The sequence below is a fragment of the Phyllobates terribilis genome, unplaced genomic scaffold (genome assembly GCF_046119375.1).
Source record: "Phyllobates terribilis strain yellow unplaced genomic scaffold, ASM4611937v1 Scaffold_1__5_contigs__length_1240528914, whole genome shotgun sequence".
Classification (NCBI taxonomy): Eukaryota; Metazoa; Chordata; class Amphibia; order Anura; family Dendrobatidae; genus Phyllobates; species Phyllobates terribilis.
In genome coordinates this window covers 820,935,830-821,080,008 of record NW_027362761.1, presented here as the reverse complement: position 1 = coordinate 821,080,008, position 144,179 = coordinate 820,935,830, and the positions used below count along the sequence as shown (strand labels likewise).

At 44.0% G+C, this 144,179-nt stretch overlaps 1 protein-coding gene and 1 long non-coding RNA gene across 2 annotated transcripts; one reads left to right on the top strand and one right to left on the bottom strand.

Annotated features, from left to right (window-relative positions):
- Positions 1-40,829: 40,829 nt before the first annotated feature.
- PARM1 (prostate androgen-regulated mucin-like protein 1) lies at positions 40,830-126,231 on the bottom strand. The gene is made up of 4 exons (XM_073637734.1): positions 125,943-126,231; positions 69,753-70,598; positions 56,684-56,762; positions 40,830-44,871 (listed from the first exon to the last, which is right to left on the bottom strand). Exons 1-4 carry the CDS (start codon positions 126,013-126,015, stop codon positions 44,787-44,789), a joined length of 1,083 nt encoding a protein of 360 aa, XP_073493835.1. The 5' UTR covers positions 126,016-126,231; the 3' UTR covers positions 40,830-44,786.
- LOC141171655 (uncharacterized) lies at positions 51,757-56,620 on the top strand. The gene is made up of 3 exons (XR_012252367.1): positions 51,757-51,953; positions 54,337-54,415; positions 56,190-56,620. It is a non-coding gene; the product is annotated as an uncharacterized lncRNA (long non-coding RNA).
- Positions 126,232-144,179: the final 17,948 nt, after the last annotated feature.

Genomic DNA, 144,179 nt, shown 5'->3' with positions numbered 1-144,179 from the left:
CATTAAAGGGGCATTAAAACCGTCTTGTGAAGCTACTGTGACCTCCACGTCTCTTCCAAGGGCCATTAAAACCATCTTGTTAAACCACTCTGACCTCCACGTATCTTCCAAGGGGCATTAAAACCGTCTTGTTAAGCTACTGAGACCTCCACGTCTCTTCTAAGGGGCATTAAAACCATCTTGTTAAACCACTCTGACCTCCATCCCTCTTTCAAGGGGCATTAAAAGCGTCTTATTAAGCTACTGTAACCTCCAAGTCTCTTCAATGGGGCATTAAAACCATCTTGTTAAACCACTCTGACCTCCACGTCTCTTCCAAGGGGCATTAAAACCATCTTGTTAAACCACTCTGACCTCCACCACTCTTCCAAGGGGCATTAAAACTGTCTTGTTAAGCTACTGTGACCTCCACGTCTCTTCCAAGGGGCATTAAAACCATCTTGTTAAACCACTCTGACTTCCACGTTTATTCCAAGGGGCATTAAAACCATCTTGTTAAACCACTCTGACCTCCACGTCTCATTAAAGGGGCATTAAAACCATCTTGTGAAGCGACTGTGACCTCCATGTCTCTTCCAAGGGGCATTAAAACCATCTTGATAAACCACTCTGACCTCCACGTCTCTTCCAAGGGGCATTAAAACCATCTTGTTAAACCACTCTGACCTCCACGTCTCTTCCAAGGGGCATTAAAACCATCTTGTTAAACCACTTTGACCTCCACCACTCTTCCAAGGGGCATTAAAACCGTCTTGTTAAGCTACCGTGACCTCCACGTCTCTTCCAAGGGGGATTAAAACCATCTTGTTAAACCACTCTGACCTCCACGTCTCTTCCAAGGGGCATTAAAACCATCTTGTTAAATCACTCTGACCTCCACGTCTCTTCCAAGGGGCCTTAAAACCATCTTGTTAAGCTACAGTGACCTCCACGTCTCTTCCAAGGGGCATTAAAACTGTCTTGTTAAGCTACTGTGACCTCCACGTCTCTTCCAAGGAGCATTAAAATCATCTTGTTAAACCACTCTGACCTCCACGTCTCTTCCAAGGGGCATTAAAACCATCTTGTTAAACCACTCTGACCTCCACGTTTCTTCCAAGGGGCATTAAAACCATCTTGTTAAACCACTCTGACCTCCACGTCTCTTCCAAGGGGCATTAAAACCATCTTCATAAACCACTCTGACCTCCACGTCTCTTCCAAGGGGCATTAATACCATCTTGTTAAACCACTCTGACCTCCATCACTTTTCCAAGGGACATTAAAACTGTTTTGTTAAGCTACTGTGACCTCCACGTCTCTTCCAAGGGGCACTAAAACCATCTTGTTAAACCACTCTGACCTCCACGTCTCTTCCAAGGGGCATTAAAACCATCTTGATAAACCACTCTGACCTCCACCACTCTTCCAAGGGGCATTAAAACCATCTTGTTAAGCTACTGTGACCTCCACCACTCTTCCAAGGGGCATTAAAACTGTCTTCTTAAGCTACTGTGACCTCCACATCTCTTCCAAGGGGCATTAAAACCATCTTGTTAAACGACTCTGATTTCCACGTATCTTCCAAGGGGCATTAAAACCATCTTGTTAAACCACTCTGACCTCCACGTCTCATTAAAGGGGCATTAAAACCGTCTTGTTAAGCTACTGTGACCTCCACGTCTCTTCCAAGGGGCATTAAAACCATCTTGTTAAACCATTCTGACCTCCACGTCTCTTCCAAGGGGCATTGAAACCATCTTGTTAAACCACTCTGACCTCCACGTCTCATCCAAGGGGCATTAAAACCGTCTTGTTAAGCTACTGTGACCTCCACGTCTCTTCCAAGGGGCACTAAAACCATCTTGTTAAACCACTCTGACCTCCACGTCTCTTCCAAGGAGCATTAAAACCATCTTGATAAACCACTCTGACCTCCACCACTCTTCCAAGGGGCATTAATACCATCTTTTTAAACCACTCTGACCTCCACCACTTTTCCAAGGGACATTAAAACCGTTTTTTTAAGCTACTGAGACCTCCACGTCTCTTCCAAGGGGCATTAAAACCATCTTGTTAAACCACTCTGACCTCCACGTCTCTTCCAAGGGGCATTAAAACCATCTTGTTAAACCACTCTGACCTCCACCACTCTTCCAAGGGGCATTGATATTGTCTTTTTACTCCACTGCGACCTCCACCACTGATCCACGGGGCATTGATATTGTCTTTTTATTCCACTGCGACCTCCACCACTCTTCCAAGGGGCATTGATATTTCCTTTTTATTCCACTGCGACCTCCACCACTCATCCACGGGGCATTGATATTGTCTTTTTATTCAACTGCGACCTCCACCACTCTTCCAAGGGGCATTGATATTTTCTTTTTATTCCACTGCGACCTCCACCACTCTTCCAAGGGGCATTGATATTGTCTTTTTATTCCACTGCGACCTTTACCACTCTTCCACGGGGCATTGATATTGTCTTTTTATTCCACTGCGACTTCCACCACTCTTCCAAGGGGCATTGATATTTTCTCTTTATTCCACTGCGACCTCCACCACTCTTCCAAGGGGCATTGATATTGTCTTTTTATTCCACTGCGTCCTCCACCACTCTTCCAAGGGGCATTGATATTGTCTTTTTATTCCACTGCGACCTCCACCACTCTTCCAAGGGGCATTGATATTGTCTTTTTATTCCACTGCGACCTCCACCACTCTTCCAAGGGGCATTGATATTGTCTTTTTATTCCACTGCGACTTCCACCACTATTCCAAGGGGCATTGATATTGTCTTTCTATTCCACTGCGACCTTCACCACTCTACCAAGGGGCATTAAAAGCTTCTTGTTAAGCTACTGTAACCTCCACGTCTATTCCACGGGGCATTAAAACCGTCTTGTTAAACCACTCTGCACTCCACGTCTCTTACAATGGGCATTAAAAGCATTTTGTTAAACCACTCTGACTTCCACGTCTCTTCCAAGGGGCATTAAAACCATCTTGTTAAACCACTTTGACCTCCACGTCTATTCCAAGGGGCATTAATACCATCTTGTTAAACCACTCTGACCTCCACGTCTCTTCCTAGGGGCATTAAAACCATCTTGTTAAACCACTCTGACTTCCACGTCTCTTCCAAGGGGCATTAAAACCATCTTGTTAAGCTACTGTGTCCTCCACGTCTCTTCAAAGGGGCATTAAAACCATCTTGTTAAACCACTCTGACCTCCAAGTCTCTTCCAAGGGGCATTAAAACCATCTTGTTAAACCACTCTGACCTCCACCACTCTTCCAAGGGGCATTAAAACTGTCTTGTTAAGTTACTGTGACCTCCACGTCTCTTCCAAGGGACATTAAAACCATCTTGTTAAACCACTCTGACTTCCACGTCTCATTAAAGGGGCATTAAAACCATCTTGTGAAGCGACTGTGACCTCCATGTCTCTTCCAAGGGGCATTAAAACAATCTTGATAAACCACTCTGATCTCCACGTCTCTTCCAAGGGGCATTAAAACCATCTTGTTAAACCACTCTGACCTCCACGTATCTTCCAAGGGGCATTAAAACCGTCTTGTTAAGCTACTGAGACCTCCACGTCTCTTCTAAGGGGCATTAAAACCATCTTGTTAAACCACTCTGACCTTCATCACTCTTTCAAGGGGCATTAAAAGCGTCTTATTAAGCTACTGTAACCTCCAAGTCTCTTCAATGGGGCATTAAACCATCTTGTTAAACCACTCTGACCTCCACGTCTCTTCCAAGGGGCATTAAAACCATCTTGTTAAACCACTCTGACCTCCACCACTCTTCCAAGGGGCATTAAAACTGTCTTGTTAAGCTACTGTGACCTCCACGTCTCTTCCAAGGGGCATTAAAACCATCTTGTTAAACCACTCTGACCTCCACGTCTCTTCCAAGGGGCATTAAAACCATCTTGTTAAACCACTCTGACCTCCACCACTCTTCCAAGGGGCATTGATATTGTCTTTTTACTCCACTGCGACCTCCACCACTCTTCCAAGGGGCACTGATATTGTCTTTTTATTCCACTGCGTCCTCCACCACTCTTCCAAGGGGCATTGATATTGTCTTTTTATTCCACTGCGACCTCCACCACTCATCCACGGGGCATTGATATTGTCTTTTTATTCCACTGCGACCTCCACCACTCTTCCAAAGGGCATTGATATTTTCATTTTATTCCACTGCGACCTCCACCACTCTTCCAAGGGGCATTGATATTGTCTTTTTATTCCACTGCGACCTTTACCACTCTTCCACGGGGCATTGATATTGTCTTTTTATTCCACTGCGACCTCCACCACTCTTCCAAGGGGCATTGATATTTTCTTTTTATTCCACTGCGACCTCCACCACTCTTCTAAGGGGCATTGATATTGTCTTTTTATTCCACTGCGTCCTCCACCACTCTTCCAAGTGGCATTGATATTGTCTTTTTATTCCACTGCGTCCTCCACCACTCTTCCAAGGGTTATTGATATTGTCTTTTTATTCCACTGCGACCTCCACCACTCTTCCAAGGGGCATTGATATTGTCTTTTTATTCCACTGCGACCTCCACCACTATTCCAAGGGGCATCGATATTGTCTTTCTATTCCACTGCGACCTTCACCACTCTACCAAGGGGCATTAAAAGCTTCTTGTTAAGCTACTGTGACCTCCACGTCTATTCCACGGGGCATTAAAACCGTCTTGTTAAACCACTCTGTACTCCACGTCTCTTACAATGGGCATTAAAACCATTTTGTTAAACCACTCTGACCTCCACGTCTCTTCCAAGGGGCATTAAAACCATCTTGTTAAACCACTTTGACCTCCACGTCTATTCTAAGGGGCATTAATACCATCTTGTTAAACCACTCTGACCTCCACTTCTCTTCCTAGGGGCATTAAAACCATCTTGTTAAACCACTCTGACCTCCACGTCTCTTCCAATGGGCATTAAAACCATCTTGTTAAGCTACTGTGACCTCCACGTCTCTTCAAAGGGGCATTAAAACCATCTTGTTAAACCACTCTGGCCTCCACGTCTCTTCCAAGGGGCATTAAAATCATCTTGTTAAACCACTCTGACCTCCACGTCTCTTCCAAGGGGCATTAAAACTGTCTTGTTAAGCTACTGTGACCTCTACGTCTCTTCTAAGGGGCATTAAAACCATCTTGTTAAACCACTCTGACCTCCATTACTCTTTCAAGGGGCATTAAAAGCGTTTTATTAAGCTACTGTGACCTCCACGTCTCTTCAAAAGGGCATTAAAACCAACTTGTTAAACCACTCTGACCTCCAAGTCTCTTCCAAGGGGCATTAAAACCATCTTGTTAAACCACTCTGACCTCCACCACTCTTCCAAGGGGCATTAAAACTGTCTTGTTAAGTTACTGTGACCTCCACGTCTCTTCCAAGGGACATTAAAACTATCTTGTTAAACCACTCTGACTTCCACGTCTCATTAAAGGGGCATTAAAACCGTCTTGTGAAGCTACTGTGACCTCCACGTCTCTTCCAAGGGGCATTAAAACAATCTTGATAAACCACTCTGATCTCCACGTCTCTTCCAAGGGGCATTAAAACCATCTTGTTAAACCACACTGACCTCCACGTATCTTCCAAGGGGCATTAAAACCGTCTTGTTAAGCTACTGAGACCTCCACGTCTCTTCTAAGGGGCATTAAAACCATCTTGTTAAACCACTCTGACCTCCATCACTCTTTCAAGGGGCATTAAAAGCGTCTTATTAAGCTACTGTAACCTCCAAGTCTCTTCAATGGGGCATTAAAACCATCTTGTTAAACCACTCTGACCTCCACGTCTCTTCCAAGGGGCATTAAAACTGTCTTGTTAAGCTACTGTGACCTCCACGTCTCTTCCAAGGGGCATTAAAACCATCTTGTTAAACCACTCTGACCTCCACCACTCTTCCAAGGGGCATTAAAACTGTCTTGTTAAGCTACTGTGACCTCCACGTCTCTTCCAAGGGGCATTAAAACCATCTTGTTAAACCACTCTGACCTCCACCACTCTTCCAAGGGGCATTAAAACTGTCTTGTTAAGCTACTGTGACCTCCACGTCTCTTCCAAGGGGCATTAAAACCATCTTGTTAAACCACTCTGACTTCCACGTTTCTTCCAAGGGGCATTAAAACCATCTTGTTAAACCACTCTGACCTCCACATCTCATTAAAGGGGCATTAAAACCATCTTGTGAAGCGACTGTGACCTCCATGTCTCTTCCAAGGGGCATTAAAACCATCTTGATAAACCACTCTGACCTCCACGTCTCTTCCAAGGGGCATTAAAACCATCTTGTTAAACCACTCTGACCTCCACGTCTCTTCCAAGGGGCATTAAAACCATCTTGTTAAACCACTTTGACCTCCACCACTCTTCCAAGGGGCATTAAAACCGTCTTGTTAAGCTACCGTGACCTCCACGTCTCTTCCAAGGGGGATTAAAACCATCTTGTTAAATCACTCTGACCTCCACGTCTCTTCCAAGGGGCCTTAAAACCATCTTGTTAAGCTACAGTGACCTCCACGTCTCTTCCAAGGGGCATTAAAACTGTCTTGTTAAGCTACTGTGACCTCCACGTCTCTTCCAAGGAGCATTAAAATCATCTTGTTAAACCACTCTGACCTCCACGTCTCTTCCAAGGGGCATTAAAACCATCTTGTTAAACCACTCTGACCTCCACGTCTCTTCCAAGGGGCATTAAAACCATCTTGTTAAACCACTCTGACCTCCACGTTTCTTCCAAGGGGCATTAAAACCATCTTGTTAAACCACTCTGACCTCCACGTCTCTTCCAAGGGGCATTAAAACCATCTTCATAAACCACTCTGACCTCCACGTCTCTTCCAAGGGGCATTAATACCATCTTGTTAAACCACTCTGACCTCCATCACTTTTCCAAGGGACATTAAAACTGTTTTGTTAAGCTACTGTGACCTCCACGTCTCTTCCAAGGGGCACTAAAACCATCTTGTTAAACCACTCTGACCTCCACGTCTCTTCCAAGGGGCATTAAAACCATCTTGATAAACCACTCTGACCTCCACCACTCTTCCAAGGGGCATTAAAACCATCTTGTTAAGCTACTGTGACCTCCACCACTCTTCCAAGGGGCATTAAAACTGTTTTCTTAAGCTACTGTGACCTCCACGTCTCTTCCAAGGGGCATTAAAACCATCTTGTTAAACGACTCTGACTTCCACGTATCTTCCAAGGGGCATTAAAACCATCTTGTTAAACCACTCTGACCTCCACGTCTCATTAAAGGGGCATTAAAACCGTCTTGTTAAGCTACTGTGACCTCCACGTCTCTTCCAAGGGGCATTAAAACCATCTTGTTAAACCATTCTGACCTCCACGTCTCTTCCAAGGGGCATTGAAACCATCTTGTTAAACCACTCTGACCTCCACGTCTCATCCAAGGGGCATTAAAACCGTCTTGTTAAGCTACTGTGACCTCCACGTCTCTTCCAAGGGGCACTAAAACCATCTTGTTAAACCACTCTGACCTCCACGTCTCTTCCAAGGGGCATTAAAACCATCTTGATAAACCACTCTGACCTCCACCACTCTTCCAAGGGGCATTAATACCATCTTTTTAAACCACTCTGACCTCCACCACTTTTCCAAGGGACATTAAAACCGTTTTTTTAAGCTACTGAGACCTCCACGTCTCTTCCAAGGGGCATTAAAACCATCTTGTTAAACCACTCTGACCTCCACGTCTCTTCCAAGGGGCATTAAAACCATCTTGTTAAACCACTCTGACCTCCACCACTCTTCCAAGGGGCATTGATATTGTCTTTTTACTCCACTGCGACCTCCACCACTGATCCACGGGGCATTGATATTGTCTTTTTATTCCACTGCGACCTCCACCACTCTTCCAAGGGGCATTGATATTTCCTTTTTATTCCACTGCGACCTCCACCACTCATCCACGGGGCATTGATATTGTCTTTTTATTCAACTGCGACCTCCACCACTCTTCCAAGGGGCATTGATATTTTCTTTTTATTCCACTGCGACCTCCACCACTCTTCCAAGGGGCATTGATATTGTCTTTTTATTCCACTGCGACCTTTACCACTCTTCCACGGGGCATTGATATTGTCTTTTTATTCCACTGCGACCTCCACCACTCTTCCAAGGGGCATTGATATTTTCTCTTTATTCCACTGCGACCTCCACCACTCTTCCAAGGGGCATTGATATTGTCTTTTTATTCCACTGCGTCCTCCACCACTCTTCCAAGGGGCATTGATATTGTCTTTTTATTCCACTGCGACCTCCACCACTCTTCCAAGGGGCATTGATATTTTCTTTTTATTCCACTGCGACTTCCACCACTATTCCAAGGGGCATTGATATTGTCTTTCTATTCCACTGCGACCTTCACCACTCTACCAAGGGGCATTAAAAGCTTCTTGTTAAGCTACTGTAACCTCCACGTCTATTCCACGGGGCATTAAAACCGTCTTGTTAAACCACTCTGCACTCCACGTCTCTTACAATGGGCATTAAAAGCATTTTGTTAAACCACTCTGACTTCCACGTCTCTTCCAAGGGGCATTAAAACCATCTTGTTAAAACACTTTGACCTCCACGTCTATTCCAAGGGGCATTAATACCATCTTGTTAAACCACTCTGACCTCCACGTCTCTTCCTAGGGGCATTAAAACCATCTTGTTAAACCACTCTGACCTCCACGTCTCTTCCAAGGGACATTAAAACCATCTTGTTAAGCTACTGTGTCCTCCACGTCTCTTCAAAGGGGCATTAAAACCATCTTGTTAAACCACTCTGGCCTCCACATCTCTTCAAAGGGGCATTAAAACCATCTTGCTAAACCACTCTGACCTCCACGTCTCTTCCAAGGGGCATTAAAACTGTCTTGTTAAGCTACTGTGACCTCCACGTCTCTTCTAAGGGGCATTAAAACCATCTTGTTAAACCACTCTGACCTCCATCACTCTTTCAAGGGGCATTAAAAGCGTTTTATTAAGCTACTGTGACCTCCACGTCTCTTCAAACGGGCATTAAAACCATCTTGTTAAACCACTCTGACCTCCAAGTCTCTTCCAAGGGGCATTAAAACCATCTTGTTAAACCACTCTGACCTCCACCACTCTTGCAAGGGGCATTAAAACTGTCTTGTTAAGCTACTGTGACCTCCAAGTCTCTTCCAAGGGGCATTAAAACCATCTTGCTAGACCACTCTGACTTCCACATCTCTTCCAAGGGGCATTAAAACCATCTTGTTAAACCACTCTGACCTCCACGTCTCATTAAAGGGGCATTAAAACCGTCTTGTGAAGCTACTGTGACCTCCACGTCTCTTCCAAGGGGCATTAAAACCATCTTGATAAACCACTCTGACCTCCACGTCTCTTCCAAGGGGCATTAAAACCATCTTGTTAAACCACTCTGACCTCCACGTCTCTTCCAAGGGGCATTAAAACCATCTTGTTAAACCACTTTGACCTCCACCACTCTTCCAAGGGGCATTAAAACCGTCTTGTTAAGCTACCGTGACCTCCACGTCTCTTCCAAGGAGCATTAAAACCATGTTGTTAAACCACTCTGACCTCCACGTCTCTTCCAAGGGGCATTAAAACCATCTTGTTAAATCACTCTGACCTCCACGTCTCTTCCAAGGGGCCTTAAAACCATCTTGTTAAGCTACTGTGACCTCCACGTCTCTTCCAAGGGGCATTAAAACCATCTTGTTAAACCACTCTGACCTCCATGTCTCTTCCAAGGGGCAATAAAACCATCTTGTTAAACCATTCTGACCTCCACCACTCTTCCAAGGGGCATTACAACTGTCTTGTTAAGCTACTGTGACCTCCACGTCTCTTCCAAGGTGCATTAAAACCATCTTGTTAAACCACTCTGACCTCCACGTCTCATTAAAGGGGCATTAAAACCGTCTTGTTAAGCTACTGTGACCTCCACGTCTCTTCCAAGGGGCATTAAAACCATCTTGTTAAACCATTCTGACCTCCACGTCTCTTCCAAGGGGCAATAAAACCATCTTGTTAAACCACTCTGACCTCCACGTCTCTTCCAAGGGGCATCAAACCATCTTGTTAAACCAGTCTGACCTCCACCACTCTTCCAAGGGGCATTAAAACCGTCTTGTTAAGCTACTGTGACCTCCACGTCTCTTCCAAGGGGCATTAAAACCATCTTGTTAAACCACTCTGACCTCCACGTCTCTTCCAAGTGGCATTAAAACCATCTTGTTAAACCACTCTGACCTCCACGTCTCATTAAAGGGGCATTAAAACCGTCTTGTTAAGCTACTGTGATCTCAACGTCTCTTCCAAGGGGCATTAAAACCATCTTGTTAAACCACTCTGACCTCCACGTCTCTTCCAAGGGGCATTAAAACCATCTTGTTAAACCACTCTGACCTCCACGTCTCTTCCAAGGGGCATTAAAACCATCTTGTTAAACCATTCTGACCTCCACGTCTCTTCCAAGGGGCATTAAAACCATCTTCATAAACCACTCTGACCTCCACGTCTCTTCCAAGGGGCATTAATACCATCTTGTTAAACCACTCTGACCTCCACCACTTTTCCAAGGGACATTAAAACCGTTTTGTTAAGCTACTGTGACCTCCACGTCTCTTCCAAGGGGCATTAAAACCATCTTGTTAAACCACTCTGACCTCCATGTCTATTCCAAGGGGCATTAAAACCATATTGATAAACCACTCTGACCTCCACCACTCTTCCAAGGGGCATTAAAACCATCTTGTTAAGCTACTGTGACCTCCACCACTCTTCCAAGGGGCATTAAAACTGTCGTCTTAAGCTACTGTGACATCCACGTCTCTTCGAAGGGGCATTAAAACCATCTTGTTAAACCAATCTGACTTCCACGTCTCTTCCAAGGGGCATTAAAACCATCTTGTTAAACCACTCTGACCTCCACGTCTCATTAAAGGGGCATTAAAACCGTCTTGTTAAGCTACTGTGACCTCCACGTCTCTTCCAATGGGCATTAAAACCATCTTGTTAAACCATTCTGACCTCCACGTCTATTCCAAGGGGCATTAAAACCATCTTGTTAAACCACTCTGACCTCCACGTCTCATCCAAGGGGCATTAAAACCGTCTTGTTAAGCTACTGTGCCCTTCACGTCTCTTCCAAGGGGCATTAAAACCATCTTGTTAAACCACTCAGACCTCCACGTCTCTTCCAAGGGGCATTAAAACCATCTTGTTAAACCACTCTGACCTCCACGTCTCTTCCAAGGTGCATTAAAACCATCTTGTTAAACCACTCTGACCTCCACGTCTTTTCCAAGGGGCAATAAAACCATATTCTTAAACGACTCTGACCTCCACGTCTCTTCCAAGGGGCATTAATACCATCTTTTTAAACCACTCTGACCTCCACCACTTTTCCAAGGGACATTAAAACCGTTTTTTTAAGCTACTGTGACCTCCACATCTCTTCCAAGGGGCATTAAAACCATCTTGTTAAACTACTCTGACCTCCACGTCTCTTCCAAGGGGCATTAAAACCATCTTGTTAAACCACTCTGACCTCCACCACTCTTCCAAGGGGCATTGATATTGTCTTTTTATTCCACTGCGACCTCCACCACTCTTCCAAGGGGCACTGTTATTGTCTTTTTATTCCACTGCGTACTCCACCACTCTTCCAAGGGGCATTGATGTTGTCTTTTTATTCCACTGCGACCTCCACCACTCTTCCAAGGGGCATTGATATTGTCTTTTTATTCCACTGCGACCTCCACCACTCTTCCAAGGGGCATTGATATTGTATTTTTATTCCACTGCGACCTCCACCACTCTTCCAAGGGGCATTGATATTGTCTTTCTATTATACTGCGACCTTCACCACTCTTCCAAGGGGCATTAAAAGCTTCTTGTTAAGCTACTGTGACCTCCACGTCTCTTCCACGGGGCATTAAAACCGTCTTCTTAAACCACTCTGAACTCCACGTCTCTTACAAGGGGCATTAAAACCATTTTGTTAAACCACTCTGACCTCCACTTCTCTTCCAAGGGGCATTAAAACCATCTTGTTAAACCACTTTGACCTCCACGTCTATTCCAAGGGGCATTAATACCATCTTGTTAAACCACTCTGACCTCCACGTCTCTTCCTAGGGGCATTAAAACCATCTTGTTAAACCACTCTGACCTCCACGTCTCTTCCTAGGGGCATTAAAACCATCTTGTTAAACCACTCTGACCTCCACGTCTCTTCCAAGGGGCATTAAAACCATCTTGTTAAACCACTCTGACCTCCATCACTCTTCCAAGGGGCATTAAAAGCGTCTTATTAAGCTACTGTGACCTCCACGTCTCTTCAAAGGGGCATTAAAACCATCTTGTTAAACCATTCTGACATCCACGTCTCTTCCAAGGGGCATTAAAACCATCTTGTTAAACCACTCTGACCTCCACGTCTCTTCCAAGGGGCATTAAAACCATCTTGTTAAACCATTCTGACCTCCACCACTCTTCCAAGGGGCATTAAAACCGTCTTGATAAGCTACCGTGACCTCCACGTCTCTTCCAAGGGGCATTAAAACCATCTTGTTAAACCACTCTGACCTCCACGTTTCTTCCAAGAGGCATTAAAACCATCTTGTTAAACCACTCTGACCTCCATCACTCTTCCAAGGGGCATTAAAACCGTCTTGTTAAGCCACTGTGACCTCCACGTCTCATCCAAGGGGCATTAAAACCATCTTGTTAAACCACTCTGACCTCCACGTCTCTTCCAAGGGGCGTTAAAACCATCTTGTTAAATCACTCTGACCTCCACGTCTCTTCCAAGGGGCCTTAAAACTGTCTTGTTAAGCTACTGTGACCTCCACGTCTCTTCCAAGGGGCATTAAAACCATCTTGTTATATCACTCTAACCTCCACGTCTCTTCCAAGGGGCATTAAAACCATCTTGTTAAGCTACTGTGACCTCCACGTCTCTTCCTAGGGGCATTAAAACAATCTTGTTAAACCACTCTGACCTCCACCACTTTTCCAAGGGACATTAAAACCGTTTTGTTAAGCTACTATGACTTCCACGTCTCTTCCAAGGGGCATTAAAACCATCTTGCTAAACCACTCTGACCTCCACGTCTCTTCCAAGGGGCATTAAAACCATCTTTTTAAACCACTCTGACCTCCACCACTCTTCCAAGGGGCATTAAACCGTCTTGTTAAGCTACTGTGACCTCCATCACTCTTCAACGGGGCATTGATATTGCTTTTTATTCCACTGCGACTTCCACCACTCTTCCAAGGGGCATTGATATTGTCTTTTTATTCCACTGCGACCTCCACCACTCTTCCAAGGGGCATTGATATTGTCTTTTTATTCCACTGCGACCTCCATCACTCTTCTAAGGGGCATTGATATTGTCTTTTAATTCCACTGCGACCTTTGCCACTCTTCCACGGGGCATTGATATTGTCTTTTTATTTCACTGCGACCTCCACCACTCTTCCATGGGGCATTGATATTTTCTTTTTATTCCACTGCGACCTCCACCACTCTTACAAGGGGCATTGATATGTCTTTTTATTCCACTGCGTCCTCCACCACTCTTCCAAGGGGCATTGATATTGTCTTTTTATTCCACTGCGACCTCCACCACTCTTCCAAGGGGCATTGATATTGTCTTTTTATTCCACTGTGACCTCCACCACTCTTCCAAGGGGCATAGATATTGTCTTTTTATTCCACTGCGACCTCCACCACTATTCCAAGGGGCGTTGATATTGTCTTTTTATTCCACTGCGACCTCCACCACTCTTCCAAGGGGCATTGATATTGTCTTTTTATTCCACTGTGACCTCCACCACTCTTCCAAGGGGCATTGATATTGTCTTTTTATTCCACTGCGACCTCCACCACTCTTCCAAGAGGCATTGATATTGTCTTTCTATTCCACTGCGACCTTCACCACTCTTCCAAGGGGCATCAAAAGCTTCTTGTTAAGCTACTGTGACCTCCACGTCTCTTCCACGGGGCATTGAAACCGTCTTGTTAAACCACTCTGAACTCCACGTCTCTTACAAGGGGCATTAAAACCATCTTGTTAAACCACTCTGACCTCCACGTCTCTTCCAAGGGGCATTAAAACCAGCTTGTTAAACCACTTTGACCTCCACGTCTATTCCAAGGGGCATTATTACCATCTTGTTAAACCACTCTGACCTCCACGTCTCTTCCTAGGGGCATTAAAACCATCTTGTTAAACCACTCTGACCTCCACGTCTCTTCCAAGGGGCATTAAAACCGTCTTGTTAAGCTACTGTGATCTCCACGTCTCTTCAAAGGGGCATTAACACCATCTTGTTAAACCACTCTGTCCTCCACGTCTCTTCCAAGGGGCATTAAAACCATCTTGCTAAACCACTCTGACCTCCACGTCTCTTGCAAGGGGCATTAAAACTGTCTTGTTAAGCTACTGTGACCTCCACGTCTCTTCCAAGGGGCATTAAAACCATCTTGTTAAACTACTCTGACCTCCCTCACTCTTCCAAGGGGCATTAAAGCTGTCTTATTAAGCTACTGTGTCCTCCACGTCTCTTCCAAGGGGCATTAAAACCATCTTGTTAAACCACTCTGGCCTCCACGTCTCTTCCAAGGGGCATTAAAACCATCTTGTTAAACCACTCTGACCTCCACGTCTCATTCAAGGGGCATTAAAACCATCTTGTTAAGCTACTGTGACCTCCACGTCTCTTCCAAGGGGCAATAAAACCATCTTGTTAAACCACTTTGACCTCCACGTCTATTCCAAGGGGCATTAATACCATCTTGTTAAACCACTCTGACCTCCACGTCTCTTCCTAGGGGCATTAAAACCATCTTGTTAAACCACTCTGACCTCCACGTCTCTTCCAAGGGGCATTAAAACCGTCCTGTTAAGCTACTGTGATCTCCACGTCTCTTCAAAGGGGCATTAACACCATCTTGTTAAACCACTCTGTCCTCCACGTCTCTTCCAAGGGGCATTAAAACCATCTTGCTAAACCACTCTGACCTCCACGTCTCTTCCAAGGGACATTAAAACTGTCTTGTTAAGCTACTGTGACCTCCACGTCTCTTCCAAGGGGCATTAAAACCATCTTGTTAAACTACTCTGACCTCCATCACTCTTCCAAGGGGCATTAAAGCCGTCTTATTAAGCTACTGTGACCTCCACGTCTCTTCCAAGGGGCATTAAAACCATCTTGTTAAACCACTCTGGCCTCCACGTCTCTTCCAAGGGGCATTAAAACCATCTTGTTAAACCACTCTGACCTCCACATCTCATTCAAGGGGCATTAAAACCATCTTGTTAAGCTACTGTGACCTCCACGTCTCTTCCAAGGGGCATTAAAACCTTCTTGTTAAACCACTCTGGCCTCCACGTCTCTTCCAAGGGGCATTAAAACCATCTTGTTAAACCACTCTGACCTCCACGTCTCATTCAAGGGGCAATAAAACCATCTTGTTAAGCTACTGTGACCTCAACGTCTCTTCCAAGGGGCATTAAAACCGTCTTGTTAAGTTACTGTGACCTCCACGTCTCTTCAAAGGGGCATTAAAACCATCTTGTTAAACCACTCTGGCCTCCACGTCTCTTCCAATGGGCATTAAAACCATCTTGGCAAACCACTCTGACCTCCACATCTCTTCCAAAGGGCATTAAACCGTTTTTTTAAGCTACAGTGACCTCCACGTCACTTCCAAGGGGCAATAAACCATCTTGTAAAACCACTCTGACCTCCACCACTCTTCCAAGGGGCATTGATATTTTCTTTTTATTCCACTGCGACCTCCACCACTCTTACAAGGGGCATTGATATGTCTTTTTATTCCACTGCGTCCTCCACCACTCTTCCAAGGGGCATTGATATTGTCTTTTTATTTCACTGCGACCTCCACCACTCTTCCAAGGGGCATTGATATTGTCTTTTTATTCCACTGCGACCTCCACGTCTCTTCCAAGGGGCATTGATATTGTCTTTTTATTCCACTGCGACCTCCACCATTATTCCGAGGGGCATTGATATTGTCTTTTTATTATACTGCGACCTCCAGCACTCTTCCAAGGGGCATTGATATTGTCTTTTTATTCCACTGTGACCTCCACCACTCTTCCAAGGGGCATTGATATTGTCTTTTTATTCCACTGCGACCTCCACCACTCTTCCAAGGGGCATTGATATTGTCTTTCTATTCCACTGCGACCTTCACCACTCTTCCAAGGGGCATTAAAAGCTTCTTGTTAAGCTACTGTGACCTCCACGTCTCTTCCACGGGGCATTAAAACCGTCTTGTTAAACCACTCTGAACTCCACGTCTCTTACAAGGGGCATTAAAACCATCTTGTTAAACCACTCTGACCTCCATGTCTCTTCCAAGGGGCATTAAGACCATCTTGTTAAACCACTTCGACCTCCACGTCTATTCCAAGGGGCATTAATACCATCTTGTTAAACCACTCTGGCCTTCACGTCTCTTCCTAGGGGCATTAAAACCATCTTGTTAAACCACTCTGACCTCCACGTCTCTTCCAAGGGGCATTAAAACCGTCTTGTTAAGCTACAGTGACCTCCACGTCTCTTCAAAGGGGCATTAACACCATCTTGTTAAACCACTCTGTCCTCCACGTCTCTTACAAGGGGCATTAAAACCATCTTGCTAAACCACTCTGACCTCCACGTCTCTTCCAAGGGCCATTAAAACTGTCTTGTTAAGCTACTGTGACCTCCACGTCTCTTCCAAGGGGCATTAAAACCATCTTGTTAAACTACTCTGACCTCCATCACTCTTCCAAGGGGCATTAAAGCCGTCTTATTAAGCTACTGTGACCTCCACGTCTCTTCCAAGGAGCATTAAAACCATCTTGTTAAACCACTCTGGCCTCCACGTCTCTTCCAAGGGGCATTAAAACCATCTTGTTAAACTACTCTGACCTCCACGTCTCATTCAAGGGGCATTAAAACCATCTTGTTAAGCTACTGTGACCTCCAGGTCTCTTCCAAGGGGCATTAAAACCGTCTTGTTAAACTAGTGTGACCTCCACGTCTCTTCAAAGGGGCATTAAAACCATCTTGTTAAACCACTCTGGCCTCCACGTCTCTTCCAAGGGGCATTAAAACCATCTTGGCAAACCACTCTGACCTCCACATCTCTTCCAAGGGGCATTAAACCGTCTTGTTAAGCTACTGTGACCTCCATGTCTCTTCCAAGGGGCATTAAACCATCTTGTTAAACCACTCTGACCTCCACCACTCTTCCAAGGTGCATTAAAACTGTCTTATTAAGCTACTGTGACATCCACGTCTCTTCAAATGGGCATTAAAACCATCTTGTTAAACCACTCTGGCCTCCACGTCTCTTCCAAGGGGCATTAAAACCATCTTCTTAAACCACTCTGACCTCCACGTCTCATACAAGGGGCATTAAAACCATCTTGTTAAGCTACTGTGACCTCCACGTCTCTTCCAAGGGGCATTAAAACCATCTTGTTAAACCACTCTGACCTCCACGTCCCTTCCAACGGTCAATAAAACCATCTTGTTCATCCACACTGACCTCCACGTTTCTTCCAAGGGGCATTAAAACCATCTTGTTAAACCACTCTGACCTCCACCACTCTTCCAAGGGGCATTAAAACCGTCTTGTTAAGCTACTGTGACGTCCACATCTCTTCCAAGGGGTATTAAAACCGTCTTGTTAAACCACTCTGACCTCCACGTCTCTTCCAAGGGGCATTAAAACCATCTTGTTAAACCATTTTGACCTCCACGTCTCTTCCAAGGGGCATTAAAACCGTCTTGTTAAGCTACAGTGACCTCCACGTCTCTTCCAAGGGGCATTAAACCATCTTGTAAAACCACTCTGACCTCCACCACTCTTCCAAGGGGCATTGATATTTTCTTTTTATTCCACTGCGACCTCCACCACTCTTACAAGGGGCATTGATATGTCTTTTTATTCCACTGCGTCCTCCACCACTCTTCCAAGGGGCATTGATATTGTCTTTTTATTCCACTGCGACCTCCACCACTCTTCCAAGGGGCATTGATATTGTCTTTTTATTCCACTGCGACCTCCACGTCTCTTCTAAGGGGCATTGATATTGTCTTTTTATTCCACTGCGACCTCCACCACTATTCCGAGGGGCGTTGATATTGTCTTTTTATTATACTGCGACCTCCAGCACTCTTCCAAGGGGCATTGATATTGTCTTTTTATTCCACTGTGACCTCCACCACTCTTCCAAGGGGCATTGATATTGTCTTTTTATTCCACTGCGACCTCCACCACTCTTCCAAGGGGCATTGATATTGTCTTTCTATTCCACTGCGACCTTCACCACTCTTCCAAGGGGCATTAAAAGCTTCTTGTTAAGCTACTGTGACCTCCACGTCTCTTCCACGGGGCATTAAAACCGTCTTGTTAAACCACTCTGAACTCCACGTCTCTTACAAGGGGCATTAAAACCATCTTGTTAAACCACTCTGACCTCCATGTCTCTTCCAAGGGGCATTAAGACCATCTTGTTAAACCACTTCGACCTCCACGTCTATTCCAAGGGGCATTAATACCATCTTGTTAAACCACTCTGACCTTCACGTCTCTTCCTAGGGGCATTAAAACCATCTTGTTAAACCACTCTGACCTCCACGTCTCTTCCAAGGGGCATTAAAACCGTCTTGTTAAGCTACTGTGACCTCCACGTCTCTTCAAAGGGGCATTAACACCATCTTGTTAAACCACTCTGTCCTCCACGTCTCTTCCAAGCGGCATTAAAATCATCTTGCTAAACCACTCTGACCTCCACGTCTCTTCCAAGGGCCATTAAAACTGTCTTGTTAAGCTACTGTGACCTCCACGTCTCTTCCAAGGGGCATTAAAACCATCTTGTTAAACTACTCTGACCTCCATCACTCTTCCAAGGGGCATTAAAGCCGTCTTATTAAGCTACTGTGACCTCCACGTCTCTTCCAAGGAGCATTAAAACCATCTTGTTAAACCACTCTGGCCTCCACGTCTCTTCCAAGGGGCATTAAAACCATCTTGTTAAACTACTCTGACCTCCACGTCTCATTCAAGGGGCATTAAAACCATCTTGTTAAGCTACTGTGACCTCCAGGTCTCTTCCAAAAGGCATTAAAACCGTCTTGTTAAACTAGTGTGACCTCCACGTCTCTTCAAAGGGGCATTAAAACCATCTTGTTAAACCACTCTGGCCTCCACGTCTCTTCCAAGGGGCATTAAAACCATCTTGGCAAACCACTCTGACCTCCACATCTCTTCCAAGGGGCATTAAACCGTCTTGTTAAGCTACTGTGACCTCCATGTCTCTTCCAAGGGGCATTAAACCATCTTGTTAAACCACTCTGACCTCCACCACTCTTCCAAGGTGCATTAAAACTGTCTTATTAAGCTACTGTGACATCCACGTCTCTTCAAATGGGCATTAAAACCATCTTGTTAAACCACTCTGGCCTCCACGTCTCTTCCAAGGGGCATTAAAACCATCTTCTTAAACCACTCTGACCTCCACGTCTCATACAAGGGGCATTAAAACCATCTTGTTAAGCTACTGTGACCTCCACGTCTCTTCCAAGGGGCATTAAAACCATCTTGTTAAACCACTCTGACCTCCACGTCCCTTCCAACGGTCATTAAAACCATCTTGTTAATCCACACTGACCTCCACGTTTCTTCCAAGGGGCATTAAAACCATCTTGTTAAACCACTCTGACCTCCACCACTCTTCCAAGGGGCATTAAAACCGTCTTGTTAAGCTACTGTGACGTCCACATCTCTTCCAAGGGGTATTAAAACCGTCTTGTTAAACCACGCTGACCTCCACGTCTCTTCCAAGGGGCATTAAAACCATCTTGTTAAACCATTTTGACCTCCACGTCTCTTCCAAGGGGCATTAAAACCGTCTTGTTAAGCTACTGTGACCTCCACGTCTCTTCCAAGGGGCATTAAAACCATCTTGTTAAACCACTCTGACCTCCACGTCTCTTCCAAGGGGCATTAAAGCCATCTTGTTAAACCACTCTGACCTGTACGTCTCTTCCAAGGGGCATTAAAACCATCTTGTTAAACCACTCTGACCTCCATGTCTCTTCCAAGGGCCATTAAAACCATCTTGTTAAACCACTCTGACCTCCACCACTCTTCCAAGGGGCATTAAAACCGTCTTGTTAAACCACTCTGGCCTCCACGTCTCTTCCAAGGGGCATTAAAACCATCTTGTTAAACCACTCTGACCTCCACGTTTCATTCAAGGGGCATTAAAACAACCTTGTTAAGCTACTGTGACCTCCACGTCTCTTCCAAGGGGCATTAAACCGTCTTGTTAAGCTACTGTGACCTCCACGTCTCTTCAATGGGGCATTAAAACCATCTTGTTAAACCACTCTGGCCTCCACGTCTCTTCCAAGGGGCATTAAAACCATCTTCTTAAACCACTCTGACCTCCACGTCTCATACAAGGGGCATTAAAACCGTCTTGTTAAGCTACTGTGACCTCCACGTCTCTTCCAAGGGGCATTAAAACCATCTTGTTAAAACACTCTGACCTCGACGTCCCTTCCAACGGTCATTAAAACCATCTTGTTAATCCACACTGACCTCCACGTTTCTTCCAAGGGGCATTAAAACCATCTTGTTAAACCACTCTGACCTCCATGTCTCATCCAAGGGGCATTAAAAGCTTCTTGTTAAGCTACTGTGACCTCCACGTCTCTTCCAAGGGGCATTAAAACCATCTTGTTAAACCACTCTGACCTCCACCACTCTTCCAAGGGGCATTAAAACCGTCTTGTTAAGCTACTGTGGCCTCCACGCCTCTTCCAAGGTGTATTAAAACCATCTTGTTAAACCACTCTGACCTCCACGTCTCTTCCAAGGGGCATTAAAACCATCTTGTTAAACCATTTTGACCTCCACGTCTCTTCCAAGGGTCATTAAAACCGTCTTCTTAAGCTACTGTGACCTCCACGTCTCTTCCAAGGGGCATTAAAACCGTCTTGTTAAGCTACTGTGACCTCCACGTCTCTTCCAAGGGGCATTAAAACCATCTTGTTAAACCACTCTGACCTCCACGTCTCTTCCAAGGGGCATTAAAGCCATCTTGTTAAACCACTCTGACCTGTACGTCTCTTCCAAGGGGCATTAAAACCATCTTGTTAAACCACTCTGACCTCCATGTCTCTTCCAAGGGCCATTAAAACCATCTTGTTAAACCACTCTGACCTCCACCACTCTTCCAAGGGGCATTAAAACCGTCTTGTTAAACCACTCTGGCCTCCACGTCTCTTCCAAGGGGCATTAAAACCATCTTGTTAAACCACTCTGACCTCCACGTTTCATTCAAGGGGCATTAAAACAACCTTGTTAAGCTACTGTGACCTCCACGTCTCTTCAATGGGGCATTAAAACCATCTTGTTAAACCACTCTGGCCTCCACGTCTCTTCCAAGGGGCATTAAAACCATCTTCTTAAACCACTCTGACCTCCACGTCTCATACAAGGGGCATTAAAACCGTCTTGTTAAGCTACTGTGACCTCCATGTCTCTTCCAAGGGGCATTAAAACCATCTTGTTAAAACACTCTGACCTCGACGTCCCTTCCAACGGTCATTAAAACCATCTTGTTAATCCACACTGACCTCCACGTTTCTTCCAAGGGGCATTAAAACCATCTTGTTAAACCACTCTGACCTCCATGTCTCATCCAAGGGGCATTAAAACCTTCTTGTTAAGCTACTGTGACCTCCACGTCTCTTCCAAGGGGCATTAAAACCATCTTGTTAAACCACTCTGACCTCCACCACTCTTCCAAGGGGCATTAAAACCGTCTTGTTAAGCTACTGTGGCCTCCACGCCTCTTCCAAGGGGTATTAAAACCATCTTGTTAAACCACTCTGACCTCCACGTCTCTTCCAAGGGGCATTAAAACCATCTTGTTAAACCATTTTGACCTCCACGTCTCTTCCAAGGGTCATTAAAACCGTCTTGTTAAGCTACTGTGACCTCCACGTCTCTTCCAAGGGGCATTAAAACCATCTTGTTAAACCACTCTGACCTCCACGTCTCTTCCAAGGGGCATTAAAGCCATCTTGTTAAACCACTCTGACCTCTACGTCTCTTCCAAGGGGCATTAAAACCATCTTGTTAAACCACTCTGACCTCCACGTCTCTTCCAAGGGCAATTAAAACCATCTTGTTAAACCACTCTGACCTCCACCACTCTTCCAAGGGGCATTAAAACCATCTTGTTAAGCTACTGTGACCTCCACGTCTCTTCCACGGTGCATTAAAACCATCTTGTTAAACCATTCTGACCTCCATGTCTCTTCCAAGGGGCATTAAAACCATCTTGTTAAACCACTCTGACCTCCACCACTCTTCCATGGGGCATTAAAACCATCTTGTTAAGCTACTGTAACATCCACGTCTCTTCCACGGGGCATTGATATTGTCTTTTTATTCCACTGCGACCTCCACCACTCTTCCACGGTGCATTGATATTGTCTTTTTATTCCACTGCGACCTCCACCACTATTTCAAGGGGCTTTGATATTGTCTTTTTATTCCTCTCCGTCCTCCACCACTCTTCCAAGGGACATTGATACTGTCTTTTTATTCCACTGCGACCTCCACTACTCTTCCAAGGGGCATTGATATTGTCTTTTTTTTCCACTGCGACCTCCACCACTCTTCCCAGGGGCATTGATATTGTCTTTCTATTCCACTGCGACCTCCACCACTCTTCCAAGGGGCATTGATATTGTCTTTTTATTCCACTGCGACCTCCACCACTCTTCCAAGGGGCATTAAAACCGTCTTGTTAAGGTACTGTGACCTCCACATCTCTTCCAAGGGGCATTGATATTGTCATTTTATTCCACTGTGACCTCCACCACTCTTCCAAGGGGCATTGATATTGTCTTTTTATTCCACTGCGACCTCCACCACTCTTCCAAGGGGCATTAAAACCATCTTGTTAAGCTACTGTGACCTCCACGTCTCTTCCACGGGACATTAAAACCATCTTGTTAAACCACTCTGACCTCCACCACTCTTCCAAGGGGCAATAAAACTGTCTTGTTAAGCTACTGTGACCTCCACGTCTCTTCCAAGGGACATTAAAACCATCTTGTTAAACCACTCTGACCTCCACCACTCTTCCAAGGGGCATTAAAAGCGTCTTGTTAAGCTACTGTGACCTCCACGTCTCTTCCACGGGGCATTGATATTGTCTTTTTATTCCACTGCGACCTCCACCACTCTTCCACGGGGCATTGGTATTGTCTTTTTATTCCACTGCGACCTCCACCACTCTTCCATGGGGCATTAAACCCGTCTTGTTAAGCTACTGTGACCTCCACGTCTCTTCCACTGGACATTAAAACCGTCTAGTTAAACCACTCTGAACTCCACAGCTCTTCCAGGGGGCATTGAAATGTTGTTTTTAGTTACCTCTAACCTCCACGACTCTTCCAACGGGCATTGCATTTCCTCCCAATTTTAGTCAGCTTTTTCTTTTCAATGCATAGACGAACACTAAGGGAGACCCACTCCCCAATAATGGGTAGAAGGTTTTTAGTACGCTGTAATCCACGTCTGTTTCAAGGGGCATTGCAGTTCCTCATAATTTTTGGAAAGCCTTCCATTCACTGCTTTGGCCAACTGTGTACAGGAGACCCAGTTGCTATAAATGGAAAAAACGGTTTATTTAAGGCCCTCTGACCTCCATGTCTCTTTCAAGGGGCATTGGAGTGCTTCGAAATTTTTGGTAGGCATTGCACTCACTGTATGCCCTATAACTGTGTAGCCTACCTGCTCCTTTTGGTACAGAAACATATCCTACAAGACATGTGTGGCTGACTGGCCTGATATTGATGTGAAAGGTCCCTGTTCCTCCTGCTCTTTCTCCTTTGCCACCACGTCATCCATCATTCATCACCTGAAGCTTTGTTTTAACGGGAGTCTTAGAACTGGGATAGTAGCAGGAAAACATCCAGCAATCCTCGGAGGAGGTAGGATATGCGCCAAAACGCTGACCACCTCAGGCCTAGCCGCTACTACATACATGCGCTTGCATTCCAAGGAACAGAAAGCTAAGGAGATGGATGGCCTCATGATCATGAATAATTTACTCATTGTGTAGGAGGCCGACCACTGCTGCTGTCTACCTTCTGAACTTTGTGTTGAAGCATGATTGACCCAGGACCCGCAATCCTCTATGTCTGGAGGACGTGTTGCATCCCAGTGTCCAACTGTGTCCCGGCTTCCACAATATTAACCCAGTGTGAAGGCGTCAGTGAGATGGACCATCCCTGGCCACATTCACTTTCCACGTGTTTGTGGTTAGGCTGTCCTTCCCACTAAATGCACTGGGGAGGGCACAGGTAATGTTTTGGTATGCGCGCTTGTGTATAAGGCGCATCGGGACAAATAGGGGCGGCTGGGGACCGTTTATGGACACCCGGCCGCCCCCTGGCGTCTGGGGACCGAGTGTGGAAACCTGGCCGCCGGGCGGCTGGGGACTGAGTATGGATACCAGGCCGCCGACGCAGCCATGACATGGTGGCCGGCGTCTGCCTCCACAAGCCTAAAAGGTCTCATTTCAAGTGCAAGCAAGCCAGCAGTATGGTATTGCAGCCTGGGGATGGGTGGGTGGCAGGCTGCATACTTGCGCTTGCATTGCAAGGAATGGGGGAGGTACAATTGAACACAGCCCTGGGACAAGGACTTGCACGGGGATAGTTGCAAGTCTGCATCTTCTGATGCGGCAAGGATCACTTCTGATGGGCACACTTTTAGGCAGTGACCTGGGTGTCAGAGATGCTTCCAGGGGTCTTCCCCATGCTGTTCCCATGTCTTTTCAGCACTGTATGCATGTGTCACACAGCACATGGCCAGATAAGGTTGTAAAATGTTAAAATGACATTTCCCGGTGAATGCATTTGTCACAGTTGAAAGCAATACAAAAGTGCAAAAACGCATTAAAAAATGCTACTTGTGAACATAGCCCAAGGTGTGGAGGAGTATTTTTGTTTTTGGTTATTTATTTTACCTTATACACAAGTCTTTACCCTGGAAAGGATGTTCCTTAACATATTTCACAGGAAAGCAGTTTCAGTTTCGTTTTTGAACGTTTTATTGTGAGCCTGTAAAAGTGGCTTAATACCTCTGACCACGTTGTTGACAGCCGTGACCTGGGGGTCAGAAATTCTTCCTCATGCTGTCCCCATGTCATTTGAGCACTGTCACTATCGTTTTGGGCACTTTTTAGGCTTTCTACAGACTGCCGGGGGTGCCGCCGCAAAACTGCTCGGGTCTCCCATAGACTAACATTGGGCTCGTTGCTCGGGTCGAGCACCCGAGTATCATGGTGTGCTCGGCCTGAGCATCGAGCACCCGAGCATTTTAGTGCTCGCTCAACACTAATCCCCACCCTCGGGGCGTGGTTTGGCAGATAAAATGGTGACCAATTTTCTCATTCAGTGTCTGGGTCTGGAGATGTGTAGATTTCAAGTGTGTTGGTCTTTGCTAAGGACTTAAGAACTGGACACTAACCTGAGCCGGCGAACCCGCAATATTGTATGGACTTTTTACATTGTGTTTTCACTTTGTTCATGAAAAGGCTGTCTTTTTTTGATTGGTTTCTTGAGAGGTTTATGCAGTCTTAATAAAACAGCCTGGACGTTGTAATGAAACCGCTTCCTGTGCCTATCTCAACTGCAACCAAGTAAGTTGAAACCTTACAGCTGCTATAAACATACCTCCCATCTTTGATAAGACGATAAGTAAGATAAAAAAAGATAAGAAAGAGGAACACATACTGTGGCACTCATAGCATTCTGCAGCAAGTTTTTTTATGCTAAGCGAGTATCTTAACCTTGCCCAGTTCTTTATATGTGTCCATAGAGAAGTATTGCTCCTAGTGAATCCTATTCATGTTCCTAAACAGTATGGTACCATTCCATTGCCCCACAGCCCATCATACACAGTATGATGCACCACAAAGTGCCATTCATAAGGTATACTTCCTCCACAGTATATTCCCCCTACACCCAATATAATTCCCACACAGTATATTCCTCCACACACAATATGATGTCCCAGTCCCCACTTACTCAGTAATATGCCCAAACAGTGTACCCCCAAAACAGTATGATGCCTCCACTACCTCTCACAAAGCATGATGCCCCCACAACATTTTCTCCCCCCCATAAAATCTGATATTTCCAGTCCCCCACATTGTTTGATCCCCCACAGTATGATGACCCCACAGCCCCCACATGCAGTATGATGCAGATACACACAGTATGATGCAGATACACACAGTATGATGCCAACCCACACAGAATAATGCCCATACAGCTCCCTGCACACAGTAAGATGCCCTCACACACAGTGTAATGACCAAATGCTCCCACAGTTGTCCATACACAGTATGATACCCTCACACACAGTATAATGCCCCCCACAATCCACCTACACATAGTATAAAGTTGCCATAGGTCTCCACACAGTATGATGCCCCCATGATCACCCGCACACAGTATGATGCCCCGATTGTCCCCACAACATAGTATGATGTCCCCACAATCCATGTACACACAGTATAATGCATCTACAGCCCCCACATACATTATGATGCTCCCACAGCCCTACACACAGTATGATGACCCACAGCCTCCCTACACATTATGATGACCCTACAACCTCCCACACACAGTATAATTCCATCAGTCTCCTTACACATTCATTCAATTCAATGAGAATAAAGTCGCTGCAAATTGAATTTCCTGGTAAAATCCACTTGATTTGGTGAATTTGAATTTTGGCAGATCTGCTCATCTCTACTTATGGGTTTAACTCCATAATGACCGAAGCAATTTTTTGAAATCTGACATGTCACTTTATGTAGTAATAACTCTGGAATGCTTCAACATATCCCATTGATTTTGAGATTGTTTTTCCCCTGACATATTATACTTTATAATAATGGTAAATTTAGGTTGATATGTTTTGTGTTTATTTATAAAAATATCTGAAGTTTTACAAAAATTAAAAAAAAACTGCAATTTTCAAATTTTGAATGATTAACCCTTTAATCCAGTCATACCACACAAAAACAGTAATAAATAACATTTCCCTCATGTCTGCCTTACATCAGCACTAGTGATGAGCGAGCATGTTCTGTAAACCCTTTCGCTGAGCATGCTCAGGTGCTCGCCGAGTGTCTTCAGCATGCTCGGGTGTTATGTTTTAGTCACTTAGTGCTCATGATTTGCGACTGTTTGACAGCTTTAATACATGTGAGGAATGCCTAAGAAACAAGTGTATTTATCAAACATGTATTTATCAAACAGTTGCAAATCATGAGCACGGACTAAAACATAACACCCGAGCACGCTGAAGACACTCGGAAAACAATGCATGCTCGTAAATCTCGAGTAACGAGCATGCTCGCTCATCACTAATCAGCACCATTTGTAAAATGTTGTTTTACTTTTTTAGCATTTTAGAAGGTTTAAAAATGTAGCAGTAATTATTCATTTTTTCAAGGAAATTTACAAAATTAATTTTTTTAGGGACCTATTCAGTTTTGAAGTGACTTTGGGGATCCTATATATTGGAAACCACCCAAAAGTCATACCATTTTAACCCCTTTACAACCCAAAGTTGTTTGCACGTTAATGACCAGGCCAATTTTTACAATTCTGACCACTGTCACTTTATGAGGTAATTACTCTGGAACGCTTCAAGGATCTCCCTGATTCTGAGAATGTTTTTTGTGACATAATGTACTTCATGATTGTGGTAAAATTTCTTCGATATCACTTGCATTTATTTGTGAAAAAAATGGAAATTTGACGAAAATTTTGAAAATTTAGCAATTTTCAAAATTTGAATTTTTATGCCCTTAAATCAGAGATATGTCACACAAAATAGTTGATAAATAACATTTCCCACATGTCTACTTTACATCAGCACAATTTTGGAACCCAAATTTTTTTTTTATTAGGAAGCTATAAGGGTTAAATGTTGACCAGCAATTTCTCATTTTTCTAACAAAATTTACAAAACCATTTTTTTAGGGACCACATCACATTTGAAGTCACTTTGAGGGGTCTTTATGACAGAAAATACCCAAAAGTGACATCATTCTAAAAACTGCACCCCTCAAGGTGCTCAAAACCACATTCAAGAACTTTATTAACCCTTCAGGTGCGCTTCACAGGAATTTTTGGAATGTGGAAATAAAAAATGAACATTTAACTTTTTTCACAAAAATGTTACTTTAGACCCAATTTTTTTTATTTTCGCAGGGGTAACAGGAAAAATTGGACACCAAAATTTTTTGTGCAATTTCCGCTGAGTACGCACGCAGATACCCCATATGTGGGGAAAAAAACACTGTTTGGGCGCACGGCAGGGTTCGGAAGGGAAGGAGCGCCATTTGACTTTCTGAATGTAAAATTTGCTTGAATAATTAGCGGACACCATGTTGAGTTTGGGGAGCCCCTGATGTGCCTAAACAGTGGAAACCCCCCACAAGTGACACCATCTTGGAAACTAGACCTCTCAGGGAACTTATCTAGATGTGTGGTGAGCACCTTGAACTCCCAGGTGCTTCACAGAAGTTTATAACATTGAGCTGTAAAAATAAAATTTTCACATTTTTCCCACAAAAATGCTTTTCAGTCCCCAATTTTGCATTTTCATAAGGGTAACAGGAGAAATTGCACCATGCAGTTTGTTGTGCAATTTCTCCTGAGTAAGCAGATACCCCATATGTGGGGGAAAACCAATGCTTGGGCATACGGCAGGGTTGGGAAGGGAAGGAGCACCATTTGACTTTTTGAATGTAAAATTTGCTTGAATAATTAGCGGATGTGCCCCTGATGTGCCTAAACAGTGGAAACCCCACCACAAGTGACACTATTTTGGAAACTAGACCCCTCAAGGAACTTATCTAGATGTGTGGTAAGCACCCTGAGCCCCCAATTGTTTTACAGAAGTTTATAACATGGAGCCGTGAAAATAAAAAAATCAAACTTTTTCCCATTTTTTTTATTTTCACAAGGGTAAGAGAAGAAAATGGACCCCAAAAACTGTTGTGCAATTTCTCCTGAGCACGCCTATACCCCATGTGTGGGGAAAATACAGTGTTTTGGTGCACGGCAGAGTTCAGAAGGGAAGGAGCACTGTGTGACTTTTTGAACGCAAAATTGGCTGGAATCGAGAGCGGACGCCATGTCGCCTTTGGAGAGCCCCTGATGTGCCTAAATAGTGGAAACCCCCCACAAGTGACCCCATTTTGGAAACTACACCCCTCAAGGATTTTATCAATGGCGTATAGTGAACATTTTGAACCTAGAGGTACTACACAGAATTTGATAACATTAGGTCATCATATTGAATAAGTTGTCATTAGTCTTGAGCGCAAGTGCTCGCTACGTGAGTTTGCATCGGATACTCAGGTATGCACCATATATCGTGGATACTCGAATGACATGCTCGAGTCCCCGCCCGCATGTTTCACGGTTATTAGACACCCAAAAAAAAACATGCGGGGATCGCTCGTGCATGGCAGGCAATCCCCGTGAGGTTTTTTGGCCGCGAAGCATATGGGGCGGAGACTCAAGCACCTGTGATACTCAGTGCATACCTGAGCACCCGATGCAAACTCAAGTAGCGAGCACTTGCGCTCAACACTAGTCACTATATCGTCATCTTTTTTTTATTTTTACTTTTGAAAAAAATCCCCACCCTAACCCTAGCCCAACCTTAGCCCAACCCTAACCCTAGCCCAACCTTAGCCCAACCCTAACCCTAGCCCAACCCCAACCCTAACCCTAACCCCAACCCTAACCCCAACCCTAACCCTAGCCCAACCCTAACCCTAGCCCAACCCTAGCCCAACCCTAACCCCAACCCTTTCTATTCCGATTTTTGGGATTTTTGAGAGGCAGAATAAACAAAAACCAACAATTCAGGAATTGTTTTTTTGTTTTTTTTTATGATGTTCCGCGTGTGGTAAAATTTATACGATAGCTTTATTTTTCGGGTCAGTACGTTTACAGCGGTAACCACATTTATATAGTTTTTCTATGCTTTGGCGCTTTTATACAATAAAAGCTATTTTATAGAAAAATTTTTTTTGCATCGCTTTATTCTGAGAGCTATAACTTTTTTATTTTTTGGCTGATGGAGCTGTATGGTGGCTTGTTTTTTGCGGGACAAGATGACGTTTTCAGCGGTACCATTTTTATTTATATTCGTCATTTTGATCGCGTGTTATTCCATTTTTTGTTTGGCAGTATAAAGCATTGTTTTTTGCTTCGGGTTTTTTTTTACCGTGTTCACTAAAGGGGTTAACTGGTGGGACAGTTTTATAGGTCAGGTCGTTCCGGACGCGGCGATACCAAATATGTGTGCTTTTATTGTTTTTTTTTTTTTTTATAATAATATTTATTGATGGGTACATTATATTTTTATTTTTGGTGAATTATTATTATTATTATTATTATTTTTTTTATATTTTCACAATTTTATTTTTTTTTTCACTTTCTGACACTTTTTTCAATTTTATTCTTCATGCCACTATGGGACTTTCACTTTTTTATTCTGATCGCCTGTATAGCACAGGGATGGAGCACCATCCCTGTGCTATACAGGCTGTCAGCGCTGCAGATGCAGAAGATATTTTGGTCATGCACTGCACATGACCAAAATATCTTCCTGCTGTCTGGTGACCCGGATGTTGTCATGATGACATCGCGTCGTCATGGCAACATCCGGGAAGCTGCGGCAGACAGCATTGGATGCCGGCAGGAGAGGTGACTATACCGATCACCTCCCCTCTTGCAACCGCAATGCTGCGATCGACTTCGATCGCAGCATTGCGGGGGTTAATGTTCCGGGAGCAGTGCGGGACCGTTCCGGGAGCAGTGCGGGACCGCTCCCTGCACATAGCAACCTGTGTCAGCTGTGGCAATCAGCTGACACCCGGCGGCGATCGCGCCCGCACAGCTTGTGTGCGGACGCAATTGCAAAGACGTACTAATATGTATCAGGCTCTTAAAGCCCAGGGCACAGATACGTATTAATACGTCTTGGGCTTTAAATTGGTTAAAAACTGCAACCCTCAACATATTTAAAATTGCTTTTAAGTCCTTCATTAACCCTTCAGGTGCTTCTCTGGGAATTAATGCAAAGTGACATGATAGGAATGATAACGTTTATTTTTACCACCTAAATTTTGATAACTTCTAAACAGGTCACTATAGCCTGCAGACTCTAAGGCCGTTATTTGGTCATGAACTGCCAAGGAAAACATCAGGACCACACAATCAAGATCTCAAGGTGCTAATTGGGTTAAAGAGGAAGACCCCAGACTCTGTTAATTATTTAGATTCTGTAGTCACCATTGACAGCAGAATCTAAGGGGTTAAACGTCCATTGTCAGTGCCAACACTGTTTGTGGCTGATGCAGCAAGTTGTTAGCTCTAGTGTACTGGTGACAGTTACAGGATTGTCACCTGTCGGGGGATGCTACCCTCTTATATCGCAGGTCAGTAAAAAGACATATTGGTAGTCACTAAAAGAAATGGTAATAAAAATTTCTGAGTATTGTACGGTTTTGGAAGCACCATAATCATACTGACCTGGGAAATATTTTTTTTTCACCCTTACATACTTAGAATTTTTTTGCTATTTTCAAGCACACTGAATATTAAGTTGAATGGTCCCATTCAAAATTATAGCTCGTCCTGCAAAAAAAACAAGCCCTCATATGGCTATGTAGAAGAAAAATAGAAAAAAGAATGTTTCGGAGAAGAAGTGGAGGAAGAAAAAAACAGAATTTCAAGAACGAAAAAATCCTTGAATTCCAGTCATGAAAGGGTTAACACCATCATTTCTGGCAGCATATTGTCTTGTATAATCAGAACATATGCTGCCGATAATGATGGTGTTTAATACAACGATTGTATTTATGTAACATTCTGTGCACATAGAATGCTGGGCATCCTGGGTAAAAACAGGCTATTAAATGTTTAACGACTATGGTCAGAAGGAGTAAGTGCACCTGTAGTAGAGGCAAGAGAGCCTTTAAGAGAATTCTTACAGGATGCTTCAAAGATGGAGAGATTGCCATCTGCTGGTCAGGCACAGTCAAGTGGAACCAAGATGTGCAAAGGAAGTTGAAGGGGGAGCAGATTTAGATGCTGGACTCAGTCAGGTGACTTCCAGGAAGGAGTTCCTGGGTATAAGAGGCCAGCGCGCCAAGCCTGAGGTGGTTTTGGTGCCAGGCAGCAGAGAGGAGCAGACGTGCTCCCTACGTGCTGAGAAGCCCCGCGTGGCAGGCCTAAGCCAGAGGCCTGCGGCGTGCCACAGCCGGACACCAGTGGATCAGCTCTGGATCCCTCACAGATGTGCCCCGAGTGCTGTGCCTACTGAGGAGAGTCGGAACCTGCTTGCGCAGCTGAGTGAGTTCGCGGAACCCGACGTCGCCCGCTGATAGACGAGGTCTGGACCCCCCTATCCACGGCTTGAGAGACTGCCTCCAACGGCCAGTAAGAGAGGAGTTGGGAGACAGCTGCGTCAGAAAAGTCACGCCAGTGAAAGCAGAGGAGCTGCATTCGTGAACAGGGCCGTCACTTCTACTGATTACTCACGGTACCGGGGCCAGTTGGGTTTAGGTACTCAGGTTGGGAGGAGAACGGTTGGGGCGGAAGAAACGTGATTTAATTGACTTTGTCCGGAAAAGACTTTCGGCCTAGCGGGAATAATCGGTGACCCCCGCTAGGGCCATATACAGAGATAAAGAACTGACGTGGTGACTCCTATGATTGGGTGCACCACACTACCTTGAGAGACTTCGCATTTTATTAATATTTCAAATTACTCTTCATTACCCCTGTTGCCATTCCCTTGTTCAGAATACCTGTTATATCTTTATATAACCTGTTCATATTCATCTCTGACTGTCCTCGCCTTGTGTCTCTGTGTGTTGCATTCCGGCACCTGCATTACACACTTTTAACCCCTTCACGACATTCGCCGTACATGTATGGTGCATGTCGTGGCTCCCCCTTTGATGCGGGCTTCGGCGATGAGCCCGCATCTTTCCCGGCATGTGACAGCTGATCTCTACAACTGACATGTGCCCCTAACAGCCGCTAGTGGAATCGCCATCCACCCAGGGCTGTTAACATGTTAAATGCTACTGTCAATCTCTGACAGCGGCATTTAACATGGGCGCACCAGAAGCGCGTCACAAATCACGCCCATCGGCGCGCCCGTCGCTTGATAGGGGGCCACCGATGGCTTGGCATGTCATCCCGGGGCCTGCAGGAGACCACTGTGGTTGTCATAGCCGATCTGCTATGAGCGTTGCCCAGCGGTCGGAGTTCATAACAGATGAGCAATTTAGCTACACAAAGCAGGACTGAAGCCCTGCTGTGTGTAACACAGGCGATCAGCAGATCGCAGCTTCTAGTCTACCATGGAGATTATTTAAGCATGTAAAAAGTAGAAAATATACGTTTTTAAAAATATCTAAAAGTTCAACTCACCCCCTTTTTGTCCCATTCAAAATAAAACAATAAAAAAATCAAAAATACACATATTTGGTATCGCCGCATCCAGCATATCCCGATCTATCAATATATAAAAAGAATTAATCAGATCGGTAAATGGTGTAACAAGAAAAAAATCAAAACCATTACAATTTTTTGGTCGTCGCAATAAAATGCAATAACAGGCGATCAAAACATCGGATCTAACCCAAAATGGTATCAATAAAAACGTCAGCCCCGCACGCAAAAAATAAGCCCTCACCTGGCCCCAGATCCCGAAAAATGGAGAAGCTAAGGGTCTCGGAAAATTAAGTTCTTTTTTTTTTCTTTTAACAAATTTTGGATTTTTTTTTCACCACTTAAATAAAAATGAATCTATACATGTTTGGTGTCTACGAACACGTAATGACCTGGAGAATAATAATGGCAGGTCAGTTTTAGCTTTCAGTGAACATGGTAAAAAAAAAACAATTGTGGAATTGCACTTTTTTGCAATTTCACCACACTTTCAATTTTTTCCAGTATCCGATATAGTAAAACCAATGGTGTCGTTTAAAAGTACAACTCGTCTCGCAAAAAATAAGCCCTCACAAGGCCATATTGACAGAAAAATAAAAAAGTTATGGCTTTGGGAAAAAGGGGAACAAAAAACGAAAGCGCAAAAATGGCCACGGTATGAAGGGGTTAATGGGTTGTCCAACTTTGGTGACTTTTTTTTTCACTGAAATGCATGTATTTGGGGACAACAATTATTTTTACAATTGGGTTTCATTAAAATGTTGCATTGTTTTGCTTTTACAGGCTCTTTGTTTCCCAGCTTTGATGTTTTCTGTAGTCATAAATCAGAAAAAAGAAAAAGAGAAAAAGAGCTCAGTAAAAGAGAGAGAAAAAGAGTTACAAACCCCTTGTCAGACTGTCTTAGTGAGCTGACAGATTCTCAGTTTACTCATTCTGCAGCCAATAATAGACAGACCAACACAGCGGCTATGGAAGGCAAACTGTGCAAAATGTTTATTGGAACTCAAATGCAAAAATTATTTTTATCCCCAGTTAAATGCATTTAAGTAAACAAATTGTCCCGAAAGGAGGACAACCCTTGAGCTGTTGTCATTAGCATATATTAGTGATTATGAATATGCTATTATTGCATACTAGTGTGCCACTCATTTAATCACTTTTCTTATTATGTTATGCAGACAACTTGGGGGTAAGTTTGCTCATGGGGTCGCCATTTTTGGGTTAAATGGTGCATACAGGAGAGAGAGGCTACTTCTGTATGGCTGGAAGAGGCTGGAATCTATTTTGGGATAAGAAAATGCATTATCCCAACAGGACAAACTTACAATTTTTTGTCGGACACTACAAATGGCAGAAAAAACACCAGTTCATTGCCGACTGTAAATATATGGTCAATTAGCCGACCAGACGTAGACCTGTCATATCCAGTCACTGGAAACATAAATCAATAATATCACACTGCAGGGACCAATCTAGATGTGATCCTAGAAAAGTATAGAGGCATATTAATGAGTGGAGGGAGAAATCCCTTATAAATAAATAGTCGGTGGGTCACGCGGTGTGCCATACAGACCACCTATCAAACACCATTACAGCCGACCTTTCAGAGGTTTCTCGCATCTATTGATGAGTTCAGGCTCTCACCAAATATAAAACGGGCCATTATTTTTCAGAATAGAGAGCAATTATGCAAATAAATACAGCAACAATGCGCTCTGCTCCACATGTATATGTCATATACTAGGAATCAAAGTGGAGCGAACCTACATGGGATAAAAGGCAAAGATCTTATATCGCTAAATCTCATACTGAAGGCCCCCAAACACATTAAAGTTCGCTTAAAGGGGTTATCCAGGGCTAACTTATTTTTTTTACTATGAGCCAAAAAACTGACAAAACAGAAAATGGCATAACAATTTGTTTTTTTTCATAATTAATCCAAAAATATTTCATCCAATATATATACAGTATATAAAAGTAATAGAAATAATTTTGCAGTATATTCACCACTGTGAACAAATCATCCAGGCTGAGGTAGGGGCTTGAGAAAGCTTTCGACTAAATTATTTCTATTACTTGTATATATACAGTACAGACCAAAAGTTTGGACACACCTTCTCATTTAAAGATTTTTCTGTATTTTCATGACTATGAAAATTATACATTCACACTGAAGGCATCAAAACTATGAATTAACACATGTGGAATTATATACTTAACAAAAAAGTGTGAAACAACTGAAAATATGTCTTATATTCTAGGTTCTTCAAAGTAGCCGCCTTTTGCTTTGATGACTGCTTTGCACACTCTTGGCATTCTCTTGATGAGCTTCAAGAGGTAGTCACCGGAAATGGTTTTCACTTCACAGGTGTGCCCTGTCAGGTTTATTAAGTGGGATTTCTTGCCTTATAAATGGGGTTGGGACCATCAGTTGTGTTGTTCAGAAGTCTTGTGGATACACAGCTGATAGTCCTACTGAATAGACTGTTAGAATTTGTATTATGGCAAGAAAAAAGCAGCTAAGTAAAGAAAAACGAGTGGCCATCATTACTTTAAGAAATGACGGTCAGTCAGTGCGAAAAATTGGGAAAACTGTGAAAGTGTTCCCAAGTGCAGGTGCAAAAACCATCAAGCGCTACAAAGAAACTGGCTCACATGAGGACCGCCCCAGGAAAGGAAGACCAAGAGTCACCTCTGTTTCTGAGGATAAGTTTATCCGAGTCACCAGCCTCAGAAATCGCAGGTTAACTAAACAGCAGCTCAGATTAGAGACCAGGTCAATGCCACACAGAGTTGTAGCAGCAGACACATCTCTTCAACAACTGTTAAGAGGAGACTTTGTGCAGCAGGCCTTCATGGTAAAATAGCTGCTAGGAAACCACTGCTAAGGACAGGCAACAAGCAGAAGAGACTTGTTTCGGCTAAAGAACATAAGGAATGGACATTAGACCAGCGGAAATCTGTGCTTTGGTCTGATGAGTCCAAATTTGAGATCTTTGGTTCCAACCACCATGTCTTTGTGCGACGCAGAAAAGGTGAACGGATGGACTCTACATGCCTGGTTCCCATCGTGAAGCATGGAGGAGGAGGTGTGATGGTGTGGGGGTGCTTTGCTGGTGACACTGCTGGGGATTTATTCAAAATTGAAGGCATATTCAACCAGCATGGCTACCACAGCATCTTGCAGCGGCATGCTATTCCATCCGGTTTGCGTTTAGTTGGACCATCATTTATTTTTCAACAGGACAATGACCCCAAACACACCTCCAGGCTGTGTAAGGGCTATTTGACCAAGAGGGAGAGTGATGGGGTGCTACGCCAGATGACCTGGCCTCCACAGTCACCAGACCTGATCCCAATCGAGATGGTTTGGGGTGAGCTGGACCGCAGAGTGAAGGCAAAAGGGCCAAAAAGTGCTAAGCATCTCTGGGAACTCCTTCAAGATTGTTGGAAGACCATTTCCGGTGACTACCTCTTGAAGCTCATCAAGAGAATGCCAAGAGTGTGCAAAGCAGTCATCAAAGCAAAAGGTGGCTACTTTGAAGAACCTAGAATATAAGACATATTTTCAGTTGTTTCACACTTTTTTGTTAAGTATCTAATTCCACATGTGTTAATTCATAGTTTTGATGCCTTCAGTGTGAATGTACAATTTTCATAGTCAAGAAAATACAGAAAAATCTTTAAATGAGAAGGTGTGTCCAAACTTTTGGTCTGTAGTGTATATATATACTGGATGAAATATTTTTGGATTAATTATGAAGAAAAGCAACTTGTGCCGTTTTCTGTTTTGTATGGACTATAGTCAGTTGGTGGGAGCAACTGCTATGTGGCTATTATAGGTGTGAGACTTTAGTATTTAATAAGCCACTTTTTAAAAATTTTTGGACCAAAATAACTAACAGTCAGGTAGTTGATAACTAGTTAGGAACTACCTGCCTTTGGTATTCGGCACCAGCTCAGAGTGGTCACTGATTCAGTTGCTCCACGTCAACAGAGCTGGTCTTCTTCTTCCGGTCTGCTATGTTGATGGGGCGTGACTGCCAAAGTCATGCTGATTGACAGCTGGCTTCCTGCAGTTAGTCATCGGGGAACTAGCTGTCAATGAGAATGACATTGGCAGTTATGCCCCTTCAACAGAGCAGAGCAGAAGAGAAGTCGCTGCTCTGACAACATAACATCAGCAGAAGCTGCAGAATTGCAGACAGGAGCGGTCACTGGGAGGGATCGGCGGCAGGAAGAACAGGCAGGCAGTTAGTAACTATCTGCCTATTAGTTCTAAGACCCACACTAAAAAATTAATATAGTCCTAGATAACCCATTTAAACTTGCCAATATGAGTGGGATCAGTTGCCAACTAATGTGTTTTTAGGGATCCTACTCTCAGTTTATGTTTAACCAGTTTAAGACCCGCCTATCGCGTTCAAATATGTTCGAATATTCAAATACTTTTTGCATTCTTTGTTTTTCATGACTTTTATGTTATTTTCATACTTTTGTTTTTCCTTTTTTGCCAATATCGAACAATATCAGTGGGAAAATATGGAAATATGTGTCAGTTTCTCCCATTTGTGTTAATACAGTTGAAGAAAGTCTCTAAGAACAGCAAGTCTGAAATCACAACAATAATGACATATACAGTTGGGAGGGTCACGCAGATCTCACCATTGTTACCAATTTGTCACAGATGACACCGGAGAGATCACACAGATCTCACCGCTGCCACCAGTTTGTCAGGGGAACGCAACTCTGCTGCCTCCAATTGTCAGGACAATTACGCAACTGAGTAACGAGTAATGGACAAGACCTTGGCTGCTTCCACTACTAGGCCAGTTATTGGGGAACTCACAGTGAGCGTATGGTATATACACCTCTGATTCCAACACATGGAATATATATATATATATATATATATATATATATATATATATATATACATACATACATACACATATAAAACATGCAAAAAAGGCACCATTCGTTACTCACCCAGTCAGCAGGGATAACGGCACACACCTTGCGATTATTCGGGAACTCTGGGTGCTTCACCACATACAGGATTTCCATGAAGCTTCAAAGATAGGAAAGGCAGCACTCTCTGTCCCATAAAAACATATTTTATTGCAAAAATCTTTAAAACATAGATGCAGGAGAATACAGGTGCATAAGACAGGTGCATAAGACAGACGACGGCCATTTTGTACACAATGGTGCTTCAACAGGTCCAAACACCATTTGGTAATCCTTAGGAAAATGGACAGAACTACAGCAAGCTGTACCTTCCAGAACTGACAAAGGACCAAACCCAATTTCTGCTTTTAATTAGATCAAAGATACACCCACATACCTCCCCTTGATGAGCTCATGTGGGGGCTGTTTGTGGAATGTGCTCGGCCCTTAAGAACTTTATGAGATTCCCCAAGCCCCTGGAGGTCCTAGGTGGTAGATATTGTCATGTCTCCTAATTGAGATTTTAGTTTTTTATAGAGATGAGACATGACCTGGGTAGCATCTTATCAAGTTGGAAGGGTTCTGTCAGCCTTACGGTGATGTGAGTAAATGTGTTCTGTTCGTCCCTTCCATACAATGCCAAAAATATATCTCCATAAATATCGGATTGATCAAAACCCCAATATTCATATCTGAACACCAGAGACAGAGTGTCTTAATTGCAATTGTCCAGTTTTTTTTAAAAAGAACAAGAGTTACCTCAAAAGGTGTTCTATTTCTCACTTCTCTGCCTCTTGAATATATGGATCTCAGCCTTGTGTATTTTTCCCAACAAATCTCTCTGCTGTAATTATCTGGTCACCATAGGAGGTCCCTACTTAAAAGGAGATTGAAGTGTTAGCTCTCTCTCTCATTTCCCTTGATTTAATTTGTTTCTCTGTTCCTAGGTCTAATTAATCCCATATGTTCAATCTGAAGGCCTACTTCAATGGAGGTTGAAGTGTCAGCTCTTCTCCATTCTCTGGAGATGTCTTTATGGATTTGAATTTTCCTCTATGACAATTTGTTAGACTTAGTGATGACACTCTATGCTATTGGTTGTCCTCCTCTTCCGAGCACCTTCTTCTTTAGGCTCATCCGCATATCAGAAAGGTGCAGGAACTGCTGGCTTTTGCATGCACTATTCTTATTCATAAAGCAGAATAAACTAGTGCATTTTTTTCCTCACTGACCATTGGTCTGTATGAAAAATTGCTTGGTCACTCAGCTGTTAGTGTACTGTCTGTTATCACATCTCAATATAGTAGATTTAAAGGGCACTGCCATGGGGTTATCTGTGTGGGAGGGGGGTGTTACAGGGTCATTCCAATTGTCTCTTCAGAGAAGAAGAGGACTAGAGCTCTAGTGCCACCTACAGGAAGTAGCAATCCTAAAAGTCAATAGTGACCTTTAACGAGCCTTATCACTTGACTTAGGATATAAGCCAGAACCAGAAACTCAATTTGCAGACACTGTGTTTCGGGGTACTGCCCCTCATCAGTGCAAAGTGTGAGTTCTGGTTTGGCTGGGTGAGAGGCATCAGACCGGTATCTAAGGGGTAACATTTCTCCTTGCGGAGAAGGGTCATTCCAGGCACTTTTTGGTCTAACCTGTTCCTCCCCAACTTATAAAGCTTTGTCTAGCTAATATCAGCAATGTTCAAGAGATAATGAAAGTCATTTGGACAATGCAGTGCACAACCAGGCAAAACATGAAATAACCATAGCTTTTAAAGGAGATTCTCATGGTCCTGCCTTCAGGAGTGTGCTCCTTATGATCAACACTTTAGACCTAGTGCATGGCTGAGCCGGTAGCACAAACTATGGGCTCTCCCATGCTGCAAGCAGAGTCATCTTTGCCTCTGTAGCATCAGAAGAGTCCAGGGGTCCTACAGTTAGTTGGATCCAGTGATCCAGCCCGCTTCAGATCATAGCTTTCTAGCTGTATAGCAAGAGCTTGCAAGCATTTGATCCTTGCTTAGGAGAGTGGCCACCTCTGATAGACTGCAGCGGCGGCCGATTAGACAACCAGCAGTAAACAATACAATTAAAAATCCCATCATTCATGAGAATGGAGAAAACTTTGCAATACTAGCCATATGTAATGTTGAGAAAACCCCTTTAATCATTCGCTATCTGAACTGGTCACTAAAATTCCAATAAAATATCCAAATGAAGTGAATTTTCAGCCTTAAGAGTTTATTGGTTGAAACAGGCAAACAGATGATATACAGTCTGGGTAATACATGTGTTTTCGGTAATGCTTGATGTGCTCTATCAGCAAGGACAGGTTTACATTCTCATCAATCCAGTACCTAAGAGGAAAGGAGTAAAATGACATTTCTCAGTTACAATGATGTATGATACAAAACAACACAGCAAGTAAAATAAATAGCAAATTCTACAATGTGCCTTGAATGCAAAATCAGCTGCAGCATCATAAGAAATTGGAGTGTGTCTGGCTAGAAAGTGCAAGCGTTCCTTATATCATGATGTCGTATCTAACATTATAGACAGCCCATCATAACGGTGGGGAGTACAGAAAATCTAACATTTGTCAGAGGGTATTGTGCCCATGGCGTCTTTTTCAGGTGAATTCAGGCTGGAAAAGCATTGCAGAAGGGCCCCATAAAATGGACATAATGCACAGTAATGTCAAAACAATACTGCTGTGCATAGGTTCCATCTTATGTCACTTCTTTTAACCCATTCACGCCATGGCCATTTGACGTTTTTTCGTTTTCATTCTTTCCTCTTCTTCCAAGAGCCATAACTTTTTATGTTTCCATCAATATAGCGTATCAGGGCTTATTTTTTGCGGGACGTGTTGTACTTTTGATTGACACTATTCTTTTTATCATGTGATGCACTGGAAAGAAGAGAAAATATTCCAAGTGCATTGAAATTGCAAAAAGCGTGCAATTTTTATTTTTTTTTGGGGGAGGGTGGGATGGGCGGTATTTATTTACCATGTTCAATATACAGTAAAGCTGACCTGGCAATATGATTCTCCCGGTCAGTACAAGTATGCAGAAATCAAACATCTAATAAACTTTTATTTAAGTGGTGAAAAAGAAAATTTGAATTTCGTAAAAAAAAAACAACTTTTTTTTGTGTCGCCATGTTACCGAGACCCATAATGTTTTCATTTTTTGGGATCTGGGGCCAGGTGAGGGCTTATTTTTTGCGTCCCGAGCTGACATTTTTAATGACACCATTTGTGGTAGATAAGATGTTATGATCGCCTGTTATTGCAATGTTGCGGCGGCCCAAGAAAAATATTTCTGACATTTAGATCTTTTTCTCATTACGCCATTTAATGATCTGATTAATTTATTTTATATTTTGATAGATCAGACTTTTACGAATGCAGCGATATCAAATATGTGTATTTTTTTTAATTGTTTCATTTTTAAAGGGGCAAAAGGGGGGGGGGGATTTTTTCTTTTGTGTATTTTTCAATTTTTTTTTCCAATTTTTAAACAAAAATATTTTTTTACTGTATTTAATAGTCCCCTTAGTGGACTCAAAGCTGCGATCGTAAAGGGTTAACCGCTACAGGGTTCGGAAGTATAGAGTTGAAAGCCAGCGACGGTGGAGCCGCCACAAAAAGGATGGCAAAGAAGCTGGTGAAGTCGCCTCAGGAAAATGACCGCGGACGTTTGCTTGAAGTGGCTTTGGCTGTGAAAACTCTAAATGACGCCATGTACACATAACCAAAGACTGGGGGCCGCAGTTTTCCTCTCACATTGACTGCAGCAGCACAGCAGTCCACATAATATAAAGCACATAGAGGTATTTCTTGATTATAATGGATGCCCTGGGGTGGCACCCTAATCATCATCAATCACCAGTAGTCCATTTTATAAAAGGATTGTCCAAAGTAGACAACTCCTTTAAAAATACAAATTATTAACGAGGTCATCTGCTTTGAGTAATCCTTTTTCATTATAAGGTCAAGTGTAAGCTAATGATGCAGTGTCCCACTACCCTACTCACTGACTCATCTATTTAGGAACCTGGTGGCACTAGTTCAACTTCCCTGCAGCGCCTCCACAGGTAAAAACTAAGCATTACATGGTGTCAATTGAAATCAGTGTGTTGTCTGTGTAATGCATGCTCAGGCCAGCTCCTCCAGAGTTCCTCTCTTTTCTCGCTAATCAATAGAAGTCCTAATTGTAGGTCTCCTGCTATTAACTCAGAAAAACTTGATATACCTTCTCATAATGAGTTTTTTAAACCAGACAACTCATTTTAAGAAAATAATAGAAACATGTTGTTGTTGTGTGTGGTTGATCCTTGTGTTCTCTAGCTATCGCTATGTTCTCCTGATATAACTCTGAATGTTCCAAAATACCATTACAGTACAAAACAGGCTTCAACCCAATCCAAGGGGCACAGCAATGATACAATAAGCAACCACCGCACTATCTCCTATATCCCTGCTGCCAGCTGTGAGTCCTGGGATTCTTTCTCCAAATGATTCACATTTCTGAAAAAGGGCACACAGCATAATACTTTGTGATACAATACTTCCAGTGTTTAGTAATATTCATCAAGAGATTTCATGTAAAACCAGTTTACCAAGTGGCGTGATGAAATGACTGCAATCGTCTATTGAAAGAAAAAAAGGCTGAAATTAATTGGAACGCAAGGTTTCAAGAAGCTCTACTAGTGGCAGGAGTATTAAAAGGGGTTGTCCACTTTATATTGTACTTTATATAGATGGCCTAATCTTAGGATAAGTAATCCATATCAGATCAGTGATGATGTGACACCCGGCACCCCCGTCGATCGGCAGGAAATGATGTGTTGCGGAACGGAACTACACAGCTCCATCAATCGTATAGTAGCCACAGAGGGGTACTGCACATCCACCCCATGTACATTATTTTTTCCATAGACCATGTTCCATCGCCCTCTTGCTTGAGTAGGATGTAACATGGCAAGTCAGTATTTAGTAGATATTGTGACTACTTCGATTCGGCTGGTAGTCACCTACACGGGAAGTCAGGTTGTTGCTGGGTATCATAAGCTCTTATGTTCTGCCCAATATACAAGGTATGTAATACTACTCACACAGTGTGTATAAGGTTCTTACAGGAAAGTTAGATTTCAGAGTGCCAGATAAGTGTAGATGATAAATGATATAACTAAGTACTAGTGATGAGCGAACGTGCTCGGTTAAGGATTTAGCCGAGTGCTAACCGAGTATCTTCAGCGTGCTTGAAAACTATGTTCGAATCACCGCAGCTGCATGTCTTGCGGTTGTTTGACAGCCACGACACATGCAGGGATTGCCTAACAAATAGGCAATCCCTGCATGTGTCGGTAAGCACACGAGCGTGCTCGGATAACCCCTTAACTGAGCATGTTTGCTCATCACTACTAAGTACCAAATATCAATTCTGACTACACTTGTTTTCATTGTACACCTTGTTCTGTATGAATGGAGTGGATGAGACTTGTGTAATGGAAATGATAGAAGCGTGGAAGAAGAAATCAAGCAATAGTGATGTTATCAGATAAGACGCCTGTAACACTAAACCTCGTGTGTTCTCAGTAGATTATAGCCCAGTGTGTGTCAATCAGCACGAGCATCACACTTCATATTAATGTGCGGCATTGCTTGATTACTTACTATCAGCTGACTTTCTGCATAATAAATTAATAATACAAACTGATCTGTAATAACCATAAAGATGGACATGGAGTGTAACGTTTCTTTGGGTTTCTTACAAAGTGCTTAACAAATGTCAATATTCAATACACGAATTGATTACATGCCAGGATCATTTCAAGTGTGCAAAACTGCTCTCTCATTAAAAAATATATATATATATCTTCATTTCTTAAATAAGGCTATTAGTTATTTGGTTATGGAATCATAATCAATGTGATTTCTATCATCCAGGAGACAGAGCCGTACGATGAATGGCGATTACACACAGGGGTACAGAAATGTTACTTTGGTTTTCGGGTTCATGACTTTGTTCGTTAACAGCAGGTATATGACGTGACAGGTGATTTCAGCAGGGCTGACGGTATAAAGGTAATGTAGATTTGTTGCTCTGACCCTGCACAACAATAAGACCATAGAAAATGTTTGTTCTTCTTGAGTGCAGAATCCTTCCTTCATGAGTCATCGTACAGGGGATTGTTGTAGTTTCCTAGCGACCCATAATCTTGGTCTTCTAGTAGTCTTCCATATGATGAATGCCTAGAAAACGGAACAATCACAAAGTGAGAAAATAATGTTGCTGCATTGGAAATACTTTGCATAATGCTGTAAAAACAATATACTGAATTTAAAGCTGTGATCACATTAGTTAATCCTAGCTTATTCTAAAGATACAATGGTAGGGGTCAAGCTCCCGGCACACCACTGATAGATCAGCCTTCATCTATTACCAGAAGTAGCACTGTCCATAGGTAGTGGCTGTGCCAGGTACTGCAGGTCACTACAGCTTAGTCCTTTTCTAGGGACTGTGCCCAATATAGTCCCAATCCCTTGGATGTCACGGAGCTGCCGGCTGAGCTACTACCAAATATAGGGTGCTATGCCTAGTAAAAAGATCAAAGTAAATGAAAGGGACACGTCTGTCCATCAGGGGCGCCGAGAACCAGACACCCACTGATGTGATCCCAGACCAATTAAACCAAAAGATTATACTTCATCTGATGAACAAAGAAAGATCATTTTAGCAGATTGGTTACAGACCGTCATCAGTGGGCTGTATTGAAGATTTTTGTCTGATATTTGCTATTTCTTGAAAGCACAAACTGTTTTTAAGCATTCCCAGCTCATCATTCACCGAGTGTCAGGACAAATGGATAGCCAGTTTGAAGGACTTTAAAAAGTCAATATGGAATAAAAGGTGTAAAGGTGGTCATAATAATCATCCAACTGTTGTTCATTGATCAACCTATCTTATGTGTCTGACCACCTTAAAGGGAATCTGTTACCAGGTCTTTGCCAATTAATCTGAGAGCAGGATACTCTGATTCCAACAATGTGTCACTTACTAGGCCGCTTGCTGTAGTTTTGTTAAAATCACTGATTTATCAGCAAGACATTATCACTAGAGGACTAGTAATCCTGCTGCCATGTAGTCCTCCATATTTATGAACTCTGTATAACCCCGTCCCCACCACTGATTGGCAGTTTCGGCCTATGCACAGTGTACACAGAAAGTTGCCAATCAGTAGTCTGAGCAGGTTATACAGAGTTCAGCATTCAGAGGACTGGTAGATCCGCAACAAAGAAAACAGGGATGTTACCCAATCGACAGCATGCACCTCAGTAAGTGAGTATATCACTGTAATAAGGGTATCTGCCCCTACAGGACACTGTTCTCAGATTGGGTAGCACCTGGTGACAGATTCACTTTAAGGAAAGGTTATCAATGCTGTTACCATGAAAAATAACTTTAAATATGACTCCATTTAATTCTGGTACCTTAGGTTATTGTTTCATTAGGATCAGTGTGTAGTATTATTTTCGCCATTGTCATAAAACTGTTTCTGGTGATGAATCTCATTCATTACAGCAGGAAACCCCTTTCTGACTTGGAAGTGTAATAGTAGGCCCCACGTCTGATCTCCCTGTTTTGTGCGGGCTCCGGCGCTGAGCCTGCACCTTTCCGGGCACATGTCAGCTGATCTACACAACTGACATGTGCCCGCAACAGCCACGTGTGCAGTCGCGATCCACCCACAGCTGTTAACCAGTTAAATGTCAATCTCTAACAGCGGCATTTAACTCGCGTTTCCGGGAAGAGCGTCATTGGCCCCGTCCATTGGCGACCCCGTCACATGATCATGAGTCGCTGATGGGTTGGCATGACAACCCGGGGTCTGCAGGAAACCCCTGTGGTTGGCACTGCCAGATTGCTATGAGCACTGCCCAGCGGTTGGCGCTCATAGCAAGTGAGCAAATCTGCTACACACAGGTGATCTGATCATCACCTGTGTGTAACAGAGGTAATCAGATAATTGCAGCTTCAAATCTCCCGTGGAGACTATTGAAGCAAGCAAAAAGTGTAAAAAAAATGTTTTTAAAAATATAAAAAAAATAAAAAATATATAAGTTTAAATCACCCCTCTTTTGCCCCATTCAAAAAACAAAACAAAACACATACACATATTTGGTATCGCCGTGTTTAGAATCGCCCGATCTATCAATATAAAAAAGGAATTAATCTGATTGGTAAACGGCGTAACGAGAAAAAAATTAAAAACGCCAGAATTATGTTTTTATGGTCGCTGCAACATTGCAATAAAATGCAATAACGGGCGATCAAAACATCGTATTCGCCCAAAAATGGTATTTTTGCAATTTTACCGCACTTGGAATTTTTTTCCCGTTTTCCAGAATACGATATGGTAAAACCAGTGATGTCGTTCAAAAGTACAACTTGTCCCGCAAAAAATAAGCCCTCACATGGCCATATTGACCAAAAAATAAAAAAGTTGTGGTCTGGGAAGAAGGGGAGCAAAGAACGAAACCGCAAAAATAGAAAATGGTCTGATCATGAAAGGGTTAACTGAATACATTACAAAAAAAGAAGTATGTATGTACAGTATATATATACAGTATATATATATACAGTACAGGCCAAAAGTTTGGACACACCTTCTCATTTAAAGATTTTCCTGTATTTTCTTGACTATGAAAATTGTACATTCACACTGAAGGCATCAAAACTATGAATTAACACATGTGGAATTATATACTTAACAAAAAAGTGTGAAACAACTGAAAATATGTCTTATATTCTAGGTTCTTCAAAGTAGCCACCTTTTGCTTTGATGACTGCTTTGCACTCTCTTGGCATTCTCTTGATCAGCTTCAAGAGGTAGTTACCGGAAATGGTCTTCCAACAATCTTGAAGGAGTTCCCAGAGATGCTTAGCACTTGTTGGCCCTTTTGCCTTCACTCTGCGGTCCAGCTTACCCCAAACCGTCTCGATTGGGTTCAGGTCTGGTGACTGTGTAGGCCAGGTCATCTGGCGTAGCACCCCATCACTCTCATTCTTGGTCAAATAGCCCTTACACAGCCTGAAGGTGTGTTTGGGGTCATTGTCCTGTTGAAAAATAAATGATGGTCCAACTAAACGCAAATCGGATGGAATAGCATGCCGCTGCAAGATGCTGTGGTAGCCATGCTGGTTCAGTATGCCTTCAATTTTGAATAAATCCCCAACAGTGTCACCAGCAAAGCACCCCCACACCATCACACCTCCTCCTCCATGCTTCACGGTGGGAACCAGGCATGTAGAGTCCATCCGTTCACCTTTTCTGCGTCGCACAAAGACATGGTGGTTGGAACCAAAGATCTCAAATTTGGACTCATCAGACCAAAGCACAGATTTCCACTGGTCTAATGTCCATTCCTTGTGTTCTTTAGCCCAAACAAGTCTCTTCTGCTTGTTGCCTGTCCTTAGCAGTGGTTTCCTAGCAGCTATTTTACCATAAAGGCCTGCTGCACAAAGTCTCCTCTTAACAGTTGTTGTAGAGATGTGTCTACTGCTAGAACTCTGTGTGGCATTGACCTGGTCTCTAATCTGAGCTTCTGTTAACCTGCGATTTCTGAGGCTGGTGACTCGGATAAACTTATCCTCAGAAGCAGAGGTGACTCTTGGTCTTCCTTTCCTGGGGCGGTCCTCATGTGAGCCAGTTTCTTTGTAGAGCTTGATGGTTTTTGCAACTGCACTTGGGGACACTTTCAAAGTTTGCCCAATTTTTCGGACTGACTGACCTTAATTTCTTAAAGTAATGATGGCCACTCGTTTTTCCTTACTTAGCTGCTTTTTTCTTGCCATAATACAAATTCTAACAGTCTATTCAGTAGAACTATCAGCTGTGTATCCACCAGACTTCTGCACAACACAACTGATGGTCCCAACCCCATTTATAAGGCAAGAAATCCCACTTATTAAACCTGACAGGGCACACCTGTAAAGTGAAAACCATTTCCGGTGACTACCTGTTGAAGCTCATCAAGAGAATGCCAAGAGTGTGCAAAGCGGGCATCAAAGCAAAAGGTGGCTACTTTGAAGAACCTAGACTATAAGACATATTTTCAGTTGTTGCACACTTTTTTGTTAAGTATATAATTCCACATGTGTTAATTCATAGTTTTGATGCCTTCAGTGTGAATGTACAATTTTCAAAGTCATGAAAATACAGAAAAATCTTTAAATGAGAAGGTGTGTCCAAACGTTTGGTCTGTACTGTACATACATACATACACACACACACACACACACACACACACACACACACACACACACACACACATAGTTGAAACCAGAAGTTTACATACACTATATAAAAAGACACATATGCATGTTTTTCTCAATATCTGACATGAAATCAGAATAAACCTTTCCCGTTTTAGGTCAATTAGGATTACCATAATTTTTGATATTTGCCAAATGCCAGAATAATGAGAGAACAATGATGTTTTAGGGCATTTTTATTAGTTACTGCAAAGTCAAAAGTTTACACACACTAAGATTACTATGCCTTTAAACAATTCTGGACTGCCCATATGATGATGTCATGTGTTTGGAAGCTTCTGATAGTTTTTTTGGCAACATCTGAGTTAATTAGAGACACACCTGTGGATGTATTTTAATGCACACCTGAAACACACTGCTTTTTTGTATAGCATCATGGGAAAGTCTAAAGAAATCAGCCAAGATATCAAGAAGAGAATTGTGGACTTTCACACATTACATAAACCTATGTAACAATTTATCTTCCTGATCTGGGCATCCCTTTCCCTAACATAACATCCTGCTCTGTAGCTATTGGTGGAAGTTTCACCGCACAGACTGCCTGCTCTTCAGCTACTGGTGGAAGTTCCGCAGCACAGACATCCTGCTCTGCAGCTATTGGTGGAGGTTTTACATCACAGACTTCCTGCTCTGTAGCTATTGGTGGAGATTTCACTGTATTGACTTCCTGCTCTGCAGCTATTGGTGGAGGTTTTACATCACAGACTTCCTGCTCTGTAGCTATTGGTGGAGATTTCACTGCATTGACTTCCTACTCTGCAGCTATTGGTGGAGGTTTCACCGCACAGACTTCCTGCTCTGCAGCTATTGGTGGAGGTTTCACAGCACAGACTTTCTGACCTGCAGCTATTGATGGAAGCTTCACTGAACAGACTTCCTGCTCTGTTGCTATTGGTAGAAGTTTCACCGCACAGACTGCCTGCTCTGCAGCTACTGGTGGAAGTTCCACAGCACAGACTTCCTGCTCTGCAGCTATTGGTGGAGGTTTTACATCACAAACTTCCTGCTCTGTAGCTATTGGTGGAGATTTCACTGCATTGACTTGCTGCTCTTAAGCTATTGGTGGAGGTTTTGCATCACAGACTTTCTGCTCTGCAACTATTGGTGGAGGTTTCACCTCACAGACCTCCTGCTCTGCAGCTATTGGTGGAGGTTTCACAGCACAGACTTCCTGCTCTGCAGCTATTGGTGGAGGTATCACCACACAGACTTCCTGCACTGCAGCTAGTGGTGGAGGTTTCACCGCACAGACTTTCTGCTCTGCAGCTGTTGATGGAAGTTTCACTGCACAGACTTCCTGCTCTGCAGGTTGGTGGAAGTTTCACCGCACAGACTGCCTGCTCTGCAGCTACTGGTGGAAGTTCCGCAGCACAGACTTCCTGCTCTGCAGCTATTGGTGGAGGTTTTACCTCACAGACTTCCTGCTCTGTAGCTATTGGTGGAGATTTCACTGCATGGACTTCCTGCTCTTAAGCTATTGGTGGAGGTTTTACACCACAGACTTTCTGCTCTGCAGCTATTGGTGGAGGTTTCACCTCACAGACCTCCTGCTCTGCAGCTATTGGTGGAGGTTTCACAGCACAGACTTCCTGCCCTGCAGCTATTGGTGGAGGTTTCACTGCAGAGACTTCCTGCTCTGTAGCTATTGGTGGAAGTTTCACCGCGCAGACTTCCTGCTTTGCGGCTACTGGTGGAAGTTTCACAGCACAGACTTCCTGCTCTGAATCTATTGGTGGAGGTTTTACATCACAGAATTCCTGCTCTGTCGCTATTGATGGAGATTTCACTGCATCGACTTCCTGCTTTGCAGCTATTGGTGGAGGTTTCACTGCACAGACTTTCTGCTCTGCAGCTATTGGTGGAGGTTTCACCTCACGGACCTCATGCTCTGCAGCTATTGGTGGAGGTTTCACAGCACAGACTTCCTACTCTGCAGCTATTGGTGGAGGTTTCAACGCACAGACTTACTGCTTTGCAGCTATTGGTGGAGGTATCACCACACAGACTTCCTGCTCTGCAGTTAGTGGTGGAGGTTTCACCGCACAGACTTCCTACTCTGCAGCTATTGGTGGAGGTTTCACCGCACAGACTTCCTGCTCTGCAGCTATTGGTGGAGGTTTCACATCACAGGCTTCCTGCTCTGCAGCTACTGCTGGAAGTTTCACTGCACACACTTCCTGCTCTGCAGTTACTGCTGGAAGTTTCACTGCACACACTTCCTGCTCTGCAGTTATTGGTGGAGGTTTCACCGCACAGACTTCCAGCTCTGCAGCTATTGGTTGAGGTTTCACCGCACAGACTTCCTGCTCTACAGCTATTGGTTTAGGTTTCACCGCACAGACTTCCTGCTCTACAGCTATTGGTGGAGGCACCGCACAGACTTCCTGCTCTGCAGCTACAGGTGGAGGCTTCAGCCCACAGACTTCCTGCTCTGCAGCTACTGGTGGAAGCTTCAGCCCACAGACTCCCTGCTCTGCCCACAGAACTATTTTCTCTTCATTCTCAGGAACTTCACCAATTCTAAAATGACGGTATATTCTTATATTCTAGCAATTTGCTATTACTTTATAAAAGGGTAAATCTCTTCATGTACATAATTTTCAAGTCAAGAACTCATTGATTCTTCCTTTATTTGACCATAAATCTGTGTCCTTCTCCTTTGCTGTTGATTTTAATAGATGTAATCATACGTGTGGTATGTCACAGCCACATTTCCAGATCAGATAGCCTTTCCCTAACAAGCTAAACAGGTGATCTGATGCCAGTTTTTCTGCTGACTACATCATAATGAGAACAAACAGGAACTTCTTATTATAGATACCAGCCAGCTTCTCACAAGCTGACGGACACGGTAAAGCAACACATGGATTAACATCAATGATACCTCAGGCCTTGTGTGGTGGCGTGGGGCCTAGTGGAGAATAGTAGTGGCAAAGGTCCAGAAAGAAAAAGACAGAGGATAAAAGGATAGAGGAGACTATTCGAAGAGTTGGAAGAGGTGACTATGACATCTTTTTTTTCTAACGTCTTAATGAGCATATATAGTTAATGATATTTATTGTGGCATGTCAGTTATACACTGTTTAGTGTCTCAAATTTCTCAGATTTTTGGATTTTGATTTCCTTATTAACAATGTGACCTTCAGCCACTTTCAAACATCCTCATGACTAATAAACATTTACAAGGGCTAGTAAAAAAACAATTTGTAACAGTAGTCAATACAAAGGTAAACAGTCAATAAAAGTAATGAGCATGACACCAGTGGTTACCAGGATATTACAATCTTTTTTATTACGGCCAATCATTACAATGTTGAAAAATTCAATTATTCTACGGCAGACCTGGGCAAAGTATGGTATGCAGGCCACATCTGGCCCATTGGCAATTCCTGTTCGGTCCTCGGACCAGGATAACTAAAGGTCTAGAAATATTGGCAAACTGCTAATAGTGATAGACCACGTGTCAAATATGGGGCCCATTAGTAGGGAGTCCAGTGTACAACGGTACTGCAATACACAGAAGTCCAAATCACCCCCTTTTGCCCCATTAAAAATAAAACAATAAAAAAAAATACAAATATTTGGTATCACTGAGTTCATAAAAGTCCGATCTGTCAAAATATAGAGAAATTAATCCAATCGGTAAACAGCATAACGAGAACAAAAAATCAAAACGCCAAAATTACGTATTTTTTGACAGCCGCAACATTGCAAGAAAATGCAATAACAGGTGATCAAAACATCGGATCTACCCCAAAATGGTATCAATAAAAACATCAGCTCAGCGAGCAAAAAATACGTCATCACCAAGCCTCAGATCATGAAAAATGAAAATGCTACAGGTTTCGAAAAATGGGAACACAAGCAAAATTTTTATTTCTTACAAATCTTTTGTTCACCACTTAAATAAAAAAAATATATACATGTTTGGTATCTGCATATTCAAACTGACCCGGAGAATCTTATTGCAAGGTCGGTCTTAGCATTTAGCGAACATGGTAAATAAAAAGCCCAAAAAACAATTGTGGAATTGCACTTTTTTTGGAATTTCAATGCAGTTGGAATTTTTTTCCCGCTTTCCAGTGCATCACATGATAAAACGAATAGTGTCATTCAAAAGTACAACTCGTCCCGCAAAAAACAAGCCGGTTAAAAAAGTTATAGCTTTTGAAAGAAAGGGGGAAAAAACAAGCAAAAAGTCGCAAGGTCATGAAGGGGTTAATGCTGAGCAGAATATAAAATAATAATATTAAAAATATTTAGCAGAATGGCCTGTTGGTTCGACCCTTCACAATAGTAAAGTTCTCTCATGTGGCCCATCAGGAAAATGAATTGCCCACCCATGGTATAAGGTCCCAGTGGAGAGCGCCACGCTGACGAACGGAGACTAATAGCAATTTTCCTGGCACTAGAATTCAAGTCCTCTTCGTCTTTGAAGAAGCAATGCATGGTCTATAAGTCTCCCTATGCTGACCTGGCGCTCCCCACAAGGAGAAACTTTATCGTTTACAGGGAACCTATCAAATCCGATAACACTGCAGATGTAGGGTTAATCTGCATGTTAATAGCGTTATGAAGGTGCCCCGCGACTACGCTGAAAATAAACTTTATATCTCACGGGAGCTGCCAGCTTTCAGTCATGCAGGCATGCCCGATTACAGTTACCGTTCATAGCACTAAGAGCGGCAGCTGTAAGCACTCCTCAACACTGACTGACAGCGGGCTCAGCAGGGCATCTGTGCAGAGACAGCTGTCAGTCAGTGCCGGGGTGTGCTTACAGCTGCCACTCTCAGTGCTGTGAGTGGTGACTGCAATAACTACGGGCACGCCTGCCTGACTGAAAGGCGGAGTCTCCTGGGAGAGATAAGGTTAATTTTCACCCGAGTGTCGCATTTTCAGTACGGCGGCCGGACACCTTCAAAATGCTATCAATTGCTTGATTAACCCTATATCTGCAAGTTAATAGTGTTATCAGACCCAGCAAATTCCCTTTAAATGCCCTGTCAGAAGCCTCTCACCCAGTCAAATCAAGTACTCCTATTTGGCACTGATGAGGGGAAAACACCCTGAAACATGTGTCTGCAAATGCAGTGTCTGATTTGGCTTCTTATCCTAAGTCATGTGACAAGACCCTTTAAGGGGTCAATATTGATTTTTTTGGGTTGCAACAATTCACTAACTGGTGGAACTACAGTTCCTGTGCCTCACTGAACAGGAGAATTTAATGTTACATAAAGGTTCTAATGGGATGTTGTTAATGATCTTATTATTTGTTACTTTGTAACAATGACTCGTCTGCTGTATAAATTCCAGAGAGTACACACTTTTGGACAAGTTTCTAACTTACTGATAATCATTTGTAACTGTCTTATTTTTCTCAGCTGACCATGAGGGCAGTCAGAACAGACTTTCTACATAAGCTTCTTTCCCCGGCCAAGATTCTGAGGAGAGCTAATAATAGTAAGTATCCTTGTCTCTAAAAGAACTAAAATAGTCCAAAGAGGAGGAGGATTAACCTTGTGAACTCAAGTGAACCGACTTTCATTTCCCAGTTTAGCTCAGTATTTACTATCTGTAGAATTGAGACATGATGGCCTTAATGTTCAGGAAGAGCTGGAAATATATTTAACCCCTACACGATTGGGCAATTTTTTGTTTTTGTGCGTTTGTTATTTCCTCTCCAAAGAGCCATAACTTTTTTATTTTTCCATCTACATACACCCATGAGGGCTTGTTTTTGCAGGACAAGTTTTAGTTTTGAATGACACCATTCACTTTACCATGTAAGGTACAGAAAAAAAGTCCAAGCGAGGTGAAATGGAGATTTTTTTTTTTTTTTTTGGGGGGGGGGGGCTGTTTTTATGGCTAAAATTGTGTGGGGAAAATAACCTGACTACATGATTCTCCAGGTCTGTGTGATTATGGCAAGTCACTTTTTTTATATTAGTTTGCAAAAAATTCAGAACGTTGTAAAAGAATAACATTTGGTTTGTGTCACCATTTTGTTGGGCCCATAACCTTTTTATTTTTCTGTTGATGGAGCTTGTATTTTGCATGCTCAGCTGACATTTTTATTCACACTATTCTGGGGTGCATGCAACAATGTGACTGCTTTTTACTGAGTTTATTGGGGGAAATGGGGTGACCAAAAAGCAGGAATTCTGATATTCAATATTTTTTTGACATATTGTTTAAAGAGTTTTACAATTTAATAAACCGGACTGTTATGATACCAAAAATGTCTAATTTTTTTTAGAATTTCTTTATTTTTGAACGGGAAATGGGAAGTGATTTCAACTTTTAACAATATAATATATATATTTTTTACTTTCTTTATTTCTACTTTTAGTTCCCTTAGGGGACCTTCAGTTATTTGATCGCTTATACTAAATACTGCAACACCTCAGTATTGCAGTATTTAGTTCAACTGAAGTTCTCCTACGAGGCCCTGCACCAGTATGCGCTTTATAGGAATACCAATATTGCAGCCTTCATCAGGCAACTGGCTGCCATTGTAGGAAAAAAGGTCAGTACTAGGATAAACTTGGCAGCCATTGTAGCCCATCAGCTTCATGAGTGTGCGTTACGGGAGTGAAGAAGCCCAAGTTAGCTTGTTCACAAGGAAACAGCAACCAGACCAATTAAATGCTGATGTCAGTGATTGACAGTGGCATCTAAATGGTTAAACAGCAGTGATCGTAGATAGCTCTGGTCGCTGCTGTTACTGGCAAAAGCTTGTTGTATATCACATCTGGTATCGGCTGGCTATGGAGCGGGCTAAGGTCCTGAGCCTGCTCACTTCTGGCTGAACAGAGGTTAATAATATTTGATTGTCCGCATGTCTTTAGTATGAAATATGTTCCATGAGTTGTTGGGATCGGTAATTTGTCTTATGCTCACACTAAGTTGTGCAACTTGATAAATACAGTATTGATGCTGAAGTACAGTTGGTATTATAGTCCAGAGCTGCATTCACAATTCTGCTAATAAGCAAATAGCCGACAATAAGCTTGCCAGCAGATAAGATACAGCTGAAGATAAGTTTCAATAAAGCGGTGGAGCGGCAATTATTTCCTGCATAAAACTACTATACAGCAGATGGAAGAAAATCTACACTTCTCAGAATGCAAATTATTCTATTATTCTCTCTAAACATTAAAGTTGTTAATTTTACCTTTATTTTAACAAATGTGTTGGGTACACGATTTTGTCCAACTTACAAATATATACGTAGGTTCTCCTCCTACAGATTGCACTGCGCTCCTATTCTCAAAATGTCTGCTGATGGAGGAGCATGTGACCAGACCTGTCAATCAGTCTCCTCCTGTCCCGGCTCTGTCCACCTACATCGGCCGCTGAGGGACCTCCTGGTAGCTAATTGTCTCCTTTTAAAGAATCAGTCCCCGCTCATTAGCTATTACTGTGTAGCCTACTGAGTAATGGTCCAAAGTCTCAACACCGTTCCGCAACACCGTGATGGTGGTCATTGCCCTTCCTACATAAAATAATGTAGCCACTACAGCTGTCTTGGCTTGAGTGGAAAGAGTGAGTCTTGGAGACATAGGAATTTAGCATTTTGCATCCTAGTACTTATTATCATGCAATAAAGTTGAAATAACTCAAAAATTCATCCACTCTGATATTAAGGACATTTTTTTTAATTCCTCTGTAAATGAATATATGAGCACAAACCAAGTGTTAAATCCTTAACAGTTCATAGCCACTTACCTAATCCTCCAGTATGCTGCTCCACCGAATATTAGCAACACAAGGACAATTACTATTATTGTAATGGCAGCAACACTTCCTGTATAAAAAAAAGATAACACAATGTTAAAGGTTAATATTTAATACATATAGGGAAGTTGTGATCCTACAGGAATACATCATGCAAGACATACTTCCTACACTGAATTGGAAACTGCCACCAGGATTATGCTGCCCTATCTGATGACAGCCCAAAGTAGTGGCAGAGACCCTGCTTCTGTGCTGTCTCTTTTTTTCTAGCCAAAAAAGTGATAGCCCCACCCCTAAACTTAAAGGTTTTTTTTTCCCATCATTGCAAGTTATCATCCATCCATAGCAAAGGTGATAACATTCTGATTGATGAGGGTTCGACCCCTGGGATCCCCACCAATAATGAGTGCGGGATTTTTAAATGACCTGTTGGAATAAAACAGTGGCCACGGATGATACAGAGCACGTGGCTTAGCCTTCGCTGGATGTCCCGTAGAGAAAGAAAGGAGCAGTGCAGCGCACCTATTACATTTCAGAGCTCTTTCCTTGAGACCTGTTTGAGACCCCACTGGTCAGAAAGTTAACACCTATTGTGATAACTTTTAATGATAGGAATAAGTAACCCATTAAGGGCAATATTTCACCAGATTTTTGCCACCTAATAGGAGAGTAGCATAATGCAGAGACTGACAACACAAGGTCTCTGTCTCTACATTATGCTGCTCTCACATTAGGTGGTAAAAACCTGGTGACATATTCCAGCGATGTGTCACTTACTGGGCTGCTTGCTGTAGATTTTATCAGCAGGAGATTGTTACTAGAGAACTAGTAAACCTGCTGCCATGTAGTCCTCCATGAGCTTTGTATAACCCCGCCTCCCAGCACTGATTGGCAGCTTTCTGCCTCCGCACAGTGAACACAGTAAGCTGTCAATCAGTGGTGTGGACGGGGTTACACAAAGCTCAGCATTCAACAACTGGTAGATCTACAATGGATAAAACAGTTTTTAATCAAAACTGCAGCAAGAAGCCCAGTAAGAATATATTACTGAAATCAGGGTCTCTGCCCCTACACGATGCAGCTGTCAAATGAGGAAGCAAAAACTTGGTGACAGATTGCCTTTAAGCTAGGGGTGGAAGGCTAGCAATTTTTCTCATATTTTTCGTATTGATGATTTAAACGTATATTTTGTGCTTTTTCAGCTTGTAATTGTCTTGCATTAGATTTTGTTACATCTTGAAGCATTAACTCTGGAAGGGAGCAAATACTGTATCAATCCCCTGTACCCTAGGAGAAAAATTCTACTAATTATGGGCTGTAACGGAATGACTAAGCGATTCGCCCATGTCTCCTGAGCTGCATTTGTAAAGAGAAGGGATGTGCGGATGACTACCGTACTCCAAACTAGAATATTTCTCATTTACTTTTATCTACTCATAGCAGTTGTAAAATATGTGGCCATTTGAATATGCAAGTAATTTATCTAGACAGCAGTCCAGCTCACGTCTGTTATGGAGGTATCCACTTATCAATAATACAAGGTATGATATTAACAACCGCCATCATTGTCTCGTGCCAAGTTTCGTTTCTAGACCAGTGAATTCTCAACTGCTTTCCGGAAGATTTCACTGCTGATTCACCCCGTCACTGTGTCACATGCGATAAGGGGTAGAAGTATTTCCTTATCAATAGCTATATACAGGGGCGGACATACCATCGGTGCAACCTGGGCTGCTGCACAGGGGCCCATGAGATAAGGGGGCCACTTCCACCTCCAAAGCACGTGAAATGATGCATTAGGATGGGCTATTGGACAGCAAAGGGCCCGTATATTGTTCTTGCTCATTTATTGATCTGACTGTGTCCGATCCTGGCTATAGAAGGCAGTTTTCTCTCAATAAATGACATGTCCACATGTAAAGCGCCATGGAATAAATGACGCTATAATAATAAATAATAATAATGTGCAATAAAATAATGCATCAAAAATGCAATTTTTTCATGTTGCTAAAGTCAGTTCTTCCCAACCATTGATGGCCATGAGCCCCACTTTCTAAAGCCACATGTGACTGTACCATAAGTACAGACTTCATTCTGCCGGATTACGACCACACAGTAGCTCGGATTGCGCAGTATGAATGAACAACGACTGACAATTCACTTTCCATTTCAAATCATAGACCAAGAACTTCCCAAACCCACACACTTGTCTCATGACATTCTAGTGCCGTGAAAAACTCCTTTGGAAAATAGCGGTATGTGAATGAGCAGTTCTTTCACTTTGTAGTCGAGACATAGTCTAAACACTGATGAATCCTCGTTCCTTAATGTTGTAAGCAGGCTTGGGAATACAGCAACCATAGAAAAGCCTCACAAGTCAATGAAAAAGTCATTCAGGAGAGACTCTTTATTGTAAACTGTTACTAATGTAAAATTAATAGACGTAGGCTAATTACATTCATATATAAATAGCTATTTAAATGCCATCAGTCTCTGCCAAGTTGAAGGATCTTGTCATCCTCCATTGTAAATTTCTGGATTGTCTACTCGTCAGCAGCCACGATCTGATGCCTGTCAGAATTTATCATTTATGAAAGCTGTTTGCGGTAATTCTCATGAATCATCTGTCCTTTCTATCCACGCTGCTTGGAGACAACAGCTCATTTGCTTGAGCTGCTAGTAAATTAATTTCCTCCGTATTTCAGAGATGATCAGGTAAGGCTTCTCGCCTGGCTAGATGAAAGATCACTTTTCATGATGTATTGCGTTACACAGCCTGGAAAATGATCTGAGGATCATCTAGGTAGTGACTTGCTTTGTTAAGTATGTGCGGAGTTGGACAATGCTGTTCCTTCAGGACAGAAGTAATACAAGACCAGGTAGAAATGACTTAAAGGAGCGATTATTAGATCTGTGAAAAGTTTTATAGATTTCATGTTTGGCATATTTTTATTTTTTGTCCATTAAGTTCAATATTTTGGGCCAACAAGTTTTCACTATGAGAATGGATTCACAAAAGGATACATGGACACCAATGTTTGGCAAGTGCCAGATGAGGTAGGCACTTCCTTACATGGCCCTAGTTCCAAGCTGGACCAAGGCCTGACGAATCATAACTGAGAATACAGTTAACTCCTTACTTCCACGTGTAGATAGATCTATTTACATTATATCAGAAAAAGTTGCCTAAAGCAACTTAAGTTTAACTTTAATTTCCCAAACGGCATTTTGGTTCTGAACTTTGAGCCTAAGTATGTAGGACCAGTCTTTAAAGGCCATGCGGAAGATCTAGGGAAATCTTTTTAAAATGCTTTAAACTTCAGAGACCTGTAGAGCAGTAGTTCCACGGCCGAACAGTCTGGACACATCTCCGTTTGCTCCACTGATAGGTGCTGATTACTCTTCAGATTTTGTACGATCACAGGTTGATAATGGATTTCTTAAAGTCTCAAGTTTGTTCCAGGAGATGGTGAGATGTTCTTAGATACAATTTTTAAACCGCCATCAAGTCCCTACATAACTTTATAAGAAAAAAATATCACAATGCTTTTCTATAGCTAAGTAAAAGAATGGTTCGCTTACATCTTTAGAGGCATCAGACCCTAGTTCTGCAGACAGAGGAGGGGAGGTCCATGACAGACTGAGCATTGGGCACATAAACGTATGGCCTTGTGTCCATGAGTGTTACTCTTGACCACCCAGGTAGATGCATGATGCTTTAATGATTCTGATATTCCACATAAAGGATCTTTGAGGGTCTCACAATGAAATTGTATCAGATATTTAATTTTTTTGACTGACGGTAGTGAGTGAGAAGACCTATGCAGACTACAGGCTATTGTGTGAATGTACATATGATACTAGAAGATCATCTAGTGGCTAAGCTTCCTTATTTATTCTCTACGAATGGAGACTTGAAACACAACTTCTCGTAGTCTGTCCACCTTTAATGAGGACTTGAAAGAAATCCAATCAGATCTCAAATTTACATTAGGCAGTGGACAAGCTGAAAGAATAGACAGGATAATCTTAAAAGGTGTACTGAGTGCAACAAAACTTAAAGCCCCCACATACACATTAGACTAATGTCTGCGAAAACCCACCGATATTGACGAGTTCGGCCTACAGTTTAATGTGTATTGATGGTTGAAGATGTTGATCACACATGTCTAATTTCAGACTGCCAATCGAATTGTTCTCAATTGTCAAGCAAGAGATCCTGTGTATGGGAGAGTCGGCTAAGATGGCTGTTGGCCAAACAATCAGCCAAACCATTGTTTGGCCGACAGCCATCTAATGTACATGGCTAGCCTTAGTCATTCATTAAAGGGAAACTGTCATGTCCAGAAACGCTATTTACCTGCATATATAGGGTTAATAACCACCATTAAAATCATACCTGCCTCCCTTACTGGAACAGTGGCTACATGGAGATTAATTTATATTCTCCCTGCGGCTGCTAGCTCTCAGTCGTTGGGGCAGTGCAGGGAATGGTTACAGTCACCACTCACTATACACTTCCCGGGACTTGGATTGACTGCCTGCTCTGCATCATGTGTGTGCAGCGTGTGTGCAGAGCAGGCTGTAAATGTGCAGAGGGAATGATCACAGCGTGCTCATAGAATAGTGACCAAGGACTGTAACCATCTCCCTACCCCTATGACTAGAAGTGACCGGCCACAAGGAGGAAAAAAATTCACTTTCTCCCTCCTTGCTCCATTAACAGAAAGGCATGATTTTAACACTATTTACCTTTAGATTAACCCCATATCTGCTGGTAAATAGTGTTTATGGTCATCACAGGATCCCCTTAAAGTCACATTTTTCCTCCAGAGCCTTTGCTTTTTTGTAAGTCCTTTCCTTGCCCTGTCACTTTTCTGCACACTCTGTGGTTCCTATCTTCTACTGGGGCTTGAGACAGACCTTATCGCTTCCTCTTCAGGTTCAAACGCTGCACCTTTTGTTACTACCGCTTGTAGAGATTTGCACTGACATGATGTCGGCTTTATTTCCTAATTTTTTTCTACTTTTAAGGTTTTAGTTCTTTTAGCCACTAGTGAGTATTATAATTGATTAGGTACTAGTGATGCACAAACGTGCTGGGATAAGGGGTTATCTCAGGTGCTAACCGAGTGGCTTCGGCGTGCTAGAAAACTATGTGTGAGTCGCTGCAGCTGCATGTCTCGCAGCTGTTAGACAGCCGCAACACATGCAGGGCCGCTGGACCAGGATTCTGCCTGTAGATTCGCTCATTTCTACAGTGGATTTTAGATTCCAGATGAATGCATTTTGGACTGTAGAGGTGAATATAGTGGCATTGTTTAAATGAGTATTTAAACTTGCTTAATATGTTTTATTTGTAGCCTTAACTAATGATGTAGTTAAAGATTATACTTCTCTGTATATGAGCTGTCATGTTTGAGCAAGTTCACAGCAACTGGCTAATACTGTATATTTGAATTTCTCTATACAGTATAAATATTAAAAGGGTAGTTTATAAGAAGTATTAATTGATAGGAAGTGTAAATTATTCTTTTTTGTTTTACAAAAAAGAAAAAAATTCAAGAATGGACTGATTTTCTCATTCAGGTTTAGAAACCTAATTACTTATCATGTGGAAAATCAACCTTGTGTAATGTATCTTTCGCTGAAAGTGAGCCTAGGAAAACTCTTGTGATCACCTATGGAAATGAGGAGATATAGATCTGTAGATGGTAAGATTGTGATGCTGTGATATAGTGTAGAGATTCTTGTTCTTCAGGACTAGGTAAACTTTTATTAAGGTAAAGTACGGTTTCAATAGAACATATATTGTCACGGGTGTGTCAGATGTAACAGACAGTCGCTCTGCATCTGGCTGCAGAAAGTCACTGCGTTTGGCATTTAAGACGCCTTCTTAGTCCTTCTGACTTTTGGACCCAGCGGCAACCTCACTCCTGCTCTGATTGACACACCCTGGTCTGGGTGTTTATAAACTCTCAGTCTGCTGCAGTGAGTCGCCAGTGATATTCTCATTTTCCCTTGTGAAGACGTGGAGCTATAAAAGTCGGCTAGCTTCCTCTCTGGTGCCCTTGGAGGATGTTGGTGTTATCCCTCTGGTGTCTGCTCAAGCTAAGTTTTCCCCCTTTTGTTTGTCTCCCTTGTTGTCTTTAGTTTATAGTGGGGGCTGACCAGTGCTCACCCCCTCCCTATCTAAGGCCAAGCTCCAAGGATATACAGGGCTTAGGTTTCCTGCTCAGCGTTTGGTGTGGAACCAATATAGGCACGGTAGGGTAGGCAGCGTGTTTTTAGAACTGCCTAGGGGTCTCCATTCCCCCTTTCCTTAGTGTCTGGGCTTCCTTCCCCTCATCCCTTTGTGTTGCACTTAGTCTTTCCCACACTGTGCGTGACATATATAGTTACATATACTAATGGTTAAAGAGAATCTAAGACTAGAAAGGAATGGGATGAAACTGAATGGGAGGAGACACAGATTAGATATTAGAAAAAACTTTTTGACAGTTAGGGTGATCAATGAGTGGAACAGGCTGCCACGAGAGGTGGTGAGTTCCCCTTCAATGGACGTCTTCATACAGAGGCTGGACAGACATCTGTCTGAGATGATTTAGTGAATCCTGCTTTGAGCAGGGGGTTGGACCAGATGACCCAGGAGGTCCCCTCCAACTCTACCATTCTATGATTTTATGATTCTATGAATCTGTCAGCAAGTTTTTCCTATTTAATCTAAGAGCAGCATAATGTAGGGGCGAAGACCCTGATTACAAAGATGTGTCACTTACTGGGCTGTGCTTTGATGTTTCAATACAATCAGTGTTTTATCAGCAGGAGATTATCATGACAGGACAACTGGCCTCCTGCCTCCTAGTCCAACCACAGCCCCCAGAACTGATTAGCAGCTCTCTGTCACTATACAATGTACATAGAAAGCTGTGATGTGGATGGGTTATACACAGCTCAACAACTAAGCTACACCTGCAGCAGAGAAAACTGTGATTCTATCATATCTGCTGCACCCAGTAAACTAAGTGACACATCACTGGAATCAGGATCTCTGTTTCTACATCATGCTGCTGTCAGATTACATAGCAAAAACCTAGTGACAGATTTTCTTTAAGTTGAGTTGACCAAAATGTTTTTATTGATGGCTTGCTGCCGCTGCCGGAACTGGCGACAGCTAATCAACTGGGGTGCCAGGTGTTGCACCCCCACTGATCAGATATTTATGGCCTTCATTATCAGAAGCCTTCAAAGCAATTTCCAATCTCCTCTTAGTCTCAAACATTTCTCATATGAGCAATATGCTCAATCTTCTCTATTTTCACCTTACTCCAAAGTCACTGTGACTCGCCCCCTGGGCCGCGTGGGGAACCCGGAACCGGGCCTCTGGTGGGATGCTGGGGGTGGTAGTCTCAGTGTGGCGGCGACCCGGTCCGTGGCTCAGGGTGGTCAAACCAGTGGCAGTCTTAGTGTAAAAACAAATGTCCGACTACGCCACCCGTGGATTGCGGTCAGTGGGGACCGCCGCTGCGCTGCAGGCCGCTGAGGCTGATGTTGTAAGCGCAGCCAAGTATGGGATAACTCCCCACGGGAGAAGTATTGCCTCAGGGCAGCTAGTGTGGATGATGGGAGTGATGGTGTGAGCGTCCCAGTACTAATGGTGCTGGTGCGGCGATGAAACACAGAGACGTGTGGTGCAGTTCAGGGTCTTTACTGATGGTATAAAGCAGACCCTCCCGGGAGTACTGGTTAGCAGTAGAGGCCTGGTCAGTCTGTGAGCAAGCAGGATCTCCCCCTGGCCAGGTGGAGTTGTAGGCCTCCCCGTCTAGCTGCACTCTTTCCTGGCTACCTTGCTCTATGCGGGTAGAAGGAGCCCACGTCCCTGAGTATACCGTGTGGTGCTCACCCATATGGCCGGTGACTTGGGGCCTTCTGTTAGCCTCCGCTCCACGACGGCGGTGCTGGTCCCTTGCTTGTGACCGTGCCTCCGGGCTTCTAAGGCCAGAGGACCTGGAATCCCCTGCCGGTTGGATTCTGCTGCTGGACCTGGATGTCCCCACAGCCTCGGACTCCGTGTCTGGGTTTAGTGTCTTCAGCCAAGGCGAGCTATCTAGCTTCCAGCCTCTGGCTCTCACTCCTGCTCCTACAGAGCTCCTGCTGTATCTTTCCCTCTCCAAGCTCTGACTCCCCTAATCCCGCCCCAGACCCAGTTTATAAGGGCAGGTTCCTCCCCTCCCAGGTCTGGGCGGGCAGTGTTGCATGCTTAGGGCTCCTGACCAGTGAAACCTCCCACTTGCTCTCAGACATAATATTTCTATTACTGTGGCAACCAGACCCCTGGGGTGCCACAACTGCCACTTAGATTACATTTCTTTGCACTAGTTCGCTGTTTGGGCTGAACTGCTGAAAATCTTGCCCATATTGGCATTTCTGCAGACTTTTATGATTTAATGCCACATGACGCGCTAATTATTACGATAATTTGAACATCAGGCACCAATGAAAGCAGCAACCTAATTTTTCCCTTACTTTGCTGTAGATAATACATGCGAAACTCTGGCCTGTGGGCCAAATCTGGCTTGCAGGATGGTTTTATTTGGCCCTCGACACCTGAACCACCACCTCTATGTGGGGCCCATTATACTGTATGGAGGACTATGTGGCGCCCATTATTCTGTATGGAGGACTATGTGGGCCCATTATTCTATATGGAGGACTATGTAGGGCCCATTATTCTGTATGGAGGACTGTTTGGGCCCATTATACAGTACGGAGGACTATGTGGGGCCCATTATACTGTATGGAGGACTATGTGGTGCCCATTATTCTGTATGGAGGACTATGTGGGGCCCATTATTCTGTATGGAGGACTATGTGTCGTCCCATTATTCTGTATGGAGGACTATGTGGGGCCCATTATTCTGTATGGAGGACTATGTGGGGCCCATTATACTGTATGGAGGACTATATTGGGCCATTATCCTGTATGGAGGACTATGTGTGGCCCATTATTCTGTAAGGAGGACTATGTGTGGTCCATTATTCTGTATGGAGGACTATATGGGGCCATTATTCAGTATGGAGGACGTGTGGCCCATAATTCTGAATGGCGGATTGTGTGGAGCCATTATTCTGTATGGAGGACTGTGTGGGGCCCATTATTCTGTATGGAGGACTATGTGGGGTTCATTATTTTGCAAGGAGGACTATGTGGGGTCCATTATTCTGAATGGAGGACTATATGGGGCCCATTTTTCTGCATGGAGGACTATGTGGGGCTTATTATTCTGTATGGAGTCCTATGTGGGCCCATCATTCTGTATGGAGGACTATGTGGGGCCTATTATTCTGTATGGAGGACTATGTGGGGTCCATTATTCTGAATGGAGGACTATATGGGACCCATTATTCTCTATGGAGGACTATGTGGGGCCTATTATTCTGTATGGAGGACTATGAGGGGCCCATTATTCTGTATGGAGGACTTTATGGGGCCCATTAAGTTGGCCCGCGACTTTGTCCAAGTTCATTTTGGCCCTCTGTGTGTTTGAGTTTGACATCCCTGCTGTAGATCTATCTCCCTCAAGTGATCTTTGTGGGGTAAATGCCTACATCCATGTGATGGCACTATCTTAAAGGGGCTGTCCACTTTTATGAAAATAATTATTATGTTACAAGTTATCCAACTTCCGAACCATTGTCATCATTTCTGCTTGCTATCAGTGAACGAAAACCTTTATTCATTCACATCCAAAAAGTTGAAAGCACACAGAAAATGTTAATTATGTTGTATTAGCTTAGGCAAGTGTCATAATGAATATAGCAGATTTTACTTCATCAACGCAGGTGTAGAAAAAAGCCAGTCCTGATGAATCAGCCTCAGAGTATATTAAGTTGCAGAAGTCTTGATTATTTATTATTTGGCTTTATTTAGGTAAGTAGGGAAATCATAGTTGAGACGTAATTAAACAGCTTTCCTCTTCTCTTGCCGCTGAGACTATGTAAGTAGAGCGCATGTAGTCCCCAGCTTCAGTCCCACGCTGCCCTATTAATAAGTCATATAATGCTTATCTGCAGGACACAGTGTGGGAGAGAAGACATAAGAGCGTTATGTGCCCCTGTGACCAGCTCTTCCTGGCCTCATTATCACACGTGACCCTGTGACCAGCTCTTCCTGGCCGCATTATCAGTAACCTGCCTTCTCTGATCTGATGATACTGGAAGTGGATGACCTCAGCTGGTGATCACTATATCTGTAGCTAGGAATGTCATCTGAAACATTTCTCATGATGCATACTAAGGTTTCTCAAACAAAAGCATTTATTTTTCTCCATGACATCCCAGCATAACATGATAAGGGCAGATTTCCATGTTGTCTGCTTGTGGAAACAAATCTTTTTTCCACAAGCTTCCGTATTGGAGTAGATTAATGCTCATCCAACGTGCAGAGCTGTTCAGGAGCAGAACAATGCAAACCCTGACTGTTTGTTTAGTTAAATATAGGAAAGGCTGAGTATTGTACAATCACAGCTTTATTGACACTGACTAATTTCCTAATCCAGTGTCAAAAAAGAAATCACCAGATTTTACAATACATACTGCAGACATTACCCTGAAAGTTTAATCGCATGCTCCGCTCAACTAGTCTGTTTTTGGACAATACCTCAGTGTCCCTCCTCCCTGCTGCTGCTGCTGAGACCTCACACAGCTCAGCACCAGCCGCAGCTGTCAGTCTAGGTGAGCCGAAACAGAATACACTTGGACTCATGGGCTTTTTCACTCTATGCCTGGACTCATAAAATGCTTATATGGCTGTTCAGGAGCAGAACAATGCAAACCCTGGCTGTGTGTTTAGTTAAATATAGGAAAGGCTGTGTACTGTACAATCACAGCTTTATTGACACTGGCTTATGTCCTAATCCTGCGACAGAAAGGCAGGATCTGTCACCAGATTTTCCAATACATACTGCAGACATTAGTAAACCCTGAAAGTTTAACCTCAAGCTCCACTCACCTAGTCTGCTTTTGGACAGTCCCATACTGTCCCTCCTCCCTGCTGCAGCTGAGACCTCATACAGCACAGCACAAGCCGCATCTGTCAGGCAGAAACTGAATACACTTGGACCTATGCACTTTCTCACTCTATAGCCAGACTCAAAAAATGCTTATCTGGCTTATATAACTTTTCTGACATGAATTTTTAAAGTAACTACACCAGTCTCATTGGGTCTAAGAGATATATAAAATAATGCATGCCTTTAGTATTGAGAAAACTGGTGACAGATGCATTGTTTCTGCTTGTAGAACTAATGCTTCCTGTACAAGAAATATCTGGTAATGTATACAATGTTTCCATACATTCCTAGCAGTTGGAATATGTACTTTATAATTGGCAGAGAGATGCAGCTATGCAACAAAAAAAAATACTTTGCAACCAACTTACATCAGAAAAATTCCAACAACCTGGCTGACAAGGAAAATGTCAGTCTAAACTGGCCATGTCACCAGCACCAGTTTTTAATAGCTTACTTCTTATCAGTGTTTGATGTTACAAGCCGCCCTGCTGCACCGGGGCTGGGGTGACCTCATGACAACACTTGTTATTCTGAGTTTTACACACAGGCAGAAATTACCTCTCCACTTCTTTAAAAGGGGTTATCCGGGACTATATATTTTTTTTACTTTTGGCCTAAGAACTAACAGGCAGATAATTCTTAACTAGCTAGCAGCCTGTTGTGCCCAGCGCCGATATCTGCCAGCTTAGAGCGGTCACAGACTATTCCAGCTGGCGATCCAGCGGCTTCCGCTGAAGCCACATGGACAGAGCAGCAGATTCTCATCTGTTCTGCTCTGTTGACAGGGCGTGTGACTGCTGACGTCATGCAGACAGTTGGCTCCCTGCAGCCATAACTGCGGGGAGCCGGCTGCCAATCAGCTTGATGTGGGCAGTCATGCCTCATTGACAGATCGACCCAGTAGAAGAAGAGCCAGTGCCAAGTAGAACTGGCAGGAAGGTAGTTGTTAGCTTTTCGCCTCAAACTTAAAAAAAATGTAATAGTCCTGGACAATCCCTTTAAACTTGGCAGGCAACAATTACAATCTTTACAAAAATGGAGCAAATTGCATAATACATCTCTATGACAACATTTTCAGTCAATTAACCCCTTCACAACATGCGCGGTACATGTATGACGCAAGTCAGAAGTGGGTGTATGGAGCGGGCTCACGAGGTTTTGCCCCACACCCGACAGGTAATGGCTGTGTGTTACAGCCAGGACCTGTCTCTAACAATCGCAAATGGCATTACTGACATCCACCATACATGTACGGTGTAAGTCAAGGGCGGTGTATGGAGCGGGCTCATGGATGTCTGACACACAGCCGGGATCTGCCTATATCAGCCACGAGTAGAGCAAAGCTCCACTCCACTGGTAACCTGTTATATGCTGCTGTCAATCTTTGTGCCCATCAGCTGCGGCGTGATTGCGGGGGGACGATGTGTAGCTATGACATCCAGGGGTCCGTTGAAGACCTCTGTGCTTGTCATTACAGAGCTCCCTTGAAACCCTGCCTGTGGCCAGGCTGCAAAGGAGACCATGATTTTTACTAAATGCAACAAAACTTTGGTATTGCTGAATATAGCACAAGTGATGAGATGATCACATATTTAAGTCCCCTAAGGGGACTAACAAGTACAGTGAAAAGTAAAAAAAAAAAAGTTTTTAAAAAATATGAAAAAAGTTCAAATTACTCCCTTTTTCCCTCATTAAAAATAAAGATAATAAAAAATAAAAATATTTGGTAACCGCATTCAGAAAAAATTAACGCCAAAATTAAATTTTTTTTGTTTGCTGCAATACCACAAAAAATACTGTAACAAGCGATCAAAATGCTATATCTATCCCAAAATGATATCAATAAAAACTTTGCTTGATCCAGCAAAAAATAAGCTCTCGGACAGCTCTATCAACCAAAAAATTAAAACGTTAGGGGTCTCGGAAAATAGCGACACAACCCGAAAATACTCTTCAATCCTTCATACGTCTAACGATAAAATTCTTACCAGGACTTAGCGCCCTTTGAAGCTCAACGTCATGTCCAGTTGTATCGTCTGTAGTTGATATAACCTTCGTAGGTGAGGCCAGAGTTTTGCTTAAAGGTGATAGTTCAGGGCCATCAGTTGGACTAATATGTGGAGAAGACTCTATCTCAGAAGGCTTTGTGTTTTCTGGAGACACTGGCTTAGAAGGAGAGGTAACATTAGCAGTACTATTTTTAGTAGGTTCTGTAATTCCCGTTTGATTTGTTGTTCCTGTAACTGTCTCATTGACTTTAGTTACTGTCTCTGTGCTGGACTCTGTTGGCCCACTTTCATGTTCGGATGAACTTGGGGTGGAGGGAATAGTAGGTGCACTGGAAATGATTGAAATTGTTGTACTAATTGGTACTGTTGCATTGATTGGTACTGTTGCATTGATTGGTACAGTTGTATTGGTTGGTACTGTTGTATCGGTTGGTACTGTTGTATCGGTTGCTACTGTTGTATTGGTTGGTACTGTTGTGTTGGTTGGTACTTTTGTATTGGTTGATACTGTTGTGTTTGGCTTCATTGATACCTCGCTAGTATTCGATGGTGTTACTGTGTTTGGAATGGAGTCTGACAAAGGGTTTGTTTTTATTGTAGGAGACATCTCTTTGGTAGCAGTCACACTATCGGTGACACTTTTTGATGCAGGAGTGACTTCCGGGAGTTCAGTGGATGTTTTAGACTTTGGTTCTCCTGTAGGAACCTTTGTTGATTCTTTTCCAGAAGGAATTTCAGGTAGTCCTGTTGGCACATGTGTAGATACTATAGATGTGTCCGGCGCTGATTGTGAGCTGACTGTTGGTTCGGCTCTAACATGTAGACCTGGAAAAAGGACAAGCCATTAGAATAAAGCAAAGTCAGATAAGTCAAACTCCACATGAAACCACAGTATGTTGAAGAAAACATTATTAAGGAGCGTACTTTGGTATGTCTGCCTGTCCATATGCCAAAATGGGAAATCTATGACAAGACGTAGATTTGCGCTGTAATTTACACCAGTAAATGTTGTGCTGCGGAAGGACCACCAGTCCTGCCAAACCCAACCCACTAATCTCATCTTCACAGATATTACAGCAGTGATTCACAGATATTACTAGTATTATGTACGGATATTGTTATCATAATTCACAGATCCTACTACAGAAATTCATGTACACTACAATGGCTTTGGGATTCTATATTGATGATTCATAGATAAGTCATTAGTAATCAAATGGGGAAGGCAAAATAATACAGCCTTTGGGTTTTGCGCATTCGTTTTTGGGGTGATTTTCCACAAAAATAAATATGCTAAATCATGTTTAAGTATCATATTATGTTTAGATAACTACAAAAATGGCAGCACAAAAAGTCACAAAATCTAAAATGTGTAAAAAAAAGTATAAAATGATAAACAGAAAGATATTAGTATGATAGATACATAGATAGATAAATAGATAGATAGATAATGATAGACAGATAATGATAGACAGAGAGATAATATATAGATATGGATAGATAATAGATGGATATGGGATGGGTAGATAGGTAGGTGTGATAGATAGATAGATAGATAGATAGATATGGGATAGATAGATAGATATAGATAGATAGGTGATAGATATATGGATAGATAGATAGATACAGATAGATATTTGATTGATAGATATGTGATAGATATTAGACAGATAGAATAGCTATAGATAGATAATGGATAGATAGATAGATAGAATAGATACATAGATAGATAGATAATAGATAGATATGGGATAGATAGTATTTTTACCCTTCTCCACTGTTTTTGGGGCACTACACTAGACAATCATCCTTAGACCACGGCCCCACTCTCAGTATTTGGTCAGTATTCGGTCAGTATTTTTTTTTCTCAGGAGTGGGAGCCACAACCAGGAGTGGGTGATAAATGCAGAATTGGTGACTTGTTTCTATTATACCTTTTCTCTGATTGTTCCTCACCTGGTTTTGGCTCCCACTCCTGAGAAAAAATACTGACCGAATACTGACCGAATACTGATAGTGGGGCCATGGCCTTACTGATATAATGTGGTGATATTGTAGATGAATCTATTGTATTTGGCTGCACATATTGAAGCAGTCACAGAATGAAGCAATGCTTGTAGGTAGAATCACTTGTGTCAGTAGATGATTTGTCTGCGGTGCAGTGTATCACGCAAGTGTGTCAGACAAGTTTGATGCATGAATTAGACCTGAATTTAATACTATATATACAGACTGCATCTTGTCATCCATGACCATCACTCTCTAATCAGCATGTTCATTTATCTATTCTTACAGGTATGTCACCCAGCTTTCCAACTGTGTGAGAACCCTGTTGTAAGCGAACCCTGCATGACTCCTGTTCACAACTTTTCTTTATGACCAGCTTGCTTTACTTTGCCTGTATTTTATATCCTGCATCTGGCTCAATTTGTAATTATCTGATAAAGATGTACTAAGGCCTCTCCCCTCTGCTTCACACCTGAATGCATTTATTAGCACATATATTGTGAGTAGTGACTCTGCTGACGTAGTGTGCAGCGCAATGTATCACGGAAGTGTGTCAGACAAGTTTGATGCATGAATTAGACCTGATTTGAACCTGGAGTGAACTGAAGGAAACTGGATACCCAGGCAAAGTAAACAATGTTTCTGTTTGTTTTCAATCTCTCCCCTATAGTCCTCCACTTTCTACTAACCCCTCTAATCCCAACACCTAGTAAGCAACGGGTCATCTGTCCCTCCATCCTCCCCATTCATCTCACCTTCTCCTCAGAACTATTCATCAATATTCAATCCTGTGTCTCCAAACACAGACAGCCACCTGATGCTCGCTCCTGCTCCCACCTGCTAACACTTTCCCTGTTCCTCCTCAATGACGGCGATATCTCTCCAAATCCTGGTTCTCCTCACCACATCCCCACAGTCACTTCCACCTCCTATCCACTATCTATCACAAACTCTTGCAACCTTTCTAACCTTATACCCATCCGCCCAGCCCCCACTTCCCCAGTCCCACTAACAGGAGCTCTATGTAACGATCGCTCCTTCTGCAACAAACTTTCTTACATCCATGATCTTTTCATTACTAACAAACTTTCCTTCCTCGGCATCACAGAAACCTGGCTCACCTCCTCTGACACAGCCTCTCCAGCTGTACTTTCGTACAGTGGATTCCACCTTTCCCATACCACTCGCCCCAGCGGCAAGCATGGCGGAGGAGTAGGTTTTCTCCTGTCAGATAACTGCTCCTTCATCCAAATCCCACTTCCACCCTCCGTTACCCTCCCCTCTTTTGAGGTGCACTGTGCACGCATCTACTCTCCCTCCAACTGGCTGTCATTTACCGCCCCCCATGGCCAGCCACTACTTTCTTTAACCACTTCACCACCTGGCTACGTCACTTCCTTTCCGCTGACATTCCCACTATCATCATGGGCGACTTCAACATCCCCATTTGTAAGTCCCACTCATCTGTCTCTAAGCTTCTATCTCTCACTTCCTCCTTCGGCCTTGCTCAATGGTCTTGCGCAGCCAATCACAAAGATGGCCACACACTGGACCTCATTTTCACCTGCCTCTCTTTCCCATCTAACTCACCCATCCCTCTTTCTGACCACAACCTACTTACATTCTTTACCCTCTCCTCTCCAGGTGCACAATCCCCACTCCACAAACTTGCACACCCTTGCAGAAATCTCAAACACCTTGACCTACACTCACTTTCTGAATCCCTTCTCACTTTTACAGACATTAATTCCTTACATGATGCAGATGTTACTGCCGCTTTATATAACACTACAACAGCTGCAGCTCTCAATTCAGTTGCCCCCTCACACATAATAAAGCTCGCACAATCAACATGCAACCCTGGTACACCAACCTGACTAAAGCCGGGCTTCCAGGGTTGCTGAGTGGAGATGGAAAAGATCCCACTCCAACGAGAACTTCATCGCATTCAAACAGTCCCTCACTATTTTCAAGTCCACACTCACTTCAGCAAAACAAACATACTTCTCATCTCTCATATCCTCAGTCTCACAACCCTAAACAGCTATTCAACACTTTCAATTCTCTTCTCCGTCCCCCAGCGCCTTCTCCCTCCTCACTCATCTCAGCTGAAGACTTTTCCTTATTCTTCAAATAGAAGATTGACACCAACAGACAAAGCTTTTGCCTAAAGTCCTCACAGCCCCTCCTCCTATCTACACAATCCTCCTCCTCCAAAATCAGCTTCTCCACCATAACGGAAGATGAACTTTCCTCTTTACTTTCCAAATTACACCTCACCACCTGTGAACTTGACAAAATCCCGTCCCACCTCATCCCTAACCTTACCACAGTCTTCATCATAACCCACCTTTTCAACCTGTCACTAACGACTGGTGTCTACCCCTCATGCTTCAAACATGCCTTGATCACACCCATCCTCAAAAAGCCCTCCCTTGACCCATCCTCTCTGACTAGCTATCGCCCCATATCACTTCTCCCCTATGCTTCAAAACTACTGGAACAACATGTCCATTTTGAACTGCCCTCCCCATCTCTCCTCCTGCTCCCTCTTTGACCACTTATAATCTGGCTTCTGACTGCATCATTCTACTGAAACTTCTCTGACTAAAGTCACCAACAACCTACTAACCACCAAATCCAAGTGACACTACTCTGTCCTCCTCCTGAACCTGTCATCTCCCTTCGACACAGTAGACCATTCCCTGCCTTTGACACAGTAGACCATTCCCTCTTACTACAGACTCTCTCATCTCTTGACATCACAGACTTGGCCCTATCTTGAATCTCCTCATACCTACTAGACTGGTCATTCAGTGTCTCCCACTCACACACCACCTCCTCATCTCGCCCCTTATCTGTCCGTGTCCCCCAAGGTTCAGTCCTAGGGCCCTTCTCTTCTCCATTTACACCTACGGCTTGGGACAGCTCATGGAGCCTCACGGCTTTCAGTATCACCTCTATGCTGATGACACACAGATCTACCTCTCTGGACTTGATATCACCTCCTTAATAACCAAAATCCCACAATGTCTCTGCTATTTCATCCTTCTTCTCTGCTAGATTTCTAAAACTTAACATAGATATAACAGAATTCATCATTTATTCACCATCTCACTCAACCCCCCCATCAGACCTATCCATCAAAGTCAATGTCTGTCCACTCTCCCCAGTCCTGCAAGCTCGCTGCCTCGTGGTAACACTGGACTCTGATCTCTCCTTCAAACCTCATATCCAAGTCCTTTTCACTTCCTGCCGACTCCAACTCAAAAATATCTCCCGGATCTGCACATTCATCAACCACGAACTGCAAAATCCTAGTCCATGCCCTCATCATCTCACGCCTCGACTACTGCAACCTCCTGCTCTGTGGCCTCCCTTCCAACACTCTCGCACCCCTCAAATCTATCCTACATTCTGCTGCTCGACTAATACACTAGTCACCCTGCTATTCCCCGGCCTCTCCTCTCTGTCAATCCCTTCACTGGCTCCCCATTGCCTGAGGCTCGAGTTCAAAACACTAACCTTGGCATACAAAGCCATCCACAACTTGTCTCCTCCATACATCTATAACCTAGTCTCTCGGTACTTATCTGCACCTCCGATCCTCACAAGATCTCCATCTCTACTCCGCTCTTATCTCCTCTTCCCACAATCGCATACAAGATTTCTTCTGTGCATCCCCCCTACTCTGGAACTCAAGCCTACCGTGGAAACCTTCAAAAGGAACCTGAAGACCTACCGTATTTTTCGGACTATAAGACGCACTTTTTTCCTTATAGTCCGAATTTATATGGACTATATATGGTGGCTGTGGGTGGTGTGGGGAGCGGCAGTGGCAGTGGAGTGTGCCGCTCCCCCACACCACCGGCAGTAGCGGTGGAGCGTGCACAGGAGGCAGGAGCTACCCATGGGCGTAAGGAGCACATAGCGCTCGCACTGTACCGCAGCGCGGCTCCTGCAGCAGCTGGCGATCAGTGTGCCCGTTATTAAAGTCCATGAATATTCTCTACAACCCACTCCCATGGGTTGTAGTGAATATTCATGAACTTTAAAGGGAATCTGTCACCACTTTGGAGTTATCAGACCTCTACTATGGGCATACAGGGTATAGAAAAGTAAATCTATACATACCTGTATGGCCCAAAGTAGAGGTTTGATTGCAGAGAAATCTGTTTTTATAAACTCCGTTTTTCACAGGCTTGGTGTCCCCCGGACACCAAAAAATCCCCGCCTATGTGCTTATTATTCCCCCAAATCCCCGCCTATATGCTTAATTATCATATTCTCCCCCTCCCCTGCATGTCACAGGGCCCTGTGACGTGCACTGTGCTCCCTCTTGTGCCGGGCATGCGCAAAGCACCGCTCACATAGAGAGCGCTTTGCTTCATCCCGACCCCGTCTGCCTGTGCTCTGCGCCGCAGGTTTCTATTGGGCAGGCGCCAGGAAGTGACAGTGACTCCCCATCGCCTGTGCAATAGAAACCTGCAGCGCAGTGCACAGGCAGACGGAGCCAGGATGAAGCAAAGAGCGCTCTATGTGAGCGGCTCTTTGCGCATACTCGCGGAGTCAAGGAGCACAGTGCACGTCGTAGGGCCCTGTGACATGCAGGGGAGGGGGGAATATGATGATTAAACAGATAGGCAGGTATTTAGGGGAATAATAAACAGATAGGCGGGGATTTCTTGGCGTCCGAGTGACGCCAAGACTGTGCAAAGGGGAGTTTATAAAATCAGATTTCTCTGCAATCAAACCTCTGCTATACAGGTATGTATAGATTTACTTTTCTATACCCTGTACGCCCATAGTAGAGGTCTGATATCTCCCAGGGGGGTGACAGATTCCCTTCAATAGCGCGCACATTGTACCGCAGCACAGCTCCTGCTGCAGCTCTGCGGTCTGTGTGCTCACTATTAAAGTCCATGAATATTTACTACAATCCATGGGAGTGGTTGTGGAGAATATTCATGGACTTTAATAGCGGGCACACAGACCGCAGAGCCGTAGCAGGAGCCGCGCTGTGGTACAGTGTGAGCGCTATTAGAGAGAATCAATGTTCATTGCTTCCCACGCACACAGTCCGGGCATGGGGAGCAGTGACTATTCCGGCACACCATCTCACAGTGTGAAGGCGCATGGCGTCATCGCCATGCGCGGCTCACACTGAGATCAGTGCTGGCTGCAGAGGAGGACACAGTGCTGTGTGCAGCATGGGATGGGGGGTGCCAAGCATACCAGGAAGAAGGATGAGAGGGACCATCCATACCAGGAAGAAGGATAAGGGGGATCATAAATACCAGGAAGGATGAGGGGGATCATAAATACCAGGAAGAAGGATGAGGGGGACCATACATACCAGGAAGAAGGATGAGGGGGACCTAACTACCAGGAAGAAGGATGAGGGGGCCCATACATACCACGAAGAAGGATGAGAGGGACCATACATACCAGGATGAGCGATGAAGGGTGCCATACATACCAGGATGAGGGTGGCCATGCAGACCAGGAAGAGGGATAAGGGGTGCCATACATACCAGGAAGAGGGATGAGAGATGAAGGGTGCCATGCATACCAGGATGAGGGGTGCCATGCATACCAGGAAGAGGGACGAGGGGTGCCATGCACACCAGGAAGAGGGACGAGGGGTGCCATGCATACCAGGATGGGGATGATTGGTGCCATGCATACCAGGATGGTGGATTGGGGTGCCATGCATATCAGGATGGGGATGGGGGCCACGTATAACAGGAAGGAAGGGCCATATATACTAGGATGGAGGATATTAATAGAATTGGGGGACATTACCCCTATACCAGTGTCAGCAGCAGACCCCCTCCCCCATAACAGTGCATCATGACCACATTTTTTGCTTAAATTTTTTTTTCTATTTTCCTCCTCTAAAACCTAGGTGCGTCTTATGGTCCGGTGCGTCTTATAGTCCGAAAAATACAGTACCTCTTCCGACAAGCCTACAACTATAGTAACCACCGCTCCACCATACCGCTGCAAGACCAGCTCTATCCCCACCTACTGTATCCTCACCCATCCCTTGTAGACTGTGAGCCCTCGCTGGCAGGGTCCTCTCTCCTCCTGTACCAGTCAGTGATTCATTTTTGTTCAAGATTATTGTAATTGTTTTTGCTATGTATACCCCTTCTCACATCTAAAGCGCCATGGAATAAATGCCGCTATAATAATAATAATAACTTAAGCAGAATGCATGTAACAATAAAGAAACAAAATGAATGTAGTGACTCCCATCCCTCCTTGTCAATGAATCTCCATCCTGCACTATCACAGGAATGTTGCAATGTCTCAAGTGTCCTTGTTCCCAATTACTCTAGAAAGATTCCCTCAGTGGTTGTTATATGCTGTTCATCACTTCTTTCACTGTACAGTTTATCTCTTGTGTAACTGCATGCTTATTAATTTATTTATTTTCTCAAGATTTCAATGTACCTACTTGGGAGTAATGTATATTACAGTTCATCCTGAGATACCTGATTCAGGAATAAAAGACTGGAACTAACAAGCTTTTCAAGTGGCATGGGCTTGTTGCCTTAAAACAGAACTGTACTTTCAACAAACTTTGCATAAGTTTAATAGTACAGGAGATTAAAAGGAATGTAATATATATTGACAGAGAAATCAGCTTCCTTCTCCACTTATCAGACATTTTTTCCCCTCTCCTCCTTTTGTATCTGCTAATTTTTTCCTTGAAACACTGATTAAAGAATAAAATGGAATCTGTCACCAGGTTTTTGCCTCCTAATCTGAGATCAGCATGATGTAAAGACAGAGACCCAGATTCCAGCGATGTATCACTTACTGGGCTGCTTGCTGTAGTTCTGATAAAATCAATGTTTTAGCAGGAGAATATCACTAGAGGACTAGTAAACTAGTAAACCTGCTGCTATGTAGTCCTTCATATTCAGGAGACCTGTATAAACCCTCCCCACCACTGACTGGCAGCTTTCTGCCTATGCACAGTATATATAGAAAGCAAGGTAATTAGAAAAAATCTTATCTCCACAGGTTAAATACACTGGGGGAATATTAAATAGTAGTGGACAACTTCTTCAAGAATAAGTTGGTATGAACTATATACAGCAGATAGTAGGCTTTTATCTTCAAGGACGTTTCTTTAACAACAAGCGACATCATCACACATATTTCCTTCTTTCCTCGAAACACTCTATCTTCCTGGGTTACTTCTTCTACTCTTAGCACAGCCCAGCACATTACTTTGGAATCTTCCCTCATTCTCAGTAACGTTACAACTGTCCAGAATTCAAGAGTCCAAAACTCCAACCCGCGGCTCTGTGTCCTTTTCTCCGTAGAATTTTCTGTGCCAACATGGTGGCCACTCAGCTTAGTTTTCTACTGGTGCCTCTGGACTACCACGTGGGGCATTTTCTCTTAGTCTTCCTTCATCTTCCCTTTCCGTTCCGTTACCTTACTGGCAGACACCTCCAAACCATCCCACTAGGCTTCCTGCCCTATGCCTCTATACTTCTTCCGTTGCTCTCTCACTATCTTTGTCCTGACTCTGGACTGCTATTCACTTTTTCTTAAAACTGTCTCCTTTCTCTGCTGGGTCTTACTATCTGTGCGGTTGTCTCCCTCTCGCCACAGTGACACCCACTTATATGCGATTCTGTTGACTAGTCAGACCAGAGGTCTGCTCTAGTTGCAAGCTAGACCCTATCTGACTCACTATCAATAAGTTCTCTGTGGTGCCCTCAATCAGCCCCTCCCCTCTGGGCTAGTCCCAGCTATTAACTCTAACTATCCCTGTCAACTACCTGTGGCTGGGCAGAATACCACATCCTTGCTAACAATACAAATATCACATATACAAACATCATAGCGCGTTACATCAATACACATCTTCAAAAGGAAAGGTGGGCAACACTTCACCTTCTTACAACAACACAACAAAAACTCAATGAATGGCAAGAGATAATTTCCAGCACAACAAGGGCAGAATGATTATATTAAGTAAAGGTTATTTTACAAGATGCAAAAACATGATGATCAAATAATTGCCTCACATGAATTGAGGCTTATTAGGCTATGGGCACACTGTGCACTTTTGGTCGGTTTTAGCAGCGTCTTTTCCGAGCGGAAATGGGCCAAAACCACCAGGGAATGCGTGTGCCAGCTAATGCAATGGCAATCCTGAAGGGCTGTGAACATGATCAGGAATTTTCCTGTCAGGATTTGCAGTGCATTTAAATCTGCAGCATGTCAATTCTTTGTCAAATATTTGCGGATTTGCTGCAGATTTTTGCTTATTTGAATGACTCAATTCAAATCAATGAGACAAAAACGCGGCAAAAACACACAAAGAATTTCCCGCGGGAGAGTACTCCTCCCATCAGCCTACGGCCTCTCCCACTGATAATAGCGAGAGCAGGCGCCGCTGTGGGGAGAAGTAATCTCATCAGCCGGCGCCTGTGCTCCGTGTAAAAAAAAAAAAAAAAAAAAGGTAAAATAAATTGCTATTAAAATGAAAAACAATTTATACTCACCTACCGCCGTAGTCCCAATGTCCCACGGCGATTCGATCACCCGGCAGCAGTCTATACACTGACGGGAGCGCAATTGCTCTTGGCAGTGTATAGCGCTGAGCTGCCAGGACGAAGGTCACTGGAATTCAATCAACGGATGATCAGCGGAGAGCTCTGGTAATTTCACTTACAGCACTGGTGCTGCATGAGAATTTTCTCACACAACACTGATGTAGTAAGTGAGGTCACCAGAGCTTATCAGCTGATTGAATTCCAGTGACCTCAGTCTCGATAGCTCAGCGCTTTGCTCTAGAGCAGTCACACCAGTGATTGCTTGTGTGACTGCACTAGAAGTGACTCAGATCGTCGTGAGACACTGTGGATTATGTCACCAAGGCAGACAGGGGAAGGATATGGTTGTTTTTTATTTTTTTACAGGTGATAATGGCTTCAGTGGAATGGGAGTTAGGTGAGTATAAGGTGTTTTTTTATTTTAAAATAAATTATTAAAACTGTAATTTATTTTATTTAAAATAAAATACTTTATTCTTGCTGTGTCTTTATTTCAAAACCTTTACTATGGGGTTAGTAATGGGGGCGTCTTATAGAAAACCTCCATTACTAACCTGGGCTTCTTGGCAGCCGCCAATACAAGGCTGACATGAACCCCCAACCCTATTACCCCACTTGACACTGCACCAGGGAAAATGGGAAGAGCAGAGGCTAAGCTCTGGTGCAGCTTATGGATGCGCCATTTCTGGGGCCACTGAGAGCTGATATTATTAGCCTTAAAGGGAGCCATAATCCATGGCCCCTTACCTGGCTAGTAATATCAGCCCACAGCTGTCGGCCTAGCCTTTTCTGGTTAGATTTTATAGGGGGGTCCTACATGAATTTTTTTCTGGGGTCCCCTTGTAATCTAGCTAGTAAAGGCTAAGCAAACAGCTGTGGGCTGTTATTAATAGCCAGAGAACATTTTTGGCAAATGGCTCCTTCCCCGGCTAGTAATATCAGACCCTAGTGGTTGGCTTTCCCTCTGCTGGTTATGAAAATGACACAGGAGCCCACGCCATTTTTTTAATTTAAGGGTATGTGCCTATGATCCAGATGTAGCAGCACTTTGGAAGCACATTTTTTCTACTGAACGCAGGTAACTCCGCATTTGTTCAATGAACCATGCGGATTTACAGCATTCAATACATTCTATTGGTCAAATTTCTGTTGCAGAGACTAGCGACTCCGCAAGAGAAATTTACATGCTGCGGTCCTGAAAGATGTGCCGCATGTCAGTGTCTGCGGGTGATCCGCAGGTGCACAGAGAAGCATAGTGGACATGGGATTTCTAGAAATCCCATTCACTATGCTGTAACATCTGGCCGCTGTGGGTTTGACGCTGCATAAATATGCAACGTCAATCCAGCAGCATTTCCTGATCGTGGGCACATACCCAAACTCACCCGCAGCATGTCAATTTCTGTAGCGGAGATGCAGATTTTGACCGATTGAAAAGTCATTACATGTGGTGGATTTGCATGTACTGACAACACAAGTGTGGCATTAGAATTAATGGGATTAAGGTTAATGGAATTAGGTGTCGCTGACACATAACCCTAGCTTTGGAATTGAAGAGGTGTCAGCCAGACACCCTCATTACTAAGTAAAGCGTTAAATAAACACACACACTGAGAATAAAACACTTTATTTGAAATACAAAGACACATTTTTAATCATTTAAATTAACCAATAATACTCACCCCAGGTCCAACGATAATCCAAGCGTTAAAGCGATGTCCCACGCTTCTTTTTTCAAATATCTTTATTTAGAGCCAAAAAGCTTTCATTGCTGTATAAAAACTCATCAAAAAAATCCTAAAAAAAATGAATCAAAATCGTGGCAAAATGCGCGTTATGCTCCAGGACCTCTGCTACCTTCTTCTCAAGGTCTCCTGTCTGCCTGCAGCCTCCAGGACCTCTGCTATCTGTTTCTCGAGATCTCCTGTCTGCCTGTAGCCTCTAGTACCTCTGCTACCTTCTTCTTGGTCACCTGTCTGCCTGCAGCCTCCAGGACCTCTGCTCTATGCTTCAAGGTCTTCTTTGTGCCTAGACTCTAAGGACATCATATCTTGAAGGATTTTATTAAAAGTTCCATTTAGTCCCAGAGAGTAGAAATGACCAATCTCTTTTTAATTCATATTTTTAAGTAATATTTTTAAAGATAGACATCTAAGTGTGAATATAAAACTTGTCTTATAATTAAAAAAAGACATAGTCTATAACACAGCTTATTGATAAAAAGAAATCTTCAGTACAATTTCACATCATAAAACTCAAGAAAGAAAAATCAGGATAATTAAACGGCTGTGTATCAAATCTATGGCTCCATGCTGCATGACGCATGCTAATAACCTTTAATCTCAAATTCCATAGTATTTGGAAAAACGCCTAAAAAAACCGCATCAAAATCGTGGCAAAATGCCGCATTTTTGCTGCCAAGAGATGCAGAAACCTTGCCTGAAATTTCTGCAATCAAATACTGAACGTGCGCACATAGCCTTAAGGAGAAGTCTGGGGAATCTCATTATGATACCCATGTTCCTTTCCATATGCAATCATATTGTGCCAGATTAAAAATACAAATCCAAGTGCTGCACAAATGTATATGAACAGACTGGATGCCAGGCACTGGGAGATCAGCTGCTGACTCAGTCCCTAAGTTGGCAGCTAATGCCATATTATTATATTTATTTCTACCTTTTTCTGTATTTCCTAATAACACAATATTTTACATGGCATTGACAGAAAACATGTTGTGGACTTTAACCATTAATGAAATATGCTGGGCATATATTATGGTCAATACAAATACCACTCACACAGTCAAGCATAGCTACCTTAACAGTCCATGATTGAAACGTGTTCCAATACCTAATTTTATGATTATCAATTAGGCTGCATGGTTACACTCTATTCAATTAGCTGTGAAAAAAGCTCATAAATTACTGCTATTGCTCACGGTTTTAAAATGGCATCCAAGAATGGGTGCAGCCAGGAGACACACAATGATTATCCCCTTTCCTTTGGATACACGACCAGTGTTTGATCAGTGGTCTTAGTGCACTGGGTCTCATGCTCACTTGGGTAGGGGTCCTGAGAAACCTTTTTCTCCACACTGAGGAGTACCTTGAATGAAGAGGTGGTGCTGTTACATTTAAAGTCTATGTTTTTGCCACCCTAAGGACAATTAAAGGAGCTTCATTTAGGATACTTGACCTCCACTCCATTCAAGCGCTTTCTCATTGTAGGTGGGCACTGACAAGAAACATATTCGGGATGCACATCCTAGTAATTGTAGACATCCCAGCATGGGGGACCTTAGCTTTGTGTGCAATGTAGGGCTGTGGAGTCGGAAAGCCAAACCTCCGACTCCTCAATTTCCATGACACCGACTCCAACTCCGACTCCACGACTCCGACTCCCTCATACATGGCTCATGTTTAAGTGATAAGCTTACTGTAGCACAGATTCATCTCAGCTAAAAGTCTAGACCCTGAGATCAGGAATAGGACAGACATGTATAGGACATTTCACAACTTTCCCAAATTCTTATGAAAAAAATATTCCCCACAAACAGCACTGAACTACTGTACCCAATTTATTATATATTTTAGGAGTTGTTGTCGGTCCAGGACCTCTGCTACCTGCTTCTCGGTCTCCTGTCTGCCTGCAGCCTCCAGTACCTCTGCTACCTGCTTCTCGGTCTCCTGTCTGCCTGTAGCACTCCAGGACCTCTGCTACCTGTTTCTCAAGGTCTCCTGTTTGCCTGCAACCTCCAGGACCTCTGCTACCTGCTTCTCAGTCTACTGTCTGCCTGCAGCCTCCAGTACCTCTGCTATCTGTTTCTCGAGGTCTTCTGTCGGCCTGTAGCTTCCAGGACCTCTGCTACCTTCTTCTCGGTCACCTGTCTGCCTGCAGCCTCTAGTACCTCTGCTACCTGCTTCTCGGTCTCCTGTCCGCCTGCAGCCTCCAGTACCTCTGCTATCTGCTCGGTCTCCTGTCTGCCTTCAGCCACCAGGACCTCTGCTATCTGCTTCTCGGTCTCCTGTCTGCCTGCAGTACCTCTGCTACCGGCTTCTCGGTCTCCTGTCTGCCTTCAGCCTCCAGGACCTCTGCTATCTGCTTCTCGGTCTCTTGTCTGCCTGCAGCCTCCAGTATCTCTGCTACCTGCTACTCGGTCTCCTGTCTGCCTGCAGCCTCCAGGACCTCTGCTATCTGCTTCTCAGTCTCCTGTCTGCTGGCAGCCTCCAGGACCTCTGCTATCTGCTTCTCAGTCTCCTGTCTGCCGGCAGCCTCCAGGACCTGTGCTATCTGCTTCACGGTCTCCTTTGTGCCTAGGCTCTAAGGACATCATATCTTGAAGGATTTTATTAAAAGTTCCATTTAGTCCCAGAGAGTAGAAATGACCAATCTCTTTTTAATTCATATTTTTAAGTCATATTTTTAAAGATAGACATCTAAGTGTGAATATAAAACTTGTCTTACAATTAAAAAAAGACATAGTCTATAACACAGCTTATTGATAAAAAAAAATCTTCAGTACAATTTCACATCATAAAACTCAAGAAAGAAAAATCAGGATAATTAAATGGCTGTGTATCAAATCTATGGCTCCATGCTGCATGATGCATGCTAATAACCTTTAATCTCAAATTCCATAGTATTTGCAAATACAATTTAGGTCTTATGTATCAAGACTGTCTTAAAGTAAAGAAATCCACACATTTTAAATGAATGACAACCAAACCTAGTGTAGCTGGATCAAATGGCCATCTAATGTGTATGGGGGTTCCTGACTTGGAATGGCAGATGTCAGGTCAAAACAGTAATAAAGCATGGGGGAGAGGAGGAAACCCCAGATTAGTTGCCTCAGGTACCAAATCTATGGGGTGGTGCAAAATTTCAACCCACGCTACCAGTGTTTGCTCTTGAAGTTGTGCACTGGCATAGTACAAGCTCACCCTGCAGTGCTTATGAAAAGTGCTGCAGTCGAGATAAGTTTATCATTGGCAGCTGCACTCTGCAAAGGAAGTATAATGAAGTGAACTTTGTCATCTTGGTCACCGCCTATGAACAGAGCAGCAGCCAATGATAAACTCATCTCAACTGCTGCGCTCAGCAAAACGATTAGGCTGACAATCTGAGCAGTTAATGAATAAAGAAAGTACTGAATAATGTGTACTGCCTATGATTCAAGATTGTCTTCATTCACTTACATTTTTACATAGTTTTCTAACCCTAACTAGTTTTAGCACTAGGTAAGTACTAATATTATGGCTAGGGTTAAGACTAAGGTTAAAATTAGAGTTAAGGTTTTGTGTTAGTACTAGGGCTAGGGATAGCACTTGGGTTAGGGTAATAAAATAGTTACATAAAAATGTGCAAAAGTAAAATAACAATGTGTAATTTTATATTTTTAAATGTTTCAGCAAAAAAATAAAAATGAATAGAGGGTCAAGTGGCAAATTATAATTACATCAGTATTTTGTTAAAATACAATTCATGTTCATTGGGGGTTAGAGGGGTCAGTAATGCACTGGTGGAATGGTCCATGGGTGGCTTTGAGGGTGCAAAATACTTACCTTGTCCTGGACACTGGCAATTCATGCTACTCAACAGGATCAAAGGAAGTGATGGATATGTTAGTTTTCAATAAGCCCAATCCTTCTGTTCCTAAGGCAGTTAACCTTTGTCCGGCTGAGTAGGTACAATCCTAACTATTCCGTTTTAAAATTGCAATAACTTTTTTTCGAAAAGCCGTAGAGGGCTGAAATTTCGTGACATCTCTGCAGTTTTGGTCCAGAATATATTGGCCAAATTTCAATAAACTATCTCCACCCCCTTCCGAGATAAGGGGTCGAGATATTTTTGCATCCATAACAAGCTGCATAGGTACAAATGTACCCTCATATATTTTGAATGAAGATAATGCAAGGAAAAAAGAATAATATTTTTTTTAATGATAATGCTATTTTATTATTATAAACAAGTAAAAATACTGTTCATTTACATTATAAAAGAAAATGTAAGAAACTTTTTTTATTGATTTTCTTCGCAAGTAATGCATGTTGTCTTTGCTACCGAGTGTTCATCGCAAATGGGTTTCACACAAACCACACAAGACTTTCTAGTCTTACGTTGTTTTCGCCTCAGGTCTCGGCAGACATAGCAACTACCAACAACAGGGGCGGGTCCACGACTACCATGGGGTATTTGAGGGCCAGCTGCTGCTTGCGATGCTACCAGAATGCATCGTCCAAGCACCATTTCTACTGCACCTCGAAGAAAATGGTTTTTCATCATCATTCGGTTTGTACTACGATCTTCAATTGCAGGCATACACAGCTGATTTGCGAGATCTTTCAGGAACTTTCTTCGTTGATCCTTTGTCCTGAAGCTTGGATTGTGTTCTCTGTAGATGATGTAGGATGCTAACCCAGTGACGTCAATCATATTGTAGAAAAATGCCAGAGGCCAACGTAATGTTCGTCGTTTCACAGTGTACTCTCCCAACATTTTATCCATAACATCAACTCCGCCTTTTGTTTTGTTGTAGTATTTTATTATCTCTGGCTTGGCTGCTAGTGTCTCTTCAACTTCTCCTGTCATGTGCATAGATGATAGAAGCACGACTGATTTGTTCTTCTTTGGTACATATGAACAGACTGTTGCAAAATTTGTCGAGTTTACAGGCCTTTCTTTGGCAGGCAGCATGTTGCTAGGTAGGAACCTTTTATTTTTTCTCACTAGTGTCATGTTCCAGGAGTTCAATACCTTAGCTAGTTCCATGGTTGTAAAGAAGTTATCGGTGGTGACATTTCTTCCAGAGCCTTTATACGAGCTCACTAGGTCCAATACTGTTCGTTCACCAATGTTTACTTGTCGAGGACCATCAGTTGGTTTCCCAGTGTAGAGCTGACCTGGTAATGGGTAGGCGTTTGACGAGTCACAAGCCCAGAAAATCTTTATGCCATATTTAGCTGGTTTTGAAGGTATATACTGGGTAAATTTAGTATGGCCTCTAAATGGAAATAATTGCTCGTCGACGGTGATACAATTATATGGCTTGTAGGCTCTCTCCAGATTTCTGTTCAGCATTGTCCAGATGTCCCGTATTGGTGCAGCTTTATCTGTTTGCACACGTTCTGCACGTGTATTTTCGTTGTCAAATCTGATAAATCTGAGTATCATCTTGAAGCGGTCACGAGACATGGCTGCACGTATAAGAGGCAGAGCAGCAACATTCCACATTTCCTCCAGATTCTCTTTGTTGTCTCTGTGCACACCAGCAGCAATCAGTATGCCCAAAAATGCATGGAGTTCAGTTTCAGTAAATTGTTTGAATGTTTTTTGTAGTGGCCGTTCAGAAGAATCAGGAAAACGTTGTACCAGTTCGTTGTTGTAAGCATCACAAACTCTCTTGGCCTTTCGATTAGTTTCTCGTAATATGATGTCACACATCTCGGGAGTCATGATTGACTTGAATAGCTCTTTTGCTGTATACAGGTTGCTGATTGCAGCAGGGCCACCTCTTTGTCGTAGGACATTACGAGATTTTGTTTGTGCATTTGGCAGTGGATCACTACACCATTGAGTTTTATCCTCAGCAGTCCAAATGTCGCATGCACTTTGAGGCACAGACTCATCCTCAACACTTTTGTCTGAGTCGTATTCTTTTTCCTGCTCTATGTCCATTCCTTGTTCAATGTCTGAATCTTCTTCAGTAACATCCACTTGTGGTACATAGTTTTCATCATCAGATGCAACATATGGTTCTTCCTCATGCTCAGAATCAGATTCTTCTAGCATTTGCATTATTTCGTCAGACATAAATCTGTAAATATGAAAAAATGAAAAATAAATAATTTTCCGAAATACTACACAATACTACATTATTGGCTTTTCACAAAATGATACCAACCTGCAAACATGTTTTCTTGGATTATGGCGGAAACTAGATCCAGCATCACTATCACTCATGATGACTTTGTAGATGAATTTTGGCTTTGTAATTTAGTTCAGTAACACGTGGCAAGTAGAATGAAACTCGATTCTAAAGTGCAGATAAAAAAGTAAATTATTTCTAGTGATAATTATTTATAAATGTCATTTATATATTATGAAAACCGTATACGGTTTCAGAATTTTCATTCCATCTTCGACTGTTTTTTCGACCAATAGGAAAATTGTAACAGAGCCACCATCTTTATTTTGTGCTGAATATAAGTAAAACATCGTAAAACAATATGTAGATACTAATTATTATCCATTTTTCGTATAAAAATCATACCTATAGTGATAAGTTTCATACAAAATATATGTAAGCCAAGTCCAGGCTCAAAGATAATTTCTGACTGTTCTGTCCACACATAAGGCGAATGAAGGTATAACTGGCTGTTAGATGCTGTGAGACTTTCCTACCTTTGTATCCAAGAAATTGAAGACTTCACAAGCCTAGAAATGTGTGTGCTCACAGCAATGAGATGAACAGCAAAATGGCTACTGAGAGGAGGGAGGCAGGAAGAGAAGTAGAAGCCACTCCCAGTTTGAATCAACTTAATTGACAGCAACATAAGTGAGCAGTAACAACACTGGCCAATAGATATCAGCATAACATTTGTAGCTGAATGAACTTTAGTTTCTGAAACCAAGTAAAGGAGAAAGTCTTCCCACAGTGGAGGTATATATGAAGGTACAATTGTACCTCTGCAGCCTGTTAACGTTGTAAAATTATGCAGCCTGACGAAGGTTAAGCTGCTGCCAGAGGAGTCTAACAGCTTACTCCCCTCTCCCCATTTAGAACACTTGTCTTAGCATGCATGTGTAGGGAAAGGGAGGCTGATCTGTTGGTCGATTAGCAGTTCCAGTCTATGGTCAGCTTGAAAGAAGTTTTTTGCTCATAGTAACAAATGAGGACCTGAATTGCATTTCATGAAGTATTACAGCTGCATGGAATAAATAAATGTTAATCATTGTATAATGATCTGTTGTACAGTTGTTTTCAATATACTTGGGGTTGTGTTTCCATCTCATCAGGACAGATCTTTATCCAATGGGAGTAAACAATGAAGATTCCCACTGAATCACTGCAAACAGAGATCTTGGAAACTAAGAGGAATCAACACAGAAAGTATATGGGGTAATAACTTTACATTATGCAATAAGTAAACGAGGTTCCCTCTGTATGACATTTCACCATTGTCAGCCATTTTTGAGCCAACGCACAGCTGCTTCTTGGCCAACAGCCCAACTGTTCTCTTCTCATCACCGCTCTCATGATCCATCACACTTGTCTTTAATGCCTGTATTTTCACAAACCTGTGGGCCTCGGTGGATTAGTATACTCAGGTTAGGTGCCCATTGATCCACATAATAACCTATGGGAGCTAATACAAAATTCTTCTTTTAGGGTATATTCACACAGTGTGGATATGTTGCAGATTGTTAGCCCAGATTTTTGGGCAAAACAAATCTGTACAATACTCTAGTAGCAGCAAAGTGGATCCACCTCATCTACGCACGGTGGGAAAATAATCTGTAATCGTAGGATTTTCACTGTGGGTTACATCCTTTAATCAAAATCTACTCCTACCACCTTGGGGAGAATGCCTTGGAAAATGCACTCTAGTAATGGACAGTAATCCTAACATGCACCAAGTGACCCACCGATCCCGACGCACGCTTCATCCAAAGGCTTTGTCCCCGTCTCACTATTGGAAACCAATGGACTTTAGAATAAATCATTAGCCATGGGAACTAGAAGGAAAGTAATCCTTAAGGCTGCAGTCACATTATCAGTATTTGGTCAGTATTTTACCTCAGTATTTGTAAGCCAAAACCAGGTGAGGAACAATCAGGGGAAAAGTATAACAGAAACATGTCACCACTTCTGCATTTATCACCCACTCTTGGTTTTGACTTACAAGTACTGATGTAAAATACTGACCAAATACTGATAGCGTGATTCTAGCCTCATCCTTACAATTTATAGCCATACCAGCAATGGCGCATGTTTACTTCAAGAAGACACAATACGCTTTTTTCCTCCTGTGCAGAATGGCAACACAGAAAAAATAAAAATGAAAGCCCACTGGCAGCCCCCTTTTAGAGATATGTGGCTCCCATCCTGGCATGTGATAAATGTCTCATCATAGCCAACTTCACTGTATATAATGCTCAAATACTTCTCTTCACTTTCTTCTGTTTAGTAGTAGAATTAGTAGTAATATTCTCTAAAATTGGGTGACATGTATTCGTCACTTGCACTGTTTTACAAATTGCCACATGTAATGAGAAAGTTGCAGTCTCTTTCCTCCTTGTGAAAGAGCACATTAAATCCGGACCATCCAACGAAATATTCCCTGGCTTTCCTCCAGTTCCGTAAATTATGTTGAACCCCCAGACATCACTGTGATAGGAATGTATCATTATCCTAGCATTGGAAGATTGCTGTAGGCAATTAGGGAAGCACAAAAGTAGAAAGCAGTCTGGGTCATATAAAAGCCATCACAGAGAAGAAGCAGCCACAACTACAAACGGTTCTTGTGAGAGAATACAGCAAATGATATAAAACATGACAAGCTCGGAAGCAAAATACAAGAGACACTTGCCTTGCAAAGTTCCAAAAGTCTTTTATGCGAGATGCAGAATTCTACAAGTGTGACCCGCTCTATCATAGAGCGCTTTTATTATGCCATGCTTTCGGGCCCTTCTTACAGGAAAAACGTTATTTTGGCGAGAAGTAATATAATAACTCATTCTCTGTGCCAGAAGGATGTCCATGTATTACAAAACTGACAGATAAATCAAACAGCAGGGACAAAAGCCACAATAAAATAAATGAGCAGAAGACACCTACGGTAGAATTGTGTTCTTCTAACCACCGTGTCATGAAATCTACGTGATTTGGTTAATTGGTCTTTCTTAGGTAACAGATTCAGGAATTGTGGATTCTGCGCATTGAGCTCACACTGAAGGACGCATCTACACTTTAGATGAAAGTCTTCCACCCGTTGACTCTATAGAACTGCCATGCCTTAACCGAGGGTAGAACAGACTAGATAGTCTCCTGTTAGAGGCAAGCCTGCTTTTTGGTCAGGAGCCCTTTCACCTTGTACTAGGTGCCCCTTTTGCCAAATACTTCCCTATCCTTGTCAACTCTGGTGCTAAAATGATAGACCTTGCAGGCAACGGACCATATCATTGTTGCTTTCAAGTAGACAGATCCCACTCCTCCCCTTACTCCACAGGGCGGGCTGTCTTTTGACATTACATACCAGACCGTCTATTCCAGGAATGTCAAACTCAAACACACAGAGGGCCAAAATGAAAAACTTGGACAAAGTCGTGGGCCAACCTGTATACAGAATAATGGGCCCCACATAGTCCTCCAAACAGTATAATAGGCTCTATATAGTCCTCTAAACAGTATAATGGCCCCACATAGATTTCTATACAGTATTATGGCCTCACAAAGTCCTCCATACAGAATAATGGCCTCACATAGGGGTGGTGGTTCTGGTGTCGCGGGCCAAAGATAATCACCCTGCGGGCCAGATTTGTTGCACGGGCAAAAGTTTGGCATGTATGGTCTATTCCATCATACGGTGCAGGTTTTGTACATGGTGACCGATTCACCTCATTAATTACATACACAAATAGAAGACCTGTCAACTGGCCGACCAGGCCGGAAAGATGATGCCGGCGACCGATGTATATGAAGGTGTGAGCCAGCCCTTAGAGTAACATGTAGATATTTGTAACGAGGAGACCATCCGTATTTCATGCTGCTTGTGGCCCAGCCAGCATGAAACTCCTGACCCTTAGCATGAAATAAATGAATGCTAGAAATTCTATCTTATTGGGAACATGTACAGAATTCTACATTGTCTCATGATGAAAAAGAGTCAGGGAAAATCACAGAAAAAAACATATTCCAAAAGAGAGTGAAAAGGCAGAAAGCACCAGACTTTGGCAAATGCAGTCTGAGAAGCCACATGGCATAATTGTCTCCCATACTGTCGCTGACAAGGGGACATAGATTACCAAACTTATGATATAAATTATTATGGAATTCTGTTTTCTCATTTCTTGGCCAGAGTGGAGGGCAATTACAAAGAGCGTCTCTATCTATAAAGGGTGTGTCCTCTCCTGCATTACACAGAAACTCACTGATATGAATGGGCACTTTATAACGCTTCATTTTCTCCATAATGGTGATGTGGAAGAATTTTTTTATGGAGCAAAAGAAAAAAAGTTTTTATTAGGAAAATAAATAAGTGACACATTCCCTTTAAAGTGAATTTGTCACCAGGTTTTTGCCACCTAATCTGACAGCAGCATAATGTAGGAAAAAAGACCCTGATTCCAGCGATGCGTCACTTTCTGGGCAGCTTGCTGTAGTTTTGATAACTTCACTGTTGTATCTTCAGAAGATTATCACTAGAGGACTAACTAGTAAACCTGCTGCCGCGTATCTGTCCATGTTCATGAGCTCTGAATAACCCCTCCCCCACCACTGATTGGCAGCTTTCTGCCTATGCATATTGTACACAGAAAGCTGCCAAACGGTGGTGGGGGCTGGGTCATATAGAGCTCAGCATTCAGTAAACTGGAAGCTTTGCAGCAGATAAACAGTGATTTTATCAAAACTGCAGCAAGCAGCCTAATAAGTGATACATCGCTGGAATCAAGGTCTTTACCGATACATAATGAAACTCTCAGATGGGGTTGCGAATACCTGGTGACCGATTCACCTCATTAACCCCTTCATGACATCCGCCAGACATACTGTCTGTGTGACTGATCTTTGATCACAGCAGCAGCAGTTCCCAAATCCCTGTTTCAGTTCTCCCCTCGTCCCTCAACCCCAACCCTTTCACCCACAATCTCCCCATTCCCGAACAGCATTTTGGTGCACCTTTTTTTGCCTCCTTTTACGTGTGCGCGTCCTGCGTGCACACCCCAAATGTATTTTGTGATGAGCATTAGTGCTAAATTTTTGGCGCACTTTTTTTTTTTTTCACAATAAACGTGTGCACTTCCCATTGTCGCAGCACTCTGATCAGTATTGCAGCTGATCAGAGTCTGAGCCAAGGGACTTTTTCTTTTTGCTATAGGCAGAGTAGCGGACGTCACAGTGTTAGTGCGAAAATATCAGAGAGGCCTCCCTAAGCCGCTAATTGGACAACTGCTGTGACAACATGCTGGTGGTGAAGTATAAGGACAAGAGTGATGTCCTTTTCTTGACCGCCATACATAGTGACAACAGCTCCCATGTCACTGTCCGAGGTATCACAACACAAGTCCCAACTCCAGATTGTATCTTGGATTATGATAAATTCATAGGTGGTCTAGGTATCTCAGATAAGGTCCTCAAACCATTCATTGTCATGCCAAAATGAAAAGTATGGTACAAAAAGTTGGCTGTGCACATTGTACAGATGGCACTGTACAATGCTTTTGTGCTGTTTCAATGTGCAGGCAATACGGGGACCTTCCTCCAGTTTCTGGAGGTAGTGATCAAGGCCCTAATGTTTGGCAGTCAGAAAGATGTGGGTCCCAGTACTTCTGAAACTTATGGTGCCCGTATTGTACCAGGTCAACACTTTCCCAGTGAGGTTCCCCAAATAGCGAAGAAGGGAAGATCACAAAAACTATGCTCTAAAAGGGGAATACAAAAAGACACAATTTAACATTGTGAAACCTGCCCTTCGAAACCTGGCCTTTGCATTAAGGATTGCTTCAACGCATACCACATATACATAAATTGATAATTTTGGATTTTACCATGTTAACACACCACACATTTATAATTTGAGGCACTCCGCACAACGTGCACATACCACCACATTATAAATTCATACACCTGTAAAACCAAAACATTATTATCATTACTATAACTATGCCACTAGTAATTCATTGAGGGGTGCAGTTTACAAAAATGGGGTCACTTGTGGTGGGGGTGTTTCCACTGTTTAGGCACATCAGGGACTTTCCAAATGAGGTATGGTGCCCGCAGTTCATTCCATCAAAGTCTGTGCTCCAAAACGTGACTCCTTCCTTTTGGAGCTTGGCAATGTGTCCAAACAGTAGTTTGCCACCACATATGGGGTATCGGTGTACTCAGGAGGAATTGCACAACACATTTTGGGGTCTATTTTCTCCTGTTACCCTTGTGAAAATAAAAAAATTGGGGCTAAGACAACATTCATAAAATTCTGTGAAGCACCTGTGGGTTTAAGGTTTTCACCACACAACTACATAAATTCCTTGAGGGGTCTAGTTTCCAAAATGGGGTCACTTGTTGGGAGTCTCCACTGTTTAGGCACATCAGGGGATCTCCAAACGCAACATGGTGTCCGCTATAGATTCCAGACAATTTTGCGTTCCAAAAGTCAAATGGAGCTCCTTTCCTTCCGAACCCTGCCGTGCGCCCAAACAGTAGTTTTCCACCACATATGGGGTATTGGTGTACTCAGGAGAAATTGCACAACAAATTATATGGTCTCCTGTTACCCTTGTTAAAATGCCACATTGCGTTAATTCCTGTGAAGTTCCTGAAGGGTTAATAAACTTCTTGAATGTGGTTTTTGAGCACTTTGAGGGGTGCAGTTTTCTTTTTTTCACAAATAAATGCAAAAAATATTGTCCTAAATTTACCACTAACATGAAGTACAATGTGTCATGAAAAAACAATCTCAGAATCACTGGGATCAATTGGAGAGTTCCAGAGTTATTACCTCATAAAGTGACACTGGTCAGAGTTGAAAAATTTGTTCTCGTGATGAAGGTGAAAACAGGCTGGGGGGGGGGGTGAAGGGGTTAACTACATACACCAATAGAGAACCTGTCAATTAAACCCAGGTAAGCAGAGAGAAGATGCTGGCGGCCAGTTACATGATTAGAGGTGGTCAAAAAGATTCGCTGGACCCTAGTCTACTTCGGCAGTCTGTATCGCGTACAAGACTCCTGCGAACCTCCTTCTGCCAGAGTCACCGGCACAACTTCAGCGCAATGTGATAGCTGCGCGATGCAGACATGACATAGCTCTGGGCCTACTAATCAGAAGTGGTATCAGGAATGACAGCTTGTAAGAGGAGGTTTGCAGAGCTTGGCCGATTGCCATGGATTACCGACGTGGCCACTGAACCAGGGTCACATGAATCCATTTGATAATCTCTACTATTCTCCTCTTACTGACATGTTTTTTCCAAGATTTATTATTAGCTTTGTCAAGGGACCGTTCTAAGAAATAGTTCAAAGTGAAGAACTCCTTTAAGAATTACAAAATATACATCTATTTTCTCACAGTCACTTCTGGCAGCCATGTTTTTTTTCCCCCATAGATATAGCTGGATGGGATGCGACTATTCACCCTATGGGCCCCCCTTGCCTCAAAAGTTCTGGTTGCGCTGGTTTTAAGCCGCTTTTGCCAGTCGATTGTCGTGAAATTATTTTTTTTAAATGTGAATCCAGCACTGAACATTAATGTGACATTTTATGGATATGTGCTATATTTAGACAATATAGTTACAGTATTTTGTATGATCTTTTGACATTGTTGGCAATGCACTAGCGTGTAACTTGCCCTCGGAGCGTGTTCGCTACGCTCATTATGAATGTTTTTGTGTTATGGCACAGAAGGATTTAGAAGTAAAGTGTTTTCTCCTCATTAAGCTTGTTAGTAAGAAACACGCTCTTAAAATACTTCTGAGGAATAATAGTTTTTATTTTCAGTAAAACCAGGGTAAAGGTTAGGGTGGGTGAAACAGAATGGAGCCAACCATAATGCCTGGAATTGGCAGGTCTCCATATGCCAGCCTGATTAGAAATTCTCATCATCATTGTACGTGATTATAACAGTCACCTCTTCATATACAGATATCAATGCGTGTGCATGTCTAATGCAGGGGCCTATGGGCACTGATCTCCAGTACTCACATGTGTGCCATTCATTCAACAGTAGTGATGGCTAATGGGTGCACTATGGAACATCATTATCTCTTCAATCATAGGCTCAGAAGGGTCTGACCTCATAGCCCCCTACCAATATTTTTTAGCATGCCACCAATGATGAATGACCTCTGAATGTGACGGCTTTGTTGGGCAGTCCCTTTGCAGGGTATATAGCTAATTTAGTCTTAGCCAATGCAATGCTTTTAGACTGCAGTGGCAATGTAGGGGAAAGTAGAAGGAAATGATTCTCTATTTAAAGGAGTTGTCCATTAGAAGCATAAATAGCATGCATTATAAAGTTGAAAAACAAAACAGTACTTAAAGGTTTTGTACACTACTCTGACAACCCCTTCTCAATTATTATACTCACCCCTTTTAAAATAATAACACTTATACTCACCTCTGGTGAGGGAGTCATTCCAGCGATGTCGGCACTGTCTCTCCCAGGGCTCGCTTGACATTGTTATGTTATGCGAGCCCTGCAGCCAATCAACAGCTGCTTCATTCTACCCACCTTGGGACAAATCAGACATCTGGAGATGTAAGAGAGCGGTCGAGTGTCGAGAGTCAGCGGTCGAGTGACCCGTCACATGACTAAATGACGTCATGGCAGGTCCTTTTAAACCATCGCGAGCTGCTGGGGAGCCAGGATGCATCACTATGGAGACCGGGGGCCATCAGAAGGTGAGTATAATGTATATTTTTTATTTTAATTATTTTTTTTTTGCAGGTACTATGGTACCCGGGTCTGGAGGAGAGTCTCCTCCTCTCCAGACCCGGGTACCATCCGCACACTGAATCGCTTAATATCCGCATGTGCTCATGTAGTCATGAGGATATTAAGCGATTCAATGCAAGTCAATGGCGGCGAAAACGCCGCAATTATGCAAAATAATTGGTAGTGCTGCAGATTTTTCCGCAATGATAATCCGCAGCGGAAATTTCCGCAGCATGTACACAGCACATGCGGATTATCATTGGGGAACATAGCAGACCTTCTACCAAGCGTTTAAGCATTTCTGCAGTGGAATTGCTGCAGCAGAAATGCTTAAAAAACGCATAGTGGGCACACAGCCTTAGAAACAGAAGCTTAATCCACCACAACCACTAAATACTGAAAGGAATCATGGTAAGCACACCACCACATTCTTTGGAAGTTGAGTTAAGAAAATCTTCTCTGCCCACAGCAGCCAATAGCAGCACAGTGTCCAATAATTTCTAACCAATCTAATGACACCAAAATCATCCACCAAAGGTCACGCAAAGGGGTCAAAGTATGGTGCAAGAAAAAGTTTATAGAGTCAGTGTTTGTAAAAAAAAAAAACTGTACGTCATGGAATTTTTTTGATATTTTTACTGAGTTCAGTGATCGAAAGTATATAAAAATCACCTCTTACTTTTCAAACAGTTTTACCCTTGCAGACCTGTGTTATTAAGATATTCATTCATATATTTTGATCTATAGATGATCTGTTTGATGTTTTCTCGCATTGCACTCGTCCGATTTATACGCTAATGTGAGCGAGCCATTAGTGTCTGTCTCTCAGAGCAGATCTCACGTTGTAAGATTAGGAGGTCCCTACTTCAATGGAGGTTGAAGTGTCAGACTTTCTCACTTCTCCAGTTATAATTAGTTTCTCACTTTCCCAGTTATAATTAATCCCATATGTACCCTGTCTGGAGATGTCTTTGTGGATTTTAATTTTTCTCTATAACTATCTATCACTCTGTATTTATCAATCATTATCTATCTATCTATCTATCTATCAATCATTATCTATCCCATATCTATCTATCTACAACTTTTTCACCTAATATGCTGCACTTCAGGACAAGATCAAGAGTCATGCACAGTTGTTCAAGCTTTTTTCACACATAACGAAATAAACGTAAGGACATCAATACTGCCCTGATTTATAACCTCCACGCTGCTCTGGGGATTCGACAGCTGTTACTAAGATTAAAAAAGAAATAAAGCAATAAACATAGGATTTCAAAGATGTATAAATGTGATATCCAGGACTAATTGCTGACATTTGTTAGTCGTATTCACTTACAAGTTCAGACACCAAAAGAGAAAATAGCTGGAAATTAAAGTGCATGTGACTTCAAACCATGACGTCGAAGTAAGGCAATAGACTAAAACTGGCACCATAACAGACACGCAGATCATATAATGCCGCAGATAGATGGCATCGTGGGAGCTTATGGGGTGATTCTACTCAGACCAAATACATTCTTCTACAAATCCTTCAACAATTTCCAGAGCTGAAGAATGTGAAATGCATTCAACTTTGCAATTCAATTTTTTATAAAATAAGTTAATAGTTTTTGAAACTTTAAAAAATAAAAAACAACATGATTTTCTAACATTGTTCTTTGTATCATTTTTGCTGGCACATTTAGGGGATTTTCCAATGTTAAAAAAAAAATTAGAAAACCACATTTTTATCCTTTTTTATCCACCTCTCCACCCCAAAGAACCTAATTGTGTATTTGACTTAATTTCTGTGCTAATTGTGAATGTTGCTGACTTGCCCCCTTTTTAACATTTGGCCCATTCCTTCCAGCAACTGCTTCTGGCACTTGGCCTACTACAAGTTCCATAATGGTAATCATCAGTGGTCCAGGTAGAACTTGATTCGCCCTGGTCCTCTTTCTCCTGGTCCCAGTGCAGACCCAGAAGACATGCATGTGACTCCTCATCAGAAAGGGAAGTGGCATATGCTAGTGCTAACCATGCTTCAATATAACCAAAGGTGGAATGGCACCAGCCACCCAGGGCTGTGGAGTCGGTAAGCCAAACCTCCGACTCCAACTCCAACTCCGACTCCTCAATTTTCATGACACCGACTCCACGACTCCGACTCCCTCATACATGGCTCATGTTTAAGTGATAAATTTACTGTAGCACATATTCATCTCAGCTAAAAGTCTAGACCCTTAGATCGGAAATAGGACAGACGTGTATAGGACATTTTATAACTTTCCCAAATTCTTATGAAAAAAAATTCCCCACAAACTGCATTGAACTACTGTACCCACTTTATTATATATTTTAGGAGTTGGAGTCGGTCCACTTTATACCGATTTCGATTCCGACTCCACTAACATGGACACCGACTCCACAGCCCTGCAGCCAACTACATTAGGACACAGACAGGTCCCAAAAGTGACCTCAGAGATGACAACGATTTTGAGCAGGTAAATGGGATGGGAGAACGAAACATCACTGGAAGTACATGGCATCTGAGAGCAGGATGCATGTGACCAGGAGAGCTATACACAGAATTGTACATTTTTCTTAACACATATAAGTTATAAAAATGCTTCATTATGCAAGATGGACTTAAATGAATAACTTTTTAATTTTTAACAATCCATGTAAAATAGAATAATTCACTGGAAAAATGTCCGGATGAATAAAATTAAATATTTCCTTTGCATTAAAAGGTTCCTGTATTTTAGATAGTCAATACACATGCTTTTCTAGAAAAAATAAAGAACAAGCAGGATAAAACAATAAGGAATATTTGTGCTCTGTCATACAACCATATAAATGTATAAGACACAACTGAGAGTCCTCCTGTCTCATCCTGAATTTTTATATATTAACTTTTACAGGTCTTCTTGTGAGCCAATGTACAGATCTCACATGTATTATAGTTCCTGTTTGTGGACTTTGACATCTTCCTTCTTCGTTCTGCGAAATGTGACGCACCCAGGTCTGACGTATCCCCCTGAGTTTACATATTAACTTCAGCAAGTCTTAAACAACCCACAGGAGGAATCATAAGTCAAAAAGTTACTGCTTAACCTTTGACAATGGTAACTTGTTTCTTTGTCCCGGTAAGGGAAGACGCTCCAGTCTCTCCTGTCATTGACATTTAGCCTGTTGTTTTAAGAAAACGAGACTGGGAATACTTTGTATATAGACAGCACGCAAGAGGTGACGGCTACCGCAGTTGGATTACAGCCATGATGTTTGCACAGCATGTAGAAAAAAAAGCGCAACAACAGTTTTACAGCATTCACAGCTTTGCGTTACTCATCTTCTACATATCCTTGTCCCATTCTTTAGACTCCAGTCTCAAGCTATTTCAGATTTTTGCTACTTGATTGTGACCAGTGTGAACAGTTCTATTCATTAGAAGCAGGCACGTTCATAATATCCCATGATCGTGCGCAGATGCCCTGGTATATATGTGTAGATACTGTGTCACCAGTGGCGCTCACCTCCCGATGCAGAAGGGAGTGGCACCATACGCTTTTAAGCATACAAATAGATACAAAGATATTAGCAACTGCAGAAAAGTGCCGTAGTCTAAAATTCACTTCTTGTGTAATTACAGGGCACATCTATGTCTCTTCCTTGTGAATTATGCTGCAACTCACGTTGCTGTGTAGAAACACAAGCCAGCTGCTTCATCTCCTATAAGCCTTTGTTCGCACTTGTGTCATGCCTTCTGTTTATAACAGAGTCTATTTTTTATGTCTACTTACGCAAATAATCCTTAGGTCCAAGGTGCATATTGGAGTGAACTTAGCCAAGCACAACACTTGGCTATTTCTGGCAGTTTCATAGACAATGAATGGAGCAGAAGTCGTGTGGCGCCCCTGAGGGTTCGACCGCCACAGGGATGCTGCACTTCTTTAATGGAGTGTAGTGTTCCTCCTCTGAGGTAAGAACAGTGTGATGGTCAGGACCAAACCTCCACATCCAACACCACACTTCTCCCACCAGAGGGGGCTATTATGCACCAGCTGCTGCCCCTACTGGAGTTGGGAGAGAGGGGAACCAAGAGATAGGGGAACCAAATTAGTGGGTGAGGGTGGAGGATTCACATTTTAGTGACACTTTAAATTTCATATTTAATACATAGCCATCTTGGGCTCAAGGTTCTTTCACTGTTCCTTATCGTGACCTTCCTCCCTGAGCGTGGATCCTGTGTGGACCTGCAGAGGATGGAGGCACGACACCTGTACCCCGGCCTTGGGACGAAAGGCAGGTTGCAGATAATGAATGTCTCAGCCCGGTCAAGGACCATGACCAAGAAGGACCAGGGAGGATCTTTTTCTGAGAGAAGTTCAGAGGGAGACCCGGCCTATCTACACACAGACAGGAAAGGACCCGGTCTGGAGTTTAGGAACACTCTGGTGCGGGGTCCTGATCGAGCACTGGACTTACTCGGAGGTTGTCGGACCCCCCCGTCTCTGGTGACCGCAGAACTCCGCGAGGAGCAGGGAGACGCCTTGCTACTGCCATCTCCATCGTGAGAAAACAAACCCTGGAAGTTAACCCCTATGGCCTCCGGACTCTTTATTCTGCATTACACCACATTACGCAGCACCAGACCTCCTAGACTACTACTCCCTCCATCCTGTCCCTCTGCCCTGAGGCCCTGCTCCGCCTGTGGGGAGTAGTAACAACGACGGCTGCAATAACACCATGCCTCAGCGGACTGCAGCAGCGCTGGTGGCCTTCACCAGGTGCCACAGGTGGCGTAGTCGAGATCAGCCACTCAACCCGGACAAACCCATACCATCCTTTTTAGTGCAACGACCCTGGGCACGGAGCGGGTACGGGCCACGGCTGCACCCCATCTACCACACAGGACAAGTCTCCGAGTCCCCCATCTCCCAGGGTAGGGCTTCCGTGTGCCGCACAGTCGAGCATGTGCATCCCTACTCTATTCAGGAAGTGCCCATTCTCGAAGTTTGGAAGCCCTATTCACATGATAGCAGGAAGTCCCAGTGATCAGAACGCCCAGCGATCAGTAAGCTATTCTCTATCCTATGGCCTTTGAAGTGAGCCTGACCACTGATACAAGCTGCTCGAACCATGGGTAGCAAGTGTCAGATGCTGGCTGTATGATTTCAGCCACGTACTGTATGTTTGACTGTGAAATGATGCGCCATTTCAGAGAAGAACATATTTTAAAAGCCTCCTGTAACCGAACCGCACGGCAGACAAGTTGGAAAGGTGGATCCTTGGTGACTTCTCTGAAATTGCGCACCTTGAGTGCCAGGTCTCTCCCTGCATGCGTGTATAGGGGGAGACCTGTCAGTCACTGGCAGTGGGTGGGGAGAAGCCTGTCTGACTTGTCTCCCGTGCGGCTCAGTCCCCGGTGACTTTTAAAGTATGTTTTTCTCTGAAATGCCGCAGCGTTTCAAAGTCAAACATACCTGGCTGAGATCATGCAGCCAGTGCCTGATACATGCTGCCTATGGATGAGGCAGCGTCTACCACCTGTCATGTCCTCATTAAGATGTTGCAAAACTTCAAGTTCCAGTAAAATCTGACTCCTATGGTTATCAAAGCTTGCTGTGAGTTGTAGAGATCAGTACAAATATCACTTTTACCACCGCTAACTCTAAAAATATTTGCTTATTTAAGATGTTGCGATCCACAGAACAGATGCACACACGGCTGCCCTTCTAGGTATCCAACCACAGTAATCCCGAATGTTCATGGAAGCGTTTGGTACACATAAGGCATACCGTAATGTAACAATGGAGGAGGACAGGTGGACGAGGTACGTAAATACACACCACATTCACACACTACATCAGGTCATCTGATACTTTCCCAGCACTGACGATCTAGTGGCGTATATTGACCTACAAGAAAGCAGACTGCTTCTGAAATAGCTCAGGACGGCTTCGGTTAATCCCACTATTTAAGTTCAGACAAGTGTAAATGAGTCCAAGCCTTGAACCACATCACACACAGTTCTATTAGTGTATTTTATTCCGCTCTACAGTCATCAAACTCAGATAATTACAGAGCACGAATACGTCGGCAGCACTCAAGTACCTCCTATGTATTACTAGCATTTCATCTCATATTAAAGTCACTTGGCTATTAGAAGCACGCACAATGCTACGAGACTTGGCAATAGTAGTGATGATGGGAAAGTTACTTTACGAACATTTATATCCATCCTACAGTACAACGTTTCGCCGATTATTAGCATTATCAAGGGGTTCTATTGCTATTTGTCATTTATAATTTTACATCAGGATGCAGTTTGGTAAAATGAATTAGGTTTTTTACTTTGCAGCATATTTACCCATATTCCTGTTGGTAAAATAGGGATGTTTAAGTCCTGTCCTGTAACACCCATAACGTTCTCTGAAATGCCCACAACTGGAAGGTAACGTTTTGCCATACTTAACATAAATCCTACCGCCTTTTTAGTCAGAAGATTTTGTTTAAAAAGATTTGGGGCTACTGGCAACTATGAAGCAGAGCTTAAAAGCCACAAACTGAAGACATGAAAGCCTCATACTGTACTAGGACTCATGCACAGTACCGTTCCTGGACCTCAAGTGAAGGGAATTCAAGTGAACAGGACGGCTTAGTTCCCAGAAAGCCAAGTGTCTAAACTAGCACAGCTACATTCAATCTGAGGGGTTCCCAGCCATCGGATCCCCTTAGATCAGCAAGTAATGGCACGTTCTAGCAATATGCAATGACTTGTAATAATAGGAAAGCCGCATTAAACCTTTCTCGACCAGGTAAATTATTGTTTATGAACTTTTCTTTTTCCACCGATTTTTCTAAGAGCCATAACCGTGAGTGATTGCCAGTTCTGTAGATCTGCGGTGGTCTCAGTGGTTGGACTTCCACTAGTTGTAAAGTTATAACATATCCCTTCTATTAGGGTAAAAAGCCCAGGCAAAAAACATATAATGTGAACCCTCAAGGTTATGATCTACATTTCATAGCTATTATTAAGGCTTATGGCCTTGGGAGAATGGAGAAACCTTATGATAATGGTCTAATTTCCTAATTATGTCACATGTGGGAAAGGTTCATCTTACAAAATAAGTCACGATGACCTTGTGTACTATTTTCTGTCATTGGAAATTACCAGTAGAAGTCATGGCTCATTTAAATATATTTCTTTGTAAAATGATGATATCTAAGTTTTAATCAAAGATAGGAAATGCTCCTTGTTTGTAGGTCACAACTTATACCTAGCACGGACTTGTCTCCACATATCATGTCAGCACATTCAGTGAGATGTCATTGTCTGATAACTTTCTGTGCAGTGCGACAAGCAGGATGTGTGTGGGAAATGCAACATCTTGTGTGCGACCACAATAAAACCCCGTCACCTGCCAACCTTCACATACACTCACACTCCGGCCTGAATGGCACAGAAGCTGCAGATCCTTCAATCTCTGCACTCAATGTATAGATCTGGAATGTGAAAAGCATTTTCTAGCTGTCCCTTTTCCATTTATTTTACCTTGTGAATGTATTATAACAAGGCTGCAAACAACTCCTACCAGGAGGCCACTACAGAGCTTACATAACTAATGCAGCCATAATGCAAAAATAAATAATGCAGCTATACAGTATCACTCATAAACACTCACGTGTCCCACAAACAGTCAAATCAAAGTTCTCCCATGGCTAGGCCTTCATAGCAAGTGGAGCATCCTAATAAGCAACAGTCCCATATAAAGCCCTATATAAATGGAGACCCCATAAACATCAGTGCTAGTATAGCTCAGTGGTATTATTTGTTGTGGTTTACGACAGTAAAGGGGTTATGGTGTATCTATGTTTTAAGGTGCCATGGCCACAGGATTTGCCATAAATGTCATTAACTGGGTTCTTCGAATGGATCTGCCACAACACTTTCTATGTTAAAAAAGAAGGGGCTTTCGGACTCTGTGGCAGACAAACGGAGTTCTGTCAAAACCAAATGTATTATTACATTTAAAGGGTTTCTTGATCTTAAATATTTATGGCATATCTGCAGAATATGGCCCAAAAATCTGACTGGTTGGGGTCCTACCTCTATATCTCAATCTATTATGAGAACAGGGGTCCCAGTAGCTTGGAGAGAAGGGTGCACATGCCAATAGGTATACCTGATGAAGGCTGGATGCAGCCAAAACGTTGTACGTTGTGTTTTTGTTCATCCTTTTAAATAAAACAGCTTAAACTCGATGGTGGTTGCCTTATGGGAGCGGCAGATTACCTAGTCACTTCATCCTTGCTATTTATTAGCTTTTATCTGGAAGAGATACCAGCGGCATACTTAAAGGGCTGCATCTGATCACAATACCGAGATCTCATAGGTCACTATGGAGTTGTGCCGTGTTGCACAACACTCCCAGGTGAGTTATCTTTCACCTCGCATATCATTCCCACTAATAATCAGACAGCGCTATCCTTCCCTTTCTTCCTTAGGAAATTTCCCTTTCTTTATTATTTAAAAAACACTTTAAAATATAATATACTAAAAAATATGGAAAACAAATCCCAGTAAGGTAAAATGGTGAAACAAAATGCAATGCCAACATTATTTTTTGTGGGTTTTATTATTACACTGTTCATTGTGTTGTAAAAAAATGACCATACTTTAGTGGTTCAAAAATTACGAACTTTGTAAAAAAAATAGTTTGATACCCCATTTTTATTTTCAGCCTTGTAACCTTTTTTACTTTTGCCGATGGAGCTGCGTGAGACACTGTTTTTCGCACACCAAGCCAACGTTTTTATTGATATTATTTTTGGTCCAAAGGATGTTTTGACTGCACAGTCTTATATTTTAACCCTAGAACGCATACCTGGGGCCTCGCAGGCCCGCCCTGTTGTTTTCTATTTTCTGCAAGATTACTTTAGTTAGAATTTTGAAACTCTAGGTATTCCTCAGGTATATAATTGTTTGTCATTTTTGTTTGAGTTATTCCATGTTATTTGCACACGGGCCTAAAAGGCCCCAGGTATGTGAAAAAGTAGATTTTTATGGTCATGCGTTCTAGGGTTAAGGGAGAAGTGCTGCTTTACTACACGAATCTCAAATTGCAAGATAGCCACTGTCTAGCTGAGCAAGATGAGATATAAACCCAAAAAGTCAGTAACATTGATAAAGACAAAAAATATATCTGATCAGGGAAGCCGGGTTAGAGTGCAAAGGGTCAATCAGAGTATAAAAAGAAGGATCAGGCAGTCCAAGGGTTAAACTAGTGGGGGCTTTCAGGGCTTAATAGGGACACAGAACACAAAATTTAAGGCAAAATTCAAGACAGAAGCCAAAAAAGTATACAATAGCTGGCACTGGTGAAAGAAAAAAGGGGAATTAAATTAAGTTCCAGGAACCCATCTGATAACTGGTCTGTTGACTGCCCATGTAATTGGTAGGCCAATCAGACCACCTAATGGCCCAGATTACTAGCCACCATGCTGGCTCAGTGGCACTTACATCTGTTAGTGCTACCGTGGGGATCGAACCAGTGGCACCTACCAGAGGTTAATATTGCAGGAGCTGGGATGGGTGAGTAGATCACTCTGATATAAACTGTACAGTGTTAAGTGTATGTAGCATTTTCTAGCAATACGTTGACCAATATTTACTATATTCACTATAGACGGGGGAGGCACAATTCAGCATCCCATGGTGTGACGGGTGTCAACATGAAGAGCTAACCTTACTTCACGCATGACCTCCTCATCCTTCCTGAATGATGGAGATGACATGTTTACCCTCATAAGCAAATATTTTGTCAAACATTACACATGGCCACCTTTTCCATGACCTCTCAACAACTCATCTTCACTTACCTTCCATATAAGACTCGGGCTTTTGTCACACCGGATCTAATCTTGTCATGGGAACAAAGGAAAACTTTCCCAAAAGGTTCTTTTCATGGATTTCTTCCATTCCCATGACAGGATCAGATCCTGCTATTCGCATTTAATTTGCAGATAGCCTGTGTAATTCAATTTTTTTCCAGGCAAACACAAATTACCGTACATTCCCAGAATTTTCAATATAGTTACCCTATGGATGGCTTACATGATGTCCACCATCAGAAGCATCAATGCTCAATACTGATGACCCATCACCTGACTATGGAAGCCAGTAAATGGTGACACCATATAAAGAAGACAGAATGACCCCCAATAAAGGCACACATATGAATTTACATACATATAACATATCAAATCCAACCATTACTATTGCTTCTAATCTCCGTGAATTCATCAAGACTAGGGCTTTGTATGCCCGTCTTGATCTAGAGTCTGCAGGAGTAAGATATGGCAAAATTATTAACAGGCATATGTCTCTTAAAGAATTTAACACATTTGGCTGCCTGTACGCCAGAGTCGAAAAATGGAATCCAGTCTTTTATGGTTCACCTGGTGAGATAGATTTGCTATGCTGCAGGTCAGGGTCAGGGTGCGCAGCACAGACCAATGGAGTTGAAGCAGTGGAGCTGGACGACAAACAGAACAGCAAAGACCCAAAGGAGTTAAAAGTGCTTGATACGGCAGAGTCAAGTGCACCAATAATACCTTGAATCAGTAGAGACAAACAGGTTGGCAGGTACCTTGATGTAGCAAAATTCAATGTGCGGAATGGAAAAGTAAAGACAAGTTGTCAGGAAAACTTGCCTGCCGGTGGGTGCCGCTCTCTGGCGCCCCCTTACCTCTCAGGTCAGTCAAGGTACTGCACCTAGAGTAAGTAGTGCCAGGAAGCTGCCACTAGCGGGGGAAGACACTGTGGGGTGTGTGTTGTCTCTTACACGTCACTAATCCGTGACACCACGATACGGGCACAGCTCTCTGGCGCCCCCTTGCCTCTCAGGTCAGTCAAGGTACTGCACCTAGAGCGAGTGGTCGCCGGAGAGGCCGTCCTGTAGCCCACTGGGTATTTGAGGCCCTCTGCAGTGAGGGCGGTATACATATATTTCCCTGGCCACGCCAGTAATAGATATCCACACCTCCGACCGTCACTGCCAGCCTTCCTCAAATCCCCCCAGATGGTATGCTGCCACCAGTTCTCGTTTGATACAAGTCCGTTAAAAGAATGATATCGAGTCAGGAACCAACCCGGTAGAGTTTATGGCTTCGGGGAGGAGAACGATTACAGAACAAAAGAAACAGAACTATTAAATTTTATATTTAATCCAAAAAGGGAGGCAGTGTTTAGGAAAAATATATACAAGGATGTTACAAAGGGGACATTAAAATACATAAACAGTTACATAAAATAAAAGATAAAGAATGAAACTTACACTATAATGTTCGCTGTGACAACTCAATATAGTGGGAGGAGGGGTTCTCCAGATTGCTGTTATTTGAACAGGACCCGTTGCATAGAATTCTTATACCCCCCAGCAATGAGTGCTTCTGTCTTCCCCCTAGATTACTTTATACCTAAGGAGAGACCTGGCCACACGCCCCTTGCGGTGACATCATGTGGGCCGGTCTCCAGCCTGTAGATTTTTATTAGAAATGTTGACTTTTGTGATAACTCATCGCCCGTTAATCGCAGAAGCTCGCAAACTACGCCATATTTTCCCTCATGATTTTATCTTTATTTTGACATCACGCATCACATCGCTGCAGTAAGCTATTCCGGGGTTCTTGCACTACGGCCCCCCGATGTTGGTTACGGCTCTGGAAAGTGACCTACATAATCCGGGGCTGATTTGGTCACTACACATATGGGTCCCGTTACTGTCGGACCTATAGAACTCATATTATTTCATAACTAATATCGGAGTCAGTTCGTCTACAAACTTTCCTTTGAGGCTCGGGAACTAGTCTTCACAAGTACACGTAAATTAGTGCAAGCCTGCGGTTGTAATTACCCCCTGCTCTCTCAGAGACAAGAGGCTTGGTTCCCTAACGAAGTTTTAACACTTCTTCCCTGGCCGTGTGTGAATAACTATTTATCCGTCGTGCGTTAATTAGGGCTTTTGTGCTGAGGAAAGTGGGACAGCTCGGTGCTGACAAGTGGTGATAATTTGCATTAGACACTATGATTGTCATCTCTGGACAAACACTACAGCAGAGGGCATGGGAGAAGGGCTAATATTCTGTTAAGCTGTCCCTGATATCAATATTTTATAATATTCCTGACATCTCCCCCTCTTTGAGGTGGCATAAGGGGTGATTTACAGATCGCCCCTTGAGCCCACCTCCTGGCCCACCCTTCCTGCTGATCCGACAAGCCGCAGATCCACTTGCCCACCAACCTGAGGGTCCAGCTTTCCGATCACCCTGACTGGTTTGGGATACATTTTCCCCACACCTCTGACAGGCTTCCTTCCATACTCCTGACAGACAGTGGAAAACACTTTCCTGCTACCTCGTCTGGTTATGCGGCCTACCTTTTTACCTGTCATCTTCTTTACCTTGGGAGCTGTGCTCTCTAAGGGGGCGCTATGACCGGCCATGTCACAGTCCGTCGTTACACTGGTCGTCGGCACGGTACCCCTTTCCCTATGATCCCCGTGTTTCTCCCCATCCTTCCACATCACCTCTGGAGCCGTGCTAGTCATGGGGCAGCTACGACTGACCATGTTACCATCTGGTGTGACACTGGTCACCTGCACGGGACGACCTGCTTCCTGGTGTCCGTGCCTGCTCCCCTTGCCCCTAGCACTTATACTGGCGCGCTTTAGGGGATCCTCAGCAGCATCACCCCGTGGGGTGAGGTAGCCGAGTTCCCCTTTATCACAACACACACTTTTATTAGACATCACATTGACATTACTGACAGTTGTATTACATGACATATCAGAACTGGGAGGGTTGTCAGGAATGTATCGGGCAACCAACCGTCCCAGGTCTGTTCCCAATAGCACATTAGTGGGGAGATTCTCCAACACCCCCACTTCCCTTAACCCCCTCCCCGCACCCCAGTCCAGGAAAACTCGGGCCATCGGTATGGGACGGCGGACACCCCCAAACCCGGTGACAGTCAGGGTCTTCCCAGGAATGAGTTCCTCTGGTAACACAAACTCAGGGCGGATCAGGGTGCGTTCTGCGCCAGTGTCCTTAAGGCCGACAGTGACTGTGTTTCCCACGGTAACAGGTTGTAAGTTCTCCCGGGCCCAGCCAACCGCCCCACCCACAAAAAGAATGGCTGCAGTAGGTCCTGGGGCCTCAGGTGTGGGGTTCATCTTCTGCCTCTCCGGGCAGACAAGGCTGATGTGACCCGTTTGGTCACAAGTATAGCACTTACGGGAGTTAAATGCAGTCCAGTTGCTGAAAGATGGGGCTGGCCCTGCTGAGGGCCGGCTGGCTGGAACACTGGGGGTGGTCGTCGGCTTACCCCCTTTCCAGCTGGCGGCGGCTGACTTCCGCACCTCTGGTGTGCGGTTGGCCTCATAGGTATCCGCAATCTGGGCTGCTTTGGCGGCTTCTTTCGGCTCCTGGTCAAGCACAAATTGTCTCACTTCCACTGGGCAAAGACGGAAAAACTGGTCCTTCACCATCAGATCCTTCAGGTCCTCGAAGGTGGTGACTGCCAGTCCTCGGATCCACTGCGCAAAGTTGGTTCTGAGCCCATCCACCACATCACTGTAGGTGTCATGCGGTCCACGTTGGAGGGCTCTGAACTTTTTTCAGTAAACCTCCGGAGTCAGCTGGTACTTGTTTATCAGGGTCTGCTTGACGGCCTCATAGTCTCCATCTTGTTCTCGAGGGAGGGAAGCAAACACCTCCAAGGCTTTTCCTCGGAGTCCTGGGGTTAAATATCTTGCCCACTGGTCGGTGGACAGCTGATACTGCCTGCAGGCCTTTTCAAAGCCTCGCAGAAATGTGTCCAAGTCCCCATCCTTTTCCATCACAGGGAAGTGCTCAGGACGAGGTTTAAAGCAGTTGGTGCTGTTGGACTCACGGGCCTGCGTAGAGGGCGACTCCTGCTGAATCCGGGCTAGCTCCAGCTGGTGTTGTCGGTCAGCTTGGGCCTGGCGCTCCTCCCGGTCAGCTTGGGCCTGGCGATCCTCCCGGTCAGCTTGTCGCTCCTCTCGGTCAGCTTGGGCCTGTTGCTCTGCTCGCTCCTGGAATTTCAGAATCAGCTGCAGTCGTCCGTCACGATCGTCTGCGGCGAGCTGCTCCAAGGCCATCCGCAGGTGGAGGTCCACACTACCCTGGTTGCGGGTATGGCTGGCAATCACAGGTGGGATCCCTGCAGCAGCGCCATCCGGGCCTTGGCTGGCCGCCCCATCGTCAGGGCTCTGCTGTCGGACAGGCTCTGCATCACCTTGCAATAGTTCAGCAATCATTTGGGCCTTGTTTTTGCCCGTGGGGTCAATTTGCCTCAGCTCACAGAGGGCAGTGAGAGTGGTCTTCGTCTGCTGGTGATACCAGGGCTCTCCACGTGTAGCCATTATTGCCAAATAAAAGATAGAATAGAAAAACAAGAGAAGGGAGGGGATGCAACTGCTACACGTATAGTAATGTCCCAGATAAAAAATATTAAAACACTGAGTCTGAATTCTTAAAACTCTGCACAGAATTTTCGCAAGAACCGTGCAAGTTTTCAGTGACAGGAATGATTGCTCAATCCAGGCACTGATGTTCTGTAATATCCCACCGCTGTCACCAATTTGTCAGGAAAACTTGCCAGACGGTGGGTGCCGCTCTCTGCCGCCCCCTTACCTCTCAGGTCAGTCAAGGTACTGCACCTAGAGTAAGTAGTGCCAGGAAGCTGCCACTAGCGGGGGAAGACACTGTGGGGTGTGTGTTGTCCCTTACACGTCACTAATCCGTGACACCACGATACGGGCACAGCTCTCTGGCGCCCCCTTGCCTCTCAGGTCAGTCAAGGTACCGCACCTAGAGCGAGTGGTCGCCGGAGAGGCCGTCCTGTAGCCCACTGGGTATTTGAGGCCCTCTGCAGTGAGGGCGGTATATATATATTTCCCTGGCCGCGCCAGTAATAGATATCCACACCTCCGACCGTCACTGCCAGCCTTCCTCAAATTCCCCCAGATGGTATGCTGCCACCAGTTCTCGTTTGATACAAGTCCGTTAAAAGACTGATATTGGGTCAGGAACCAAACCGGTAGCGTTTATGGCTTCGGGGAGGAGAACGATTACAGAACAAAAGAAACAGAACTATTAAATTTTATATTTAATCCAAAAAGGGAGGCAGTGTTTAGGAAAAATATATACAAGGATGTTACAAAGGGGACATTAAAATACATAAACAGTTACATAAAATAAAAGATAAAGAATGAAACTTACACTATAATGTTCGCTGTGACGACTCAATATAGTGGGATGAGGGGTTCTCCAGATTGCTGTTATTTGAACAGGACCCGTTGCATAGAATTCTTATACCCCCCAGCAATGAGTGCTTCTGTCTTCCCCCTAGATTACTTTATACCTAAGGAGAGACCTGGCCACACGCCCCTTGCGGTGACATCATGTGGGCCGGTCTCCAGTCTGTAGATTTTTATTAGAAATGTTGACTTTTGCGATAACTCATCGCCCGTTAATCGCAGAAGCTCGCAAACTACGCCATATTTTCCCTCATGATTTTATCTTTATTTTGACATCACGCATCACATCGCTGCAGTCAGCTATTCCGGGGTTCTTGCACTACGGCCCCCCGATGTTGGTTACGGACCTGGAAAGTGACCTACATAATCCGGGGCTGATTTGGTCACTACACATATGGGTCCCGTTACTGTTGGACCTATAGAACTCATATTATTTCATAACTAATATCGAAGTCAGTTCGTCTACAAACTTTCCTTTGAGGCTTGGGAACTAGTCTTCACAAGTACACGTAAATTAGTGCAAGCCTGCGGTTGTAATTACCCCCTGCTCTCTCAGAGACAAGAGGCTTGGTTCCCTAACGAAGTTTTAACACTTCTTCCCTGGCCGTGTGTGAATAACTATTTATCCGTCGTGCATTAATTGGGGCTTTTGTGCTGAGCAAAATGTGACAGCTCGGTGCTGACAAGTGGTGATAATTTGCATTAGACACTGTATGATTGTCATCTCTGGACAAACACTACAGCAGAGGGCATGGGAGAAGGGCTAATATTCTGTTAAGCTGTCCCTGATATCAATATTTTATAATATTCCTGACACAGACCAATGGAGTTGAAGCAGTGGAGCTGGACGACAAACAGAACAGCAAAGACCCAAAGGAGTTAGAAGTGCTTGATACGGCAGAGTCAAGTGCGCCAATAATACCTTGAATCAGTAGAGACAAACAGGCTGGCAGGTACCTTGATGTAGCAAAATTCAATGTGTGGAATGGAAAAGTAAAGACAAGTAGACAGGCAACAAAGTTCATTTCCTCTCAGTAGCCGGGCTACTGCACCTTAGAATAGAAGAGAAAAGAAGGAAGGTATATCGTTGGATGGAGCAGAGCTGAGTGTGCAGACAGCATCTTAGATCAGTAGATACAAATAGGCAAGCAAGTACCTTGTTGCAGCAAAGCTGAGTGTGTGGACAACAGACTCAGCAGAGCTAAGTAGTCAGGTACCTGGCAGTAGCAGAGCTGAGTTTGCAGACAGCACCCAGGAATAGTAGTAAGTTAGCAATCAAGCACCTTGTTGTACCAAAGCTGAGTGTATGGAGAGCACCAAGGAACAAGGTGATGTTAGGGGACCATTTACATGGACCGACTGGCAGCATTAAACAATCGCCGATCGGTAAGATTTTACTAATCGGTGGTCATTTAATAGCCTTTATACACAGCAGACCAAAGTAAGCAATGCACATTGAACAATTTGTAATAGATTGCTCAATGTTCATAGACTGCCATAAATCTCTGCACTGCGAGTCCCGTTTACACAGAATGATACACTGCTGAGAACACTCATTTATGATTATCTGTCAGTGTAAATCATCACTCAGGTACCTTGTTGAAACCAAGCCAAGTATGTGAACAGCACCCCAGAACATGAGAGCTAAGTTGGCAATCAGGCATATTGTTGTACCAGAGCTGAGTGTGTAGACAGCACCAAGGAACAGCAGAGCTGAGTTGGCAAATAGGCAATTTGGAGGAGCAGAGCAGAATGATGTTTGTCAAGTGGCACACTTTGAAGTGGTTGCAGCAGAGACCAGTAGTGGAGCTGATTACCTGGCTAGTAAGGGAATGCATATGGAAGCAGCTTGCATCAATAACTTAATGCTCAGACGGTGATTCGCCTGCCTGAGCGACTTTAAGAGGCCTGACAAAATGATGTCAGAGGTGCGAGATCGATTACCATTGTAGCCCGACACTCATAAAAGTAGAGAACCAGTAGTGGCAGAGGGAAGACGCACGGACCGGCACTGGAGCCTGGACAGGTGAATAACAAAGTCATGAGCTGGATTACAATACTGCTACAATTAACACCAAGCGTGAGGCATAGATTGTAATAAATTTGTGGGGCTGCCCTAGGCCATGCCCCTCCCGCTAAGCTCCACTCACTTTCTAAAGAGCTGGTGGAGTTGGGGTAAACACAAACTGAGGTAACCACATTTTTGCACATTTTGGTTTGATGAATCTTTAAATAGTTTTTGAAATAACACATGAAGCAACAATTCCAACTTGCATTAATAACACATGAAAAGCCAAAAGCATAAATGAAAGAATCTGATATAATGACTCGTCATGATTACGGGAATTTGTTTACACATTATATCACATTTCCCAATTCTCTGGGGAGTAGATGTTTATAGCACACAAGGGAAGGGCGCTATCTCTGCAGTGGAATAATCAACTCTCATTATGAGCGGAGCTTCTAATGTTCCAGGCAAAAAGAGAGTTTACTCAATAAGATCGCAGAACACCAGTCAGGTAATGGTTATTACGTAAGATGGAAATTACCAGTCTTATTACTGTACCCAACATGCAACAAGAGATGACTGCCATTGGCCAAGGTAATGCCAAATGGCCGAAATGTCTTCTTCCAATCAATTGCTAAGGGATTCGCCAATAAACAATTACAACGGTAAACCGCACTATTTTCCCAAAGTTTTCCTTAACCTCTTGTTAACCAGGCCAAATTTGGCACAACTGACACTGAAATTTTGACACAACACTTTAAGTTTTGGTGTTTTGTAGAAATCCAATATGCAAATTGCCTCTTCAGAGAGGAAGGGGACTAGAACTCTATAGCGCCACCTGTTGGAAGCAGCAATCCTATGTCACTATGTCAATCCGATCGACCCTTTAACGAGTCGTGCAATATGTATTAGGTAGGATAAAAGCCAAATCAGAATCTCAATTTGCAGACACACTGTTTTGGGGTATTGCCCCTCATCAGTGCAAAGTATGACATCTGATTTTGCTAATTGAGCAGCTCAGGACTGAGGTCTAAGGGGTAACATTTCTTCTTGTGGAGAGTGACACACTGGCTCTGGCATGCCAATGTAAGGAGGCTTATTCGGCATTTGGAAATCCAAGCACATGCAGCAAGTAAAATCCGCTTAATTTTTACCCAATCTCCTCATTCACACAATGCGTTTTTTTTTTTGGTGCAGGAACCATGGAGAAGTTGATTCTTTAAGCAGCTTTCATTTTAGCCATTGCAATTGATATGTGCACCTAAATCTGAATATCACAGACGTTGGTTCAGTTGCAAATTCTTCTACAAAAAAGATCAGTGGTGGATAAATCTGCACCAAGTAAGGGATATGTGAACCCAGCCTTGCACTGGGGGGCTTCATAAGTCTGCAATCACACAGAGTGACTGCACACTTATCATTTCCAAATCCTGAAGTGGGTAAAAGAAGTGACATTAGACAGAACAAGTGCACAGCAATGTCTACATGACATTGCTGAACTTTATGTTCATTTTTTGCAAAAAAAAGACGTCGAGTGCACATGCCCTAAGGCTAGTTTAATATGTTGTGTATTTTGGGTAAAATATCTGCATAAATAGGGAGGAGAAATTCAGTGCATGCACTTTACTGAGCAGACACATTCCTCCACCATGCCTGATATAAGCAGCTATACTATACCACTTTATTTTTTACGCTATTCATATTGTGTTTTTTTTTCCATATGTTTTTGCACCCAGTGAGACATTTTACATAAACTCTGTGTTTTTTCTCCTTAGCTTGATAGAGGGCAAAAATAGTAATACTATGTTACATATTTTGCTTTAATTAGTCTACAAAAATATCCACCTTTATTTAACAATGGACCAGGTGAAGATTAGAATATCTGAGGTGGGGTTTGCAACAGCAGAAGCTGTTCTTTAAAGAGGATCTTTCATTGGATTTTTTAATTTAAAGGGAACCTGTCATGTCCCAAAACACTATAACCCTGCAGATATGGGGTTAATCTGCACGTCAATAGCTTTCCAAAGTCGCCCGGCCGCCTCAATGAAAGCCCGGCTACTGAGAGGAAATGAACTTTATTCAGTAACCACTCAGTATGTCTACAGTGAGCAGAGGCTGTAAAGAGCACCTTGCACATTGACTGGCAGCTGTCAACACTGATAGGCTCCAGAGACGGCTGTCAGTCAATTTGCCCTTCACTATGTACTGAGTGATGACTGAAGCCACGCCGGCCTATGACTGAAAGCCGGAGGTTGTTGGGGGGAATAAAGTTAATTTCCTCCCAGTAGCCGAGCTGTCAGTGCAGATTAACACCATATATGCTGGTTAATAGCTATTGGGGACATTACAGGTCCCTTTTGAACTGAGTACCTTCTTTAATTACGGCTGTCCCAATGATTCTGGAACAGTCTTTCCCCTCCTTTCCAAAGTTCTGCAAAATTTTTGTTTTCTCCTCTGATGCATACAATTAAAACATGGAGAAGTTCTGTAGTATACGACCAATTGGCTAAAAGGAAAATATGCATCTTTATTTCCAGAGGACATAATGTTGGAATGGAGGGGCACAGGAGAAAAAGAAAAACTGTAAGCCTAAGGCCACACATTCAGTATTCGGTCAGTATTTTACTTCAGTATTTGCAAGCCAAAACTAGGAGTGGAACAATCAGAGGAAAAGTGTAATAGAAACATGTCACCACTTCTGTATTTATCACCCACTCCTGGTTTTGGCTTACAAATACTGAGGTAAAATACTGACCAAATACTGAACATGTACAACTTTTTATTACCCCCCCCCCCCCATGTATTCCCCCGGGGCCCCTGAGGGATTTTGTAATTATCCTGTGTTGCAGATACTGCCTGTAACTGGCGCTACCAATGGCCGCTCACAAGGCAGCACGTGACCCCGCGCTGACATCACGACAAGTGAGGCGTGACATCAGTGATGCGGTCCCCGCGGTGGCTGATGGGTTGTGGGCGGTGTTACCCCGCACGTCACACCCAGCATCCATTGCACGCTTTCCCAGTGAATGGGGAGAGGGAGAGCGCACGGTGGATGCTGAGTGTGACGCGTGGGGTAGCCCCGCCCACATCCCAGCATCCACCGTAGAACGCAGAAGAGAGACCCCCGGCTGCATCCGGAATCATGACATGACATCAGCGGATGTCAGAGCAGGCTGCAGCTGGGGGTCTCGTGATGCCTGTGAGCAGCCAGTGATAGCGCCTCTCACAGGCAGTAACTGCACCGCAAGGTAATTACAAAACCACTTAGGGGCCCCGGGAGAATACATTGGGGGGGTAATAAAATGTAGTGAAAAACCCCTTTAACAGAATCAGTGGAGCAACACCAATTGGAGGAGATACTCAGTTTAAGTTATAAAATCCAGTGAACAGTTCTCTTTAAAGCTTCCATCGAAGTTCACTGACATCCAGGCCCCCAAAAAACAAGTAATGGTTCCATACAAGTGGTCATAAAAGGGTTTCCCCACTGTGTTATGAGGCCGTAGTAGATCCTATTCTTTTGCATTAGCCACTAAACACAAGCCCATAACACGTAACCTGTAAAGCACCCGTTCACTAAAGCCAGCTCTGTAAGGCTATGTTCACACATTGCGTTTTTGCTGCGTTTTTTTTCTGCAGCAAAGCCTGATCTCTTGCCAGGAGGTTTGTTCAGGATTTTTCTTGCTTTTTTGCTTGTTTTTTTGGTGCATTTTTGGTGTGTTTTTTTCACTGTCTTTTAGTCTCTTTATGCATGTACATAAATTTCTGGTTTTGGCACAAAAAACGCTGGAAAACATGACACCTGTGTTTTTGGTGCATTTTTTTCCACCACCCATTATTTCCAATGGGTGAAAAAACGCTGAAAGAAGTCACATGCTCTATTTTGCAAAAAAACATGCAAAGCAGAAAATACTGATCAAATAAAAACCAAGATGTGCGCATGAGATTTGTGGAATCTCATAGACTTTGCTGGTACTGCAAAATGCAGCTGAAAATTTGCATAAAAAAACGCAGCAAAAATGCAATGTGTGAACATAGGCTAACAGTCCAGAAGTGACTGGGCTATTCTCAGTAACCAGTGTGAGCATGCCCGCCACAGAAACGACCACGTAGTCATGACGTGAATGAAACATATTTCCTGCTGGATACACAATAGTCAGTCTTTTGCCCCAGGCGTTATGGGAGGGAGGGAGGTTAAATTGAAAGAATACAGTCAGAGCACCGTCCAAGGAAGAACATGATGATCTTGTTACCGTCCTCACCATAGTGATATAGGATTACCGATGTAGCAGAGCTAAATGTGTCATGTGTCCAGTAAGACCAGTCCATATAGGAACTCTTTGCTGTATGACTGTCCATTAAAAGGGATTTTCTGGGCTTTATTACAAGCAATATCTCAGGGGCGCTGCTTGCTGTTTCCACTTCTCTGCTTCCAAAATATACGTGGCACACAAAGACCACCGCATGTCACCATGGACTAACCGTTAAGATGGCGGCGGCGGCAGTGTTGCACATTTTCTAAGTACATACAGTATGTAGCAGCTCGCAGTCTAATGTTATTCTAGAGTAAAGATGTCACCAGATATATCCATTGACAATTGGACATCAATATGATGCCCTCATACCAGGAAGCTATAGCACCCGTATAATAACCCCCAAACTATCATTAAGGGGGCTCAATGATATGGTTTACATAAGACATTTTCTATAAATGTTATGTACTAATATCTATATGTAAGTGTATCATTCTGTAACGGTAAAATACAAAATTCCACATGACACCACATCACATAATGACACAGTAAGGGGATCTATTCTCTAAGAAGGGCCATTATTACAAATACGCGGCTTTTGGTATTTAATATCCCGCACATACATGATTAATGAGTGCCCCATCTAATGTTACCGTGAGAACTGCTAAATAATCCAATAAAGATGGCAATTCCCAGGACGGGGTGGGAAAACCCTACATCATTTCTAAATGTCATTTATCTTCCAAAAGGCTCCAAATAATTCCTTATCAGGAAAAGAATAAGGATGACGGTTTTACAGAGTCACACAGTGATCTCTGCAGCCCGTGTTAGCAATGATCTTCCCATTAATAACCTCATCATTACGGTAATGTGTCACTGTCATTTATCCCAAACTATAAGAACTTAGGCAATGTTCACAATTACATTGGAGGCTCTGTCGAAAACCAAAACTGCAACAAAACCCATGAAGCTTTGTAATGTGAGTCTATGGGATCAGTACGGCACCGGTGGTATACGCTGTATGACAAATCTGCCACTACGTCCAGTATAGATGCAGATGGAAGCGGGACATTGGGTCTGCTGAATTACCCTCCTTCAAAATGTGTTCAAGATCTTTTCAAAGCCCTTAAAATAGAGGCTAATCCCTGACCACAGTGGTGAGGTGTCAGTCATAGCGATGTGACCAGCAATTGGCCGCCACTGTCATAACTTCATCATTGTGATGACCCCAAACCTTGGTGAAGTCCCCCAGTACCAGCTCTGCAGATCAGTACCAACCTTGAGGCTGGGGCTACACGGCCACTTAGGCTGCGGCACAGGTCATGCGGTCAAAGGATCTAGTATGCTGCTACATCACAGCATTGGTTGCAATGCGATTTGCAAGGTACCACGGCTGCGACAAGCATGGAGACAAAAATCCAGCTTCACTCCACCTACGCTTGCATTGTGGTGAAATGCAGTAGTGGCCAAGTCGCTGTGTAGCCCTCAGACTGAAATGGCCACAAATATGACATAAAAATGGTGGTCCATTGTCGATTAGTGCTGCATTGTTACTCCTTCAATCCAGGTAAGGCGGTTTTGTCTATCTCATCAGTTGCCCCACAAATGTCAGTTTTGTGTTGTTATAAGAACAATCTTCACACAATGAATAGAAATTCTTCACCTTTATTCTAAAGAACTAATAGCAACAAAAAACAAACAAATAGAAACTTTTTAGCAGTAAAAGCCTCTCCCTGACTCCTACATACGGTCCATAGACCTCATTGCAACATAGAATATTGAAATCACAAACATCTATAGCAATAAAAGACACAATACCCAAATCAAAAGACGGCACATGTCCATAGCTTACAATGCGCAGTGTCCATGTCACTTGTTTACAAGAGATACATTGTAGAAATATCACAAGCTGCAACTGATACATAGTGCCAACGTCAATCAGCGACTGATACATAGTGCCAACGTCAATCAGCAACTGATACATAGTGCCAACGTCAATCAGCAACTGATACATAGTGCTCATGTCAATCAGCGACTGATACATAGTGACAACGTCAATCAGCGACTGATACATAGTGCCAACGTCAATCAGCGACTGATACATAGTGCTCATGTCAATCAGCGACTGATACATAGTGACAACGTCAATCAGCGACTGATACAAAGTGACAACGTCAATCAGCGACTGATACATAGTGCCAACGTCAATCAGCAACTGATACATAGTGCCAACGTCAATCAGCGACTGATACATAGTGCTCATGTCAATCAGCGACTGATACATAGTGCCAACGTCAATCAGCGACTGATACATAGTGCCAACGTCAATCAGCAACTGATACATAGTGCCCACAACAATCAGCGACTGTTACATAGTGCCCTCGTCAATCAGCAACTGATACATAGTGCCCACAACAATAAGCGACTGATACATAGTGCCAACGTCAATCAGCAACTGATACATAGTGCCAACGTCAATCAGCGACTGATACATAGTGCTCATGTCAATCAGCGACTGATACATAGTGCCAACGTCAATCAGCGACTGATACATAGTGCCAACGTCAATCAGCGACTGATACATAGTGCCAACGTCAATCAGCGACTGATACATAGTGCTCATGTCAATCAGCAACTGATACATAGTGCTCATGTCAATCAGCGACTGATACATAGTGCCAACGTCAATCAGCAACTGATACATAGTGCCAACGTCAATCAGCGACTGATACATAGTGCCAACGTCAATCAGCAACTGATACATAGTGCCAACGTCAATCAGCGACTGATACATAGTGCCAACGTCAATCAGCGACTGATACATAGTGCTCATGTCAATCAGCAACTGATACATAGTGCTCATGTCAATCAGCGACTGATACATAGTGCCAACGTCAATCAGCAACTGATACATAGTGCCAACGTCAATCAGCGACTGATACATAGTGCCAACGTCAATCAGCAACTGATACATAGTGCTCATGTCAATCAGCGACTGATACATAGTGCCAACGTCAATCAGCGACTGATACATAGTGCCAACGTCAATCAGCGACTGATACATAGTGCCAACGTCAATCAGCGACTGATACATAGTGCTCATGTCAATCAGCAACTGATACATAGTGCTCATGTCAATCAGCGACTGATACATAGTGCCAACGTCAATCAGCAACTGATACATAGTGCCAACGTCAATCAGCGACTGATACATAGTGCCAACGTCAATCAGCAACTGATACATAGTGCTCATGTCAATCAGCGACTGATACATAGTGCCAACGTCAATCAGCAACTGATACATAGTGCCAACGTCAATCAGCAACTGATACACAGTGCCAACGTCAATCAGCAACTGATACATAGTGCTCATGTCAATCAGCGACTGATACATAGTGCCAACGTCAATCAGCAACTGATACATAGTGCCAACGTCAATCAGCGACTGATACATAGTGCTCATGTCAATCAGCATCTAATACATAGTGCCAACGTCAATCAGCGACTGATACATAGTGCTCATGTCAATCAGCATCTGATACATAGTGCTCATGTCAATCAGCGACTGATACATAGTGCTCATGTCAATCAGCGACTGATACATAGTGCTCATGTCAATCAGCGACTGATACATAGTGCCTACAACAATAAGCGACTGATACATAGTGCTCATGTCAATCAGCATCTGATACATAGTGCTCATGTCAATCAGCATCTAATACATAGTGCTCATGTCAATCAGCGACTGATACATAGTGCTCATGTCAATCAGCGACTGATACATAGTGCCTACAACAATAAGCGACTGATACATAGTGCTCATGTCATTCAGCATCTGATACATAGTGCTCATGTCAATCAGCATCTAATACATAGTGCCAACGTCAATCAGCAACTGATACATAGTGCCAACGTCAATCAGCGACTGATACATAGTGCTCATGTCAATCAGCATCTGATACATAGTGCTCATGTCAATCAGCGACTGATACATAGAGCTCATGCCAATCAGCGACTGATACATAGTGCTCATGTCAATCAGCGACTGATACATAGTGCTCATGTCAATCAGCGACTGATACATAGTGCCTACAACAATAAGCGACTGATACATAGTGCTCATGTCAATCAGCGACTGATACATAGTGCTCATGTCAATCAGCATCTGATACATAGTGCTCATGTCAATCAGCATCTAATACATAGTGCTCATGACAATCAGCATCTGATACATAGTGCTCATGTCAATCAGCATCTAATACATAGTGCCAACGTCAATCAGCGACTGATACATAGTGCTCATGTCAATCAGCATCTGATACATAGTGCTCATGTCAATCAGCGACTGATACATAGTGCTCATGCCAATCAGCGACTGATACATAGTGCTCATGTCAATCAGCGACTGATACATAGTGCTCATGTCAATCAGCGACTGATACATAGTGCTCATGTCAATCAGCGACTGATACATAGTGCCTACAACAATAAGCGACTGATACATAGTGCTCATGTCAATCAGCGACTGATACATAGTGCTCATGTCAATCAGCATCTGATACATAGTGCTCATGTCAATCAGCATCTAATACATAGTGCTCATGTCAATCAGCGACTGATACATAGTGCCTACAACAATAAGCGACTGATACATAGTGCTCATGTCAATCAGCGACTGATACATAGTGCCTACAACAATAAGCGACTGATACATAGTGCTCATGTCAATCAGCATCTGATACATAGTGCTCATGTCAATCAGCGACTGATACATAGTGCTCATGTCAATCAGCGACTGATACATAGTGCTCATGTCAATCAGCGACTGATACATAGTGCCTACAACAATAAGCGACTGATACATAGTGCTCATGTCAATCAGCATCTGATACATAGTGCTCATGTCAATCAGCATCTAATACATAGTGCTCATGTCAATCAGCGACTGATACATAGTGCTCATGTCAATCAGCGACTGATACATAGTGCCTACAACAATAAGCGACTGATACATAGTGCTCATGTCATTCAGCATCTGATACATAGTGCTCATGTCAATCAGCATCTAATACATAGTGCCAACGTCAATCAGCAACTGATACATAGTGCCAACGTCAATCAGCGACTGATACATAGTGCTCATGTCAATCAGCATCTGATACATAGTGCTCATGTCAATCAGCGACTGATACATAGTACTCATGCCAATCAGCGACTAATACATAGTGCTCATGTCAATCAGCGACTGATACATAGTGCTCATGTCAATCAGCGACTGATACATAGTGCTCATGTCAATCAGCGACTGATACATAGTGCTCATGTCAATCAGCGACTGATACATAGTGCCTACAACAATAAGCGACTGATACATAGTGCTCATGTCAATCAGCGACTGATACATAGTGCTCATGTCAATCAGCATCTGATACATAGTGCTCATGTCAATCAGCATCTAATACATAGTGCTCATGACAATCAGCATCTGATACATAGTGCTCATGTCAATCAGCATCTAATACATAGTGCCAATGTCAATCAGCGACTGATACATAGTGCTCATGTCAATCAGCGACTGATACATAGTGCCTACAACAATAAGCGACTGATACATAGTGCTCATGTCAATCAGCGACTGATACATAGTGCTCATGTCAATCAGCATCTGATACATAGTGCTCATGTCAATCAGCATCTAATACATAGTGCTCATGTCAATCAGCATCTGATACATAGTGCTCATGTCAATCAGCATCTAATACATAGTGCCAATGTCAATCAGCGACTGATACATAGTGCTCATGTCAATCAGCATCTGATACATAGTGCTCATGTCAATCAGCGACTGATACATAGTGCTCATGCCAATCAGCGACTGATACATAGTGCTCATGTCAATCAGCGACTGATACATAGTGCTCATGTCAATCAGCGACTGATACATAGTGCCTACAACAATAAGCGACTGATACATAGTGCTCATGTCAATCAGCGACTGATACATAGTGCTCATGTCAATCAGCATCTGATACATAGTGCTCATGTCAATCAGCAACTAATACATAGTGCTCATGTCAATCAGCGACTGATACATAGTGCCTACAACAATAAGCGACTGATACATATTGCTCATGTCAATCAGCGACTGATACATAGTGCCTACAACAATAAGCGACTGATACATAGTGCTCATGTCAATCAGCGACTGATACATAGTGCTCATGTCAATCAGCGACTGATACATAGTGCTCATGTCAATCAGCATCTAATACATAGTGCTCATGTCAATCAGCGACTGATACATAGTGCTCATGTCAATCAGCGACTGATACATAGTGCTCATGTCAATCAGCATCTAATACATAGTGCTCATGTCAATCAGCATCTGATACATAGTGCTCATGTCAATCAGCATCTGATACATAGTGCTCATGTCAATCAGCGACTGATACATAGTGCTCATGTCAATCAGCATCTGATACATAGTGCTCATGTCAATCAGCGACTGATACATAGTGCTCATGTCAATCAGCATCTGATACATAGTGCTCATGTCAATCAGCATCTGATACATAGTGCTCATGTCAATCAGCGACTGATACATAGTGCTCATGTCAATCAGCGACTGATACATAGTGCCTACAACAATAAGCGACTGATACATAGTGCTCATGTCAATCAGCGACTGATACATAGTGCTCATGTCAATCAGCATCTGATACATAGTGCTCATGTCAATCAGCGACTGATACATAGTGCTCATGTCAATCAGCGACTGATACATAGTGCTCATGTCAATCAGCGACTGATACATAGTGCCTACAACAATAAGCGACTGATACATAGTGCTCATGTCAATCAGCGACTGATACATAGTGCTCATGTCAATCAGCGACTGATACATAGTGCTCATGTCAATCAGCGACTGATACATAGTGCTCATGTCAATCAGTAATTGATACATAGTTCCTACAATAAGAGACTGATACATAGTGCTCAAGTCAATCAGTAATTGATACATAGTTCTTACAATAAGAGACTGATACATAGTGCCCACAACAATCAGCGACTGTTACAAATCGATGATCAAACATGAGCCCTGTACTCGCACTCTCTCTAGATGCCTTAGTGAGCTCTCAGTTGTACAGATGTAGCAGAGCTGATTTAGTCAGTTGAACTATAAGAATGTGATAGCACAGTCGGCTCTGCTGCGTGTCCAGAAACGTGCACCTATGCCATAGATCCCCCGTAAGACCCCGCTGTGGAGCAGCCCCCAGATCGCAGGACCACCTGTGCCCCTCACTCACTATGCAGTGCCGATCCAGCACATTACCTGGTAGGAGCAGCAGGCAGGCCAGCAGAGTGCAGCACAGCAGCGGGGACCACGCACCCCGCTTTACGTCCATGGTGTAGTAATAAGCGAGAGCTCAGAGATCGATCAGAGGGGATCGGGCGATATTCTGGCAGGACCAGAGCAGCAGCGGTGCAGAAGCAGAGATCGGCTGCGTGTGACACATCAGGAGCAGGTGCCTGACTAGCTAGGAGCGATGTGCCATCTGCAGCCCATGCTTCCTTCTGCCCATATCAGACCCGCCCACACCTTCCCACGCCTCTCCCACTGCCCTGAAGTGAAGAGTCACTGTACACAGCGAGTGACAGCGACCGGCCCCACAGCGCCCTCTGCTGGACACAGCGCCGGCTCAGCACAGCGACTGCCTGCGGCCAAGCTTTCTCCTGGAGCCGCTGTGTAATCTCATGGGAGCAGGTTATGGGTCTCCTATTGTGGGGGCTTCCGACATCTTCATAATCACAACAACTAATGCTTATTATTAGTTAGAGCAAAGGAAACGTATTACAGCTATAACACATATTCTGGGTGCTAATCTGTAATTCCATGCTACAATTGCAGGCTTGGGTCACACCAGCATATATTTTCTCATCTGAGATCGGCCGATTATGCTAATCGCACTCTGATCAGAGTGTGAGCATAGTTTGCTCCAATTCTCTCCGGTAAAAAAAAAGATGCACTCGGATGACATCTGAGTGTAGTTCGATTTCCACAGACTGACACAATGTAGAAGATGGAGAATTTTTTTTCTATCACTAACTAGGGGTTGGCCATGAATCAGCTCTAACCTGTCAAAACATGTTGGCCAGTTCGTAAGTTCCTTTATTTTTTGATACCTTGTTTTAACCATGATGTAATAGATGTTAAGTTTTATGGGATTTTCTCTACATTATTAGACTCAATCTAAATTTGGTATTGAAAAGTCTTTGGATCTAGGCCGATGTCTGTGCAAACTGTCAGTCCTCAACACATCGGGGTAGGGTTTAAAACTGGTTTCGGGTTAGACTTAGGGCTACGATTAGGCTTAGGGCTTGAGTTAAGGTTAGGGCTAGAGTAACACTTATGGATATGGTTGGATTCATAAAATAGTTACATTAAAAAAAATAATGTATTTAAAAAAACACAATAAAACAACGTATATATTTTTTCTTTTAAATTTTAGCAAAAGAAAAATACTAAGAAGTCGAAAGGTCAATTTAAAATGACATCCGTACCAACAAAAGCAAGTAGAAGAGTGAATTTGTGGCCCTCACCAATATGATCAAACTTATTCCATAATTAGTTAAAGATTAGCACGTGTCATCCGGGGAATGCAGCGGGTGGTTATACAGGTTTTGGGTGTTTCATGAACTTGGACAGTGAAGCGTGCATTTACACAAATCAGCTGTCTCTTGTTTTACCACTCGTTGTATGCACCGTGTGAACACTGCTGATGTTTTTCTAATTATGGAATACAGGACTAAGCTTTACCATACTGGTGAGCGCCGCACATTCACCCATCTACTTGCTCCTCTTACTACTGTCTATATAGTGACCTGCACCACAGGATTCATGCATGCACAATGTGCCTCTTTCTACAGGAACCCAGATCATAATTCGGCTTGATCTTTTATGAGCCCCTGAGTTACACCCACACACCACCCCCCTCCTTTGATGACCTCACTTGGGCAGGGATGTGGGCTGTCCTCATCCCTTCAGGATTTTATGAAATCCCCAACTTATGCGATAACTTCAGTCTTGATAGTTACAGAAGTTCGAGATCGCCGCCATATTTTCCATCGGGATTTTATCTTTACTTAGAGACCAAACATGACATGGATGTTATTAGTTATCTGTCCACTGGTTTTTGGCTTTTAGACAGGTGTCACAGATATAAAAAAATCTGCGTATTCTTTCTGTGGCGCCCTGCTACGCACTGGTGCCACAGAACCCAGAAGGGTGCATGGATGGACTTCTCCACAAGAGGCCCTCACACATTCACACACCTCCACCCTACCACCTCAGACCAGCAGAGGGAGCCCTGATGGGGATATATATATATGGAGGGTGGAGCCAGGCAGCTCAGTTTAGTGCTTAGAGACAGAGAGGAACAGAGCTCAGAGTTGAGCAGAGAGCGTGCTGACGCTCAGAGAGCAGCGAAGAGCAGTACGCTGCTGCGGTGCTTAGGCGAGCCAAGGCCTACAGCACGAGGTGAAGCCTAGTGAGGGCCCTGAGTGTGGCCAAAGGCGAGAGGAGAAGCAAGAAGTAGCAAGGGGGCAGAGGAGCATACCAGGCTCACCCCGAGATATATATACCGGACACCGGGTCCGCGCCTACAGGGTCCCTTTATGCTCAGTAGGGACCACCGAAACCCCTGGAGGACTACAGGTCCCAGGTTTACCAAACGCTGACTACAGTACCAGGGCTAGGAGTCACGGAGGCCCAGCGTCCAGGGAGAGTGATCTCCAAGAGAAGGCCCTACCACCAGGTCAGCAGGTGCAAGAGAGAGACAGTAACCAAGCTAGGCCTAGCTCCAGGCAGGTCAGAAGCTTAGCAAGTAAAGCCACGGATCAGGAGGCCCTATACCTGCTCACTGGGGAGAGTCCAAAAGTGCACCCTTCGCCCGGAGTACCCTGGACCGTGCCTGCAACATCACCAGTAAAGGTACTGAAGCTTACCCCCGTGTGAGTGTCCGTCTTTCCTCCGGGACCGTCCTGCCGTCTCTCACCAGCATCCACCATCTACCCCTACACTGCCCTGGAGCTAGCTCTACCTGTGGAGAGCCACACCATCCCTGCTGCCATAACACCAGCTCCAGAGGACTGCTCCACAGCGGCAGCTCCCTTTAGCCGCATTCCACAGGTGGCGTCACAAATTTATTACAAACACTATAAATCCCCTATAAATCATCCCCCTTTTTATTAACCTCCCTGGGCCACGGACCGGGCCAGCCACCGTGATATCACCCCCAGCATCTACCGGCCCGGCACCGGGTACCCCGCGGCCCAGGGGGCGCGTCAAACTTGGCGTCATGAACAGGATTGCGTGCCCGCTGCCATCGGGTACTGTGCGCCTTTATTGAACTGAACTGTGTGTTAGTGAAGATCGCCGCCATTATCGCGCTACAGCGCGGGAAGAAGAAGGGCGTAACCCCGGGAACCTGGGAGGCGTAACTGCTAAAGCGCGCGAAGCCCAGGACACGCCCCATGCCTCGACGTCGAAGCAGGAAGCGTCAGGTCCTGGAAGGAGTCCAGTGGACGCTCTGACGTCAGACGTGAGCGACGCAAGTTTCCTGGAAGAAGACCGTCGCCCGCTGAGCTGCGGCCTACCCGAAAGCAGTAAAGAAGGTAGGCCACGGTTCGCTAGGGGGGCGCAACGATGTCTGAAGCCCAGCAGAACGCCGGAGCACCAGTTAACGGCCCCGATGTTCCACTTGCGCTCGGCGCTGAGCAGGCTAAAGCAGCCGCTCCACCAGCAGGGCCTGTAATCCCTGTCATACCCATGGCCCTACCGTACATCCCTGGAGCGAAGTGGCTCTCCCAGTACAGCGGCAGACCAGATACGCTGTCCAGATTTAAAAGGAGAATATGCGGTGTGCTGGACATGTACTCGATGACTGGCAAACAGAGAGCCGCTGTGGTACTTGGACAATTGACTGGTGCCGCAGAGCGGGAAGTTGAAACCTGGCCAGCCGCAGACAAGGAATCAGTATCCATCATCTTTAAGAGACTGCAAACTGTGTTTGAAAACCGCACTGAGACAGATCTTCGGATGAGGTTCTACCACTGTGTCCAGAAACCTGAGGACAGTGTCCGGGACTACGCCTGGCGCTTACAGGAAGCCCTGCGGGCCCTGAAGCAGGTTAGTCCAGCCAGCATACAAAATGAAAATAAAATGCTGATGGAACAGTTCATCCGGGGGTTGAGGAACCAGGAAGAGAGCAGAACTGTACGGTGGTGGGCCTTAGATCATCCAGATGCCACCTTTGACACCGTTAAGGACATGGCTATAAAGGGGCTGCAGCCCCTGGAAACAACAGATAATCCTATCCAAGGTTACAAGGGTGGGGCCACCCCAGTGCCCGCAGCGTCCACCATTCCCTCGTTGACCGCTGAAGCCAAGGTGCAAGCAGCACCCCCTAGTGAGCTGGACAGCCTGCGCTCTGAAGTGCGTCAGTTAAGCAAAACTCTAACCACTGTCATGAGCGCCCTGCAGCTACGGACTTAGCCCGAGACAGAAGGAAGGATCCTGCTAGCCGACAGCCCTGAGGATGTCCCCTGGATGAGGATAAGAAGGAGAGCAACGCCACCCCGTGGGAGGACCAGCGACCAACGCCGCCCTCCAAAGGAACTCGTCTACTACCGTTGCCACAAGGCGGGCCGCGCTGCCCGGACCTGTCCTTTAAACGAGAAAACCCTGGGGCCGAGGGCTGAGACCCAGGGGTAGACCAACCAGGCCCATCAAACTGATACCACCGGTTCGTGGGAGGAAGACCTTTCCTGTCCATTGTGCTGGACGGCATCGCGACACCTGCCCTGCTGGACACTGGATCTCAGGTAACCATCATGCCTGATGTCCTCTACAAAAGGTTCTGGTCCATAGACGAACTTCACCCGCCAGATCTAAACCTTTCCGTGTATGCCTCCAATGGCCTTCCCCTTAACCTAGTGGGGGTTAAGAATTTGGCAGTAAAGGTGGGAAGAGTGGAACTGAAGGACCAGGGACTAATTGTAGTAGAGACTAATCCTGGTGATACAGACTTGTATATGGTACTTGGCACGAATATTGTTGGTAACTGTTTGGGAGAAGTGTTGTTCTTGCTCCAACAGATGGCCGACACTGCCAAACCAGGGCAGAGGAGTGTGCTCCAGAAAGAGATACGAGCCCTTATGTACCAGCAACAGGTAAAGCTAACAGGTGGTGAAATTGGTAATGTACGGGTGACAGACCCGATACCCATTGTGATTCCCCCGATGAGTGAAATGCTGATTTGGTGTAGAGCAGCAATAGGTCTCAGAGGACAGAGCTACCAGGCGGTAGTAGAGCCCCTTAGCTCGGAACATAGACCTACACTCTTAACTGCCAGAGGGGTAGTGGATGTACGCAATGGGAGGGTGCCCGTACGCCTCCTAAACTATGGAGAGGATGAAGTGAAATTACCAAGATACGCCACGGTTGCCAGGTTGTATACTGTAAATAACTACGCTATCCACACAGTGGAGTCCTTAACCTCACCAGACAGAGTGGAGGATAACGACTCGGAAACCCAGGTGGGGGATTGGTGTCAATAGCTCCATGTTGGGACTGACGCCACTCCTGTCCATCAGAAACAGGGTGTATACAGGGTGGTTCAGGAATATGAGGGAGTATTCAGCAAGCACCCACTTGATTTCGGAAGGATTAAAGGGGTACAACACCATATACCCACAGGTGACCATCCACCCATCAAAGAACGTTACAGGCCCATACCACCAGCACACTACCAGAAAGCGAAGAAAATGTTGCATGACATGAGGAAGACAGGGGTAATAAGAGATAGCTGTAGCATCTGGGCAGCTCCCCTGGTCCTAGTCAGGAAAAAGGATGGAAGCATGAGGATGTGTGTAGATTACAGACAGATTAATCGCATAACACATAAAGATGCATACCCTTTGCCCCGTATAGAGGAATCCCTGGCTGCACTAAAGTCTGCAAATTACTTCTCTACCCTTGACCTCACTAGTGGGTACTGGCAAGTAGCAGTTGCTGAGGATGACCGGGAGAAGACGGCCCTCACTACCCCGATGGTACTCTGCGAGATCAACAGTATGCCGTTCGGACTCTGCAACGCCCCTGGAACGTTCCAGAGATTGATGGAGTGCTGTTTGAGACACCGTAACTTCGAGACCGTGCTGCTATACCTGGATGACGTGATAGTGTACTCCAAGACGTATGAGGACCAATGGAAGCACCTGGCGGAGGTATTTGAGTCGTTGTCCCGGTATGGGATGAAATTGAAGCCTTCCAAGTGCCACCTGCTCAAACAGAAGGTTCAGTACCTGGGGCACATCGTCAGTCCAGAAGGAGTAGCACCAGACCTGGAGAAGGTCACTGCCATCCAGAAATGTCCGGAACCGAAGAATCTCAAGGAGGTATGTCAGTTCCTGGGACTGGTCGGGTATTACCGGAGATTTGTAAAGGACTACACCAAGAAGGCAGCGCCTTTGCAAGATCTCCTGGTAGGACAGTCCAACAGAGGCAAAAGCCCCCCCCCCCCTTCCAGTGGGGTAAAAAACAGGCTGAGTCTTTTGCAGTGATGAAAGAGATCCTGACTGGCAAAGATATCCTGGCCTACCCTGACTACAGCCAACCTTTCCTGCTGTACACTGATGCCAGCAACGAGGGACTAGGAGCTGTGTTGAGTCAGAAGCAGTATGGCAAAGAGAAGGTGATTGCCTATGCTAGCAGGAAGCTTCGGCCTACCGAGAGGAATCCAGAAACCTATAGCTCCTTCAAGCTGGAGTTCCTGGCCTTGGTCTGGGCCATCACTGAACGATTCAAGCACTACCTGGCCTCCACTAAGTTCACGGCTCATACTGACAACAACCCCTTGACGCATCTAGAGACAGCCAAGTTGGGAGCCATGGAACAGCGATGGATGGCCCGACTGTCAAACTATCAGTTCACCATCAAGTACCGGGCAGGCCACAAGAACGCCAACGCCGATGCCCTATCCAGAATGCCTCACCAGGCGGACACTGAAGAAGAAGTGGATGATCTGGAGGAGATTGAGCTACCTGCCTTCCACAGAAATGGGATGGTCCACGAGCAGCGCACCTCCAGGAGGTATCGTGGTAAGACACTAAACCCTTTATCTCATCACAGTTGGAAGGAGACCCAGGACAGTGAACCGGTTGTCAGCCGTATCAAAGAACTGATAACCCAGGAAGATTCCTCCCTGGAGAAGGACGCTCCTCCACAAGCCAAGCAACTGTGGAATGAGAGAAGCCGGCTGTTCATCTATAGAGAGAAGCTGTGCCGAAGGTATGTCAACCCCAGGACCCATGAGATGGTATGGCAGATAGTAGTGCCCAAAACAGATATCCAAATCGTTGGAGGCCTACCACGATCAAGCAGGGCACTTTGGCTGGAAGAAGCTAGAAACCCTGCTGAAAGGTCGGTTCTATTGGGTTGGAATGCGCGGTTCCATAGAGAGATGGTGCCGGGATTGTGGACCCTGTAGCTTCAGAAGAAAAGACTACAGCAGCCAGAAGGCACCCCTGCAACCCATCAAGACAACTCGACCCTTGGAGATCGTGGCCCTGGATCATGTTAAGCTGTCACCCAGCAGGTCAGGATATTCCTATGCCCTGACCATGGTGGATCACTACCCCCGGTTCCTGGTGGTCGCCCCCGCCAAGGATCTGACGCCAGAAACTGTGGTGAAGACGTTTCAGGCGTACTTCTGCAGACCCCATGGATACCCGGAGCAGGTGCTGACAGATCAAGGCACTGCCTTCGAAGCCGAATTGTTCAAGGAGTTCTGCCATCTGTACGGGTGTAAGAAGATCCGGACTACACAGCACCACCCCCAAACCAATGGGTTATGTGAAAAGATGAATAACATCGTCATCGACCTGTTGAAGACCTTACCGCTAGAAGAAAGAAACCAGTGGCCCGACAAGTTACCCAACCTGGTAGATTTGTACAACCACATACCTGTGAGTTCCACCAATTGTACTCCAGCATATCTCATGCAAGCAAGACCCAGAAAGTTGCCCATGAACCTGGAGCTTGGTGTAGTAGAACCCGAAGCAGATGTGTCCACTGAAGACTGGGATATGACGCGACAGGAGCAGTACAGGAGAGTACAGGTCTGTGTCGAAGACAGTCTGAATAGGGTAAGAGACAAGCAGGAAGCACTGTACAACAAGAGTGCACCAGCAGAACCCTTAGCACCTGGAGAAGTTGTGCTAAAGAGAAAAAGAAGAAACCACAAACTTGATGACCAGTGGGAGAGTGAACCATACACTGTGTTAAATTCAAGATTTAATAACAGGAAGACCTGTTTAATCACCAAGGACGGAGGAAGAACGACTGCAACGGTATCTAGAGACCATCTGAAGTTGTGTCCTGGTCTGCTAAAGCCCCAGGAAGAAGTGCCTCTCATCGGACCGGAGGAGCCTAAAGAAGCAGTGATACATACCGAATTAGGAGATTTCCCGGCAGATTGGCCCCAACTAGGAGGAGCAGTGATAATACCTGTGATCCACTTTTACCAACAGCCAGAAGATCCTCCTCAGCAAGTAGAACCAGTAAGTGCCCCAGAAGAGCCTGCTCAGGAAGAATCCCCGGAAGAAGGATCCCCGATTGGAGCAGAGCAAGAAGGCCCAGCCAATGGTACCCTTGCCAGTCCCGTAGAGAGGTTAAGGCAGTCTTGCAGTTCCTCCACACCTAGAACTGACAGAATGGGAGGTAGTACAAACACCAGTACCACACGCATCCTAGTACTACGTAGGTCAACACGTAGCACGCAAGGTCAGACCCCTGTCAGATACAGAGAGTAAAAAGAGAAACTCTGGTAGTATAAATAGTTGCCCCTGGGGTATGTTGTTTTTGTGTAATTTTCATGTATTTGATTATTGATGTGTTTTGCCTTGCAATGGACAATTTAGGTGACATGGACATTTAGCATTGCATTTAGTTACCCGTAAGGGTATATATATATAAAAGACTCTGTGGCTGAGGACTGTGAGCAGCCCAAAAACTGTTCATGTACATAATTGCACTCCCTGGAGTGCCTTATAAGTAACCACTGAACAAAAACCCGTTTGGCGTGGCCGAAGACGTGGTCCACCACCTGGATCACTTATGCCCTGCAGCCACGCCCAGGGCCTACGTTGAGGGTTTTTGGACGGGTCCCTCGTGCTACTCATCCACTTTCGGTGAAAAGGACACCAGGTTACGGGACTTGCTGTAACCATATTGTTATTATTGTAATTGTTATTATTATTGTTAACCTGTTTTTGAAAAAATGCTTCAGTCCAGGAGTACTGAGTTTTACTAGGGGGGAATGTGGCGCCCTGCTGCGCATTGGTGCCACAGAACCCAGAAGGGTGCATGGATGGACTTCTCCACAAGAGGCCCTCACACATTCACACACCTCCACCCTACCACCTCAGACCAGCAGAGGGAGCCCGTTAGGGATATATAAAGGGAGGGTGGAGTTAGGCAGTTCAGTTTAGTCTAGAGTTAAGTCACAGTCAGTGTTCAGAGAGGAACACAGCTTGGAGTGAGCAGAGAGCGTGCCGACGCTCAGAGAGCGGTGAAGATGCAGCACGCCAGCTGCCGAGTAGTGAGGGCCCCGAGTGTGGTCGAAGGCGAGGAGGAAAGGAGAGAGGAGCTAAGGGGGCAGACGAGCCTATTAAGCTCACCCCGTTATACAAACCGGACACCGGGTCCACGCCTACAGGGACTATTTATACCCAGTAGAAACCACCGGAACCCCTGGAGAACTACAGGTCCCAGGTTCACCAAAGGAGTCACGGAGGCCCCAGCGTCCAGGGAGAGTGATCTCCAAAGAGAAGGCCCTACCACCAAGTCAGCAGGTGCAAGGAGAGACAGAAACCAAGCTAGGCCAAGTTCTAGGCAGGCCAGAAGCTTAGAGAGTAAAGCCACGGATCAGGAGGCCCTATACCCGCTCACTGGGGAGAGTCCAAAAGTGTGCCCTTCACCTGGAGTACCCTGGACCGTGCCTACAGCATCACCAGTAAAGGTACTGAAGCAAATCCCCTGTCTCTGTCCGTTACTTCTGCTGTGCCATCGCTCCCACTGCACCACAATGCCCAGCGCAACCTGCACCGTTTACGCTGCCCTGAGGCCTGCTCCACCTGTGGGGAGCCGTTCCATCTCAAGCTGTCCTAACACCTGCCTCAGAGGACTGTCGCAGCGCTGGTGATCCTCACCAGACACCACAGGTGGCGTCACGACAAATCCCCTATAAATATCCCCTTTTTGCACTGACCGCCCTGGGTCACGGACCGGGCCAGCCACCGTGATCTCCCCCAAAAGCAGCCATAAGGCCCGGCTGCCGAGTACCCCACGGCCCAAGGGGCGCGTCACTATGTGTTCCACAAAAGAGTAGAGAAAAAAAAAACATAAAAAATACCCATCCAATGATACTAACTTTTAAGACCACTAGTATGAAATAATGATAGACACAGAAAATCAGTCATTGCTATCGACAAGGATACAATTAAGAATATTGAACTGGTCTAGGATACTAGCAGCTTGTTAAGTGATGCAGTTCGGGGCTTTGCTTTTATTTTTTTTAATAAAGATTGAAAACTGAGAAAGGTTTTCAAACTGAGACCTAAGTGATAATTATCTCTATAATTACTAGTAATTTTGATCACTGGTGGGAAACAAGATTCAATGCAACTGCTGTTTCAGTATCATAGAAAAAAAACAAAATTTGAGCTTGGTTTAAAATGGAATACATGCAGCACATAAGTGAATGTTTCACAATGGCCATGAATCAGAAAAACCTACAAGAAGCAAAATGAAAATAAACTCTGCTGTAAATAAATAAAAAGCAAGTGCATTTAAATAAAATAGGGTTCTTAGTAACACTGTTTTTGATCAAAAATAGTATGAAAGCTATCCCACCATCGACAAGGTGAACCCGTTCGGGATAGAACCTACTCTGTCTAATATTAAATAGGTTCTATCCCGAACGGGTTCACCTTGTCGGCGAACCGGGGTTGCTCGGCGAGAGCTGGGGTCTTCTCCCTGCATGTTTGGCACTCTTTAGAGCGCCAATGAACATGCAGGGATTGCCTGCCACTCACTGTAATGCAGTAGCCATGTTGGTTGTGGCATTACAGTGATTGGCTGGCCGCACAGTGTTATCAGGTCTATATCAAACCTGGCGCCGCCATGCTTGTCACAGTCACTCCGGAATCAGACAGTGTAGGGAGAGGTGCTGCTGAGCTAGGGAGAGATTTGCTTGTTTCTAGTTAGTGTAGGTATACCAAACTATATTAGAGACACATATCCATCTCAACAAACAGTCCTTCTGAGGACTAATCCATCTGCAGAGATATCAGTGCTAGGCAGGCAGGGTATATAGGCATGCAGGCAGGGTATATAGCAGACTCCAGTGCATATAGCACAAGAGGCTCCATTTCAGTTCTGTCTGCTGCTGCTGTTAGATATTTCTAGAAATAGGCCCGGGTCTCAGGGGCCAGGAATAATTTTTTTTGGATCTTAATCCTCATTATTTGCTTAAAAAGCAATCAAGAGAACACAGTTTTTCTGCGCCATTTGGTTGTTGGCACTGCAGAATACAGACAGGTCCTTTCCATATTACAGAGCTAAAAATTCAGCTATTTAAAACTGTGGTTTGTCCGTCACACGGATCACATATAATTGCGCTGAAAATACTGCCATTTCTGGCCTCCATTAAATTTTTTTTTCAGTGTGTCAGCAAAGTTTTTCACACCGGTTTGCTTTTCAAAATAGTTACTGTTATAGCAGAAGATGGAGTCCCTCAAGGTTAAATGCCCCATCTATGCTATATAAGTCTGACAGTTATTTTAGGTCAAAACAACAGCAAGCTGAAATGTTCCTTCTTGTATCAATAGCGTGTCCTTGCTAAGAAGATAAGTGTCCTCCCTGGCCAGATGTTTCTTCTTGTAGCAATAATGTGTTCTTGCAAGAAGATAATGTGGCCTTGTTAACCAGATACGTCTAATTAAATATTTTAAAGCATACAGAAACTAGCTTTTTTCGCTTGTTCAGCTAAACTGTATAATCGAACCATATATGGCAAATCCGTTTCCTGCCTTCAGGGTGTATATTAGCCCTGTGTTTTGTAATGAAGTTTAGAGTATGTTTAGACACAAACACCCTGTCCTGTGTCTTCTTCTCTCCGATATCGTAATCCAAAGGATAGAAGACCAAGAATGCAGTGACGACATTACCTAGTTACCAATTGGCTATGTATAAGGCCATACTCACTGTCTCCCAACTTTTGGTTGGCCCACAGATTTCGTATCTTCAGCCAGTATAGTCTGTAGCCACAGTCCATGATCCTCTAGACAGCAGATAAAACGATGAAAGCCCAGGTATCCAGTAGCAGCAGTCCTTTTAAGAAAGTGTAAATCCAAAGGACATAATCCATAATGGTAACATGTTTATCCATTTATCCTTCCAAGTCCACGGTCTCCATCCTCTTCCTTCAATCCTTCCACACAACTCTAGACTAAAACATGTCTCTCCTCTACTTTCCTGGGGTCAGCCCCCTCCCAGCTCAGAAGTGCTGACACCCTTCCCCTTAATCATTTACTGGTCACTGAAACAATGAAGAATATTCTAGAAGCTTTCATCTGAGACTGCCTGTAAGACCCCCTGTGGTGACGGCTCCACTATGTCTCAATCTACACTCAGCTAATGAGATTATTGGCGGTTGAAACAATGGACTCCTGAGATAAAGATGAGATTAGTGGAATGCTGGTCATTTTACAAGTGAATCTTACATACTGACAAGTAAGCAGAACTATAAAAAACATAACAAGTAAATCACTAATAACACACAATAATAATATTGACGAAAATGGTGGTCCGTGCTGGAAAAGTATCATCGTCTTTAGTAAATGGGCATTTTCTCACAACTGCCATTTCTGACCTCCTTTAAAAAACATTTCAGTGTGTCAGTGAAGCAATTCACACCAGATTGCTGTTCAAAATAGTTACCTACAGGCCAGGTATTTAAAACTGTGTTTTCTCCGTCACGCAGATCACATATACGTTTTCAGAAAATACTGCCATTTCTGGCCTCCATTAAATTTTTTTTTCTATGTGTCAGCAAAGTTTTTGACACCAGTTTACTGTACAAAATAGTTACCTACAGGCCAGGTATTTAAAAATGTGTTTTCTCCCTCACACTGATCACATATACGTTTTCAGAAAATACTGCCACTTCTGACCTCCATTAAAAATTTGTTTCAGTGTGTCAGAGAAGCAAGATGGTGAGCGGCGATGATGCCATAATTAGCGTCACCATCCTGCTTCTCTGTTTTCTGAAACGCTCTCTGCTCACAATCAAAGAAGATGCATTGCAGGCAGAGCACGATGCGATGGAGCAAGGAACCATACAGGGTGATTACACACAGCCCAGCCTCATCTCATCCCAATGTGGATTGGGTGACAATGAGGAAGGAGGAGGAAGAACAGGAGCTAGTTTCATGCGCTATAGACGGTACTACCTGCACAACTGTCATACCGTCTGTTGGATGGCCAGAGGACAGAGAGGAGGAGGAGGAGAGCATGGTCAGTTGTCCTCTTGGTGAGGACACGGAAGTCTTGCCTGTTATCAGTCTGGCATGCATAGCTGAGTTTATGTTACACTGCCTTTCCCTGACCCTCGCGTTCTCAAAATTTTGGGTGACAGTCATTACTGGTTGGTGACACTTCTAGACCCACGCTACAAGGAGAACTTTATATTTATTATTCCTGAGGCGGACAGGTCTACAAAAATGGGGCAGTACCAGAAGGCCCTTGTTGCGGAACTATAAAAAAAATTCCCATCTGAAAACGCTGGCGGCAGAGGTCACAGTTCGTTGGACAACCAAGGAGTACAGCCGAGAGAGACACAAATGCAATCCAGCAGAGGCAGGGGAACACTGTCAAAGTTCTGGGAGAGTTTTCTCAGACCCTCCCATCACACAGGCCCTGAGTTGCGGGGTACTCTCACAAGGAGTGCAAAGTTTGGGAAGATGCTGAGAGAGTACCTTGCCGACCATACCAACGTCCTCCGTGATTCCTCTGTGCCTTTTAATTATTGGGTATCCAAGCTGGATACGTGGAATGAACTGGCTCTCTATGCCTTGGAGGTCCTGGGCTGCCCTGCCGCTAGTGTTTTATCAGAGCGGGTTTTTAGTGCCGCTGGTGGAATTATAACTGATAAGCGTATCCGCCTGTCAACTGAAAATGCTGACAGGCTGACTCTTATAAAAATGAACAAGGGCTGGATTTGGCCAGACTTCTCAACACCACCGAATGATAGCAGCGTAACATAAATTCAAATGCAGTGTCTTTTTTGGGAGGTGTAGTCCTATGCACCTCTTCACACCTACACATGGGTATACGCTTCCTGATTTTGGCTATTTGCTCTTGTCCTTCTCCTCATCCTCATCCTCCACCACCATATCACCAGGGTGACCGTGGTCCGTGATGCAACACAACATCATTTTTTTAAAGGGTGTTTATGTGACGCCTCTTCTCGAAAAGCCCCTTTATTTTACCCTGGGAGATGGGGGACTCGGAGTCGGGTCCTATGATGTAGAGATGGGGTGCAGCCGTGGCCCGGACCCGACCCGTGCTCAGGGCCGACACATTAAAAAGGATGGTGTGGGCTTATCCGGGTTGAGTGGCTGATTTACGACTACGCCACCTGTGGCACCTGGTGAAGGCCACCAGCGCCGCTGCAGTCCGCTGAGGCATGGTGTTATGGCGGCCAAAGTTATTACTACTCCCCACAGGCGGAGCAAGGCCTCAGGGCAGAAGGACAGGATGGAGGGGGTAGTAGTAGAGGAGAACGGAGACCGCGTCGTGCGGTGTAGCGCAGAATAAACAGTCCGGAGGCCATAGGGGTGAACTTCCAAGGCTTTACTCACTTTAGAGATGGCAGAAGGAAGGCAACTCCCTGCTCCCCGCGGAGTCCTGCGGTCACCAGAGACGGGGGTCCGATAACCTCCGAGTAAGTCCAGCGTTCAATCGGGACCCTACACCAGAGTGTTCCTGAACTACAGACCGAATCCTTTCCTGTCCGTGTGTGTGCGAATAGGCCGGGTCTCCCTCTGAGCTCCTCTTAGAACAAGGGCACGGGTGGCAGCTCCGCTCCGTCCGATACCCGGTGGGATCCTCAGGGCCTACCGGGCTTTCCCGACCAGGACAAGGAGTAGCAAGGTCGGGTGTTGGGGGTCGGTACCCCTCTTGCAGCCGGACTCCTTCTGAATATATCAGCATGGCGAGGTCAGGTGGCGTACACCGCTCCGTCTGCATCCTGCCTGGGATCCATTTGCTATGGAGCCACACTCTTAAGCTCCAGGCCTTCTTGATCCTGGTCCTTGAACGGGTCGAGACATTCCTTGTCTACAACCTACCCCTCGTCCCAAGGCCAGGGCACGAGGGCTGTGTCTCCTTCCGATGCGGGCCCACACAGGATCCGCGTTAGGGTGGGAGATCACAGTCCAGTCAGCAATTGACAGCATAGAGACAGTCACAGAGCGATTGAAGGCGGTCAAAAGAACCAAGACCCAAGATGGCTTTATATTAAATATGAAATTTAAAGTGTTACTAACTTGTAAGTCCTCCACCCTCACCCACTAACTGGTTCCCCTAACTCTTGGTTCCCCAGTCTCCCTGTAACCAGGGGAGTAGCACCTAGTGCATACTAGCCCCCTCTGGTGGAGAAATGTGGTGTTGGATGCAAAGGTTGGGTCACGACTATCACACTGTTCTTACCTCAGAGGAGGAACAATACACTCCATTATAGGAGTGCAGCATCCCTGTGGCGGTCGAACCCTCAGGGGCGCCACATTTATGATGCCCGTAAAAAAAAAAATTATACAGTATGTTCATGTACCAGAGGTAAATGTTTGTCAGCCCATACTCTTAGTGCATGGGCATTACAAGTATAGGAGACCAGCTCCTTTCTAATGGGAACATTTTTTTATGAGGCCCTCTAAGTCTCTTCCAAGGGGCATTGGAGTGCCTCTCAATTTTTGGCAGCCCTTACATTCACTACATAGGCCAACACTATGGGAGACCCACTCCTTTCTAATGGGAATTTGTCGTAACTGTGGCCCTGCTTTTATGTGTCTTTAAATTCTTAGTGGGGTTTTTCCTAAATTTGGTCAGCCGTTGGACTCACTGCATACCCTATAACTGTATAGCAGACCCTCTCCTTTCTAATAGGAACATGTCGTACTCGTTACTGTGGCCCTGCTCTGTGTGTCTTTAAATTGTTAGTAGGGTTTTTCCCAAATTTTGGCAGCCCTTTCAGTCACAGCATGGGCACTACCACTATAGGAGACCCACTCCTTTATAATGGGAACATTTTTTTTACTCACACCCTCCTTTGTGTCTCTTCAAAGGGGTATTGGGTTGCGTCCAAATTTTTGGCAGCCCTCACAGTCACTGCATACGCAATAAAAGTATAGGAGACCCACTCGTTAATAATGGGAACAACAAAGCATAGCCGGCTGATGGCTCTCTAACAATAGCGAAGGCCAAATGCTGGCCTTTTAAGAATAGTAAGGGCTTAATGATTAATGCTTAGGTGACAAACTGCCCAGCGCTGCAGTTGTTGAAAGCTGTAACACAGCAGCCTGATCTGTGGCTCTCACCGCTGAACATACGGCCAGGCATGGTTGTGTGTGACAATGGGCAGAATCTGGTGACGGAGAAATGACAGCCGGAGTAGATACGGTTTCCCTCTATGCCAGTCCTTTCACCAAGCTAAAGAATATGGCTGTGGTGAAATACAACTCCCACTGAGAAGTGGTTTCAGACTGAAAAACATTGGGCCCACCAGAGGATTTGATTCTGAGGACTCACCTTTTTCCCCCCGCTCAAGAGCCCCATAGCAGCTGCAAAGTTAGCGCTATCATGAACTCTCCTGATGTAGAAGCCAGGGCACACCAGAGGATTCTCTGGTGGGACTGTCCAACCCTGCCGAGAAGGAGTCCTGGCAAAGAAAAGTGTGTGGGAAGGTTCCAGGACACTCTATGGCTGCTTTTTTACTGAGGTGGAAACCCATGCAAACACAGGGAGAACATACAAAGTCCTTGCAGATGTTGTCCTTTCTGGGATTTGAACCCAGGATTCCAGCGCTGCAAGGCTTCAGTGCTAACCACTGATCCAATGTGCTGCCGTTCACCCTCTAATATCTAACAGGCTGGAGAAACTTGCACCTACTGCCACTCTATCTTCAGCTCCTTTGTGAGAGACTAATGTATTTGGGCAGCCACTCAATCTACCAAATAAAATTCCTGAGAAGGAAATTGGGGATGGCTTCGCGACTGGTACTGGGGGCAGTGCTAATACCATGGCGTCATACCATAGTTTACTGGAAATATTCCAGGCTGGTAGGAGGCAAGCAAATTCCCACAGAAAAGTACCAGTAGTAATTTTCAGGGACCCGCGCTTGTAGAAGGCGGAGACAACACTGGGAGAAATAGTGACAGCTGGGGACCAAGTATGGACACGATGGATGAGGTTGTGAAAAACTTCTGCCGTCACAAGCCTAAAAGGTCACATTTCAAGTGCAAGCAGCTGCGCAGAAATCTGGCAGTTTAGTATTGCGGCCTGTGAGTGGGCGGGTGGGTGGCTGGCTACATACTTGCGCTTGCATTCCAAGTAACAGAAAACTAAGCAGATGGTGGCCTCCATCATCATCATGGCCTCACCTCGGCACTATAAACTCTCCTGAAGGAGAAGCCAGGGCACACAGGAGGAGTCTCCGGGTTTCTGGTGGCTCCGTCCAACCCTGCCAAGAAGCAGCCCTGGCTAAGAAAAGTGTGGGGGAAGGTTCCCGGACACTCTATGGCTGCTTTTTTGTTGTGGATCGGACGTGCCTATGCATGTTATTTCTCAAACTGCATTGCAGATCAGGCCATTGCCCAACTCTGTAGTCATGAAATTAAATGCGCAAAGAAAGATGTTTGTATGTCAAAGCACCACCGACAAGTGCGAGTTGATGTTGGATGGGCTGCCATTGCTTCTGCAACAAGCTGCATTAGAGGACTTCCTGGGAGAAATGACACCCAGAGTAGATACGGTTTCCCTCTATGCCAGTCCTTTCACCGAGCTAAAGAATATGGCTGTGGTGAAATACAACTCTCAGCAAAAAAAAGCTGAAGACTGGCTCCGTACCATCCCTGGCCACATTCACCTGTCCACGTGTTTGTGGTTAGGCGGTCCTTCCCAGTAAGTGCCCTGGGGAGGGCACAGGTAATGTTGTGGAACCCGTGCTTGTGGAAGGCCGAGACGATACCGGGAGAAATAGTGGCAGCTGGGGACCGAGTATGGACACCCAGCCGCTGCTGGCATGAGGTTATGAAAAGCTTCCGCCTCCACGACCCTAAAAGGCCACATTTCAAGTGAAAGCAGCTTTAGAGGACTTCCTGGGAGAAATGACAGCTGGGCAGATATGGTTTCCCAAGTCCTTTCACCAAGCTAAAGGATATGGCTGTGGTG

Coding starts and splice junctions, on each gene's coding strand:
- PARM1 (XM_073637734.1), bottom strand. CDS start 126,015: ATGGACGTAAAGCGGGGTGCGTGGTCCCCGCTGCTGTGCTGCACTCTG. Junction 70,599..125,942: donor CTGCCTGCTGCTCCTACCAG/GTAATGTGCTGG, acceptor TCCTTTTTCCAG/GTCTACATGTTAGAGCCGAA. Junction 56,763..69,752: donor TCAAAGGGCGCTAAGTCCTG/GTAAGAATTTTA, acceptor TTTTTTATACAG/GAAGTGTTGCTGCCATTACA.